The sequence below is a fragment of the Mesoplodon densirostris genome, chromosome 5 (genome assembly GCF_025265405.1).
Source record: "Mesoplodon densirostris isolate mMesDen1 chromosome 5, mMesDen1 primary haplotype, whole genome shotgun sequence".
NCBI lineage: Eukaryota > Metazoa > Chordata > Mammalia > Artiodactyla > Ziphiidae > Mesoplodon > Mesoplodon densirostris.
Genome location: NC_082665.1, coordinates 147,366,137 through 147,510,315, shown reverse-complemented (window position 1 = coordinate 147,510,315; position 144,179 = coordinate 147,366,137). Strand labels below are relative to the sequence as shown.

Sequence of the window (144,179 nt, the reverse complement as noted above, 5' to 3'; positions counted from 1 at the left end):
GGGCTTTGTGGGCAACCAAAGATCCATTGCTTCCACGTGGCTGCCAAGGACAGGGCCAGCTCCCTGCACACTGAGGAAGCAGGTCGAGCGGGGTGTCCCGCAGGGCCAGGACAGGGGCCCCCTGACCACAGCAGAGGCTGGTGGGAGCACTGAGGCTTCCACTTCTGGCGGCCCTCTGACCCTGCCACATGGGGCCCCGCGCAGCTTCACTTTCCTCCTTGTGACAGGGGGACGGCAGCCCCTACCTTGACAAGGGACCCCGAGGGTTAAGGAAGCTGGTTAAGGAAGGTTAAGGAAGCTCGTGGGGCGCGAGCAGCTCCATGCAGTCTAAACAGCAGCACCCTCACTGGACACCTGGGTCCCACCTGGACTCTGTTCTACTCCCACCTGGCTGTGTTCCCCCTCCTCCAAGTTGCTCATGGGTCTGGGCAACTGTCGGTCCCAGCTCGGAGCACATGTTTCTACTGACTGGAGATGCAAGAGATCAGGCCAGAACAAATGCAGTTCAGACTCAGGCAGGGGTTGGGTGGGAGTGGGGTCGGCCGGGGCCAGCCTCCCCCTCAGGTTGCCTCACAGAAGGGTGCCCAGCGTGGTCCCAGGCTGCTGGAAGGCAGGGCTCCTACAGGAAAGGCTGCAGAGCAAGCCCAGCCCCTTCCCGCTTCCCACTTCCCCTTCCCGCTTCCCCCTTCCCCCTTCCCTTCCCCCTTCCCTTCCCCCTTCCCCCTTCCCCCTTCCCTTCCCCCTTCCCCCTTCCCTTCCCCCTTCCTCCTTCCCCCTTCCCCCTTCTCCCTTCCCTTCCCCCTTCCCCCTTCCCCCTTCCCCCTTCTCCCTTCCCTTCCCCCTTCCCCCTTCCCCCTTCCTCCCCTGGAGCTCTGGGCAGCCTCCCCCGACACACATTTTCTGGCCGAATTGTTCCTTGGTTTATCTTTGACCTCCATTGCAAACCAGGCTCCCTCTGACAAGGCTTTGAAGTCAAGTGCCTGGATCTCCCCCTCCGGGGCTGGGCCAGGCCCAGCTGGACACGGGCTCAGTGCAGGGCAGAGGTTAGGGTGCACATGGCTGGAGGCGGGAGCAGGGAGGGCGCCGGCATATGGGCTGTACAGATTGAGGGGCAGGCCTGGGGCAGGCAGGATGGGAGCAGGTGTGGTAACCAGGAGGGGGCCAGACCGCCACTGGCTGTGGAGCCTAGGTGCTAGTGCTCAGGCCCTAACCCCGGAGTCCAGTGGTGAGCATTTCTGGGCAACGGCCATGAAAAGCTAACACAAAGCAGGTGTCGGACCTACTGCCTAAGTGGCATGCACCAACCTTCCCCAGGGGTTCTCCACCTTGAGTCTTCAGAGTCACCTGGAGGGCTTCTTAAAACACACAGTGCTGGGCCCCATCCCAGAGCATCTGATTTAGTAGGTCTGGGGTCGGGCCCAGAATCTGCATTTCTGAGTAGTTCCCGGGTGATGGTTCTGCCGCTTGTCTGGGGATCGCACTTTAAAACCACTGCCTGAAGCCCTCTTCCTCCCCACCCCCTGGGAAGCAGGAAGAGCCGGGCTGCGTGCACTAAAGGAAGTGAAGGGGGCCTCGAAATTTATTGAATCAGGTTGACTGGAGGAGTAGTAACGTTTGAGGTTTTATTGGGTCCCAGTCCCTTTACCTACATTATCTTATTGAATTTGAACCCGGGCCACAGCAGTGAAAGCCTGGGAATCCTAACCACTAGGCCACCAGGGAACTCCCTCTTTTTTTTGGGGGGGGGGTGGGAATCTTCCCAGACCGGGGCACGAACCCGTGTCCCCTGCATCGGCAGGTGGACTCCCAACCACTGCGCCACCAGGGAAGCCCGGGAACTCCCTCTTGAATTCTTACACGGACTTTGCCAAATGGAATGATCACTCCCATTTTAGAGAAGGATAAACTGAGACAGGGTGGAGGTCACACCTTGTCCAGTAGCAGAACTAGGACTTGAATGCAGGCAGTCTGGCCCCAGAGGCCGTTTGCTGGGCTACCATATACCCGGGCCCCTCAGGACGCACAGGTAAATGGCCACCGACCATGGGGTCAGTTCAGAGCCTTCTCGTGGAAGGGACAGGGAAGGCCTGGGCATGCCCGGGGCAGGACTGCCTCTGCCCCACGCTGCTGCTGACCCAGACCAGGGTCTGCCTAAGTCCAGCTCAACTGGCCTGAACTATGGGGCAGACAACTAGGGAGGAAAGTGAGGCGTGAGGAGGCCCTGGTTACCATCCTAACTGCCGCTGGCTTGCTGGGCTACACTGGCGCTCCCTGCCCCTCTCTGGGCCAGCCTCTGCATTTGGGAAATGAGGGGCTGGAGAGGGCTGGAGCAGGCCCCATCATGCCCTAATACCTAGAGGGATTGCGCTAGCCACCTTGGGCTGGGCAGGCTCATGACAGCCCTGGGCCTCTCCCTGGAGCCACATCCACTCCATCCATGCTCAGGGGCACAGGCCTTAGAAGGAAGTGGGGACTGAGGCCGGCCCTTGACTTTCACAGAATGCACTGCTGGGCCCTGTATGGTAGATGGCCGGTGTGCCCCGAGGGAACATCTCTCCGGGGAGCGGGGCTGAGTGTTGACTCAGTTCTATCCGATAGCATCAGGAGCGCTAAGATGTTGGCTTAGCTCCTTCCATTTTTTTTTTCTTTCAAAGCTGTTTCTGAACCTCCTTAGCCTATATTTTATTTTTCAGTTGAAAGCGCTTCTCCTGCCTCCTCCAATCTACTTGGCTGTATAATTCCTGGACTGAACGTGTTCTCAATGATGTGAGCATATATATGTGTTTCTGCATGTGCACAGGGACCCGTGGGCACATGTGGGTGACTGTGGTGTCACATGTGTACCCGGATGTACCCAGGCCCGGGTATGCATGCATGGGGGTCTGAGCATGTGCTGCCTGGCCGTGCTTCCCAGATGGGCACTGACCCCTAACTGCGAACAGATGTGCCTCGCAGGGCCAGGCGGGGATCGCAGCTGTTTGGCTGCTAGAAGGCGCCGGTTCTGGGGGCCCAGAAAGGAGCCTGGAGCACCTTGACCCAGCAGAGGAGCACCTTACCCTTGGTGATGCCTCTCCCAGCCGTGCTCCTGAGCAGCACGTGGGGGAGACAAGGCCGCCAAGCTGTTTATCAAGCCCTTTGAAATGGTCGGGGGCTGGCGGCCAGGCCAGTGGGGGAAGCAGTGCTTTGTGGACCTGACTCAGCGGTGACCTGGCCTCTCGTTCCTTCTGTCGCTCTCTGGCTATTCAGCATCCTAGCCCAACGAAGCAGCTGCCTGAGAAAGGAGGTCCCTTCCTCCCCATTCACTCCCCAGTCTTATGGGGGCAGGAATAGCCCCTGGAGGATGGAGAGGGGGAGGAGGACAGGCAGGGCCTCTGCATCCCGGGGCAGGCGTGGGAGAGAGGAAAGGATGGTCTTCCAAGGGCCTGCCCCCCTCTGTGGTTACAGGGCAGCCCTGACCTCCCTCTTAGCTCAAGAAAGACCCCTAAGGGAAGACGGAAACTGACAGAGGGCGGGAAGTCACCCACTAGAACGTCTCCTATGTCAGCCCACTCTTGCATGCCCAGCGCCTAGCAGAGCCCATGACACACAGCAGGCACTTAAAAAAATATGTATTTTGACTATTTAATAAGTATTGTTGAATGAAGAAGGAAAGAGCTAGAAGCTTGGGGGGTCAGGGTTGGTGGAGAAAAAGAAGATAAAGCAGCAGCAGCCAGAAAAATGCCAAAGGGCGAACGAAGAGGGGAGCCCAGCCAGTGGTGAGGTTCTACCCGGGAGGTCAGTGGAGATGGGGAGGGAGAGGGCGAAGAGAGCAAGGAGGCAGGGAAGCCGGCGGAGGGTGGGGAGATTGGCCCCCAAGTGTTCCAGCTACGGACGGGCACCTTGGAAACCAGGGCCACCGTCACCGGCACCGTCAAGGTCATCCCCGGTCCAGCGGGCTTTATCCCCATGTTCCTCTGCAGTGTGTATGGTGGGAACTGTGAGGCTGGTGTCTTTGTCGGGGGAGGAGGAACTTCCTCCTCCGGAGCTTCAGAGAAATGCTTCAGACCTGGCAGGGCGAGGGTGGGGATGGGTGTGGAGTGGAGTGACCATCTGGATGTGAAGGCCGTGCTTGCTTTAGAAGGGAAGGGCTGTCCTGAGCAAAGGTGCCGCACCATTATGTCACCCCATCATTGTCACCCCTGTGTGCCCTGGGGGTCCTCTTCTGCCAAAGAAACTGACTCTGAGAGAGGCTAAGAGGTTCGTGGTGGCAGAGGGGGGGCAGAGACGAAGAAGGAAGGGACCCAGATGTGTCCGATGCCCGAGCCCAGGGGTCAGGGTAGGGCAGGAAGGCTTCTTGGAGGAGGTGGAATTTGATCAGATGTCAGGGACAGTAAATTGCATTATTTGTAAGAACCGGTTGGAGGGAAGAAACGCCGTGTGTTTTTAGTGAGGAGGGAGGTCTTGTCTTGGGCTCCCACGGCTGCCACCCTACATTAGGCTGTCCTCGGGCCCCCTGCGTGGAGCAGGGGAAATTAGAGCCAATCAGTGCAATTTCAAGGCAGCCAGTGGCCATGCCTGTTAACCAGCCCTCAGCCCCACTGGCCTGATACCACAGGCAAATGGCCCCTAATGGGGACCAGACCTCCTCCCAGCCTCCCACCTGCCTGCCCTGTGTGTCTGCATGCCTGTGTGCGGGGCTCAGAGCCCTGCCCCTGGGACCCCTGTCCTGCCTGCAGGCCCCAGGCCCGCTGTCTCCTGCTGGGTAGGCTGTGGGGGGGTGTACAGGGAGGGGTGCGAGCCCTGCGGGGGCCCCATACTCTGCAGGAAACAGGGCAGCCCGCCTGCGGGGTGGGCATGGCAGGGCTCAGCGCGCCCTAGGCAGCTGCAGCCAGGTCGTCTGACCTCTCCAACCCCCGCGTCTTCCTCTGCCCGCCAGCGAGTCCGGGAGTTCTCTTTCTGACCTTTGCCAAAGGGAACCCAGGGAGGCTGGGCACTGGGGCTGCTGTAGAGAGTCCGCAGTGTATGTTGCTCCCCCGCCAGGTCCTCCTCTCGAACCCCATTTTCCCAGCCTTGACTTGGGCCCGTATCAGCTCTCACCTAGGATTCCAGGACTCACTCCTCACAGATCTTCTTGCTTCCAGTCCCTCCACCCCCGGCCCGCCTCCACTCTGCTGCTCCTGCTGGGAGATTTTCTCCATCACATCCGATGGCATTCCTTCCCTGCTGTACCATCCTTAGTAGCTCCCTGCTGCCTTCAGGGTGAAAGGCAAAGTTCTGAGCTGAGAAGGCCAGCCCCCGGGCTCCCTGTCCTGCCCGCTTCCCAAGCCTCTTCGCTTGAATGAACCAGGACTAAAGTGAGGAAAGAAAGATGCTCACCTCTGGAACAAAATTTAAGGGGATGCCCCAAAGCTCAGTGATCAAGATAAATAATGTTTTATTGCCATCTTTTTTAGAATCAAAATTAATGCAAAAAAAGATCCATGATAAATAAAATGTTGAACGAAGAAATAGACAGGGCCAGGATTCGAGTAAGGGAAGTGAGGTGAATCGTGCAAGGGCAGGGTCAGATCCTGTCTTTATCTGGTCTTCACTCCCTCACCCTAGTGCTGGCCATGTATCTGGATGTGCCCACCTCGTCGTGCATCAGCCAGCTGAGCCCGGGGAGCTGCTTACAATCCTCTGAGCACCTCAGGCCTTTGCAGGGCTCTCCCCTCTTCCTGGAATTCTTTCCTGTCTTCTGTCTCTGTTCTCACCAGGATCCTTTAAAATTGTTGTAAAACTCAGCTGCGGCAGCCCCTCCCTTATCCCCAGGCCAGGTTAGGAGCCCTTCTGTGTTCCCCCCACCCCCTCCCTTCTCCACCCACCTCTGCCAGTCACTGCTGCCAGTGCTCCTTCAGAGCAGAATGCTGACTTGGTTCCTCTCTGCATCTTTAAAGCCTGTCATGGAGCCTGACACAGATTGGTTTCGATCATCTTTGGCTGGCTGGCTGGCTGACTGACCGAACGGACACATGAAAGAATAGCAGAGCTATGGGTCACATCCCCTTTCAACTAGAATTTTAATGACCAAACCAGACAAACCCCTTGAGGTTCCTCAGACCCAGATGGGTCCACACGTTACCAGCACCATAGAATAAATGCTGCAACACTGTGGTCCAACAAAGAGTTTCTAGCAGTCTCTGAATCTCTTGGCAATGGAATTTGATCTATACGTTTTAAAAGAACACTCTTGCGTGTGTGTATAAAGCTCTTCCACTTTCTCTAAAAGATAACATAGGAAGGGGGGGAGACAGTGCAGGCCAGTCCTCTCCAAATAAGGCAAAACCCAACTTTCCTTTATTTTTAGTAGTGATTTTCCCAACTGCAAGAAGGCACAATTCTGTGAACCAGCCTTGCAGAAACCCACCAACTTCCAGAAATGTTTCAACAACTCATAAAGATTCCCATGTGTGTGAAAACCCAATGACCCCTTTTAGGGAAGGGCCCCCAGACAAAGCCCGAAACCCGAGCTGGTGGCCCCATCCCCAGGACAACTCACCAGCCAGTCTGGATGGCACAGTCCCAGGGTGAGCACAGCTTTGCTGCTCTAGGATAGCCCACCTGTCCTCAACCTCCTGGAGAAATTCAGTTCTGCATTTCCCTGATGTTCGGTGCAGCGGACATCAGAGCATTCTCAAAACGTCACATCCCCTGGAAAATCTGACCAAACACTAAGAAAAGAAGCGACTGTCGGCTCCCTTCATGGAGACCCACTGAGACCCAGGCCCAAAGCAGAGGAGCCGGGGAAAGAGACATTCCAAGCCCCTCGCCATGACTGTCCCTGCCCTCGTTGTCTTCCTTTCTCCAGACTGGCCGGGTTCCCTCTAACCTCTGCAGCAGCCACCCGTAAACAGAATGGCAGGAGGCGGACGCCTGGGCCCTCCTCTGGTCAAGTCAGGAGCTCTCAGTGTCTGTCGACTCATCTGGAAAATGGGGCTAACATCTGGATGAGCTAATCAAGGTGAAAGCCAGAAAGCCTGCTGCCTGGCCATTTCTGTTTCCAATATGATTTTTACGGCCTCCAAGATGGTGTCTCCTTGTAATTTTTCTCGGCAACAGGCTCGTTTTTCTCCTCAAATTCCTCTGCGTTTGGCTCAGGACAATCTGTTTTTCCTGCATTTGTCAAGTTGCTCGAAATTCCTGATGCTCATTCATGTTCTTTCCAAGGATTAGCAGAACACCCCTTGCTCGTCTTTCATCACACTCCCTCCGCACGCAGGGTAGAAATTATATTTGAGTGGAACCCTGGCTATCGATGCCCATAAAGTGGAGACTTTGGCGAGACTCGCTTGCATGGGTCAGAGCGGGAATGAGGCCGAAAAGCAGGCCTGAGCATCTTTAATGATGTGCAGAAAGAGAGGGGCCTCGGCCCGCGCGGGCAGATGTGCACAGCTGTTGGCGGAGAAGCCCCTAATACCGCAACCAGCGCAGAGTAACGGATACCCTCGAATGCTTCCTAGTGGAGTTGAGAATTTTTTTTGTTGATCGTGCCTTTGAACTAAGGTTATTTAAGTATACAACAGATGTTCCTCTGAGGGAAACAGACTTATAAAGTCAGGAACACAGAAGGGACCTAATGGTTTACCGGGGGGTGGCACATTAAGTTCATAGCAGTTTAACTCCTTTCAATGTTAAACAAAACAATGATGCAATTTTATGCACAATAAAAAAAAAAAACTGTCAAAACAATCATCCTGGGCAGTGGAGGTCCTTTCAGCCATTCTTCTAAAGATAAACCGAGGGTACAAGTGACAGCGATTTCTGACTTCCCTATGTGGTTGAAGCAGTCGGTATGGCAGCCTCAGCAGTTCAAGGCTGAATCACCCAGGATGGTGGAAGACTGAATCTTGGGGGTAGAGGGAGGGGCGGGCATAAAGTAAACAGGCAGGGAAGGCGTGGTCTGTGTGGCTTACCGGCTGTGCTAGGCTTCGACAGGTGGAATCAGCAGTCACCTGGGAGGTGAGATGGGTGGAGAGCTGGGCGCATCCCACCGCCTGATCAGCCCCTCCACCATCTGCCACCACACCTCACACTCAATCATTAGACCTTTATCAGTCAGACCATAACTATTTTTGGAGCGTCAGGCCCATCTGTAGGGGGTCAGCACTGCCCTCTTCAGGGTCCTCTGTGGAAAATGTGGTTCTCTGTGGGAGGAATCCTAGAACAGGGCAAATGAGGCCTGGATTTGAAATCAGGCAGATCAGAGTCTGAATCCATGCCCTTGGCATTTCTTAGCTGTACGACCCTGGACCAGTCACTTAACCTCTCTGTGCCTTTATTTCCCCGTTTGCAAAATGAAGGTGGTCATACATCACGAGATGGATATCAGGCTTGAGTGAAAGAATGAGTGAAACTCTCCGGGATGGTTCCCGGCACAGAGTAAGTGTTTTGCCTCCTTTCTTAAGGGACGAACGAAGCAACATCCCTGTCTTCGGGGAACTTATAGTCTAGATGGGCAAACTCCATGTGCACAAAAGACAGTTGGTTCTTCCAGGCCTTAACAAAGTGGTGGCTAACAGAAGCCACAGATGCTTAGGTGCTACAGCAGCCGAGCAGAACGTGGGTTGCTTAGACCTTCTGATCACGGATGGGTCCCTGGCCTCGAGTTGAGGCCAGTGGACTTTGGAAAGGCAAAGAGAGTACTTTCCCGTCAGGTGGATCCTAGTGAGCAAAAGTACATTAGGGCCTATTGAGGGCATGTTGGAGGCCCACAGTGAGGCTGCCAGGCCAGTGGGTAACTGGTGGGAATCAAGGTCTCCAGGGAGTTGGGGTACAGATGGTGAAGGGCCTTCAATACCAAGCTTAGCTTTTTCTGGAGGCCACAGGGACCACTGTACCTCCTTGAACTAATGAACACTTATAACATATGTATTCCAAGAAGATTTGTGCAGTCCATGAATGGGTAAAACCTGGCACATTCCCCCTTTTCCTGTGCCCATAGCAGACATTGCTAATCAATCTCAGTCAGGTGACAACTTGGAAGCTGTTATAATATTCTGTGTATGTGGGGATGAAGATGTGTGCTGGGTGAGTTTGTTCACAGTCATCTGAGAGCATGTATTGAATATATTTCTGCTCTTTATTGTAAGACAGAAAGGGAGAAAGGGCTCACTGTGAATGTACAGGGATCTTCATCTTTGCTGCTCCTGGGATCAGACTCTGGGTCTCACCAGTTTCCTGGCTGTTCTGTGTTCACTGTCCTGAGCAGTCTCTGGTGCCCCCTGTTGGATCCTAGATCAGAGTCTGCGACTGCTGCTGCAGCTGGAGTCCAGCCGTGAGCCCTGACCCACAGGGAGAGGAGAGGGGCTGGACTGGCCCGGCCCAGGGACCCCTGGCTCTGAGGCTCAGCAGTAAGCAGTGAGTTGTGGTTTCCCATCTGCCCCCTCTTTGGCAACAAGGCATGTCTGAAATGCCTGACTGTTTGGGCAGGAGCTTGGCAGGCGTGGCCTCGCTCTGGAAGGGGGATGGAATTCTCCTTAAATGAAAAACCATGTAAATCTTTCAGGACTTTCTAAAGTTACCGAGGTGCCAGAAATAGAAGGCAATTCTGCTTCACATTGTTGTAATTTCCTTCTTGATTTGCATTTAGAGCCCATTTCGATCTGTGAGATGGGAGCTCCCGGAGCTGAGTCCTCCCTCTGTAGGAAAGTATGGAGGCCGCTGGAGAGGAGAGGCCACCCTTCAGCTAGCCAGGGCCCCGGCCTCTGTGAGGGACCGCCTCCATCCCACCGGCCATCAGAAGGGCAGGGCAGCTTCGCTCTGCCTACCCGGAGAAGCCCGAGCAGTCTGGGGAGTGGGAACGCGCCTGGTTTCATGCCTACTGGCCGCGGCTGGACCAGGTGGGCTCTCCGTTCTTGCCCGCAGGGAGCTCAGGCGAGTGAAGGAGACACGTGGGGACAGTGAGCTCTGGCGCAGTGTGACAAATGCATGCCTGCTGCCTGGGTGATGTGTTGTGGGGAGAGTGCCCTCCAGAAGACTCCTGCACCCACTGCCCTCACCCTCACCCCAGGAAGAGCCAGTCCTCCAGGCCCCGTCCCAGGAGAGCTTTGTACAGACCTCGGCCACAGGGAGTCCTGGTGACTCCCCTGCCCCATAACTCCTCAAGGGCTCCTCTCCATACCCACCTCCTCCTGACGCAGCCTGAATCACAGTGAGTTTGTTTATACCTTGGAATGCTTGGCTGTAAGCAGCACAGGCCGACTCACACTACTTCAGTCAATAGGAAGTGTCCTGTTACCCACTACAGGAAGCCCGGAGGCAGGGGGAATAGATCCAGCAGCTCAGTGACGGCATCAGGGACCCAGGTCTCCTGTCCCTCTGCTGTCCTCAGTGTTGGTGCCATGCTAAGGGCGGTCCCCTGAGATCACAAGGTGGATACCAGTGGCACTTGGGTCTGTGTGCCCCTCTGTTCTCACCCCACGAGAGAGTGAGAGGATCAGTTCTGCAGCCACGCCACGTGTCCTTATCCTCAGTCTGATAGGGACAGTGGCCCACTAGGGACCATGGACAGGTGCCAGGGAAATACCCTGTTCTTATCCGCTTAGGGCAGAGGTTTCCAAACTTTCTCAATTATAGCACCCTAAGTATCTCAGTAGTTTTTCATGGCATCTTAAGCCAAGAGAAACACCTAACAGTTCTCCTTATTAATTAGTTAGGTACAAACAATTTAATAAGAGTTTATGTCCTAACAACTTAGTGGCTATTTGAAAAATAAATTGAAAAGAAAACCTTTTTATATTATTCCTAACTAACCACAACTATTTACTAATGGGATGTGTGTGCCTGATGGGCACCGCACAACTTCTCAAACCTGAAGTTAGACTGGATGCCACACCCTTTTTTCCTATGTACGTGGATTTCTGTGTGGTATTTCCTCTTTCTTTCAACTTTTATTTTACGTTGGCATATTAGTTGATTTACAGTGTTGTGTTAGTTTCAGGTGTACAGCAAAGTGATTTGGTTATACATATACATAATCTATTCTTTTTCAGATTCTTTTCCCATATAGGTTATTACAGAGTATTGAGTAGAGTTCCCTGTGCTATACAGTAGGCCCTTGTTAGCTGTCTATTTTATACATAGTAATGTGTATACGTTAACCCCAAACTCCTAATTTATCCCTCCCCCCCCCCACCTTTCCCCTTTGGTAACCATAAGTTTGTTTTTGAAGTCTGTGAGTCTGTTTCTGTTTTGAGTTCATTTGTAACATTTTGTTTTAGATTCCACACATATAAGTGATAACATATGATATTTGTCTTTCTCTGTCTGATTTACTTCACTTAGTATGATAATCTCCAGGTCCATCCATGTTGCTGCAAATGACAATATTTCATTCTTTTTTATGGTTGAGTAATATTCCACTGTATGTATGGTTAAAGAAGATGTGGTACTTGCTTTTTATGATGGCAACCACTGAAAACCTGGCTTTAGAAAGATATGGTGTTACTGATGTTAAAACTGTGAAGTGCCTTGAGCTAGCCGTTCTCATGATTCTGACAGATGTCACTGTATTTCCCTTGAAATGTTAACTATCACTTGGTGCTACAGTGAATTCACTGGCCCTCCTTGTGGTGCTTTGGTACATGATTTGGGAGCCATTGGCTTAGAGTAATGATTGTGCCTCTATGGAGCCAGGCATGAGTGCCGTAGAAACCTGAGCAAAATTAGGGTCCTGTTGGGAAAGAGAAAGAGAGAGAGTGGCAGCTGCATAGGTAACAGGGTCTACTGAAGTGGACATTAATGACTAAGAAACAGAGTTTGCTGCAGAAACTTAATTCCTAGTACATAGAGTCATTTCACTTAGTTTCTGTCAGTGACTTCAACACCTCGAAAAGTGCTTCAGGGGTTCTTGACCTCTTCTGTAAGGCTGGTGAAGCCTATGAACCCTGCTCAGGAAAAGGAGGCACAGGAGACTTGCCGCTTGGCCCCTGATTCCCTTTGTCAGGTCAGGCACCTTTTCTGACTGCCCTCAACCTCAGTGTCCGGTCAGGATCTGTAAAATGCCGAGGGTCACTGCCACCGAGGCTCCTCCATGAGGACATCCTGTCCTGGAAGCAGAGGTTCATTCCTGTTGCTGCTGAGCAAACTGCTCAGGACACCCATTGACTAGAGCCGTGACCCCTTCCTCCCGAGAGCCTGGACAGCCCCTGGGCCAGCCCCCAGTCACTCCAGAGGCCCTGGCTGCGCCCTGGGGCTGGATGCTGGGCTGGGGGCTGGCCCCTGGCGATAAGACAGACATGTTTCTGATCATGGCTCTTTCTCTCCATCCTCAGCCCGCAGAGAGGATTCTGTCCCCACCTCTCTGCCGCCCTCTGTCACCTAGGTCTAAGGATCCGGCTTCCAGCTCGCTGAAGCCCTGAGGACGTGTCTGCAGGCTGAGTCAGCCGGTCCTCCCCAAGCCCCCAGGTATAATTCCTCTCGTCCGCTCCACAGGCTCATCAGAGCCCAGTGTCCTTGTTCCCCAGCGGGTGAGTTCAATCTCTTTCCGGAGATTATGTTCCCAAGCCTCCTGGCAGCCTGGGCCTTGATAACCACCTGGTGTAGCGGCCTTCAACTCCCTTCCCTGGGAAGCATCATGTTTCAGAGCCTGAGGGGTGCAGCACAGCCAGACCTGGTCAGAGCGGGATGGGTGGGCAGCTGCCAGGTTACCGTGCCACTGTGGGCTGGGCACACTGCCTCTTTCCCAACTGGTTGTATCAACCTTAGAGGACCCCCTTCAGTTGCATTGATGTTTGCAAAATGCAATAGCATCAAACCCTTTACATAGTATTTACTTTGTGCCAGGCACTGCCTTTTTTTTCCGCCAATGTATAATTTTCCAATATATAATTACATTCAATCATCATGATACCTTGATAGGTAAGTTAATGTTCTTCCTTCCCATTTTAAAGATTATAGGATTGAAGCTTAAACTAGTCAAATAACTTACCCAAGATCATGCTGCTGGCAAGTGGTGAAAGCTGGGACATGAGCCAAGACCCTTTGACACCCCAGTTGGGACCCCTGACTCCTATACTGCCAGCCTGTGCCCCTGGCCTGGGGCCTTGGGGACCATCCAGTTCAGGTGCCCTGCTTGGCCAACGAAGACCTAAGGCCTGAGTTCCCCAGCTCACCGGTGACGGGGAGGTCTGGAACCTGCTGTCCTTATCTCCTGGGCCCAGAATTCTTTCCAAAGATGTTTAAAGTTTTTTATTTTGTGGGGAAGGTGGCTTTTGGGGGTATGAGAGAAGGGAGACTGTTTGGGGCCTAGAAATCCCAGAATTGATAGTGGTGACAAGATGACGGGTTCGGAGCAGCAAGGTCTGTGGCTGGGGGCCCGTTGTCTCTAGCATCGAGCACAGTGTGTCGAAGGCTCTGTTTATCAAGGGTAAACTGGTTCAGTCCTCCCAGAGGTGATTGGGCAACAGAGACCAAGAACCCTAAAAATGTTCTTACACCTTACCCAACAATGCCACTTCTAGGAATCTATCCCAAGGAAATATTTTGGAATGCAGGCAAAGCTTTTCGTGTCATTACTTTTGCAATACCGCAAAACAAACAAACAAAGGGGATATGTTCATACAAACCCTGACTTACTCGGGGAATGTTCATACAAACCCTGACTCAGCCCAGTGGAGGAAGACTATGCAGACTCTAAAAATGGTGTTTACAAAGAGAGTTTGGTGAGGTGGGGAAAATCCTGCTGATACAAGATTGAGGCCAAGGGCGGGTAGGGGGAGCTAGGATTTCAATTGCATTTTACTAAATGAACGGGGAGAAAAAAGACTGGAAGGAAAAATCCCATAATGTTGGTTGCCTCTCTCTGCACTTCTCTGTTTGCACAATTTACTGCAGATTTAGCTCTACTTGTGTAGTTGGAAAAAAACAACCAACCAACCAGCCACAACAATAAATAGAAGTGAACGTGCCTGGGGTTGGTGCCTCTCTAGCCTGGGAGGACAGGGGCAGCCTCAGCCCTCTCCACTCCCGTGGGGCTCAGGGACTGTCAGGGGAACCCATGTGCCCGAATTGACCTCTAAAGCCCTCTGCTGGGGTGTGATGGGGCTCGGAGCCTGCCCTCCCTGGAGGGAGGAGTGTGCGAATGGGCGGTGATGGGGCGCTACTTCTCTGATGGGTACTCTTCCACACAGCCAGCTGAGCCGACTTTGCCTGTTGCTCAGAGAGAGGGCCCAGCCCTCCCAGGCCTCCTAGTTGACGCCCAGGGAAGAAGCAGGCCCGCCAGGAGGGTGACCCTGTCGGCCAAGAGTTATACTTCCCTTTGTCCCCTCTGCAGAGCCAGAGAAAGTCTGTGCTGCCTGCAAAGTGCTGTGCTGAGTAGGTAGGAAAAAGCAGAGCCTCCAGGCTAGAAGCGGCCTGAGTTCAGGTTCGGGGTTGATATCCATTGGGATGGCTGGAGGGTCGGGAGAAGCCTCCTGCATGCAGGTCCAGGACACTGGGCAGGGTCTAGAGTGCCAGGCTTTGGCGGGTCCATCAAATCCAGGCCACAGCCCCCACTAGATGCCCACCTCCTATGGGGCTGAGGGTCCAAATGCTTGTAGCCCGGGCAGGCCACTGGCTCGGTTGTGAGTGGACCAAGCTTGCGGCACACCGGAGGCCGTGGCCCGCAGCTGCGTGGGCTCCGGAGAGGCCGGGCCGTATCAGCAACAATGGTAGCTCCCATCTCTTGAGCGCTTGTCTTGCCATGGTGAGCCCTGCCCCAAGAACTGCTCAGATGTGGACACAGATGTCAGCAGGACCCTGCCCGGGACCTGCCCCCGCCCTAGGCCTGCCGCCTGGGGGAATTGAACGTGAGCAGTGGGGCAGGGTGGGCAGGAAGGGCTGGCCTCCAGGAGAGCCACAGGTGCTGAGAAAGGCCCCTGAGGAGCCAGCGGAGCGACAGCCTCTGTGTAGCGGGTTGACGGTGAGGCTCCACTGGGTGGAAAGCTGAGCTCTGCATGGTCCTCCTCTGTTCCAGGGGTTCCGTGTTCAGCTCACTCCCAAGCTGCCGCCCCGCCCACCCACAGTGTGTGGGGCACAGTTGGGTCCATGGCACCGGAGCTGGACAGATGTGCACACGGGCCTCACTGGCACCCGCTCGCCCTGGCTGCCTCGGTCTCCACTCCGGAGTCTGACTCACCCCCAGGAGTGGTCTCGGGTTTCCTTTGCTGGATCTCATCACGACTTCTCCCTCTCCATGGTGGCTGGACTGGCCTCGCCAAGCGATGCTTGGCGTGTGTGTGGTCACAGGGGACAGTTATGGAGTTACTCGGTGCTGGTTGTTTTGGTTTTGTGTTTTGTTTGTTACTGTTTCTTCATAATGCTTAGATCAGACGGAGATGTGGTTATGCAAAACAAGTAAGGGGTGTTGGCTGTGAATGGCGTGAAGGCTCACGAGGCAGTGCAAACCAGTGCAGTGTTTTGGTCCCCCCACCTCTTTTGTAATCGTAGCTACTATTTATTGAGCGCTTACTGTGTACCCTGCCCCTTCCATGGCCCTACAGAGTAGATAGTTTTCATTCATTCCTCGACTCTTGAATGAGTTATTACCCTATGCCAGGCATTCTTATCACCCCTGTTCTAAGGTGCAGTCGCAGAGACTCAGAGAGGTTAAGCAACTGGCTAAGGGCTCAAGGCAAGCAGTGATGAGAGGGGAGGGAAGACGGGCGGAAGTGGGTCCAGATCCAGGAGGGCTGTGTGTGTATCAGGCCAGCAACTTTGGGGATTGCTACTGAGAATGGGGCCCTCAGAAACACGATGTAGAACAAGTGGGGTGTGTGTGTGTGTCTGTGTGTGTGTGATGATTTGTTGTTTGAGAGGGGGCCTGGGTCTGGAAGAGGCAGGAGCCCTGGGTCTATCAGATGACCCTAGTCCATTTTGCAGGTTCCCCAGACTTTCATTCAACAGAGTAAACACAAAAGGAAGAACCGAGGACATAAGAGCAGCTGAGACTGAATTTGCGATCATGAGATTTGTGTTACTAGATTTGACTTTCTAAAAAGAGCCCTCTAAGACTCCGATTAATCCCTGCCCCCACTGCCCAATTCAGTTCAGAGCTCTAGTGGACACTTAACCTGAGCTAGCTGCTCCTGGGGGGGACAGGGGAGCAGGTGTGGTCCCTGCGCACAGGGAGTTACAGTCCATGCGGAGCTGATAAGACTGGCACCCGTTTCCATATACTGTGGGCTGGGGTGCTCACAGGTGACTCCCTGGAGGAGGTGGCACCCGAGTAAGGTAGGAGCTGGATTGCCCACCCTCTCCCATCTGGGGAATCATACCTGGCCTTGCTTTCTGGTGAAATGCCTGTGCTCTTCCAATTCCCATCTGTGAAGATTGAGGTGGTATCACACAGTGGTCATGTCACTAAGAGATCAACCTCCAGATCAGAGAGATTTGGGTTGTAGCCCTTGCTCGGCCACACCTTAGTGCTGGGACCTTTGGCATGTTGTTTAAGGTCTGCATCTGATTTCTCTCAGCTGTTGAAAAGAGAGGATGGGCGTTTCTATTTCATTCATTATTGTGTGGACCAAGTGAGATGCAACCCTTATAAGTTTCAGCATCCCTGTGGCTCAGACTCTGTGCAGTCGCATTCAAGGAAGCTCGTTCCAAGAGCCAAAAGTAACTTTAAAAAGTATTTCAGTCTCCACTGCATCTCTTGAAGGATGTCACAGGAGATCCAGTCCGTAGCTCACCAGAATGATTCTCAAGGTCGCTTTCCTCTTCCCCGCAGTCTTCCCGTAACCTGCTCCAAAAAAATCTCCCTCACCAAAGGGCTTTTCTCTTGTCTCCCCACTGGTTACCATCCTAATATGGCAAGTGGAGGGAGCCTCTAAATGCTCATACATGAATCATGTTTCCCTGTTACAGAAATAGTGCTTATAAAGCACTTAGAGCCTGGCCCTTTAAGATCTCAGTGCATTCTGTTATTAATAAGAAAAACTGTGGAAGCACATAGTAATTGTTCAAAAGTTGGAGCTCAGAAAAATATAATCAGCTTGTACAGGTAGCGCTTTTTCTCCTAAGAATATTAAGTAACTGAAGACAGTTATTTAAACCTTGAAAACCTTTTAAAGGAGACTTTCCTCTAATGTTTTAGTTCCATAGATCTGCTTCCTGAAACCCTGTCTGTGAATCAGCAAGGAAACTGCCTCCCCCGTCGGCCTCTCCAGTTCCCTGCAGCATGCCCCTGTGCCCTGAAACCACAGTGAGAACCAGTCAGACTCCGGGGACAAGTCTGAGAACTCGGAACCTGGAAGGGATTTCATGGCCTTTTAGCTTCCAGAGTGGAAGGAGGGGCTGTGACTTGCCCTGGGGCTTGTCAGGGTTGGTTAGAGTCTTAACTGAGAATTGTGTGAGGACAGAGGAGAGATGAACAGTGCAGAACGAGAGTCATTCGTTCATTCATTCATCCATTTCACTCATTCGTTCACTCATCACCCCTTCATTTAGCACCTGCTGGCAACTGATTGCAGCAGATTGCATTTTCCAAACACAGCTACACCTCAATATTTATCCCACCCACATGCCTTTCCTACAGTGTGACTGTGACTCCTTCCACCAAGAAGTGGGCACCTGTGTTTGTTCCCCTTGAATCTGGATGGGTGTGTGTGGCCACCTCAATCAACAGAGTATGGCAGAAGTGATGCTATATGACTTCCAATTTTAGGTCATAAAAATGATACAGCTTCTTCCTGCCTGTCTCTGTCTCTCTCTCCTGGGATGCTTGTCCTTGCACCCAGCCACCATGTTGAGAGGAAGCCCAGGCCACATGGAGACACCCAGCTGGTCCTCAGTCAATAGGCAGCATCAACCACCGGTTCATGGTGAATGATACTTTGACAGTTCCAGACCCTAGCTGAGGCCTCATATGCTGTGGATAAGATGTCCCTGCTGTGCTAAATTCCTGACTTCCGGAAACCTGGGAGGTGATAAATAACTGTTGTTGTTTTGAGTCACTAAGTTTTGGGAGAGTTTGTTCTGTGGCCCTAGATAGCTAATACGTAGGTCCTATGGGGGAAGCTGACCCCACAGAGAGGGAGAGCTCTCAGGGTCTCTGGGGAGATCTCCAAGTAACCATACAATGAGTCTGTTGTTTGATAAGGCCGGTCAGAGGGAAGCACTGAGGAAATGTATCGAACTCCCCTGGGACAGTGAGGACAGGGGTTCAGAAAGGCATTTTGGAAGAGAGGACACTTCAGCTTGGTCTGGAAGGTCAACTGAGAGTTGTCTAGGGGGAAGATGGAAAATAGGAAAGAGGGTGGGGATGGGGCACTCCACGGAGAGCCTGGATTAGGGGCCGAACCCCTGGGACATGGCTGCCAGGGAGGTGCCTGGTTTTGCTCACTTTGCATGCGTGTGACAGGTCTCTCTAAGAACTGGCTGTCATGTAGGGCCTCACAGCTGGCAGAGCCCCTTGCATCTGCCCAGGACAAAGGAAATCAAGACCGCAGGCTCTGAAAGCCTGTCTGCAGCCAGGCCCTGGGCCCAGGCAGTGGCCCCATAGACAGCAGTGAGTGCTTGCAGAGAGCACCCTTCCTCCTCAGGCTGGGCCAGCCTCTAAAGGGACTGGAGACCAGTGGTGGTGAGGAGGGTCGGCAGCCGTGGCCAGTGCAGTTGGCCAGCCCTGGGAAGTCCCCCGACGCCCCCCGCTCAGAGGGAAAAGGTGTTTTTCATGTGAATCACAGCAGTGTCCGTACCTCTAGGTTGCGGCTGACTTGCTGGGGCAGCAGGATCGGGGTCTGACTCTCTTCAGAGGCTCCGGCCCCTCCCCGTGGCCAGGCCACACTGTGTGAGCCACGCTTCTCTGAACACAGTTTCTCCCTGGTGTCCCTGGGTCCTGGCCTGGGCTCCTTCTTACGCCAGGAATGTCCTTCCTACCATTTTCACCTAATCCCTGGCCTTAGGCATCCCCTCTTCTGGGAGGAACCTAGAGACACTCCGCACTCCTCAGGACTCCACAGTCCCCTCCATCACAGCCCTGACATGTGGTGATGCTCCGGCCTGTTTACCTGTGTGCCTCGCTGACTAGGCTTAAGACAGCAGGGATATCAGGGTGGGTGGGTTTGGTGTGTCTCTGTGTATATGTGTGTCATACCCTGTGGTTTGGGTCTGTGTCATACGGGTCCGCATGCTTGTGTGTGTGACTGAGTGCCCACGGCTGTCTCTTCCTGGCTGTGTCCCTATGTGTCTTTTGTGACTGCGCGCCTGTGTGTGTCGCGTGTCTGTAGGGGGTGCTCCTTCTGGGCTGAGAGCAGGGGGTAGAGACAGTCACCACCCAGTCAGGAGCCAGGCAGCTATGTCTCTTGCCTGCCAGCCTCCAGGATAGCGAGCCCAGCCCAGCAAGATGCTCTGGGCTCTCCATTCCAAGTTCTTCGTCATGGCACAGACACAGCCCGTGGCACTGCCCTCCCTCCAGCCACGGCCCCCTGCGCGTGGTGTGCGTGTGGACGTGGCCAGCATCTCGGGTCTCCTTGCTGTTCAGTAAGGAATGGATTATAATTCCTGGGCAGAGGCTGCATCTGCAACCAACTTGAGGGAAATAATTGTTGAGCAAGTTGAAAGAAAAAAATTGTAGCAAGAACTTCAATCCAGCCAGTCATCCGTGTCACTGAATTAGGCTAATCTAAATCCTCAGAGCCTAATTGAGCCGCCTCCGAGGCCAGCCGAAGCCTTACCCTACATGGCTGTCTGCGTTGCTATTGCCGCGTCTCAGCAGGAGTGAGCTTTGGGGAAACGGTGGGCAGTGACCTTGCAGCTGAGGCCACTCGGAGCCTGTGATGGACACCAGCCGCTCTTCTCCGGGGACCAGGCCATGCGGGAGGGAACCGAGCCAAGAGGCAGGCCCGGGTCTCGGGCTGCCCCTGCCTGGGCACGAGTCACCCAGCCGCCCCCCTCAGGTGGGAGCAGCTGGGTGGAGAGGAAGCCTGAATTCCTCCAGAGTTGCCTTCAACTTTGTGTGGCTCCTCCAAGCCGTGTCTCGTTGACAGCAACCAATGGGTGAATGGAAGAAAGAGCGAGAGAGGATCTGTGTTCTAAAACTCAACTTTTGTAAGGACTGTAAATTCCTGCGCCGGTTCAGATGCTTAGTGACTCATTAATTCAACCCCCGCTCCCGTCCTTTGTCCTTTATTTGTTCTTTTCTTAGATCCCGCATTCTCTCGCTGATTTATTCATTCATCCACTGGCCCCTCCCTTTCTCCCTCCCTCCCTCCCTTTCATCCCTTGCTTTGGGGAATCGCCTGGTAGATGCTCATCCCAGTGGCTGCCCAGAAACGAGGAAGAACTGCCCCAGTCCCAGCTGCCCCGAACTTGCTCTCCTTCCTCTCTGCCTGCATCTGGCCCCCCGCTGCCCCTCACTGGAGCACTGTTTCCTCTCTGCTTCCCTCTCTGCTCCAGAAGGGGTGTGGGAGCTGATGGTGGCCTGGTGGGCAGGCCTTTGCCGGGGGCACTCAGGAGGGAAGGTGCCAGACTGACCTGATAAATGAACCAACGGGGATGTGTGGCTGGGCTCCCCTCCCCCTTTGATCAAAAGCCTCTGAACCCCTGATGACATCCCATGGCGTATTCCTCTATTAATCAGAAAAGCCTTGACAGATGTAAGCAATTTGTCTTTGGAGAGCACTGGAGAGGGGCGAGGGGAGGGAGCCCACTCCAGCCCCATCCGCACGGAGAAGATGCTGAGAGTACATCTTGAATTGGGGGCTGAATTCATGCATACTAAGAAGGCAGGAGAAAGGAGAGCCAGGCAGATCAGAAAGAGAAGTGTTTTCATTTCAAAGCATATTTCTTCCTTGATTGAATAGCTCCCCCTTCCCACTACCACCACCCAACCACGGATGCTGGAATGAGGCTGGGATCCAGGGGTTAATCCCACCCAGACCCCTTCAGGGCTCAGATGCTTGGAGCAATGGGGGCTCAGTGGGTGAGGTTCAGGTGTGGATTCTTTGACAGAACAGCAGTCAGCACTCTCATAATGCCCTGTGGCCTTGTCAGTCCTTGCCTGCCGGTAATGGTGCAGCTCAGCTTAGACACGCCACCCAACACCTAATGAACCCGCCATGCGGCAGGTCTGGAGCCGCCATCAGCTCCAGAGGGGACACAACGTCTACTCTCCAAACCCCCGGACTAGATCACCAGGCACGTAAATAACCCAGGAAAGGGTGGGCAGGAGAGGGAGTGTACCAGGTACAGCGTGGACACAGAGAGGAGTCACCGACTCAACGAGAGGGGACACTTCCCAGGGGAGACAGAACGTGGGTCTTCGAGGATGAGTAGATGTGCTTGCACGAGAAGGGTCTTCCCGTCTTCGCTGGTTTGGAGAACTTCTGCTCGTCCCTCAAGACCGAGCTTGGGCCTCCTCCTTGTCGGCCTCTTTTCCTCACTAATTCTTGAGGTCAGAACCTGTGTCTGGTTCATTTCTGTGTCCCAGGGCCCAGCCCAGGGCCTGGCACAGAGTAACAACAAACGGAGTCAAAACACTCCACTCTGGTATGCGTGGAAGAGAGGTGCAGACAGTGGGAACAGCATGTGCAAAGCCATGGAGGCAGGCACGACTCAGCCTGGGGGTGGAGTGTACGGAGAACTACAGCCGAGCTGATACAAACACAGGCTGTCTAAACAGGGAAACTGAATTGTATTTCTTGGTTTTCACTCGTATATCTGGTGCTATACAAAGGCAGCTTAAAGATCTGATTGTAACTAAGCAGTAGATACGGTCTTATCCTCTTTTTGGCTTTAAAAAAAAAAATGCTCCATGAGTCTGTTTCCATGCTTCAAACACAGATTTTAAAACTTGCTCTTGCAGATATCAGAGACGAGAGCCACAGCCAATGTTTTGATCGTTTGCCTCCTTCCCCCTTCCAATAAACACCTAACATACTTTGCCAAGCTTTCTGTGGTCAGGATTTACAGATCTGTGACTCACCCAAGTGAGCCAGGGAACATGAAAAGATGTCGCTGGGGAGAAATATGCAGGGAAGGATGGGAGAGGTCAGCAAATCCACCAAGCAGGACAGACTCCCACAGCTTTTCCTAATAAACAAGTTTCCAGGGCCCTTTGAATTCTTCCGGAGAGGAGAGGAACGTTAGCGTTCACGTGGAGGGGGGCACACCACGGACAGTGACCACGTGGCCTGGATCCTCAGAGAGGGGGTTAAGTCTCGGGCAGGAAGCAGAGCTGGGAGGCAGGCTGGTACTGGAGTGGTGGTTGCTGGTCACTGTCACTGAGCACCTGCTGTTTGCCTATCCCATAAAGGAGGTGAATTGCCTTGTCTAAGCTCACGTGGCCAGTGAGTGGGGAGCTGGGATCCAGGCTGGGTTTGTGGGTTCCGGGGCGGGTTGTCCTGGATTGCCCTGTGATGCGGGCAGGGCTGGGCCTTTCAGCGGGACCGTGACCTGAGGCCTGGACCTGACCTGCCTCTCGAAGCAGATCGCTGTTCCTTGTCACACACCCAAGGATGCTGATGGATACCGAGGCCTCACACTCGTTCCAAAGGCGTTTGGGATGAGAGGATTTTAAACAGGATTCGCTCCAGGCTCAGAGCGTCCTCTGAATGCCCTTCCACCCACTGGACAGACCCTCTGCCAACCTGGCCCGTGCATGTGTAAATTGCGTTTCCCGTACGCGCATTGTTTCCACCAGCTCCCTGACCCCTCTACAGGGGGGGTCAGCGTCCACGCCCTCCACCCAGCCCTCTTTGGCTCCTCTGGCCTTCGTTTATTTCCTGTTCTCCGAGGGCCTGATGCTGATAATAAAAAGCTGTTCTGCTTATTGATTGCTTGCCATATGCCTGCTCTGCTCAGCGTTTTGTACACATTATTTGGATTAAGTCTCCCAGCCCTGCTCAGAGGTGGGTCCTCTTGTCTTCATTGCTCAGATGAGGCGGCGGAAACTCAGGGAGGTGAAGTGACTTGCTGGAGGCCACACAACTAGGAGATGACGGAGCTGCGATGTGAACCCCTCCTCTGTGCGGCGAAGAGCCCGCGTCGCTCACCTCTGCGCTCTCTGTGTGCAGGCGGCCCACACGGCCAGCTCTTGTTCTCCCTCCCTGCCTCCTAGCGAATGCCAAAGCCCCAGGTGTGAGGGCACTGGCCTCTTCGTCTCCAGATGCCATTTAAACCCGTTCTCCCCGGTGTGTTTGAGGCATCTTAGTGTGGACAGACCTCGGCACGTGGTTTCTGGAAGGTCGTTCCACGCACAAGGGAGCCAGTAATCACGTGCATCTGTGTACATGTACGAGAGCAGGCGTGCATGCAGTTGTGTGCCCGTGTTGGTGGGGAGAGGTGGGAGATGAGAGCCGGGAGGCAAGTCAGAAGGACCTTAGGGTGCTCGGCAGAACAGATCTCTGGGCAACAAGACGGGCCGAGGGTTCCCAGAGCGCCCTGCTGCTCCCCACAAGGGACAAAGGCAGAGCAAACCAGGGGAGGCCCGACAGGGGTGCACAGGGCCTGGAGGCCCGGGCATGGTGAGGCCTCTGTGAGGGAGACACTCTCCTGTGTGATATATTTGTCATGGATGCTGGGCAGCCTGGCACAGGCTTGTGTGGACCCACAGGAAAAAAAGGACAAGGACCCGTCTCAATGATGAGGTATGAAAAGATACAGTAATAACTGTTGTTAGCTGAGCACTTACTATGTGCTCTGTGTGTGACGTGCATGAACATTTGTAGTCCTCAGACCCTTGCAAGGGATACATCATGAGTGAGGAATGAGGCCTGAGAGAGGTGAAGAGGCTTGTCAGGTCCACACAGCAGAGAGATGAATATGAAAACATCAATCAGGACAAGGATGGGCCTGCCTTCCAGTGACTGGAGCCGACAGCCCTCCTGAGTGGTGCAAGGTCAACCAATCTAAAGCCCAGGGGACGGGTTTTAAAGGGCCACGGGGAGGTCTTCCTTACTCAGGACTAAGGGATCAGGCCTCCACTACAAGGCATTACGGCCACTGCAGCATGGACATGAGGGGCTGCCAGGCCTAAGCTGGTCGGGGGGCCCAGTGCCTCTGATCAAGGAGGGCTCATGTTTTCCCACGATTGGCACAGAGTTCGTGTCAGCAATGTTGACAGGATGTCAGAGACCTTTGGATCTGAGTCTTGGAGGTCAGGTAGCGGCTCATCAGGGAGACTCCAGGGCAAGGGCATGTTCTCACCAGGCTCATCCCGCCTCGGAGTCCTTGAGCAAGCCAAGGCTTACCCACCCTTCAGGGCTGAGCTCCAGGCCCTCCTCTTCCAGGAAGCCTTTCTTGTCTAGTTCAGTCGCGTTGATTGCACCCTCAGGGTGGCCTGCCCTGGCCTGTGTGCAGGATAATTGTGATCCAACCCCAGCACTCCACTGGGTGGAAACACCACCACCTGGAGGTCCTGCAGAAAACAGGGGCCCCCTGAAATGGAGAGGGAGGGGAGGGAAAGAGCCATTGTCATCTGCTGAACAAACCCAGTGGGAGGGAGCTTTCAATGGGTTCTCATTTGGAAATAACTTCTACTCAAAGAGTTGCAACTAAGCAGTTCCTTGAAGAGTGTACAGAGGTGAATATAACCAGGATACTGTTTTTTTTTAAATTTATTTATTTATTTATTTTTGGCCATGCTGGGTCTTCGTTGCTGCGCACGGACTTTCTCTAGCTGCGGTGAGCGGGGGCTACTCTTCGTTGCGGTGCGCGGGCTTCTCATTGCGGTGGCTTCTCTGGTTGCAGAGCTCTAGGCACACGGGCTTCAGTAGTTGTGGCACGTGGGCTCAGTAGTTGTGGCTCACGGGCTCTAGAGCGCAGGCTCAGTAGTTGTGGCGCACGGGCTTAGCTGCTCCGCGGCATGTGGGATCTTCCCGGACCAGGGCTCGAACCCATGTGCCCTGAATTGGCAGGCAGATTCTTAACCACTGCGCCACCAGGGAAGCCTGATACTGTTGTTAAAATGCTTTTCAACATATATTCTAAAATGGGCAAGTTGGCTTTTTTTTCTCTGAAATCCCACCTACCCACTGAGGCAAAGCCATGAGGTTGGTGCTCCAGGAGAGAAGAGAGCAGGTGTCGCCTAGAAGGTGGAGCTCCCCGGGGCAGGGAAGGGGAAATGATTAGAAGAATCCTGTCAGGCTTCAAAGGAGGAAAGTCTCCTCTGGTGTTGGGAGGAAGGCTGGGGAAGTGGTCGGACTATGTCATCTGGCTCCCTCCTGTGAAACCTAAGAGAAATGTGGTGTGAGAAGATACAGATACATTTGAGGGTATTTCTGATTTCAGGGCTTATTTATAGTTCCCATAGAGGTAGACTGAGAGAACTTTGATCCCTCTTAGAGAAGCACTGCATCCAACATGGCACCACTGCCCGGAAGACAGAGCCAGCAACGGCTGGACAGGGAACTAGACAAATAGTGGACGGTCTCCTTTGGCTCCTCTGGAGGAATCTGGAGTTGTGCACAAGCTCCCGCTGAGAGATATGGGAGGCTGGGAGTGGGGCAGCCGGGGGGCCACCGTGATGAGGGCCAAGGTGACCCCAGAGGAGAGACCAGGATGGGGAGACTGAGCCAGGCCACGTGATGCGTGTGGCTAAGACACAGGGCTCACAGCATCACTGAGGATGGGACCAGGGGCTGAGCTGGGGGAGCCCAGAGGGCACTGATCGTGCTGAAAGAAAGACCATGAGTTCTCAGCCTAGGTGCCATCAGAGGAGGGCAGGAGTAGGTGGAGAGAACAGTTCCAGGGCTTATCTCTCACTTCCCTGAGGACTCTCCCTCCGCCAAAAGAGGACACAAGCTTTCTCCTACTCTTGGAAGCTGCTTTAGGAAGAAAGAAACAAGAGGGAGAAAGACTTTATACCTGAGAGGACTAATTCCTTTCATTGTTAAACTCAATCGCCCCTGTTTCCCTCCACTATCCTGATAGAGGAGATACATTACAGAACATATAAAAGAAAACCTCACTTTGGGCATAGTCCAGTGTGTAACGTGTTACATTCTTAAACATGAAACAAGATTGATCTCAGGTTTGGCCATAAGTGTATGCTTAAGACACAGTATCTCACATGTGAAGTTGTTTTTCTTTTCTCTCTCAGAGAATTGGCCATTTATTATTTTAAATCATTTTATCATTTTAAGTACCCAGAAACAGAGGTCTTTGAAGACCATTATACCCCACATCCTCCTCCCTTCAAGTGAGAAGGTTCTTGCTGTGCTTCCTATTCTCCCAGTCCGAGTCCTGTTTCCTCTCCAGTATGCTCCCCTTCTACGGTGGGAGAGACAGGAGGGAGGGCAGGGGTGTGCTCTCCAGCAGGCCCAGCTTAGTTGGTGTCTCATAGGGAGGGTGTGTGGCCGCTGGAGTATAGACTGCTGCAAAGACTGCTAGATCAGAGCTTTGTAGATGGCCTGAAACCGCATTCGCTATCTTAGCTTCTGGCTGCAAGTAACAGCTTAACTAAGGGTGACTTAGAAAATGTAGATACTTTACAGGAGGACTGAAGAAAGGTGTATCCAGAGTCAGATCAGTAGCTCGAGGATGTCATCTAGGAGCAAGGCTCTTCCTAGCTGTCTATTTCCCTATCCTCAGCCTGTTAGCATTTTTGTTCCCATGTGTGTTGCCTCATAATTACAGTATAGCTGCCACAACTCCAGACATCACATTCAACTTCATTCAAGTCTAGCTCAGGTACCTCTCTTTTCTGGTAGGAAGACTTCTTCCAGAAGCTTGACCAGGGATGGCTCCTGTGCCCATTCCTCAGACCAGGTTCTGCACCCACCTACCCTAAGATCAAGACATCTATTATGAGATAATCAGGGTTCTATTAGCAGGGATAAAGGTTGGGATGACTTTGGGTCAGGAAACCAACAGTCTTTGCCCATGGTTCAAGTGAGACCAGGCAAGGAGAGGGAGCCAGGACAGGAAGACATGTAGCAAAAGCTAAGAGGAGACAACAAAGAGAATTTAAAGTGGATCGATGCTGAACTGCAGTGTAGATGATGGTGATGATGATGGTGGTGGGATGACAGGCATGCTGGGGATGATGACGATGGTGGTGGTGGGGACGAAACTCCAAGCTATGGAACACTTACTATGTGCCACACTTGATCCCTACCAAGTGGTCCACGCTGAATCCTGAAACAGTCCCATTTACTTGCAAGGGAATTGAGGCTCATTCCCGCGTGCTGGCAGGTGGTGGAACTGAGGTCGTTTTTGCACCGCTCTGGGTGCTGGTGTGGGTGGTTGGGAGCATCTCGAAACAGCTGCTGTCTGTAGATTTCCTTCTTCCCTCTTCCCTCCCATATTCAACAGATATTTAATGAGTCTCCTCTGTTAGACTCATCAAACATCCTCGCATTCTAGGACACGGTGGAGAGCAAGATGGATGAGGTCCCTGCTCTCATGGAGCTACGTTCTAGTGGGAAGTGTGGGAGATCATTCAGAAAGCAATCAGTAGGAGATATATCATGGTAAAGGCTAAGGAGGCCATTCGGATGAGCTGGTGCTACTACGAGTGACTGGGGAGAGAGCCTCGTTTATACGGGTTGGTCTGGGAAGGGCCCTCTGAGGAGATGGCATTTGGGCTGAAACTTTAATGACGAGATGGCATAGCCTTGTGATGATCTGGGGGGAGGGAATTCCAGGCAATAGAACAGCAAGGGCGCAGGCCCTGAGGGTTGTAGTTTGCATGTGAAAAATGAAAGAAAACCAACCTGGCAGGAACCCAGCTGGGCAGGGACTGGAGTGTCTTGGAGAAGAGTCTGGATTTTTTCCCAAGTGCTATGAGATACAGTAGAGTGTCTTCAGCGGCTGGATGCATGATCTGATTTATGCTTTTAGATGGGTGCCCCCGTGCACAGAACTCCCTGTTTCCATGGTGACACTGACCCTCCTTGTTCCGTGGGCATCCATCATGTCTCCCCAGGAGGACTGCAAGTTCTTGGAGGTGAGAACTGAACTCATCTCCTCTTGCAGCCGTCTGAAGCCATCAGGAGGGTACCAGCGACACAGATGCCAGATGTCAGGAGGAAATACTGGAAGGTTCTCTCTTGACCTGGAGGCACCTGAGAAGCCGTGGTCCCAGGAAGAAAGTGGAGCACGAAGGCATCTGCTTCTGAAGTGCTGGGTCCACCACGTCACACAGAAAACAGGCTCAGAGGAGAACATCTCGCCTTCCCTGGAGATGTTTCTCCCGGTTGGTGGGGCTTCCTCTCCATCTGGCCTCCCACACAAGCTTGGGAGCAGCCCTGGGTCTCATTAGCAGGAGGCTGTCAGATGATCTCAGCGTCCAGAGGATCATTCCTCCAATGAGACCTGATAGGTAGCAGACGTGTGTGCTGGGCGGGGGTGGGGGGGGGGTGACCGGGCGAGCAGCTACCCCTCTGCCCCCACCCGCCAGCCAGGGGGCTTCCCCCGCCCTCGCAAGGTGCTCTCAGAACCCAGCTCTGAATACACGAAACATGAGGCCATCCCCCTTAATCAGAGCTGACTTGTGGGAAAATTAAACACAGAAGGACACACCAGTTCCAGGGAGGTTCCTTCCCTGCCTTCCTGGAGGCCCAGCCTGGCTCTGAACACGGTCGGGGGAGAGGCTGACCCTGCTGTGAGCTGGGGAGCTGTGACCCCAAGGTGGCATTGCATCCAGGTGATATGTTCATATCGACTGGAACAGGGGGACTAATAACAAAAAAAAGAAGAAAAGGGTGAAATCTTTTTGTTGGCAATATTCTTTCTGCTGTCCAAGTTCTTGTGGCTGGATATCAACTGCTTTTTCAAAAGGACTGCGTTGAAATCTCATTACGTTTTTCCAGGTGTGTCAGTGACACATCCTCTAACTCCTTCTGAAGCCATTAGAAGGAATGCAGGGTCTGCTTAAGGCGGCTGATGAAGGAGCGCCAAGGGAGACCTGCTCAGAGGGACTGTAAAGAAGCTGGGCGTGGAAAACATGGGAAAAGTTTCAGGAGGACGAGCCCTGGGAGGGGAGACTTGAGAGAGGCCATGACTCGCCCCTGCTGTCGCCGTCTGGGCTTGAGGACAGGCCAGGAGTCTTCTCTCTCAGGCCACCTTGATCTTGCACATGGGCCGCAGGGTGATACAGAGCCGGGGGTCTTTTCCATGCACCCCGATTTGTCCAGAGAGCCCTTTGAAGGCTGCATGCAATGGGCTTCCTCTCCACTTAAAAAGACCCTTTCTCTTGAGGATTTAAAGCATATGCTTGGCCAAGGCTGTCAAAATGCATCACAGAGATGGTCCCACACCCACCGCTGAACACCCCCCTGTCCTGATCAAAGTGGCGGTAGCAGACGTCCGCGGCCCATGGGTAGTGCTGGAGCGGAATGGGGAGGAGCCAGCTGGGACTGCAGGCCGATGGCCCCGCTAACTGCCGGGGGGGCGGGGATGGCCAGCCGCTGCTGACCCGTTAGGCACCTGGATGGACCCTGCGCCCAAGGTGTCTGTGTCGGGTCAGTGACTCCTCCTGTCCGAAGCCGACCACAGCAGCTCGGGCCGGGCTGGGGAATTAATCCGGTTCTCTGAGGAGCAGGGCTGGGTGGGAAATTGGAAAGCATTTATACCTGGTGTTTATGCCCCAGCGGTGGGCGGAGGGCCAAAGGAGACCCCGGAAGCCCCAAATCTAAAGCTAGCTCCACCTACCACCGCGCCCTTGCATGAGCCCCAGCCGTACGCCCCGGCACCGCACCGGAGCTCTCGCACCTGGCCTCGGGCAGTCCTCCCACCAGGCTGCAAGGCGGGGCATCCTCGTGTCACCTGGTTTGACACATACCGCAACGAGGCACAGAGAGACTGAGTGCCGTGCCCACCTTCATGCGGCTGGCTTGCGGCAGAGTTAGGATTTGAACCCGTGGCCGCTGAGCCCAAAGTTGGGGCCCCTAACCCCTCGGTGTTCAGAGATCAGACTGGACGTGGCTTCATCACAGAGAGGAGAGGTGGTGTCAGAGGGCCTGAGAGCTTGGGATGCAGGGCTCTGCAGTGGGAGGCTGGCTCAGAGCAATGCCACGTGTGCAGCTCCGCAGCTGCGCGGCCCGGGAAGACTGGAAGGCGAGGAGCTGAGCAAATGCGTGTGTGGCGTGTCCTGCTGGTGGCCACCCGGGCTGGCCCTGCCCAGAGATGGCTGGGGGCGGCAGCCCACACTCCCCAGCTCACAGCTCTGCCCAGCACCCTGGAGTCTGGGGAGTGGCCCCACCTTCTAGAACCTTCTGAGAAAAAGGGACTCACAGAGGTGGAGGGAGTGGTGGCTGGCTCATGGTCATCACGACAAGGAGGCTGGTCTCAGGAGAAGATTGCAAATAGATAGGAGATGGGGCTTCCCTGGTGGCGCAGTGGTTGAGAGTCCGCCTGCCGATGCAGGGGACACGGGTTCGTGCCCCGGTCCAGGAAGATCCCACATGCTGCGGAGCGGCTGGGCCCGTGAGCCATGGCCGCTGAGCCTGCGTGTCCGGAGCCTGTGCTCCGCAACGGGAGAGGCCACAGCAGTGAGAGGCCCGCGTACAGCAAAAAAAAAAAAAAAAAAAAAGAAAAAGACGGGAGATGTTCCAAATGGGATCCTAATGGCCTTGCCTCGGGAAGACTTCAGCTGAAGAAGAGGGTGCTGTGTCTAGGGGAGAGGCACTGGTGTCCAGCTCTGTGCACTCTGCTTTTCTGGCTCCCTGGTGGGAGGCCCTGGCTCAGGCCACCAGGGCATCCTGGGCAGGGCCATCCACGACTCATGGATGCAGAGCCCAGAGCTAGTGCATGCGGTCACCCTGGCTGCCTTGCTGCCTCACCTGGGCTGCAATGGGGCCCAGCTCAGGAGCATGTAACGCACATACCCCAGCCCCGTAACTGAGCTCCAGCTTGGCTTCCCCGGCAGCCCTGGCTCTGTGCTTCAGGACTCAGGGCAGGTCCCTGGTACCCACTGGCAGCTCTGTGGAGCTGCCTGCCCAGCCCTCTGCCCCGGCCCCCGTGCCCCACATCAGACTTTTCAGGGGCTCTTCTCATCTCCAGGGCTGGCACTTGCCAAGCTGCAGCTGGACGTTGGCCTCAGAACCACATGCTCCTGGATCAAAATTCCATCACTTACTAGCTGTATTCCCTGGGCAAGAGACTTTACCTGTGCTACTGGTTATTGAGTTCTTATCTCTCAGCTCCAAACCGGCCCTGTGGGATGCTACAAGTCAGGTTTATGCCCTGCCAGGGACTCTCTAGGCTCTGCCAAGAGGGGACGCCAGAGGGAGCCCGCCAGTCTGGAGAAGGAGGAAGGGACCTGCTCCCTGTTGCCATCAGCAGTCGCCTTGCACTCCAGCAGCAGCTGCTGATTCCAGTTGTCTGTGTCCTCCACAGGCCTCGTGTACCTTCAGGGTCTGGGTAGAAGCCTCAAAGGCCCCTCCTCCAAGTGTCTAGGTCTTTATAACCCCTAAGTCTCACCTTTGTTCCCCCAGCCCTGGGAGCTGTTACCAATATTGAGCATCTTTTCATGTGCTTGATGGCCATTCCTGTCTTCTCTTTAAGGCATCTGTTGAAATCTATTTTGAAACACTGGATTGCCTGCTTGTTATTGAGTTACAGGAGTCCTTTACACATCCCTGCTGTTAAGAAACGCATTACTACCTCTATGATATCTCTGTGTTCCCTTTTGTCTTTTTAGTTCTGCAGTTAACAATGCTTATGTGAAATTGGCTCTGTCAAAAAGACATTTTCCATCTCTTGATGGACACACCTGTTCATTCTTCAGAGTCTGCATCTGTCCAGTGGGGACAATGACTCCACACACACAGGTGGTCGTGAGGGCTCAGTGACGAGACGCCTGTGAAGGGCATCATGGGCCGAGGTCCGGCGCCCAGGGAGGACGTGGTTTGGGTGCCTGAAGCCTCAGCAGCCGAGGGCCCCCAGTGCAGCACCCTGTGCCTGTTTTAAGCTGAAGGAAGAAGGAGAGTGCTCTCTTAGGTTCCTCTCATCTGACAAAGAGGCAGTTTTTTCCAGCCAGGAGCTCTTGTGAGAACTGCTGGAATAAAAGACAGACCCGGACCCGCGTGTCTCTCTACCGTGGAGTGGGGTGGGGGCTGAGGGAAACCCGCCTTCTTGCCCAGACCGAAGTCACGTTTAAGAAGGGCCTCAATGAGAAATCAAAAACTTCTGACCTTCAAATGCATTGATAAGAAGCAAAAAAGCAAACTATAGACAGGGAACAACGAACTCACTAATAAGTATACAAACAACTTAAAAAAATGGGCAAAAGATTTGAATAGCTACCTCACAAAAGAAAGTATCTGAATAGCCAGCAGGCACGTGAAGAGATGCTGAGTATCAGTCATAGAGAAATTCAAATTAAACCACAGTGAGATATCACTGCATCCCCCACTAGGATGGCTAAAGTTAAAAAGACTGACGATACCAAGTGTTGGTAAGGATATGGAGCAGCTGGAATGCTCCTCCTTTGCTGATGGGATGCAAAAAGATACAGCCACTTTAGAAAACAGTTTGACAGGTTTTCTTTTTTTTTGGCCATGCCGCACAGCATGTGGGATGTGGGATCTTAGTTCCCAGAACAGGGATTGAACCCCTGCAGTGGAAGCACAGAGCCTTAACCACTGGACCGCCAGGGAAGTTCCGACAGTTTCTCATAAAGTTAAACAACACTTACAGAATGATCCAGCCATCCCACTCCAGGCATTTGCCTGAGAGAAATGAAAGTATCTGTCTCTACAAAGCCTTGTAAGCAAATGTTTGTAGAAGCTTTACTCACAACAGCAAAAACCTAAAAACAACCCCAATGTCCATCAACAGGTGAAGGAATAAATTGTGACATATTAGTACAATGGAATACCAAGTCAGCAATGAAATCAATGAACAACTGAACACAGTAACACGGATAAATCTCAAAATCATGCAGAGGGAAAGAAATCAGACACAGAAGATTACACATTGTATTCTTCCATTTATATGGACCTCTAGAAAAGATTAATGGAATCTCTAATGATGGAAAGTAGACCAGAGGTTGCTTAGAGCCAAAGTGGAAGGGAGCATTGACTGGGAAGGGGTATGGAGTACTTTAGCGTGATGAGAATGTTCTATACATTGATTATGGCAATGGTTACGTGGGTGTATAAATTTGTCAAGACTCATCACAACGTACACTTAACATGGGTGCATTTTATTGTGTTTCAATTATACCTTAAGAAAGTTGATTTTAATACCGATTTTTTTTTTTTTTGGCCACACCGTGAGGCATGTGGGATCTAGTACCCTGACCAGGGATCTAACCTGTGTTAGATCTTCCCTGCATTGGAAGCTCAGAGTCTTAACCACTGGACTGCCAGGGAAGTCCCATAGAAAGTTGATTTTAAAGATATCACTCAGGCAGGGACCCATCACCAGAGAGAGCCCCTAAGTAGCGCCCCTCATGTACTCCTCACATCCCTGTGCTGGTTATCTCTGGGCACCCTCTCCCCACTCCATCCTGCTCTGTGTCCGGGAGGCTGACCAGAATGGACTGCATGGACAGCCCCTTGCCAGTTGTCTTCCTATTAAATTCAGCCAATGACAGGCACCAGCAGATTCGAAGGAAGAGGAAGGTTAGTAGGAGTATCTCTTCCTCTAGCAGATCCTGTAGGGTTGCTGCAGGCCACCGGTGCTCCTGGGCTGTAGGTCACAGGCCCCTCAAGGCAGTCCTGTCTGGACCACTCTCCCTTCCAGGTTCTGGTGACTCTTCCATACTCCCACTCTTTCAGCGTCTGCACTGTCCCTGAGGAGGCCCTACACTTGTGCACAACGTTTGAATGGTCCACTGGTTAAACCCCCTTCAAATCATCCTAATTCGAGTGTGCCATACCTTGCCCTGCTGGGATCCTGACTGATAGAGCACATGATCTTTTCGGTAAAACAAATCAGAGGCTCTGACACTGGCAAGAGAGTCTGGGGAACAGGTGGAGGTGGCGGAAGCACGGCCAAGGGGCCCTAAATCCCCTGTTAACGTGTGAGCGCTCATGTCATCGCCCCCTGGGGTTGACCCCCAGTCTCCTTCCAAAGCCTTGGCCCAGGCCTGGAACCAGATTCCTTCCTTCCTTCCCTAAAGGGGCTGTTAGTTTTTAAATTAGTCAAAGCCAAGGGACATTGGCGGGGAAACAGGACTCAAGAGGCCTGAACCACTGCGGGTGACACAGAGCAGGTTGAGAGCCCACAGCAGCCATCACCTTTGTGTTACTCAATACGGCAGAAGTGGTTCCCAGCTGCCACAGTAACAGCCGCTACTACGGCCTTGAAGCTAGTCTGGCCATCTTACCTACATGAGCACGTCTTTTCCTCTGCCCACGCTATGACTGAGGCACCTCTATTTCCATTTTTTACGCATAATGAAGCTGAGGTTCAACAAGATCAAGTAACTTGTCCAAGGTCACACCACTTATAACTTGCACGTCCAGATTCGAACCCAGGCCTCAGTCTGAATCCCAGTACTCTTTCCTGCTGCCTTCCTTACTCATCTTGGGTTGTAAACACTCAGACCGTGTCTGGATGGTGCCCCCACCTGTGGAATCCAAGGACCAAAAGGATCTACCTCCTGACCGCCCCCCACCCCCCGGCAATGCCTTGATGAAGCCCAGGAGACCCAGGCCCTCCTGAGCAGAGAGGAGGGGAGGTGGCTGGCCAGGCCATCTGTCCACCTGGCCCTCCGCTGACCCTGCTGTGCCCCACAGTGCAGCAGAGCCCGGAGAACTCACCTCACTGGGCAGGGCACTTGTCCTTGGCACGGGGAGCCCCTCTGTGTTCTAGTTTCTTGGAGGAGTGTTGAGGACCCGTGTCGGGCTGCCCAGGTCTCTGAAATGCCTTCTGAGGGTTGTCCCAGCAACAGTACTGGTCCCTGGCCTCCCCCTGCAGCTGGAGGCCAAGGCTGACCTCATCTCATGCGCCTCCCTCCTCATCCCCCAAATGCCCAATTGCATGCTCTGGAATTATTTTTGGCATGTATAAAACATCATGTAGAGTTTACAGGATATATATAAAATGACCACCTTTGTACATTGCCAAGATTTTAGAAGCCCTGTGTGAGCCACCCTCCTGGTCCCCTAGATCAAGGTATCTCAAGAGCAGCACTGTGAGATTTGGGCAGGATAATACTATAGGGGGTGTGTATGGGGGGAGGGGGCTTAGCAGCGTCCCTGGCCAGTAGCACACTCCCCTGTCCCCCACAGTTGTGGCAATCAAATACTTCTCCAAGCACATGGGGGCAAAATCACCCAAGTACAGAGCCTCTGCCATGGAGGAAGCCAGTACTCTGACTGGTGACAGTCACAGCTTTGATGTGTAGAGTTGTAACACCCACGTGTGCGTCCTGAAAGCAACATGGTTTTGTTTTGCTTGTTCTAAAACTTGGTCAGAATGGAATCACGCATGTACTATTCTGTGTCTGTGTTTGTGAGATTCGTCCCTGCTACTGCTTGCGGTTGTTGCCACCCGTGCATTTGCGTAGCTGTGCAGCCTTCCGTCGTGTGACCCTGCCACATGTTACTCACCCACATCCTAGCACTGGTGGCCCTGGGGGCTGTTTGGGTCTCAGGCCTTGGCGAGCGGTGAGACTGGGAGTGGCCTCGTGCAGCCCTCCTGGTGCACAGACCTGGGCAGAGACTTTCTCCTACGGTCACAGGCAATGGGCATCTCCAGTGGTTTTTGAGTAGTTGTACTAAAGCAGCTTCCCACTGGCGGGGTGTGAACATTCCTGTCACTCCACGTCTTTGCCAGCATTGGCGATGGCCAACTTTAACATTTTTGCCAACCTTGCCTCCTCTGTTATCCTGCACACCCATTGGTCTGCACACCATTGGGCGCCTGCCCCCCATGCTATCCTGCATGACCCGAGCCCTCCCTCTGTCTTAGCTCTTCCTACCTGCATTGCATCTGCCTCATTTCAGGCCCTCCCTCTCTCGCGCCTGAAAGCCCCACAAAAGCAGGGATGTGTCTTCATCGCCGTGTCCCCCAGTCCCACGAGAAGTCTGTGTGTCGGGTGAATGAATGAATAATTTGGGGGGTGGGGGTTGTCCATGCATTTGGAGATGCTGCAGCCCAGTGGAGATAAAGAATGGGCCAGGGCTCCATGGGGAGGAAGGCAGAGGCTCCCCACCCTTTAACCCTGCCCCTCCCGGTGGGGCACTTGGCCCCAGCTGCACTTGGGACTGAGAGAACAAAAGCAGAAGACCCCCGAGCCCCGCTTCTTGTCATCGTCCTCTGCCCACCCCCATCCCCCAATATACTTTGTCCTGAAAGCCACTTGGGGTCCCGACAGGGAAGCAGCAGAGAGCCCCACCCTGGGCACCTGCCCTGCTTCCCTGAAGTGGCTGGACTTCTGGGATGTCTTGGCTGGGCAGGGAAGGGAATAGGCTGGTGGTGTGATTGAGGCGGTGTGAGCTAAGTGTGTCTGTTTTTCTGCTGCACTTGGGGGACAATGACAGTGACCAGATTCCCATCATAAGAGAGGGCATCCAGTGCGGTTTGGGGAGGGGCAAACAGTTGGGAGATAGAAGCTGGCAAAGCTGGTAACTTGGAATCCTGAGAGCGTGGGGACCTATAGGGGGAGGCAACGGTGAGGGAGAGCCTTCCTTTAGACAGAACACTTGGGTGACTGCCAGGAGCCCAGCCCGGCGGAGGGCGGGGTGAGCAGGTGGAACTGGAACTAGCCCCCTGTGTGTCCACTGTGCGCCTGGCTCCATATTAGGTGCTTTGCCAGCATCATCTTCTTCTCTTGTCTTAAAGAGGAGCTATAGGGTTAGCATCTTCCCATTGTGCAGATGAGGACTCTGAAACTCAGAGACAGAAGTAGCTTGTCCAAGGTCTCTGCTTCCACAGCAGAGCACGCGCTCCAGCCAGGGCTGTTGCCGGGACCCGGGAGACTCCCCACTGCATCACACACTCCATGAAGGCCAAAGTCACATTGAACCCAAGGTGGGTTAAGCCCAGTGCGCAGGACCCAGAGCAGAGGATGACTTCAGCTTCCAAGAAGCCAGGGAGCCTCTCCAGGACCTGGGGGTGGAGGAGGTGTGCGAGCCAGAGGGGAGCAGGGCTTAGAATAGCAGGGGAGTCCTTTAGAGATGAAGAGATTCCACTGCAGTGGGAGTGGGTATGGATGCGGGGGGCGGGGAGGGCCTTGGGTGTTTCAAGATAAAAGGCCTTTTTGGTTGCCAAAGTTACCGTCCACCATCTTTCCAGAATACCTCCCAGCCTGTACTTTCAAAGCATTTTACAGTTTGAAGCCCTTTCACCCAGATGACCCCTGTAAAGTCTTCCAAGGGAATAGAGTTGCCAAATAAAATACAGGAAAATTTGAACTTCAGGTAAACATCAAATAAGGTTTTTTTTTTTTAGTGTACGTATGTCTCAAGTATGGCATGGGCTATACTTGTACTAAAAGATCATATGTTCATTATCTGAAATTCAGATTGATCTGAATTGCAGAGGAGGTCGCGTGGGCTGGTGTCGCCCCCTTTTCTTCACAAAGGAAGGAGGCGCAGATAAGTTGTGTGGGGCGCGGCTGGCACTGGCACCACGCACCCCGATTCCAAGACCGGGTCCTTTCCACTCCACACAGCTGCCACCTCTGAGAGCTAATTGCCAAGTGGAGCTGCAACCTGACATCTGGGGCATGTGTCAAACCACAACAGAGCCTGTCTTCCCTTTTATCAAGCGCGGAGCGGGGAGCTGCCGGAGCCCTTGGAGGGAGGGAGAGCCCTCACTTCAAAGGCCTCCTTGCTGAGAATTCCAGCCACAGCCTTCCAGGTTTGCTTTTGGCTTCATTTCTTGGACTCGCTTGGCTCTGGGGACTAAGGTTTTACTTCTATGTAGTGAGAAGATATTGCTTCTTTTTCCCACTGGGGGAAAAATACCACCTTCACTAAATGGTGCCAGGCCCTTTTCCAAATTATTTTTCATCTAGCTATTAATCTCCACAGTGACCCCATGAAGTGCCTTTGTGTACTGTTGTCCCCATATTACAGATGGAAGAAAAGAGCGCAAAGCTCGTAGGGGGCTGTCCAGGGCGCATAGAAGGCTTCTCTGCCTCTTTTCTGGATCAGAGGTCTTCCTGGCTCCCCTGGGCGGGGGAGGAGGGAAGCCATGTGCCATGGGGAGTTGCTCCCAGAGCTCAGAACAGAAATCTCACTAAGGCGGGACCCAGCAAACCAAGTCTCCCATTGTCCCACATTCCGCCGCCTTCCTCTGCCTTCTCCATGAATGCATGGAGAGAAATGAGATTCGAGCTTCCCCCCAAGGATGGAGTCCTCAAATGCGTCCTCAGGCCAGCCCAGCTCCTCCTCTTTCTGAAGTCCTTGTGTTGCTGGGGGTTCAGAGTTAACATTCAAGGGACATTTCACCCGGAGCCACCAGCCGTGGTGGGAGTGCTGGGATTTCAGAAAGATGATCAGCCACAGGCTGGGAAAGGCAAGCGACTTCAGGTGCCCCCTCTCCTCCCCAACAGAAGAGCCCACTGCCCCAGACCTCTGGCCAGCCGAGGCCTCCTGACCCACAGTTCCACGGCTCGGCGATAAGGTTGCCGCGGAGGAGATACCAAGGAAGTAGGTCCTGCGGCGCCTTCTCCTCCTGGTGGGTAGCAGAGGAGATGAAGCCCAGAGGTGCGGGCACGTCTCATGGCCCTGTGGTTTGTTTAGCTTTCCCTCAGAGCAGAGATAGCCCTGTCCTTCATACATTTCATCCCCCCCACCGCCGTGTGTGTGTGTGTGTGTGTGTGTGTGTGTGTGTGTGTGTGCGCGCGTGCTGGGATGGTGCTGCCATGGGTTCTGTGACCAGCCTCTCTCTTTTTTGTGTGTGTGTGTGGTACGCGGGCCTCTCACTGCTGTGACCTCTCCCGTTGCGGAGCACAGGCTCCGGACGCTCAGGCTCAGTGGTCATGGCTCACGGGCCCAGCCGCTCCACGGCATGTGGGATCTTCCCGGACCGGGGCACGAACCCGTGTCCCCTGCATCGGCAGGTGGACTCTCAACCACTGCACCACCAGGGAAGCCCCAGCCTCTCTCTTTGAGACAACCCAGACAGGCCTCAGCTGGGCTCCCTGCCTCGCTGGGAAGCGGTGGTGGGGGGGAAGCCTTAGGGACCCTCTCCGTGGTGTCAGTGCAGACGGGAACACATGTGTGAACAGCCCTGTGTCATCTGTCAAGTGCTGCCTGCCTCGACCCGGCCAGTCCCATCCTTGGGCAAACCTCGACTCTCAAGCCCATTTCAATACTGTAGTCAGGAAAAGTTAGAGGAGGAACAGTGCTTCCAGAATCACAACTAAGAACAGGGTGAAAACACGCTGATTTCAGTAGCCTCCAGGCCGCCTTCCCATCCTCTCATCCCACTGCTGCCAGAGGGATCGTTGGAAGAGCTGCCCCTCTCGGGTAGAAGTTCTCTGATGGCTGCAGAACTGGTGCAGCTTCAGCAGCCAGGCACTCAGGTCCCCGTCTCAGACTCCATCCTCTCCTTCCAGCCTGTGGACCAAGCCCCACTCACCCCACACTCTGCAATCCCCATGCTGCTGGGAACCCTCCACCCCCATCCTTCATCCCAACCGCCTGGCTCAAGGCCCATCTCTCCCTTCCACCCTCCTCCGGCCTCCCTGGCCCTTGCTGCCCACGCCAGCCATTCTGTACATGTCCCAAGGCTGTCCAAGTTTGTTATCATTTTGTGATAAGCACATCACACAGGTGCTCAGAGCTTCCCAGTGGACAAAGCACCTCCATGAGACATACTGATTCCTCACTGCAGCCCTCCAATGCAGGGCTTCCTCTCCCCACTCTGCAGACAAGCCTCAGAGAAGCTACCATGCTGACTGATTCTAAATCACCCAGTTTGTGGAGGCTGAGCTTGCTTGCAGGGCTGACGCTTCCTGACCCACACTCTCTCTGTTATCCCACATTGAAAGATCCACAGCCAAGCCGTGTGGGCACAAGTGGGGTCCCTCAATGCCAGATGGGAGGAGAGTTGGTCCTCTGGCTCTCCTGAACAGGCCCGTTTAGAAAAGCAAGTCTCCCCAAAGACAGGGTTGCAGAGATTTATCAACAAGCTTCCAAAATTAGAAAGAGGGGTTAGCATGCCTGGATGTGGGCTTTCGGCATTTAGGAGATAGACTGGGCCCTGTAGCAAGGTCTCTGTTTCCCCCAGGACTGGTGCTCCTGTCTGCCCCCTACTTCCTCCTGCATCCTCGGAGACCCAGTGTCTCTCTCTGCGGGAAGGAGGGAGGGTGGGGATTCTCTCTGCCCACAGGGCCGTTGGAAAAGGAACCAAGAAACTGCATGAAAAGGGAGGACATGACTATATCATTCCGAGAGAAGGAGAACAGGGAGAGGGGCCACCCTGGCTTTACGAAGGACCAGGTGGGAGAGGGCTCCTCCAGGGCTGAGCCACCCGGGAGGACCCATTGCCTGGGTCCTGGGGGGCTGACAGCGGTCCCACAGCACCACCTAGTGTCGTCCCAGAATAACATGCGTCCCTTTACCCTGCAGAGTTGGGCGCTGGACAGGAACCCAGAACACGTCCTACGGGCCAGGTGAAAATCTGGATCTCCACGAATGAAGAGCACTAGAAATGGCATATATGGGTATGTGTGTATCTGTCTATATGTATATTCTTATTACTTAAATATCTTTAAAAGGTAATTGTTGGGAGAGTTTGGCAGTTTCCTACGAAACTAAATATATTCTCACCATACTATCTAGCAATCATGCTCCTAAGTATTTTCCTAAGTGAGTTGAAACTTATGTCCACACAAAAACCTGGATATGAATGTTTATATTGGAATGCTTGATTGGAAGCAATCAAGATGTCTCTCAATACGTGAATGGATAAACAAACTATGGTACATCCATACAATGGAATTATTTTTCGGTGACAAAGAGAAATGAGCTATCAAGCCACAAAAAGACATGGAGAGATGTTGAATGCGTATTGCTGAGTGAAAGAAGCCCGTCTAAAAAGGCCACATACTTTATGATTCCAACTATAGGACATCCTGGAGAAAGCAGTGGTTGCCAAGGGTTTGGGGGAGCAGTAAAGGCTGACGAGCTGGAGCACAGGGCATTTTTATGGCTGTGAAACTATACTGAATGATACTGTAATGGTGGATACCTGACATTATGCATTTGTGAAAACCCATAGAATGTATAACACAAAGAGTGAGCCCTAGAGTAACCTATGAACATTAGCGTTTTAAAAAATGTATCAAGATGGTTTATCATTGGTAACAAATGCAAAATACTAATAACTGGGGTAGAGGTCAGGAGAGAGGGTATACGGGAACTCTCTGTACTTTCTGCTCAGGTTTTTTGTAAACCTAAAACTGCTCTAAAAACTAAAGTATTAAAAATGTAAAGGGTAATTGACTGTTTAAACAAAAATAGTAACCACCCACTCTGGGGTCTAGAATATATGTATGTAAAATATATGTATATATGTCATATATATGTGAAAGGTATGATAAAATAGCATAAACACTGGAGGGGAAAAAACAGAAGTATACTATGGTGTGTAATATCACACCAGATGTGTTATAGATATATACTATCCTAAAATAATTACTAAGATAAGAATACAATAAGCCAACAAAGGACATAAAGTGGGTCATGAAAAAAAAAAAACGAACCCTTTGGGAAAAAGCAGAAAATTAGGGAAAATAGATCATGAACAGTCTGGACAAATAAAACCTAAACAGGTTTCTGGTTTAGCATGTAAGGAGCTTAGAAGTCATCACTCTATCCTAACAATTAAATGGGTGAACAAACGGAAAATCAGCAGATCTTCTTAGGTCTGTCAGAGAGGTGAGGTCACAGGGCAAACTGCTACCCCCAAATTGGAGAGACAGACAGGTGGGTACATAGAATCCCAACTTCTGCAGGAACCAGCACAGAGGTGGGAAAACTTGAACTGTAAGTGACAAATTGCTGGAGGCTCAGTGTAGACTAGTGTGAGGGTTAAAAACACTTAGGGATATGTCTGACAAAAGAGATGAGCTGTACGTTGGAAGCTACAAAACGTTGCTGAGAGAAAGTAAATAAGATCTACATAAATGGAGAGGTAAACCTTGTTCTTAGATGAGAAGACTCAATATTTTTAAGATCTAAATTCTCTCCAAGTTGATTTATTGGAGAGAATAGGTTTAATTTGACCTGAGATCTTAGATTTGATCTGAGATATGATATAATCTCAATCAGAATTCCAGGAAGGATTTTTATAGAAATTGAATACCTGATTCTAAATTTTATATGGAAATGCAAAGGACATAAAATAGCCAAAACAACTTTAAAAGAAAAGAGAACAAAATTGGAGAACTAACACTACAAGATTTATCATAAAACCACAGTAATGATCAGCATAGTATTGACATAAAGATATAAAAGTAGATAAACACAATAGAACAGTTTCCAGAAATAGACCCACACATATACAGACAACTGACTTTTGAAAAAGTTGCAAAGGCAATTCAGTGCAGAAAGGACGGTCTCTTTTTTTAAAATTTTATTTATTTATTTTTCTCTGCGTTGGGTCTTTGTTGCTGCACACGGCCTTTCTCTAGTTGCGGCGAGCGGGGGCTCCTCTTCATTGCGGTGCGCGGGCTTCTCATTGCGGTGGCTTCTCTTGTTGCAGAGCAAGGGCTCTAGGTGTGTGGGCTTCAGTAGTTGTGGCGCGTGGGCTCAGTAGTTACGGCCCGCGGTCTCTAGAGCACAGGCTCAGTAGTTGTGGTGCACGGGCTTAGTTGCCCCGCGGCATGTGGGATCTTCCCGGACCATGGTTCAAACCCGTGTCCCCTGCATTGGCAGGAGGACCCCCAACCAATGTGCCACCAGGGAAGCCCCAAGGACAGTCTTTTAAACAATGATTCTGGAAGAATTGGCATATATATGCAAAAATATACTTCAATCCATACCTCATTTTATATATATATATATATATATATATTTTTTGGCCATGCCACATGGCTTGTGGGATTTTAGTTCCCCTACCAGGGATTGAACCCAGACCCCCTGCAGTGGAAGCATAGAGTCCTAACCACTGGACCTCCAGGGAATTTCCCTATATTTCAAAAATTAACTCAAAATGACCATAGACCTAAATGTGAAATATAAAACTGTGAACTTTCTAGAAGAAAACATAGGAGAAAACCTTTGTGACCTTGGATTAGGCAAAGCACAACCCATAAAAGAACACAGTGATAAATTTCAAATTTGTCTTTAAAAGATATTGGTTTTGTTTGTTTGTTTGTTTTTGCGGTACATGGGCCTCTCACTGTTGTGGCCTCTCCCGTTGCGGAGCACAGGCTCCGGATGCGCAGGCTCAGCAGCCATGGCTCACGGGCCCAGCCGCTCTGCGGCATGTGGGATCTTCCCAGACCAGGGCACGAACTTGCGTCCCCTGCATCGGCAGGCGGACTCTCAACCACCGTGCCACCAGGGAAGCCCACTGGATGGGTTTTAAAGAGACAGAACGAATGCCACACAGCCAGGGAACAAAATAAGATGAGACAAGAAGGATGATAATGGTGGTGATGAGAGTCATAATATTATCTACTACTTGGGCTGGGCACTGACTATGTGCCAGGGCAGTATCTACTTCATGGCTGTTAACCCTCACCCTGCTCCTATGAGAAAGGTGGTATCATCTCATCTTGGAGAGGAGGAAGCCAAGGTGGTGAGTAGCAAGGGCTCATATAGCTAATAAATTGTAGAGTTAGAATTTGAACCCATATCTGTCTGATTCCAAAGCTCTTACCATTAAACTGCCCCATTTCCAGGCCAGCATAGACGTGTGAACACATGCATGTCCATCTGTGCATACATAGGACCACACACACACACACGTTCAACATACATACACGTGTGTACACATATACACACACATTTGAATACACATTCACACCAATTGACCACCCATACATACACATATGCACAAACACATGTTCCCTGGAGACAAACAAACATGCACATAAACATTTGTGTGATGCACACAGCCAAACACACACTGCATGTGCACCTACACACAGACACACACTTAGGACATCCTAAGAACATACATTCTGTCCTTTCTGGCTTCCCATTAGTAGTGGCCAGTGCATCCCACTGCCAGCTTCTCCCAGCCCAGGCCCCAGGAATCTTCAGGACACTGCAGTCCTGAGTCTAAAGTGAAATAATGCTCAGGTCCCTGATCTGGGAACTGCATGGAAGTCAGGGCAGTCAGATGCATCACATTTTCTCATGAAAGAAATTTCTGATGGGCTTATTAACCTTTGAAAATACCAGCTCTCAGTCCGAAAGACTTCCTGAGTCCAGATCAAACTGAAAAATAACCTTGTGACAGACCACCCGGTTCTGAGCTGATGGGAATTACTTTCAACCCAGGCCAGCATGTCCCTCAGACAAAATGTTCCACATACCAAACCTGACAGCAGCCAGCTCTGGGGAGTAGGGGGGCCAAGTGTCAGCTATTATAGATCATGTTCACAGTGGCTGTGACATGGGATGATTGCTCTGGGCCTGCATCACAGTGGGGGCATCCGGGATGGCAGGAAGGAGCCGGCCCAAGTGCCTTTGACATTTATGTCCCTGTGCTATAGGGCAGAGAGTCTGCCTGTCATCACAGACAGATGTAGCCTTGGCCTTGGGCAGTTATTTTCTGTTTTGAGTGTTCAGTTTGGGGTAGAATTGTAGTTCAGTAGGTGTTGTCAGAAGAAAAGAGACAGAGTGTCATGTGGAAAATTGGGGATAAGCTGATAATTCCAGGGTTGGAAGAACTGACTCATCCACCGCACCATCTCGTGGTGGAAGACAGTCTCCCTGCCTGCTCTCTTTTGGGCCACATTCTGGGCTCCGAAGGCAGTCTCTGTTATTTTCACAAGTCTCAGTGTTTTTCCTACCCCATGAAACACAAGTGAAACAGAGCTTTTCCATCGTAACAGCTGCCAGGGACCACAGAGTTTAGCCTCGTCTCTGCTTTGAATAAATTGGGTGGCCTTGGTCAAAACCCTTAATTCCAGAGCCTCAGCTTATATATAGAAGGTGGGGCTATCAGCGCCTGCCTTGTCTACTTCACCAGTCTGAGGACACACACTGTGCTCGGAGTGATCAGGAAGGACTGCCCTGCAGTGCTACAGACCGTCCCACTACTCGGTGGGCTGCGTGGATTCAAGTTCTAGCATCACAGCCACGTGCACAGCCCCCAGCAGCTACTTCAGAATTCCCACTCCTGCAGCTCCCAACACAACCCTACCTTTTCTCAACCAATGACTTTGCTTTCCATTGCTCAGAGAAGAGAGAGGCCAAGGGGCAGGAAGGCCCTCTGATTCTCTACTCAAAACCTATCCACACTCTACCCATCTTTAACTCCCTGCCTGCTGGCTCAGAGGCCCCTTCCCATCAATGGCCAGCGTCCCCACTTAGAATCTTATTTCCTGATACTTCCTTGGGGACCTCCCCTCATCACGTATCCCTTCTCACTTTACTCTTTCTCTTGCTACTCGTCCCTTCTCGGCACACAACGGGGCTTTGACCAAGGAATTGTGTCTGTAGGAACCTGTTGGGGGTTTGGACCGTGAACAGGAACAGGGGAGAAACACTCTGGGTGAGGACAAAAATGGGGCAGGTGTGGCCCTTGGGAAAGGCTTCAAAGATAAGGTTTTGAGGGCCTCCCTGGTGGCATGGTGGTTGGGAGTCCGCCTGCCGATGCAGGGGACGCGGGTTCGTGCCCCGGTCCCGGAGGGTCCCGCGTGCCGTGGAGCGGCTGGGCCCGTGAGCCATGGCCGCTGAGCCTGCACGTCCAGAGCCTGTGCTCCGCAACGGGAGGGGCCACAACAGTGAGAGGCCCGTGTACCTCAAAAAAAAAAAAAAAAAAAAAGATAAGGTTTTGAAGACTCTACGGAAGTTGCAAGGGTGTTGCTGAAAATTGCAAGGGTTCTTAGATCGTCCAGACTGTCACCCTTCTCCCTCAGTCCCTGTTCTTTCTGTCTCCGTCCCTCTCCCTAACATCTATCCTCATACCCTCATCTTGAAGAATTAAAATCCTAGTCCCTTTAGGGAAATAATGAAAAGTTCAGACTTTGTAAAATCACTGACAGTTGAGTAATTGAAACATCACTTTTGTTTTACAAATAATAGGATTCATTCTTGTTGCACAGAGCTAGGCATCCCTCTCCCAGATTTGACCTGATGAATCCTACCAGTAGATGCAGCCAAGTTGTCTTGGAACTGTCAGTCGGAGGACCAGCTCTCTCCATTTCCCAGGGGTAAATAGAACCCCACCCAGGCCAATCAGCTTCTTTCACCAGAACTTGAATTTGATGGCAAGCATGTAAAGGCATCTGTCAGAATCCGTGGAGGATTGGTTCTGGGACTTCCTTAAATATCAGAATACAAGGATGCTCAAATCCCTTACATAAAATGGCATAGTATTTGCTTATTACCTACACACATTCTCACTTACACTTTAAATCATCTCTAGATTACTTATAATACCCAACATAATGTAAATGCTATATTAATCGTTGTAAATACAATGTAAATGCTTCATAAATATTTGCTGGCACATGGCAAATTCAAGTTTTGCTTTTTGGAACTTTCTGGAATTTTGTTTCTTTGAATATTTTCAATCCACAGTTTGAACCCATGGATGCAGAAGTCATGGATGTGGGGACTTCCCTGGTGGCACAGTGGTTGAGAATCCTCCTGCCAATGCAAGGGACACGGATTCGAGCCCTGGCCCGGGACGATCCCACGTGCTGCGGAGCAACTAAGCCCTTGTGCCACAACTGCTGAGCCTGCGCTCTAGAGCCCGCGAGCCACAACTACTGAAGCCCGCGCACCTAAAGCCCATGCTCCACAACAAGAGAAGCCACCCAATGAGAAGCCCACACACTGCAGCGAAGAGTAGCTCCCGCTCGTCACAACTAGAGAAAAGCCCGCATGCAGCAACGAAGACCCAACGCAGCCAAAAAAGTAAAAAAGTCGTGGATGTGTAACGTGTGGATTCAAAGGGCCGACTGTAGTTGGAACCACGTCATTCTGACAGCAGCCTCCTGGAGAGATTTCTCTTCAGTTCTTGCCTGGAGCTTCCATCCTTCAAGTCCTGCTTGAGGCTTGGCTGTTCAGCTTTCCCTTTAACTCTGTGAGATATTAAGCATCCTTCCCATCACTTCCATCCCTGTTTTATAGGAAAGATTTCAGTCGCTTGTAACCAGAGAATCTTAACTGATAAGCATATACCTCTGTAAAGCTCTCCCTCTGAAGATCTTCAGAAAGCCACCGACTTGGCTACCACATGACCTTCTTGCACCCCCTTTGGAAACACCAGGCATTAGATCCTGAAAGTACTTTATCCTCAGAGTCTGCAAGGTAAGTACTATCATCATACCCATTTTTCAGGTGAGAGACTGAGGCTCTGAAAGATGTGGGCATCTGCCGAGGATGAAAGCTGGGACCAGGAAACTTGGTCATCCCATTAGTAAAATTTAGTGTAGCCCAAGAAAAGGAGGTGAACAGAAGGAAAGTGGGAGCGTCTCTGGCCAAGATAGCACCTTCCTCCATCTCTCTCTTTCTCAGACCTCCTGCTCTTCCATTTCTGCTTCTGCTCCATTTTCCTGCCTTTCTCTGTAGACTGGCTTTCTCTGCTCACTCATTAGTGAGCATATTGCTGAAAAAGGCTGTTCCAAACCTAACTCTAAATAGTTACTCACTTCAAGCTTCTGCCATCAACTATAGTTTCTGTGTTTCTTAGTTTGAAATATTGAGATAAAATCTGCTTGGTACCTGGACAGCTGGGGTCAGCTGAAAAATGTCCACCCTCCTGAAAAGATATTTAGTTCCTAATCCCTGGAACCTGTGAATGTTATATGGAAAGAGGGTCTTTGTAGAAGTGTTAAGGATTTGAAGATGGAGAAATTACCCTGGTTTATCTGGGTGGGCCCTAAATGCAATCATATGTATAACCTTACAGAGTGGGGCAAAGAGAGATTGGGCAGAGAGAGAAGGGAAGGTGACATGAAGCAGAGACTGGAGTGATGCAGCCGTAAAGCAAGCAATGTTTGCAGTCACAAGAATCTGGAAGAGACAGATTCTCCCCTACAGCCTCTGAAGCGAGCACAGCTCTGCTAAGACTTTGACCTCAGTCCAGTACTACTGATTTTAGATGACTGGCAACCAGAACTGTGGGAGAAGAAATTTCTGTTGTTTAAAGTAACCAACTTTGTCATGATTTGCTACAGAAGCTACAGGGAACTAATACAGCAGCCAATGGATTCACTTCTCCTGCGTTAGGTGTCCACTCATTGTCCAATCAGTTATATCCAAGGGGATGTTAAATGAACAACCACAGAGGCCTATCCTCTGGGAAAGTAGTTGGTATATTCTCAGAGAAAGGACATAGCTGGGAGACACTTGGATGCATCCCACTACCACTCCCTGACACCTTTTATCCTATAGGTGTGAGAGGAGGTGTTGGGACGCACTGGGCAGCAGTCATGCCTGAATGCAGCACCAAGCCTAAGGCTCTCTCCTTCCCTGCCTGAGTAGGGAATGAGTTCATAAACAGAGCTCTTACTGGGCAGTGGGTGAGGTGAGGTTAGAAGATGAGTCTATCTGTCTAGCTAATTCAAACAGTTGTTTACTTAACACCCTTCTTTAGCCAGGTGTTGGGACAAGTTAGTACAGGCACCAACCTATAGTCTGGTGGAGGGCAAAACCTGCACATCCTGGACAGCTGGGAAGAACATAACGGGATCCTTTCATTGTTCTTTTAGTCATTTATTCAACAAATGTTTGCTGTGTACATATGTACCAGGCTAGGTGATATTATAATACAGTGTATAAAGTCCTTGTCTTCATGGCATGAGAAAAATAAGCAAGCAGGTAAATGAGCAAAATAATTGAGCACAAATTGAGAAAAGAACTACTACAGAAGAGACTTAAGATTCCAAGACAGCAAACGGTGCGTGAGTTGATGGGGAATGGTGGTGGCAATCAGAGCTTGGAATCAGGTGTTATTTGGCGGGGTTAGTGGGGTGGGGCCCCGTGAGGAGTTTGAACGGAGAAGTCGAATAGGCAGTTGGATTTAAACCTGGGGCTGGGAGAAAAGGTTTGGGCAGGAACTTTGTTATTGAGAGTCATGGAAACGAAGGAAAGGTCTAGGAAGAAGAGCACATAAACATCTTCTACTTATGACCAAGAGGTTTACAAGAAACAATCTATTGCTTCATAAGCAGAACTTTATTGTTTTATAAATAGAAATTGCGTAGCTTCCCCCTGCCTCCTCCCTCCTCCCTCTTCCACACTACATTTCCCAGAATGCCGTAAGAACCGCGCGAGACCCGGGATCGCTCTCAGCCGCTTCCGGCGTAAGTGGCCCGGATAAGTATGGCGATCCTCAGAGCGTCCGTATCGCTGTTCACCCTGCAGGCAGGTTCTCGGGTCACCTGGCGGGTCTGTTTCCGGGCCCGCACTCGGCCCCGGCCCGGTTCCCTGTTCCAGCGTCTGCCCGGGGTCTGCGGGGCGGGAACGCCATGCCGTGGGCTCGGTTCCGAGGCGGGTAAGTGACCTGTGGGGCGTCCGCTTGGGCGTTCTCCTGGGAGATCTAGAGCCTGCTTCAGGCTGGCGAGACCCACGCGGGGGCCCCGGCTCTTCCCGCAGCGCGACCTTAGACCCAGGCGGCTCTCTCCTGTACCCGCGGGGTCTGTCGTCTACCGCGTTTGTTCATTCATTCCTTCACTTAAGCGTCAGTGCCTGGGCTCCGCTCTTTGTAAAGCACAGAGCTAGGTTTAGGGGATACGGTGGACTAAGACTGACATGGGTTTTGCCCTGAGCTAACTCGCGGCCCAGTGGGGAATGGCAGTACAGTGTGACCCGGACTGTGATAGGGGACGCAGAGAAGAGTGGCACTCAAACTAGGTTGAAAAGGCAAGGAAGGATTCCTGGAAAATATGGCCAAAGCTGAGACCTGGTTAATCGTGCCAGGGAGAAAACTAGAAGCATTCCACGCGGAGGAAACAGCATAAGCAAAAGTCCAGAAATGAGACTGAACATAGGTAGTTTGGGAACCCACTTTGGAGGTAGGATTGATGAGTCTGGTTATGACTTTGAATCTGGATATCAAAGGAGAAATCAATGTTACTTCTCAAGTTTCTGGCTTGAGCAAGTTGAGTGGAGAGTAGTCCCATTTACACCAAGACAGAGAAGATTAATTACAGGGCAGTTTTTTAGAGGGGAATGAGAGGAGAAGAAATGGGGGAGAAAAGGCAGGAGTAGATAAGGTAAGGAGATGGGAAGGGAAGCAAAGTTAAACGTCTGTTGTGGACGCATTAAATTTGAGGTGCCATTGAGATTCAGGTGGAGGTGTCGGGTATGCAGTTACATAGAAATTGAGAAGCACTGGAGTAAAAATGTTAACTGAAGCTGGCGGAATGGTAGGGATTGTCTGAGGGGAGAGTAGTGCTGAGCACAACTGTGTGTCAGGCACTGTAAGAGACCCTGGGTGCCAGAGACCAGTACAAAACAGGATTGTGGCCTTGGGAGAACAGAGTCTAGTGGGAACACAGTGCAGTAAGCAGATCACCTTAACTTTTTTTCTAAATGCTGTTGAAAGCCATTGGTGAGTTTTAAGTATGGGAGCGATCTTGATTACATTGTTAAGATAAAAGGTTTTTTCCAGTTTTATTGAGATATATTTGATATACAGCAGTGTATAACTTCAAGGTGTACAACGTAATTTGATTTACATATATCGTGAAATCGTTACCACAGTAAGTTAACGTCCATCTTCTCACAGAGATCCGAAAAAAGAAAAAAAAATTTTTTTCTTATGATGAGAATTTTTAGGATTTACTCTCAACAACTTTCATGTATACCATACAGCATTCCTAGAATTTATCTTATAATTGAAAGTTTGTACCTTTTGACCCCCCCCCCCCCAGAACCTTGCGCTTTACGCACGGTGACAAAGATCATACGGTATTTGTCTTTGTCTGGCTTTATCTTAGAGTAATGCCCTCAGGGTCCATCCATGTTGTCACAGATGGCAGGATTTCCTCCTTTTTTGTGGCTGAAAAATATTGTGTGTGTGTGTGTGTATTATTTTACATGTTAAATTTTAAACTCTGACAGCCATGATTTTCTACTAGGACGTGATCTTTGGGATGCTTTTCTTCTCACTAATAATATTCTTTCTTAGTAACTGTAAAGACAGGTTGCTATCAGGACTGCCTACTCTAACAGAACCACCTTTTACATGTTTTTAAACTATCTTTCTGGAAAAATTCAGAAGTATCTGTAACAAAATTATATGTTATTCACTATATTTTACATATATATATTTTACATACACGTGTGTATGTATATGTGTATATATATATGTGTATATAAAGATGTGAGGTATATAAACATATCTCGCTCTTGTGTACACATAAACATATACGTATGTATGTAAATGTGTTTACATATATATATAAAATACGAATGAGTGGGTATATATCTCACATCTTTATCCATTCGTTTATCAATCGGTACTTAGGTTGTTTCTGTGTCTTGGCTATTGTAAATAATACTGCTATTAACATGGGGATGCAGGTATCTCTTCAACATAGTGTTTTCATTTCCTTCAGATATATTCCCAGAAGTGGAATTGCCGGGTCATATGGTAGTTCTTTTTTTTTTTTAGGAACCTCCATACTGTTTCCATAGTGGCTGTACCAGTTTACATTCCCACCAGCAGTGCACAGGGGTTCCTTTTTCTCCACATCCACACCAGCATTTGTTATCTCTTGTCTTTTTTTTTTTAAAACTTACTATTTTATTATTTATTTATTTATTGCTGCATTGGGTCTTCGTTGCTGCGTGCTGGCTTTCTCTACTTACGGCGAGTGGGGGCTGCTCTTCATTGCGGTGCGCGGGCTTCTCATTGTGGTGGCTTCTGCTGCTGCGGCGCACGGGCTCTAGAGCGCAGGCTCAGTAGCTGTGGCACACAGGCTTAGTTGCTCTGCGGCATGTGGGATCCTCCCGGACCAGGGCTCGAACCCGTGTCCCCTGCACTGGCAGGCGGATTCCTAACTACTGAGCCACCAGGGAAGCCCTCTCTTGTCTTTTTGATGATAGCCATTCTAACAGGTATGAGATGATGTCTCATTGTGGTTTTAATTTGCATTTCTTTAATGACTAGTGATGTTGAGTACTTTACATGTACCTTTCATACATCTTCTTTGGAGACATGTCTGTTCAGGTCCTTTGCCCATTTTTTAGCTGGATTATTTGGTTTTTTTGATATTGAGTTGTATGAATTCCTTATATATTTTGGATATTAATTCCTCATCAGATATATGGTTTGCAAATTTTTTTTTGCGTTTTGTAGGTTGTCTTTTCATTTGTTGGTTGTTTCTTTTGCTGTGCAGCAGCTTTTTAGTTTGATGTAGTCCCACTTGTTTATTTTTAATCTTGTTGCTTGTGCTTTAGGTGTCATATACAAAAAAATCATTGCCAAGACCAATGTCGAGGAGCTGTTTTCCTGTGTTTTCTTCTGGGAGTTTTATGGTTTCTGGTCTTACATTTAAGTGTTTAATTCACCTCGAGTTAATTTTTGTGAATGGTGTAAGCTAGGGGTCTAGTTTCATTCTTTTACATGTGAATATCCAGTTTTCCCAGCACCGTTTATTGAAGAGACTGTCTTTTCTCCTTTGAGTATTCTTGGTTTCTTTGTCAAATATTAGTTGGCTCTGTATGCATGAGTTTATTTATGCACTCTCAGTTCTGTTCCCTTGGTCTGTGTGTCTGTTTTTATGCCAGTACCATACTGTTTTGATTATATAGCTTGAAATCAGGAAGCGTGATGCCTCCTGCTTTGTTGTTCTTTCTTAGGATTACTTTGGCTATTCAAGGTCTTTTGTGGTTCCATACAAATTTTAGGTTGTTTTTTCTGCCTCTGTAAAAAAATGCCATTGGACCCTCGATAGGGATTGCATTGAATCTATAGATGATGTTGGGTAGTATAGACATTTTAACAATATTGATTCTTCTAATCCATGAACACAGGATACCTTTCCATTTATTTGTGTCTTCTTTGATTTCTTTTCAGTAGTGTTTTGTGGTTTTCAGTATAGCAATCTTTCACCTCCTTGGTTAAATTTATTACTAAATATTGTATTGTTTTTGATACTTTTTTTTTTTTTTTTTTTTTTTTTTTGCGTTAACGCAGGCCTCTCACTGTTGTGGCCTCTCCCGTTGCGGAGCGCAGGCTCAGCGGCCATGGCTCACCAGCCCAGCCGCTCCGCGGCATGTGGAATCCTCCCAGACCGGAGCACAAACCCGTGTCCCCTGCATCGGCAGGCGGACTCTCAACCACTGCGCCACCAGGGAAGCCCTGATGCTTTCTTTTTCAGATAATTTGTTGTTAGTGTACAGAAATGGTATTGGTTTTGGTATATTAATTTTGTGTCCTGCAACTTTACTGAATTTGTTGATTAGATCTAACAGTTTATTGATGGAGTCTTTAGGATATTTTTATAGATAAAATCATGTCATCTGCAAATAGAGACAGTTTCCTTTTCAATTCTGTTGCATTTTATTTCTTTTTCTTGCCTGAGTACTCTGGCTAGAACTTCCAGTACTGTGTTGAATAGGAGTGTTGAGATTGGACAGCCCTGTCTTGTTCCTGATCTTGGAGGAGAGGCTTTCAACCTTTCACCATTGAGTAGATTGTTAGCTGTGGGTTTGTCATATATGGCCTTTATTACGTTGAGGTGTGATCCTTCCGTACTCAATTTGTTAGAAGTTTTTAATCGTGAATTTTGAATTTTGTCAAATGCTTTTTCTGCATCTGTCAAAGTAATCATGTTTTTTTCCTTTCATTCTATGAATATTGATTGATTGACCTGAGTATGTTGAATCGTCTTCGCAGCCCAAGAAATAAATCCCATTTGATCATGGTGAATGATCTTTTTAATGTTATGCTGAATCAATTTGCTAGTATTTTATTGAGAATGTTTGACCTGTAGTTTGATTGATTGATTGATTGATTGTTGGGTCTTTGTTGCTGTGCGCACGGGCTTTCTCTAGTTGCAGTGAGCGAGGGCTACTTTTCGTTGTGGTGCGTGGGCTTCTCATTGTGGTGGCTTCTTTTGTTGCGGAGCCTGAGCTCTAGGCTCACGGGCTTCAGTAGTTGCAGCATGTGGGCTTGGTAGTTGCAATGCGCAGGCCCTAGAGCACAGGCTCAGTAGTTGTGGTGCACGGGCTTAGTTGCTTTGCGACTTGTGGGATCTTCCTGGACCAGGGCTCGAACCCATATCCCCTGCATTGGCAGGCGGATTCTTAACCACTGCACCACCAGGGAAGTCCTGGCCTATAGTTTTCTGTTAGTATCCTTTATTGGCTTTGGTATCAGGTTAATGCTGGACTCATAACATGAGTTTGAGAGTGTTCCCTCCTCTTCGATTTTTTGGAAGAGTTTGAGAAGGATGGGCATTAATTCTTTAAAGGTTTGGTAAAATTCATCTGTGAAGCCATCTGGTCCTGGGCTTTTCTTCATTGGGAGAATTTTTTATTACTGATTCAGTCTTCTTTACTAGTAATTGGTCGGTTTTGATTTTCTATTTCTTCCCGATTTAGTCTCGGTAGATTGTATGTTTCTAAGGATTTTTCCATTTCTTCTAGGCTGTCCAGTTTGTTGGCATATAGTTGTTCGTGCCTCTTATGATCCTTTGAAATTCTGTAGTATCAGTTGTAATGTGTTTTTCAGTTACAATTTTGTTGGTTTGGGTCCTCTTTTCCTTGGTCTAGCTAAAGGTTTGTCAATTTTGCTTAACTTTTCAATGAACCAACTCTTTGTTACTCTTTTCTGTTGTTTGAATTACATTTTTAAGAGATGACTGTGATTGTTCTGTGGAGAACGGTCAGAATGGAGGCAGGGGGATAGGTTAGGAGGCTAAGGCAAGAGATAGGATGGCCTTGACTAGAGTAGTGGCAGTGGGAAATGGAGGATTAAAGACTGATTTATGAGGTGTAATAGGCAGTATGTTTTGTATCAGTATCCTTTTTTTGTAAAATGAGGATAATCATAGTATTTGTGGGGTTGTTAGGAGGATTAAAGGTGCCAAGTATGTAAAGTAGTTAGTACTGGCACGTAGTAAATATCTAACAAGTGTCAGCTGCTAACATTACTCCTGCTGTTGGCTAGATGTGGAGGGTAAAGGAGAAGTCAAGAATGACTGTAGGCTTCTGGCCCACGAGACCTATTGGATAGTGCTAAGGATAATAGGAAAAGCAGGTTTGTGACAGAAGAGAAGTTATGGGTTCTGCTTTGGCAGTATTGAACTGCATGTGAGATATCCATTGGGTAGTTGGATGGAAGATGATCTTGGCTGGAGATTCAGATTTTAGAGTCTCCAGCATATAGAAGTAATTATAGGAGGTTAGGAGATCATCCATCAAGAATGTGAGAAGGGAGAAAAGAAGAAGGTAGCTCAGAATCCTGAGGGACACCAGGATGCCAGCATTTATAGGACTAGCAGAGGAAGAGGTGGTTGGGAAGGAGTGGCTTTTTTTTTTTTTTTCTAATGGAAATGGAGGTTGGGCAGAGGGATAGGCAGGCTGCATAAGGCAGAGCTGAGATCTGAGTCTCCTCCTCTTCTGTCCAGCTTTCTTCCATGATGCCACATGACCTCTTCAGTATCATGTCCAGTGACCCGGGCCTCTTTTTCCTAGCTGGATCCCCTCAGCCTAGAATTTCCTTCCCTTTTTTCTCTGCTCTATTCAGGCCCCTGGGAAGCCTTCTTTGACCCTACCATGCCCTTCTCTGCTCCCAGGCTATGTTTAGTTTCTGCCTCTGTAATCACACAACCCCCTGTACCTTCCTTGTATGTAGCGCTTGCTCTAAGGAACGTAATGGAAGAGTGGAATTGATCTAGGCTCTGGCATCAGATAAACTGCGGTTTAAATCCTGGCTCTGTCATTTAATAGCTAGTTGTCTTTAGGAAGACTCCAGTATCCGAGATCCTCATCTGCAAAACTGGGATATCAGTATTTTGTGGGTTGTTGTAAGCACTCCTGAAATTGTATGTAATGAGTCGCATATAGGAGACAACTCTGAAGATGGTAGTAACCACGATTGTTGTTAATGTTGCATTAGCTGCTTTTTTCATGTTGCTTTCTTCACTATACACTTTCAGTGCCTTTTTGGCAGAAACTGTATCTCTATCATAGTGAATGCTCAGTAATTTTAAGTGAATGAATGAAGGAATCTTGTAGGTATTAGTATTATGCATACTGAGGTAGACCTTGTGTTAATTTTTATTGTTGACTTTTCCATTTAGAGGTCTTGTTGGTTTGTCATTTTTGACATCTTATTTACTAAAAATTCATTTTAACAGAATCTGGTAGCTCAAAGATCAAGAAGCCTACCTTTATGGATGAGGAAGTCCAAAGGATACTCATCAAGATGACAGGCTTAGATCTGCAGAAGATTTTTAAGCCAGCTGTACAAGAAGTGAAGCCCCCAACTTATAAGCTGATGACCCAAGCACAGTTGGAAGAGGTATGTGAATGTAAGGATATTGGTATAATACCTTCCTTTAAAGGATTAAACAAGATTTCCAGGACCCCTTCAGATGCTGGTAGCTGCTCTTCCACGGGGGCTAGTGAGGGGGAGTTGCAGGCACAGAAGTGAGAAAAGAAATGTGAGCAGGTGGGCAGAGAGGAGCAGGGGGTATGGCTCAAAGTGGGCAGACTGGGCGTGTGGGCCAGGCCTGGCTGTCCGGCAGAGCCGCCGCTGCTCCACAACCAGCTTGATCAGCCTCCCTTTGTGCTGCCTGTTCCAGCTTCCTTCGTAGAGGAACACTTGTTGTGAGTACTTTGAGGCTGAGGCTTTGGTGAGATTATGAGATCCTTCTGGACAGTGTCCAACTCCAGGCAAGGGTGCTCCTGGAGTCATGGGTATTGAATGCTTTGTGGAAAACGCTTTGATGTATGAATATGTGAAGAGCAATAGCTCCTCTTTCTAATTCAAAAATAATTAAGAGTCATAGCAAAAAATTCAAATACCCAACAGCATATCACACGAAGGGCCCCTTTCACCTCTCAGAGGTAACCACCGTTGACAGTATGGCTGGAGCAGTGTGCTCAGTGGTTAAGGGCATGGACTCTGGCGTTAAGTTGCCTGGGTTCAAATCCTAGTGCTGCAGCTTCTTAGCAATTGACTTAACGTTTGTGTGCCTCTATTTTCTCTCTCATAAAATGACGTAACAGTAGCACTTCGCTCATAAGGTAGTTGTGGGCATTAAATGAGCCAAATATAATACAGAATATTTAAACACATAGTAAGCACCCAGTAAGTGAAATCCTTTGTCCTATTTCAGGCAGCTTTTGTGGCCTGGCTCTGTCTTAGAGCATCCCTTTGCTGTTTTGAGAATGGTTAAGCCTGTAGCTAGTGCTCTCAGCCACACCACAGAGGCAAAGACCAGGGCCCAGGAGCCCAGGTTTGGCTTTTTACTCACTTATTCATGGCTACAGCTTCTTCTGTTTGCAGTCTTTAGCATTTTTCATTAGTATCTGCTTTTGTCAGGTGATCCTTTTGTTCTGTAACCTTGTGGCTTTCCCAAGAAATATTTTATTTCATTAGGCTACAAGACAGGCAGTCGAGGCGGCTAAAGTCCGATTAAAAATGCCACCGGTTCTGGAAGAGCGAGCGCCAATAAATGACGTGTTAGCTGAAGATAAGATTTTGGAAGGAACAGAAACAGCCAAATACGTGTTTACTGATATATCATATAGCATACCACACCGGGTAAGTGTATGTCTAATTGCAAAATGATTTTTATTTGAAATACTGTGTAGAGATGGGCCTGAGGGACGAGGGTCAACATCGTGTGACCCAGCTGTCTCTGAATCTTCCAAACCAGAATTTCTGCGACTGAATGAGACCTGGCAGATACAGCATAAAGAAGAAAAATGCAAACCAGCACCACATCGTCCTGTCACCATTTCCTTACAGATTATGGACACAGTATTTCCAGATTGACTGCAGAAAAAGAGACAGGTGTGCTGAGACAGAACAAGACAGAAACCTGCCCTCAAACCACAAATAGGAAAGTATCTTCAAGGCAATATAGGAGAAGGGAGATTCTTTCTGCTCAAGTTAGACTGATTTTTAAGATGGAAATTCTTGCTGATGCCCAAAAAACTCAGACTTCCTGAAGGATTTTCACTGTTCAGAATTTGCAGTAAAAATGGCAGGTTTCCCCAGATAATTTTCAGGCACCACTTCATCTGTTGTAGTTTTTATTGTCTAGCTCCTCTTCCTCTGATTGCCAGTTCCAAAAGAATACTCTGGCACTTACAAAATATATTAGTTGTTGTTTGAGCCTTTTCAAGTAAAGAGTAAAAGAGTAATTTACAGTTCAGCCCACAAAATGCAGTAGAATATTGCATAGTGATAGGGCTGGGAAAAGGGCCACCCTGTACTAATCTTTTTATCATATGTGATTTTCGTTAGAAGACATGATTTGAGCAAAGTCCATGTCTGTACATCAGTCACCTCTATATCTGACATAATGAACAGGGATCAGAGTTTCATTTTTAATTAGAGTTTTTGCTTTTATATATGTTTGCAGTGCTGTGCAGGCTGGTTGTGGGAGCATTCTATAACCTGAGAGGGAGAAAGGAACTTGGAATTCAAATTACCAAAATCCTTTTGAGGAACAACTGTGTTACTTTGCCATCTGCTATTGTTTTTTCTATTTGCAGTGCTTGATGAAAGTTTTAATTATATTATCCTCAGAACACATTCAGAGCCTCTTACATCTCTGAAGAGTTGAGTGTCAGTACCATCTGGTTAATTTAAACATTAATCAGATGGGTCTCATTTATCTGCTATGTGCAAAGCTCTGTGTAAGTCACTCTGGGTGTTGCAAAGAATTGTAATCCACAGTTCCTGACCTCTTCTAGTTCTGTAACAATATTAACAATATCTGAGAGGTGTTAAGAATCCTGCACGTGATAAATGGCCAGTTGGGTGGTACACACAGTGGGTGGAATTCAGTGGCGGAAGCAGTCCTGTGGCCTGGGATTTGGCAGGTGGCCCAGCCAGTCTCTCTGACGCTTTTGTCTCCAGTATGAGGCATCACAGAGGTGTGGGATTAAGACTCCACACCTGTGGGTTTGTTCCTTCCGTCCCTGGGACTTTAAACATAAATCATACAGTAGTAAAGTCTGTCTGTGTGAGACTTCAGGATGGGGAAATGAAATAATTCAGAAAGGTTTTATAGCACTTCTTCTGAAATGGATTTAGATGAATCTCAGGTCACCTTTTTTTAGTTGAACCGTTTTATGTATTGAACCCACTTGAGGGCTATAGATCACATTTAGTACATACTTTCATTTAGGTTTCTGCTTGTCAGAGGCACGGCAGTGATTAGTGAAGGGAGTATCAAATCTCGCCGGGTCTTTGAGGCTTACAATTATCATTGAAATCATACAGATGATTGCATCTTATGTTTCCCGGTTGCATTTTATATTGTTGATTGCAAGTTATTCTTACAATGGTGCTTAGTGGGACACTGGAACTAAAAATTAAGGCCTCACGAACTCATCCTTGATTATGTTTTCTATTTCAGGAGCGTTTTATTGTCGTCAGAGAACCAAGTGGCACACTACGCAAAGCCTCTTGGGAAGAAAGGGACCGGATGATTCAGGTTTATTTCCCAAAAGAAGGTCGTAGAATTTTAACGCCAGTAATTTTCAAGGAAGAAAATCTTCAGGTAAGGTGATTTTGGTTTCATAGAGGTAGTGCTCATGGTCTCTTTGTTGAACAGTTGGCTCTGGTGCTGCTGGGCATTTTGCTTTGATAAACAGACATTTCTAATGATAAGGAGGGTTATTTATCTTGTAATTGGCTTAGCTAGGATTTGAATCCAGGTGTGACAGTTCCGAAGCCTGTGTTGTTTCTGCCTCCCTCTTGCTGGGCACAGATGTGGCCTGTGTGTGGATGGGCAGGCCCGGCATGGCGTCAGGACACGTGTTGCACCCTCATGTTCTTCTCATCTAATTCCATCTCTGCTGTGTTGGTTTAGACCATGTATAGCCAGGACCGGCATGTTGATGTCCTCAATCTCTGCGTTGCCCAGTTTGAGCCAGATTCTGCTGAATATATCAAAGTGAGTATATTTTACCGTTTCTAAAGTATGGGCTCAAATATGATTACGAGTATGTTTTAATCCAGCACAATGAGTTAGGTTATAAGCTTTGATACAGGGGGAAGAGAAGGGAAATGCCTGAACACCTGTCCAGTGCCTGATGTATACCAGATAGATATTTTCATCCTCACAACCACCCTTGACTGAAGGATGAGAGAACTTAAGCTTGGAGAGTTAAGTAACTTGTTGAAAGTTGCACAGCTAGTCAGTGGTAGAGATAAGACCCAAACTTGACGGCAGAGACTATTCTTTTTTCAGTTTCTCACACAGGAAACAGTTGTTCACTGAAATTTGCCAAAATGCAGTGTATGTATCTTACAGTTCAGTTTAATAAATAATCATATAGTACCTTCCACGTATAAGGTATTACTGTGGAGGTATAGGTTATGGCATGATCTAGGATAGGGAGCCTTGTCAAAGTCCAGAAATGATTGTGGGGAAGAGTGCTAGTTAAGTATACACATAATTACCATTGTAGGCCTAAGGTGTTAGGTGCTAAGAGAAGGTTACAATGTGCTCTCAGGCGTCATAGCGTTCTTGAAGAGGGTTCTAGAAGGGCAGGGAACATTATGGCTGGTGGAGTTGGGTGAGGAGAGGTGTTTCAGGTAGAGGGGAAAGTATGAACAACAGGCAGGAAACAAAGTATACTTGAGAAGTGGCCAGTCATCTGGTTTGCTTGCACAGGCAGTGTATATGTAGGGGAGTGGTTCAAGATTAAGCTAGAAAGGTAGATGGGGCCGTATCACAGGTGACCTCAGATGCTAGGCTGACGAATCTGGACTTCAGTCAGCAGCCTGTTGAACACAAGAATGCCCTCATCAAAGTCCTCATTTAGGAAGATCACTCTAGAAGAACTGAAGGAACGTTAGTTAATAAGTTGGAATGGGGTAGTTGATTGGATAGGGAAAAAAGGGAGTGGGGGCCCATTATTTCCAGTGGTCCAAATATACATATGTAATAAGAGCTTCATAAATAGTGCGTAGCTGCTGAAGAGTAATTGATCTGGCCATAAATGTTTGGCAGACTTGTTCCAGGCCCTATATACTTCTACAGTGGAGGGCTGGTCTAAATCATATCTGCTGGTTAGTGATAGTGGAGGCCGGTATAAGTAGACCTCGTTTACTGATACTTTCTTGGGCAGCTCACATGGTAGTAGATGTATACCCAGTTAATGCTGCTCACTTCTATTTATTTTCACGTTTCGGAAAAGTTGTATTTTGTGTGGATAGATTCATCATCAGACCTACGAAGATATAGATAAATATGGAAAGTATGACCTTTTACGTTCAACAAGACACTTCGGTGGAATGGCTTGGTATTTTGTGAATAAGAAAAAGATTGATGGTTTACTGATTGACCAGATTCAGAGAGATTTGTAAGTATGATCTTAGGAAGTAAAGAAATTCTTATTATCATTAAACTTGTATTTAATCTATGTTACTTTTCCAGTGATAACAATGTACTGTCCAGTGATAGATTTCACTTACCTCAGTTTATTTATGGGTTTGTTTTTCCAGTATAACCCAGTTTTCTCAGTCTTTGCTTCCGTGTTGTGTAAACAGGGCTGGATTCTTTGAAAGAGTAAATGGCTTTGGATCTGTACTATATACCCTGGATATTGACTTATCCCTGGCCTTACTGGTGCTCCTGGACACCAGTGAACTTTCCATATACTCAAAGGGGATTAAATAGGAAATGTAAAGAAGTAGACATAAGCTCTGATGGGTGCTTTTCAGTAAAAGTCATCATTTATGAAAATACTCTTGCTTTTGATCCTCCTTGTTTTTGCAAGATTCTTAAGGCATTAAAAAGGTTACAGGTTTTTTTCAAAGTTGCGTGAAACAAAGAATGTCTGTTGTATTTTAGCATGCAACTGGTGTGCACCCAGCCTTCTAGCTGAAATAATACTTTACAACTTGTGATGAACTGAGGAGAAGATTGTTTTCGAGTATCTTTCCATTGGTTGAGTTAGAGAAAGGGCAAAATAACAAGGAAAAGAAACCAACATGGCTGTAGTAAGAAAGTCACCAGACAGCTTAGTGATAATTGCCATCTTGAATGTAAGGAGTTTTGACTCAGACTATCCTCCGTGTAATCTGAACCGTGCACACAATGGTAAGGCATTTGGGACTAGAAGGTTCCATATTGTCTAAGAATTACAGCCCATATGGAAACAGTGTCATTTCTCATAGAAACATGATTCCTAATGGTAAGTGATTTCCAGGCTAGCCCTCTTCTCCAGCATATGTAGTGTAACCCAATTCAGAGGGCAGAAATATACCTGCATCCCACATAAGCAGGAGGCTGCTGGTGGTCATGAGGATGCTCGAAAATGACTTGGCTTTAGGTGCATTAGCAGTGACATCTCCTGTGAATGAATTTTCTTATAAAGCTTCTCAAATGTAAATATTCTGAAATTATTTTATTATAAAAAGAATTTAACATTTTTGGGCTTCCCTCGTGGCTCAGTGGTTGAGAGTCCGCCTGCCGATGCAGGGGACACGGGTTCGTGCCCCGGTCTGGGAGGATCCCACATGCCACGGAGCGGCTAGGCCCATGAGCCATGGCCGATGGGCCTGCGTGTCCGGAGCATGTGCTCCGCAACAGGAGAGGCCACAACAGTGAGAGGCCCGCGTACCGCAAAAAAAAAAAAAAAAGAATTTAACCTTTTTTATAAGAAATTAGAGCAACACAGAAATGTACTTCTGGACTTCCCTGGTGGTGCAGTGGTTAAGAATCCACCTGCCAATTCAGGGGACACGGGTTCTATCCCTGGTCCAGGAAGATCCCACATGCCGAGGAGCAACTAAGCCCGTGTGTCACAAGCCTGTGCTCTAGAGCCCGCGAGCCACAACTACTGAGCCCGCATGCCACAACTACTGAAGCCCACTTGCCTAGAGCCCGTGCTCTGCAACGAGAAGCCACCGCAGTAAGCCCGCGAACCGCTGTGAAGAGTAGCCCCTGTTCACTGCAACTAGAGAAAGCCCATGTGCAGCAATGAAGACCCAATACAGCCAAAAAGGAATAAATTTTAAAAAAATGTATTTCTTTGAAAATTAAAGTTCTTTATCGAGGAGTACTAATAAGCAATATTATAGTAATACTCATCACACGTACGCTTTACCTCTGAAGCAGTTCGTTTGCATACTGGGAGGGAATTTTGAGTTCCCTGAATTTCCTGATCTGCTTAAGTAGAACTTCTGTGGGAATGCTGAACAGGACAGTTTGCTGCAAATCCCAGGCTAAACAGTAGAGGGTGCATGTCCTCAGTGAACGGAGCCCAGGCCAGAATTGAGATTCTGCACATTTATTTCAAACTGAAGTTCCACTGTTGGTTTTGAATTGAGATGTCTTTAAAATCTTTACATGTAAAATTTTTTTTTTTACTTTCAAATATGAGCTGGGTGTGAAGCTAAATTATTCTGTGAGACACAGGCATTGTACCGTACCATGAACGTAAAGAAGCCCTAAGCATGACTAAGATATAGAAACCCATTTAAGCTCTTTATGGGTTCACATGGTTATGCTCTAAAGAGAATTACTGTTATCTTTTGTTGTCAGATTTATTGGACTATTAGATTACAGCAGACACAACAGATTTATACTAAACATTTAAAAAATATTTTTCCTCTGGAAAGTTTTAGTTTCTCACCTCTGGCTTCTCAGTTCTACCAAGACATGGCATTTAGGGTGGATGGGCCTTGGAATGAGCCCAGAGCATCTCTCAAAGGTCACCATGTCTTAAGAAATTCTTTACCCCACTCTAGAAGGGTCTTTTTTTTTCCTTTAACATCTTTATTGGAGTATAATTGCTTTACAATGTTGTGTTAGTTTCTGCTCTATAACAAAGTGAATCAGCTATATGCATACATATATCTCTGTATCCCCTCCCTCTGGCACCACCCTCCCACCCTCCTTATCCCACCCCTCTAAGGTGGTCGCAAAGCACCAAGCTGATCTCCCTGTGCTATGTGGCTGCTTCCCACTAGCTATTTCACGTTTGGTAGTGTATATATGTCCATGCCACTCTCTCACTTCGTCCCAGCTTACTCTTCCCCCTCCCTGTGTCCTCAAGACCATTCTCCACGTCTGTGTCTTTATTCCTGTCCTGCCCCTAGGTTCTTCAGAACCAATTTTTTTTTGATTCCATATATATGTGTTAGCATACAGTATTTTTCTTTCTGACTTACTTCACTCTGTATGACTGACTAGGTCCGTCCACCTCACTACAAATAATTCAACTTCATTTCTTTTTATGGCTAATATTCCATTGTATATATGTGCTACATCTTCTTTATCCGTTCATCTGTTAATGGACAATTAGGTTGCTTCCATGTCCTGGCTGTTGTAAATACAGCTGCGATGAACATTGTGGTACATGACTCTTTTTGAATTATGGTTTTCTCAGGGTATATGCCCAGTAGTGGGATTGCTGGGTCGTATGGTAGCTCTACTTTTAGTTTTTTAAGGCACCTCCATACTGTTCTCCATAGTGGCTGTATCAATTTACCTTCCCACCAACAGTGCAAGAGGGTTCCCTTTTCTCCACACCCTCTCCTGCATTTATTGTTTGTAGATTTTTTGATGACGGCCATTCTGACTGGTGTGAGGTGATAGCTCGTTGTAGTTTTGATTTGCATTTCTCTAATGATTAGTGATGTTGAGCGTCTTTTCATGTTTGTTGCAGTCTGTATATATTCTTTGGAGAAATGTCTATTTAGGTCTTCTGCCCATTTTTGGATTGTTTGTTTTTTTGATATTGAGCTGCATGAGCTTCTTGTATATTTTGGAGATTAATCCTTTGTCAGTTGCTTCATTTGCAAATATTTTCTCCCATTCTGAGAGTTATCTTTTCATCTTGTTTATGGTCTCCTTTGCTGTGCAAAAGCTTTTAAATTTAATTAGGTCCCATTCATTTATTTTTAATTTCCATTTCTCTAGGAGGTGGGTCCAAAAAGATGTTGCTTTGATTTATGTCAGAGAGTGCCTGTTTTCCTCTGAGAGTTTTATAGTGTCTGGACTTACATTTAGGTCTTTAATCTATTTTGAGTTTATTTTTGTATAGCTGTTAGGGAGTGTTCTAATTCCATTCTTTTACATGTAGCTGTCCTGTTTTCCCAGCACCACTTATTGAAGAGACTGTCTTTTCTCCATTGTATATTCTTGCCTCCTTTATCAAAGATAAGGTGACCATATGTGCATGGGTTTATCTCTGGGCTTTCTGTCCTGTTCCATTGATCTTTTATTTCTGTTTTTGTGCCAGTACCATGCTGTCTTGATTACCATAGCTTTGTAGTAGTCTAAAGTCCGGGAGCCTGACTCCTCTAGCTCCATTTTTCTTTCTCAAGATTGCTTTGGCTATTCGGGGTCTTCTGTGTTTCCATACAAATTGTGAAATTTTTTGTTCTAGCTCTGTGAAAAATGCCATTGGTAGTTTGATAGGGATTGCATTGAATCTGTAGATTGCTTTGGGTAGTATAGTCATTTTCACAATGTTGATTCTTCCAATCCAAGAACATGGTGTATCTGTTTGTATCATCTTTCTTTCATCAGTGTCTTACAGTTTTCTGCATACAGGTCTTTTGTCTCCTTAGGTAGGTTTCTATTTTATTCTTTCTGTTGCAGTGGTAAATGGGAGTGTTTCCTTAATTTCTCTTTCAGATTTTTCATCATTAGTGTATAGGAATGCAAGAGATTGCTGTGCATCTTGTATCGTGCTACTCAACAAATTCCTTGATTAGCTCTAGAAGTTTTCTGGTAGCATCTTTAGAATTCTCTATGTATAGTATCATGTCATCTGCAGACAGTGACAGTTATACTTTTCTGATGTGGATTCCTTTTATTTATTTTTCTTCTCTGATTGCTGTGGCTAAAACTTCCAACCTATATTGAATAATAGTGGTGAGAGTGGGTAACCTTGTCTTGTTCCTGATCTTAGCTGAAATGGTTTCAGTTCCTCACCACTGAGAATGATGTTGGCTGTGGGTTTGTCTTATATGGCCTTTATTATGTTGAGGTAGGTTTCCTCTATGCCTACTTTCTGGAGAGTTTTTATCATAAATGGGTGTTGAATTTTGTCAAAAGCTTTCTCTGCATCTATTGAGATGATCATATGGTCTTTCTCCTTCAACTTGTTAATATGGTGTATCACATTGATTGATTTGCGTATATTGAAGAATCCTTGCATTCCTGGGATAAACCCCACTTGATTATGGTGTATGATCCTTTTAATGTGCTGTTGGATTCTGTTTGCTAGTATTTTGTTGAGGATTTTTGCATCTATGTTCATCAGTGATATTGGCCTGTAGTTTTCTTTCTTTGCGACATCCTTGCCTGGTTTTGGTATCAAGGTGATGGTGGCCTCATAGAATGAGTTTGGGAGTGTTCCTTCCTCTGAAATTGGAAGAGTTTGAGAAGGATGGGTGTTAGCTCTTCTCTAAATGTTTGATAGAATTTGCCTGTGAAGCCATTAGAAGGGTTATTTTTATATACCCTCTCAGCTTTGAGGTGGCAAATGGTAGGAAGGTATTGACTATGTGAGAGCACAGAGATTATTTAGTTGGGGAAGGCTAGGTAAGTTTTAAGGTTGATAAAAATTGTTTATAGGTTTCACAAAAGATAAGTACAAACTAAGAATTGAGCTTTTGTTATGGCTTCATCATAGATAGTTGTGTGACACAAGATAGGTTGCTGAGGTAGAACCTGACTTTCCTTTTGTTTGGTATGCATAATTTCAAATCTGCTTCCCTAGGATGCTGATTTTTAACGGATGGGTCCCTGTGAATACAGGAGGCCTGGGAGTCTTGCCTTGGACTCCTAAAATGCCTCATACAGAGGCATCTGTCCGCTAATTCAGAGTCTCAATGAAAATTCGTTAGCAGATGTCACTGCTAATGCACCTAAAAGCAAGTGGCATTGAGCAATCCCCATGACCACCAGCCTCCGGCTTATGTAGGATGAAGGTACAGTCACACCCTCTGAGTTGGATTATGTTATCTGGTGATGATGTGGGCTGGCTTGGAAATCATCTACCATTAGAATGCTGTTTCTACAAGAAATGATGTTCTGCTTCCAAAAAGGATACAGCCACATTTAGAATATATTCACTGTCATAAATTGGGCCCTGCCTGTATTGACTCCTGCCCTACCTATCTCAGAGTTGGTATGAAGCCTAAACTAGCCAGTATTCCTGAAAGTGCCTTTGAAAATATGAAACTGAAGGCAGTAAAAAAATTTTTTCTGGCCCAAGGAAAGTTTGAAATGTAATTTAAAGTTTGGCACATTTTATAGGACTGTGAAGCAAAAGAAGAAAACAGTACAAACAAAAATTTAAAAAGAAGAAAGCAATAAACCCTTTTAACAGTAAACCCTTTCCCTCTAGAGTCGATGATGCCACCAGCTTGGTCCAGCTCTATCACATCCTCCATCCAGATGGCCAGTCAGCTCAACAGGCCAAAGAGCAGGCTGCCGAAGGATTACATTTAGTTAAGGTAAAGGGACTTTTTTCACATTAGCTACTGTGGGTGACTGAGTTGGAAAGAATTTTTAAGTGGGTCATATTTAATGGTAACTAAACAGATTTGTGGCCTTGAACCAGAGTGATCAGAGCTCCCATATTTCTTTAGCCTGGACAGTAGAAACAGAGCTGCTGCTGGAGTCCAAGAAGTTCAGACAGTGGGGCAGTAGCCGCCTTATTTTTTGCAGTACTGGCAACTAAGTGGTCAGGTCACCAGCAGGGTGTGGTGGGGGACTGCTGGGTAGCACACGTCCCCAGTGCCGCTTCCTGTCCTCCAGTTCGGTCACATTCCTGTTCAGGTGTCCAGAAGTTGGGAGGGTAGTGCTTGTATAATGCCAAGCCTTAGCTGCGCTATCATTTTGGAATTGCATACCTCTCAAAACTATGGGCTAACATAGATGTCTCTGTAAATGTTGAGAGACGATTTTTTTCAGGAAGGGAAGGGGAGACCATTGTGTAATTTTCATCTCTAGATTCTAATGCTCAGGGTAGACATGTATTTGTGGATCTGGCTTCTATCCCAAGATTACTTCGTGCATACTTCAAAGCAGTTATAAAGCTTACTAAGGATAAAAACAACCAGTGATGATGACATCATAGGTGGGGTAGAAAAAAACCGTTCTTTAAAGTGAACAATCAGTTTGCTACCTCTCATCCTCCAGATTCCTCTTGAACCTAATGGTTTGTATTCTGATCCAGCACTGTCAGGTTTCTTAATTGTTTTCTGAAAGATGGCATCCATATTTGGATACCTCTGGTGTTTAGAATTAGTATTACTTTACTTTAACTGTGATACTGTTTTCTGTCCATGTACTATGCTTACTGTTTGTTTGGTAATCAGAAAAGTACTGGAAATGTGGAAGGCTTCGTTTTAAACTGGGACCTTCCTTTGCTACTACAGAAATGTTTGTTACTGATGTCACAAAACTAAAAACTTTATCAACCGTATATGCTCTATTATTTTCAAACCTTTTTTTTTAAACAGGTCTTTGCAGAAACAGAAGCACAGAAGGGAGCATATATAGAATTAACACTGCAAGCTTATCAAGAAGCATTCATTAGCAATTCTGCAGCTTCCTAACAATATTTTTTAAATAAATTTCATTTTACTAAATACTGGCTAGTTTTCTCTGTTAATACTGAGCGGTTTAAAAATGTCAAAATTGGGAGTTCTCTCCCTATAAAATTACTTCTTTTGTTTTTTAAATTCCAAGTAGTGCCTCTATCAGAAATACAAAGAAAAACTTGTTACTCTGCTCACTTTCCTAGGCTACAAGGGGATAACTGAGAAGTACATCTTAGTGCCTGGTTATGAATTTTTCTTATCATGTCAGATGAGTACAGTGTAACAAGAAAGGGAAAAAAAAAGTACTATGCCTCTCTGTGTTACCAAATGGGCCAGTCGGTAATTTAACTAGAGCCCAGCTTAATGAGGTCAGAGGAGCTGGAGTTCAAAGTCAGGGCAAGGCATAAGAAAGCTACATAGAGAGGAATAATGCCATGAGGTCAAGGAAAATGGTTTAGCACGGATATTCAATTCTAAGAAAAATGTGATTGATGGTGTTTGAAACTAGTTATTCAAAGAAAAGAGAATGCAGGCTGATCCCTAGGTGAGGTGTAGTTTTGGCTCAGCCTTCTAAAACTAGAATCCTATTTTCATTATGCAGAAAGGAAACTTTGAAGTATCTTCATTAATTCAAAAGATTTTATGAGATATGGTCTTAATAACAGTATGAAAAAAATCAAAGCCCACAGCAGTCTTAGTTAACAAGGAAACATTGTGATTTAGATGCTGCACATAAACTCCTCTGAAGATGAGGGCATTGTGCTCCCAGTGGGCCACAGCATCTACATGTAAAAATCTAAGGAGTTTCTCAAGAGTCCAAAGCACTGTGGTCACGGTGATGATCAATACCTGTCCATAATAATGATCTGTTTAGTTGAGTAAATGGGAAACGTTATTCAGTCATCCAAAATATCTTCATCCAGGTTGATATCTGTTGTGTCAATATCTTCTAATTCCAAATTATCCAAATCTACTTCCAGTTCAAGTAAAGTCTGCAAAGAAAAGGAAGAGGGTGAGTTATATGGTACTGTGTTAAAGCCAAGTTATTAAAGTTATCTGTGATTCATGATCCAAAGAGAACTAAAACAACAGTCAAAAAGGGGCATCTTCTCATTTCAAAACCCCTGCTCTGAAACTGATTCCATCACTTAAAATGCAGAGGCCTGCACATCCTGCAGACATTTGCGGGGAGGGAGGGTGAGGCTGGGGTCCAATAGGAAGTTGGGTGTGATGTCCGTACCTTTTCTTCTTTGTTGTCTGTGGGGGGGGCCACAATAACAGGAGTAGGAGAAGCAGGTTTCCCATCAAGTTCCTGAAAACCCAAGTAGAAACACATGAAAACAAAGGAATTTGTTCAGGAATTTGAAATTTTTCCCAAAGGGAAGGCAGATCAGGATTGGGAAGTGGGAAATGGTACTTAAAATCAACAGATCTCAACCAGACTCTCTCATGTCTGACTGACCTGCTGAGATGCAGATCTTGAGGGCTCAAAGCCTTTTGCCTCTTCCATAACATTTCTTTCTTCATTTGGCTATCAAAGAATAAAACAATGATGAAATGAAATATTCTGAAAGCATAATTCATCTAAACTTGGCCTAAATCCCAGATACTAGCTCTTAATCGAACCATAATGTATGTGGTGCAGTTCAAGACCTCAAGTCGTGAATGCCTTTCCACCCTGTAGTCACACGGGATGAGGCGCCCCAGGCACTCACCGTGACAAGTGGGTACTGTTTGGCCGGCCACAGGTCAGCATGTGTTTCCTTCACCCATTCTTCTACAACGAAGGCTTCTTTTAATCCAGGAAAAAGGTTTTCATATTCTGTTGGGTCAGCAAGGGATTCTGCTGCTTTCTGATTGACTTTTGAGAGATTTTCTCTCCAGAGTTTCACCACCCTATTACAGATATCATAGAACCATTGGGAGACTGTTAGGGGCTCTGTTTTTATCTGAAACATTTCTTCCTAAAATGAAAAGTCTGTACCTTGAAACCTGACTGGGTAAGTAAGTCCGTGCCAGGAAGGCAGCTTCTGGCAGTCGTCCAGTTCTAATCAAGAGCTCCAGGCAAGCATCAAGCCTAAAGATTAAAAAGGAGAGGCACTGTTACCAAGAATGAACGCTATAATAGTGGCACTTACCACATTAAAGAACTGTGGGTTGAGGGCTGGCAAGTCAGCACTCCCTCTCCAACTCACACACACACCTCTCTTCTGTCACCTAGCCACTACTTGTCATCACCAGTGTGTTACGTAATGGACTCCAGAAGTGTGAGAGATTTTCCAATCACCTTAACTTCCCTAAGAAGAATCTAAAGGGGCTTTTAAAAACGAGGTAGCTTAGGTGAGCACATTTAAGGGCTTCAGAATAGGAAGAGCAGAAACTCGGTTTCACAAATAGAGTTTTGAGGGCAGCATCTCTAACATGGACTGTGCTGGACAATCCAGTGGTGCCCAGTAGGAAAATATCCAGGTGTCCATTTTCTTTTTTAACTTTTTCCTGTGTAAGTTTGATAAAGTGGATAACGTGCTTTAGAACTCAAAATTTTTTGGATTTTAAAAAGGTAATACCTTTTGGATTTTAGAAAGTACGTGTACCATACGTTACATAATACCCTCAGCATCAGAGTCACAAACATCAATATTCTGCTATAACACATGAATACTAAATGCAATAAAAACAAACCAAGTGGCATAAAAGCAACTAATAATAATACTTCAGCCTTTAGGCCAAGTTTTGCCACCAAATAAAATATTCTCAGAATGTTTTTGGGTTTTTGAGTTATTGATAAGAAATAGTGGACCTATTCTTATATAAATTTACACATACATGTTATAAAACATACACATTCAAAGTTTTTATGATTAAGCGTGAGGTTTAAAAAGTATGTAGGGCAAAGTTAATACTTTTGTATTTTATTTCATAATATGGTCAACTAATCATCTGATATGCACTAACTGCTAGACTTTTTAATACATGACATTTTTATGCTTTATAGTTGAAACCAAATCTAAAAGTAACTGGCATCCTCATCCACCTTATTTTTGTTGTAAGCAGATCAGAATTATTCAACTTGGGTAAAATCACCTGCCGTTCAGGTACCAAATTAAGCAAGCAGCCCAACAGCCTCCTGCCTTCATTAAATAAAATACCTTAGCCAGCAAGTGGCAGGGCTGTTGAGAAAGGGGTTTAACGTTTCTCCCAGTTGAGCCTCCCTGAGCAGCTCATTTTGCTCAAACATTTAGACCAAATGTTAGTGGTAAGAGCATCCTTTGCTGAAGAGCATCCTTTGAGTTCTTCCAAAGCAGCACTGTCCTCCTGCCTGCTCCCATCAGCAGCACCACTCGGCCAGGCATCAGCGCTCTCTCCACGGTTCCTTCTTCATGTTCCTCTCCAAAGACCACCCTTGAAGTCAGTGCAGAAGTCAGTGCTTTATTACTGTGCCCACCTCTTTCAGACCTTGGGTTAATACTTACTTGCCCTGTAAAAAGTAGCTCATGAATGCCACATTATTCTTGCCGTCTCTCTCCGCACCCTCTGCTAGCTTGTTCACCATAGTAGCATTTCCAGAGGCAGTGGCCAAAAGCAACAGACCCCCATAATCCTGTGCATGGTGCAGGCACTCCTGGGCTAGGCCAAACTGGCATTTACTAATGGCAAGTTCAGCAAGTTGTTTCCACTTCTGTTCTGACTGTAAGAAAAGAGATTCCACATTAAAATATCTTTCAAATAAACATTTGAATTTCCAACATCAACATTATTCTGTTAGTCTGAACATTACTGTACTAATAATTTTATATTTTCTATAATTATAAAATACATATTTTATGTATACTGAGCTGTGCTTAAGTAGGTTCTATCAAAATAAGAATGGAATGACAATGTATAATGAGGAAATTGAAATTATTCACATACATAAGATTAATTCAAACACAAATCAAATTTAATGCTGCATGTGAATAATCATCAGCCCATTATATTTTTATTTTCTAATTACATAGTGAAACTAAAACTAACAAGTTTTAAGGTAATTAGACTAATTATTTTAAGGAACGATTTAATACCATTTTTTGAAGGCAGAAAAAACTTTTTATGTCCTTAAATATTTAATAATGAATATTATTTGTCATTTGTAGCTTCTCAGAAATCAAATAAAATGCTGCTCATTTGGATGATCTTAACATAGCTAAAATTTATTTAGTACATCTGAAATTAATTTACCAGTAAATGCTAGACTTAAACCACAACTGGGAGCCCTCAATATACAAAATATACAACGATCCATAAAAATGTCATTAAGCTGTCTCAAAATGTCAGAACCCTTCTTTAAAACCAACATCTTCCTCACTAGTTTGGGATACTGGCAAATTACTGCTATGTCTGCATCCTTTTAGAGTTCCAGACTCCTTTATCTACTATCTTCTAGCTTTCCTTCTCTTCCAAAACAGATCTCATGTAAGATTAAAAAAAAAAAAAAACACTTTTTCTTAAATTAGAATGCTAAGAATATATCAATAAGAATCTAATAATATATATCTCCAATATAATCCATTTAATTTATGCAAAGATAAACATAATTCATTTTTTAAGAAGACCAAAGAAAGGCAACAACCTCACCAAAATGAGTGCATTTCAGAAAACTTTAAAACACAACTTATAGTAAACACATATAAGTACCTACTGACCCTTCCATCAGTTACAAAAAATCATAAATTAGTACATACCTCTGCTTCCACTGCTAATTGGTACGCAATTTTTAGTTCTCCAAGCTGAAGAGCAAGTTCAAAGCGATGCTCAGGGTCTGTGGATACTGTAAGAGCTTGCTGCTTGAAGCCCTAAACAGATGAAATATGTGTTTATGTACAGACGAACCTGTGTGTGTAGTCTACATATACAGTGCACACACATGGCAAACAATCCATTGCTCTCTCAAACTAAATACGCTGCTGACACTGGAAGCCCCATTACTTAAATCAAACAAAGTAACAAACAAAAAATACTCTTCAATTAGAAGACAGAAAAATTAAGGAGCTGTTAAATTAACTGGTAAAAAACAGGGCAGACAAAATTCAGTCACACAACGTCTACTGTTTTCTAAGCAGTGGAAACTGACCAATGCTTGATAAACTCAAGTAAAACAACAACCAGTAAAATTTAGAAACGTAAAGGTAAACAAATGTCAAAAAGGAAAGGATTTTGGAAAGTTGACTGAACAAGAGCCACTTCAAAAAGAGAAAGACAGGCACAGTGGTGTAAACCTAGCTGTCCGTAATCTCCTGAGCTGGGCCTTAGCGATCTAGTCCAGTGCCTCAGAGGAAAGGAAGTCGAATGTAAAACCTTCCAATTTTCTATCATCGGCAGGTCATTTAGCAAACATTTTGCTTTCAGGTCCTGATATTGATCTGGTGTCATTACCTATGCCTTTACTGTTGGTCTCATGTCCAGTTTACTCATCAGCAAGTATGCCAGAGCACAGAAGTCTAAAACTGCCTTCCCATGCTCCAGTCAACAGCAACAAGCTTTTTTTTTTTTTTTTTTGTGGTACGTGGGTCTCTCACTGTTGTGGCCTCTCCCGTTGCGGAGCACAGGCTCCGGACGCGCAAGCTCAGCGGCCATGGCTCATGGGCCCAGCCGCTCTGCGGCATGTGGGATCTTCCCGGACCGGGGCACAAACCCGTGTCCCCCGCATTGGCAGGCGAACTCTCAACCACTGCGCCACCAGGGAAGCCCAGCAACAAGCTTTTAAACCAACTACTGTAATTACTATATTAGCTTCTCCCTCAAGACAAGCAGGGATGATGGGGTCTTCCCTACGGGCAAGGTCTTCAGCTCCAGGGATGTGGTATATGAGACAAAAAGCTCAGGCTGCAGAAGACTTCCTCAGACTGAGAGTGAATGCTCTGTTAGGGGGCGGTCAGGATGGAGAAGCTGGACAGCTGTCTGAGCTCTTGTCTGGGTAGACATTGAGCACTGCTGTATCACTGTGCTTAAAATAACTTCCCAGACTATGCAAGCTACCCTCCCTCCACTCTCCCAGGAGTCCAATGTAACAAGGCATTCTGAATAACCTGCATTACTCCCTTTCTTCCCTAGCACTGATGTAGACAATATAAAATCCAAGAGTGGAGGATGGAAGATCTATAGAACTAGCCAGATACAGGTGAGGGCAAAGCAGATGGAATGAAGGGGCTGTATACACTTACTTTTGCTTTCCTGCAAATCCCCACTGAAATGACACTTAGGGGGTTCTTTTTTAAAAGCATAAACTCCCAAGGACACACAGAAAGGCAGCAGAGACATTAGTAACAATTTTGGAAGCTCGAAAGCTGGTGGAGGAGTACAAACATTCAAGTTAAAACACTAGAGAAGACTAATCCCTAAATCAGGAGTGAAGACAGCATAGAAACAACCTGATTCACACCTCAGAACCCCCAGAGGTGTCTTGTGAAGGGTAGTGCTAAAACCAGCAAATAAACAAAACTGCCTGAAAGTCTATATAAGAAGCAGTTAGATACCCCAGGTCCCCACTCCTTTCCCCGCCCTGAACTCTTGACACACACAGAAGACAGGAATCTTGTTCTTTGGAGAGGGTAAACTAGAGGGTCCCCAGTCTGAGGGATCCCTGAACACCCAGAAGGAGTGCTGAGTGGCAAAAGGAAAACAGGAGATTATAAGAATGGATGTTGAGACTAAATATTTGAAATACTAAATACTGAGACACCAAGCCATACTCTGCTCAGCCCACACAAGGATGGTGATTGGGGAGCTTCTCTGTAAACTAACCAGCCAAAGGGGTAAGACTTAAAAATACTAAAATGTCAATGAGGGCCATATGCCAGCCTGAACAGTGCCTGGTACAATATTAAGTGCTCATTAATTTCACTAAATGAATAAATGAAGAGTCATTAAATTCATTAGATGAAGATACTGACACTGATTGAGGCTCCCCAATCAAAAGGTCCAGCCACATCACATATTTTTAGTCCAGCCAATAAATTCACCCATAAACTCAGATCTTTTGACCTGCTTCTTAGACCTCCACTCTTAAATGAGTGCCCAAAGATCATCAGATACCTGAGGAAAATCTTTAAAAGGAAAGACAGAGATCAAAATGAACCAATAATTAATCTGAAGAAAGCATACCACATAAAGGGAACAGAAAACTCAACAACAAAAACTATCATTCATACCCTTACAGAGGGTATGAAGAGAAACTTTGATCCATAAACAAGATTTAAAAAGTCCAAGAATAACAAAATGAGAAAACCAGTGCAAGAGGTCCAACATCTGAATAACGTTGCACAGAGAGAATTTAGAAAACGAAGGAAATCAACAGAGAAATGATTCAAGAAAATCTCTCAAAAATGAAGGAATGAGTTTCCAATTAAGAGAGCTCATCTAATACCCAGCAGAATGAACAATAATTGACCCCTACACCAAGGCCCGCCATCATGATAACATCACAGGACAATAGGGACAAGATAAAAAAAACTTCCAAAGAGGGAAAAACAGATCAGGTACCAAGAATCAGGCATATAAATGGCTTTAGACCTCAACAACTAGAAGCTAGAAGGCAGAAGGCAAAATAGAATTTCGTCTTCAAAATTCTGAGAGAAAATCATCTCCAACCTAGAATTCTATATCCAGTTAAACGGCCAAATATGTTTTAAAGTAGAACAATGGCACTTTCAGATAATCGAGGTCACAAAAAAATTTACTTGCTATTAATAAATAACCCCTTTCTCAGGAAACTACTGAAGGACGTACTCCAGCAAAATGAGGGAGTAAACCAGGAAAGAAGATAGGGAATATAGGAAACAACGGATCCAACTCAAGAGAGCCAAAGGGAAGCCCCAACATGATGGTGAGGGGATATCCGTGATGAGGGCAGAAACCAGTTCAGCCTGAAGCAGACTGAACATACTGAAAGGAGATTTCAAGGAAATCTGGAGAACCATCAGAGTGGGGAGAATAACCCTAAGCACATAGAAAAATAAGCAAAGTTTAAAAAAAAGAAACAATTATTAACTCCAGGGAAAAAAACAACTGCAAGAAGAGAAAGCTATTGCTATAATATATCACATGGCTCAGCTATGAACAGTGTTTACACAGCCACAGTAATATAAACAATGAATACCAATGTAATCAAAATTATGATGTAACTATATTGGGAGGATAAGGAATAGGAAAGTGGCATGTATTGGTAGAAGCAGGGGGAGTGAAAGAAAGATAAATTCCTCATCTTGTATAGAGTGGAAAGTCCCAAGAAATGCCTAAAGCTGAGAAACAGCAATATAAGTGTGTTAGACATGTGGAAATAAATGCCAACAGAGTCAGCTAAAATAATTACAAGTGATTACCGCTAGGGAGTAGAAATGAGAGAGAGAGGGAGGGCTGTTTTTTTCCTAAGCCTCGCAAAACGTTATACTTTGTGCACATATAACTTTGAATTTACACTAAAAATTGCTACAGTAAGGAAAAGGCTTATCAGGTAAATTTTATGTATATTTTACAAAGGGAGAGAGACAAGAGACAGAGAGAGAGAGAGAAGCCAGCTAGGATAGAGAAAAATGCAGCATAAAAATGAAAATACTGATAGAACAGAAAAGAAGTCTACAAAAAGGGAAGACTAATAATCACCTCCAACATTTAAAGGGGATGCGAAGGGCAATGAGAAAGGAGGAGGAGGAGTGTAACAAGTGACTTAAATTCACAAGAGAAATTCCATTGCCATAAGGAAATCAGTGGCAGTTAAGAAATAAAGTTCTTCAAATTTGTATTAACATTCGTTCAAATTGCTGGTTTTCAAAAACGCACACAAAACAAACCACCGACCCCCACCCCCGTACCTGCTTTTCCAAAAAGTGAGCAACCCTGGTCCTTTGCTCTTTCGGGATGGTCGGGAGGACCTTATCAGCCATGCTGAAGTCTCTCCGCATGACAGCTGTCTGGTATTCCAGCACTGAGACCAGCAGGGAGTAGCTAACGATGTTGAGCTCCTTATCCCCCAGATAAAGCCTGTTGTCTTTAGGGATATAGCCCAGGAGATACATCGTCCTGTAAGAGAAACAGAAACTAATTTAGAACTAAGCCCAAATCAGTACATACACACACTCTCTCTCTCTTGCAGTCACTCACTCACTCTGCCTCTTGCTCAAAATCTTTCCATTTGATTGATGCAATTTTGGTTAGCAATTGCCACCTATTAAAACGATAATGCTGAAAAATCAGGCCTATCATTGTTAAAAGCCAGCAATTGATTTTGTTTATGTTTAACAAGTATGCTTTTAAATTTAGGATGCTAAAGACAAAAAGCAAAACGATACTCAGCTACCTGTCCAAGTGGGCAATGGTGACTATTTCTCCTCCGACATAATAATTTAATCTGTTCACAGAACTTGTGTAAATGAAGCAGTCGCCTACCCACAGCCCTGTTTTCACAATTTCCTGAATCTCACCAAGAACCTGCAGGAAAAAAATAAAGTCTATTATTATCTTATTCAGCAATAGGAATCCTGTCAATGACAAAAAACTGAATATAACTAGGGGTGATACGTAGAATAAGAAATGCAAAGAAAGAATCCTATTTCAAGAAAGAAAATCTTTCCTTGGAATTTCTACTTTCTTCACTTAAGAACAGATTCCTGGATGAGTATCTGTACTGTAAAATCTCACTGTTGCATCAAAGCTGTAATCTAAGAATGTGTTGATCTAAACTCCTAACATACATGAGACTGGCATAATAAGTATTTCAAAAAGTCTTCCAAGACACCTCCACAATGGATGATTCATCTTTACATTTGAGAGCTCATTTTAAATAACTCTGGCTAAACTGTCTTAAGACCAAAACACCTTCTAACTTCCTTACTGAAAGATAATCAAAGTTAGTCTAAGGGTTTCCTAAAATCAAAGCACAAATTTCTTTTGAACAAATACTTTCAGACCCTGATCTCTGAGCCAAGATTTTAATTTTCACATTTTACCGTAACTCCTTAAATGCTTATTAGTTTCCCCAAACCTATTTTATAGTAAAATGTTATAAGGAGTGAAGTTCTGCTATAAGAATATAAATCATTTAAAAACAAAGCTCAAGTTGTGCTGATGCAATTACTTCAAAGCCATCTTCAATGCCATCTTCAGTAACTCCCTCATGTGTTTCCTGTGCAGCCAAAACTTTTTCCGACAGATATTTAAGGATAAAAAATGACTCTTCAGTGGCAATACAGACGAGCTCTCCAGAGTCAGACCAGAAAATCTGCAACATAACAAACAAAAACACAGATAAATGATTTCAGATTTCTGAGTGGGTATGACAAACTGCATACACTTTGTTTCCTACAAGATTTATCTTCCTACATTAAGATACTAAGTATACACTTAACAATTCTGTCATGTATATACACACATATTTGGGAGGGTGGAAGGGCACTACTGTTCTATTTATAAAAATGGAAAGACCTAAGGGAAGCAGCAAGGAGCGCTGGCAGTAAGCGCCAGGTGTGCTGAGATTCAGAAGGGCCCTAGCCTATTCCTTATTGCTCTAGAATAGTGTTTCTCACTCTTTTTTTTCTTTCCCATTATGACTCCCACCCCAAACCTTTTTAAGGCATTTTTTTCCCAATCGTCTTCCCCTGAAGTTTTAGTATCACAGATACTATATGTCTATACATATATTAATACATAAACATATACATAAGGTACACAAACACATAATGTGTAAAACATATGAGCATCTATGCTTTATAAAGAGAGTACTTTTTTTCATCAATTGGTTTCAGGAACCAATTTCCTCCCCCTAGGGGATGACATCCCCCTGCTGAAAATGCATGCTCTAGAAGACAGAACCAGGACCCTGGGGAGGTGGATTTGTCTCCACAGATAATTTCCCGACAGTTAAAGCTGTCAAAGAAGCAGGCAGATCTAAAGGTTGAAAACGTTGTCACTGCAGAACGGCTACCTAAATTTTAAACAGCCATTATCAGGTAAAGCATGCAAAGGCTTTCTGAACTGAGTGGGAGACCTGCAGGCCCTTCCGGGTCAAGAACTCCCTGGCTACTTATCTTCAAAGCACTAAAGCCGTTTAAACTATGAACAGCTCTTGGCACTTGTATAACTTTTTATACTTTTCAAAAAGCCCAACATCTACTACCTCACGCAAATACCACGACTCTACTTCTCTAAGCAATCCTGAGGTACGTGGCACTGTGTCCAGCACAATGGAACAGGGACAGCAGGGTACAAGGGTGTTTTCTGGCCTCAGGGACTCAGAGCTTGTCACAAAGATGTACACTCCAAAAACAGCAATGGAGGGAGCTCACGTGTTTGGGCTGAATTTCAATTCTGCGTATGAGTTCTGTATTGTCCCAGTCATAGAAAGCTAAGCCATTTACAGATCTGACTCCCAGTAAGAAGCCTCCATAGATACCTAAAAAGAACAAAAAAAATATGTAGATCTTCAGATGTTTTTGAGCCATTACAAAGCTTCTAAAATTGTATCATATATAAACAGCACTCACTTTCAGCTCCAAAATCTGGTTTAAATGATTTTTTTTCCTTAAAGTTCTTAAATATCTTTACAACACTGTTGCTCTCTCTTATTGCATATCTGGGGGGGCAGAGAAAAAGGAAAGCAAACACAGCATATTATGTACATACTAAACTGCAATTCCACCAAATGTTACAAATATCTTCAAATATATGTGAGTAGTGAATTATGCAAAAATATAAAATTAATAGTTGAAAATTCAATATTATATTTTTTCCTCAGAGATCAGTGACCTGCTTACAGTTGGACAAATAATGAATGGGTTTCACAAAGTCTATTACACAAATTACTAGGGCTTACAAACTATTTTAGAAGCTGAAAAGATCCAAATGTTCCTCAATAGGTGAATACCTAAACCAACTGTGGTCTGTTCATACAATGGAACACTACACTCTGCAAAAAAGGGAACCAATTACCCATCCATGCAACAACATGGATGAATCTCAAAAACATTATGCTGAGCAAAACAAGCCAGACTAAGAGTGTATACCACACAACTCCACTGACATGAAACCCTAAAGAAGACAAATCTAATCTACTGGGGAGTAGGGGCTGGGGTGCTGACTGTTAAGGGACACAAGGGGATTGTTTTTGAGATGACAGAATTGTTCTATATATCTTGATTGTGCTGGTGGTTACGGATTATATCCATTTGTCCAAATTCACTGAAATATACACTTAAAACAGTGCATTTTATTTGGTATAAATTATACCTCAATAAAAGTAACTTAAAAAATAAAAACTTTTATTATAAGTGGCTCATTAGTCAGCCATGTTTGGCAACAACTTAATAAATCATATATACTCAGGCCTCTGCCTTGAAAAGGGGCTGTGGTTGGATACTCGGGAGTATATGAGGAAGTGATCTGACAAGTACTTTGCTCAAGACGGGAAAGATGCTGAACAGGGTCTGGGCTGGATAAAGCTGAAAAGAGGAAACTATCAAAATGGAGGGAGAGGTATGTTGAGAGAGGTAAGGCAACCATGCTTAAGATGGTAACAACGTACTTTTTAGTATACGGAACTGTGCATGAGTGAATTTATTTAGGAAATTTATGAAAAGATCTTACCTCTCAGTGACCTTTTTGTTAAAAAATAAAAAGCATGCATCTTACTATGCAACAACGAGGCTTAAGTTACCCACTGCTGGCAGAAGAGGCAACACAAAATATGGGGAAAACAAAACTAAGAGAACTGTAAAGATGTAATTCAGTGTCTGAAAAAGACGTGTAAGCCCTGAAATTTATTACATGCACCAAACAGGAATCAAAATGGAACTGGTCAGTGACTATAATAATTGAGACATAAATTTTTCCTGTTTTTAATGAGACTATTTTATGAACATTCTGAATTCAGACAGAATTTGTTAAGAATGGGACGTGAGTAAAGAAATACTTTTATTTGAATTACGCAGGTAAATGTGGTTTTTCCCCTTTTCTCCACTTTATTTAGAGATGTATAAAATTTGAGGATGCTTAAAGTTTATGCAAGGAATGAACAGACTTAATTAGGTGTAAGTTCCTAAAAGGCATTCTGTAAGCCCACTACTGTTTTGAGGAAACAGGTTCCTCTGTGTTGTTCTGTTTCATTTTCAAATTAGGATCCCAAGTCCTTGATTTAGATTCTCAAGGAGGGTAATGATATATTTAAATAAAATGAAATGAATCCTAAGATTGTAAAAAAAAAAAGAAAGAATGGGAGGTAACATTACAGAAAACGAGTTTTTTTAAAAAATATCTTTATTGGAGTATAATTGCTTTACAATGTTGTGTTAGCTTCTGCTGTATAACAAAGTGAATCAGCTATATGCATATGTATATCCCCCATCCCCTCCCTCTTGCATCTCCCTCCCACTCTCCTTATCCCACACCTTTAGGTGGTTGCAAAGCACCGAGATGATCTCCTTGTGCTATGCAGCTGCTTCCCACTAGCTATCTATTTTACATTTGGTAGTGTGTATATGTCCATGCCACTCTCTCACTTCATCCCAGCTTACCCTTCCCCCTCCCCGTGTCCTCAAGTCCACTCTCTACATCTGCGTCTTTATTCCTTTCCTGCCCCTAGGTTCATCAGAACCTTTTTTTTTTTAAAGATTCCATATATATGTGTTAGTATACAGTATTTGTTTTTCTCTTTCTGACTTACTTCATTCTGTATGACAGACTCTAGGTCCATCCACCTCACTACAAATGACTCAATTTCGTTTCTTTTTATGGCTGAGTAATATTCCATTGTATATATGTGCCACATCTTCTTTATCCATTCATCTGTCGATGGACACTTAGGTTGCTTCCATGTCCTGGCTATTGTAAATAGACCTGCAGTGGCAGGGCAGGAATAAAGATGCAGACGTAGAGAACTGACTTGAGGACACGGGGAGGGGGAAGGGTAAGCTGGGGTGAAGTGAGGGAGTAGCGTTGACATAAACACACTACCAAATGTAAAATAGATGGCTAGTGGGAAGCTGCTGCATAGCACAGGGATTCAGTCTGATGCTTTGTGACAACCTAGAGGGGTGGGGTAGGGAGGGTGGGAGGGAGGCTCAAGAGGGAGGGGATATGGAGATATATGTATACATATAGCTGATTCACTTTGTTGTACAGTAGAAACCAACACAACATTGTAAATCATTTATACTCCAATAAAGATATTAAAAAAAAAAAGATTCATTGAGGTTTTCATCAAGATTACATCAGAATCTAGCATCTCTCCCCAGTAGCTCAGAAAAGGGCAGCGGCAGCTCAGGATGCCAGGTCCTGGGGAGGGCCTGCCATGGTCTTGATTTGAGGGCCTACTTTGCCTTCAGCCCGTAAGTACCAGGCCCTGCCTTGGGCTCCACCAAGGAAGTAGGTGCTGGGTCCCCGGTTTAATGTGATTATTGTATCAGATTGAGTGAGCCAGCTCAATACTGAACACAGAAAAGGCAGAGGCAGTTCAGGCTGCATAGCTGCCCCTGACCAATCTTCTAACAGCTCTGGTGAGAACTGTTCCTTAACATGGTGAAGCACAGCCTACACTGAGCCTTGCAAACCTTTTTAATACAGCTGCACAGAGAACACCCATTGGCAATCAGGGCAAGCTGGATATGACACAGCCAAAACTTACTCTGAAGAATCGTGGGCCCACGCAAACTCCTGGGCAGACCCAAAGCTCTTGTTTCTCAGTGCCATTGCTGTGTAGATGATATATTCGCCATCACCACACACCACAACAAACCTAGAAATGATAGAACCCAGGGAGGGAAGCACAGAGGACCAATGACATGTAAAAGTTAAGAAACAATGATTCATCTTTATGGTGAAATATTTCTAATAACAAACATTATTTCAGTTGACCGTTACAATAAACCTATTATCTTTTAAAGTTATATATTTCTCTGAATACGGAGCTAGACATAAATATTCCACCCAACAAATCAAAAGCAGATTATGAAGAGGGGGTTACTGCTGAAAATGTTACTGCAGTGGCCTCTCTTATAAACAAAGGGTCAGGAAGATGAGAAAGGGTGGCGGCACACAGGGGAAGATTCCCCTAATTCGACGAGCATCTGTTGAGCACCAAGATGCTTGGCAGTTTGCTCATTACATTTACACCATAGGAAGGCACTATCTTGTTGCAAGGCTATCTTCATTTTAAAGCTGATCATTCAAATGAATAAAGATATCTTACCCCAGTTTTTAATGACTGTTAGATTTATCAAAATAAACAGGATATTTTAACATTTAAATATAAGAAAAAAAGAATGTTGCATAGTCAAAATTTTCTCAATAGACATATTGGCTGTTAGTATATTGCCAAAGTGAAATGTAAAACTTAAGCAAGAAACATTTTATGATATTAAGGGGAAAAATGCAATGCGTTCTTAATCTTCATAAGAAAATTTTATTACAAGTAATTATGGGTACCATTTACTGAACTAGGCAGCATACTTGGTTTATATACTCTGTCTTTTTTAATACTCAGGACAGCATTATAAAATGCCAAGATCTATTGTAAAGTAATTTTTAAAACTCACAGGTTTAAACTTATTGTACTAGAAACTCTCCTTTCACAAGATGTTCAGTGCTTTACAAATCTTAAGGGAGAAACAGAGCTGACGATTCAAATTACAGAGAAGAAGCAGAATTATTAGCAGTCCCCATATTTTTTCAAAAGACAAAGACCTCACAACTCTTCTCCTTAAGAGCAATGAGTCAGCAAGTATTTAGAGAGCACCCACTAAGTCTCAGGATAAGACATGATTCTATGCCTCGAAGGAGCGGAAGGACACATACCAACACATTTGAAATAAAGAGTCAACACAAAACTATTCAACTGTTCAAAACTGCATGGTGGGATGAGGCCAAGAAGGCAACTGTGCTTCACCTTGCATGCCAACCCGATCAGAAGCATGGCTGCCTGCTGCTGTGTTGAGGATTGTGAGGCCACGGCAAAAGCTCAATGAGGAATGCCCACCAAAGGGCAGGGGTGGGACATGCTGTGGATATGCAAACATACACAGAAGCCCAGAGAGAGATTTTGGTGGTGGCTTACCGCCCATTAGGATTGTGCTGGATAGTCTGAGGGTATATTTCACAACTGCCCATATCCTTTACTGCCAGTGGCAATCTTTCTCCATCTTTAATTTCAGCATCTCCCATTGCTTTTAGGTTGGCCTGCTGGACTTCTGAATGTTTGGCCCAAATTATCTTTCCATTGGCATCCATGGACATGGCAGGTTCCTCCCGACCAAGCTGGAGGAATGACAAATGACTCTTAGCAACGAAAAGGAAAACAAAATAAAACCACAACAAAATAAAACCACGAAAAAATAAACATTTTCTATTTTCATTTAATGGAGGGCTCCTTTCTTGCACTTTAAACCTCTGGAGCTTAATCTCTTGAGCTTAATGACAGAAGTGCCAGTTTAACAAAACTGGTGACTTGGAAGATAACTGCTTCCCCTATGTCCATCTATTCAGAGACAGTGTAATGAGAGATTACCTTCACAATGATGCTCCCTTCATCATAGCCCAAAGCAACGTTGTTGGACCCTCGCAGGCTGGCCACACACCATACCCTCTCCATGCCATAATTCAATGTGCTCTCGAGGCGATAGGTGCTTGAATGCCAAATACGCACGGTTCCTGAAAACAACCATGTGAATATGCCCTTTTGATTTGAACAACCAAGAATGAACTGTCAGGTGAACCAGCCACACAGAAGTCTTTATATTCAAACAGAACACACTTCCTGACAGCTTCATTTCTTGATCTACGGTCTGTGATTTTATAAAACAACATAAATAAATAATAGAAAATTTATAAGAAACTAAAACTAAGAAATGTGATCTTAAGTGTGAAATAATGACAGGATTCCTGGGTACAGTGCCCACTATGTGCCAGATGCTTTCTATACGTGATTTCTTCACATCCTTTCACTGTAATCCTATGAGGCAGGTATATCTATGCCCATTTCATAATGTACCCAAACCACACATCTATGAAGTGGCAGAGGCTGAATTTGACCCCGGGCTTTTAGACTCCAAAGCACAGGCTTTTTCAGCTTTTCTCTAGCACTTCTGGGTGTCCTCTTATTTAAGTAACAGAGTCAAAACACGTTAGAATGATGCTGATAATAATGCCCCTTTACTCTTTTATAGCTTAAGTAGTCTACTCTAATAAAATATCAAAATCCTTTGAAACTTCCAATGAAAATGCAGGGCACTAGTCAGCTTAAATATCCACTTAGTAATGAGATTAAACACAGGAATAAATATTCATTTCTAACTTACCATCTTCTGAACCTGTGATGATAATTGGCAGCTCAGGATGAAAACTGGCACAAGACACATTTTGGGCGTGTCCCTCCAGTGTCTGTACACATGTTTTATTCTGTAATCAGTGCACAGAAAACACTTTTATTAGTGGCAAACAATAACTCATCCTTAATTTTCCCAGTGCACAGATACATATAAATAAGAGTGGTTATGACTCTTAACAGTATTCAATAGAGATTTTTGAAATAGAACCATCTTACTGTGTACACATTTTCTCTAATTATTTGATAGTACAGGCAAATGTAAATGTAACTATCACATTTAAAGAAGAAAACACAACACACCCCCGAAAGATGTGGTCTTCATCTAAGTATCATTCCCTCAAATTCCTAAGATAATGTCTTTAATATTTTTATCCTGTATTTAAACACAAATTTGAGTATCTCAGTACAACTGGTTTCTAGGCCTCATTTTATTAACTGTTTATTGAAATTTTGATGTGAGAAACAAAAGAATAAAAATTTAACATACTCTTGGAGATAAAAAGTGTAGTAACATACCTAGGTTTACAAGAGTCTTTGTGGCAAAATGATTGTACCATGGTGATGTCATGACATTATTCATTTGTCTGCTAGTTTTCAAATATAAATGAAAGTCTGAGACCACAGTTTAGGTGCAAATTCTGATGCCTTAAGTTATTATGCTATAAACAGAGTTCAACAACTCAAGTTTTAACTGTCCTGTAAGAAACAGTAAGAAGCATATCTAACATGTGGCAAGTGAGTTATGAAAAAACTGTACCTGATAGTCCCATATTTTCACAAGACGGTCATCTGCACCTGAAATGAGGTATGGTTTGTCGCCCCCACTGTAGTAATCAATGCAGTTCACACCTTTTTCATGTCCCTCCAGAGTGAAGTTTGGTGACGAGGAGCCCAGCTGCCACACCTTCAGAGAGCAACAGCATCTGCCAGTCAATATGGGGCCTTGCTTTTCAGAAGGCAGCTCCACCACACCCGACAGGTCATATAAATGCCAAAGCGGGGGGGGGGGGGAGGCGCTGAAGAATGCTCATTTTTTCACCCACTTGTGTTTGTTTTTTCTCACTTTCCTTGAATTTCCAGGGGGCAGAATCACTATAGCATTCTCTGAAAAATGCCCATTTCCAGGCTTTATCCCTAGAGATTATGATTCAGTGGATCTACAAGGAAGCCCAGGAATCTAGATTTTTTTAACAGACACTCCAGGTGTCTTGACTTTGAGAAACACTACTTTAAGGGCAGGAAATGACTTCATGAGAGATTTAATATAAAGCTAATGAAAGTGGACTTAGTAGGATGTATTAAAAGGAGAAAACTACTGTTTAGTCAAAAAATTAAAAGTATGGAAAAGTAGTCAAATATTACTACAGCACTGGTATTGAGCTTTACCTTTACAAATATTTATTTTGTATGCCTACTACATGGGAGGCCCTGTGGGGAGTATAAAGATGTGTAAACAAACTTTACTAGAGCCAAAGATAAGACAATTTTTGTCTTCAAGATATACCTAATTTAGTGAAGAAAGTTTAAAACTAATTTCAAAGTTTCAACCTATGTCAAAAGCAAGGACAATCCAGTGAAAGGAAAAAAAATAAAGTAAGCCGAAGTCCTAAGATATTCAACATATAACATTTAATAATAAATTGTCGGGGCCTCCCTGGTGGCGCAAGTGGTTGAGAGTCCGCCTGCCGATGCAGGGGATACGGGTTCGTGCCCCGGTCTGGGAGGATCCCATATGCCGCGGAGCGGCTGGGCCCGTGAGCCATGGCCGCTGAGCCTGCGCGTCCGGAGCCTGTGCTCCGCAACGGGGGAGGCCACAACAGTGAGAGGCCCGCATACCGAAAAAAAAAAAAAAAAAAAAAAAAATTGTCAGACAAACAGCATATAACATTTTATAAAAGTTAAAGGAAAACTAATAAAAATGTTATATAGATGTAAGCCTATACATGCAAGCAAAAGTTTATGTAATGTATATTTTAAATCTATGCATATAGAAATAATTTAAATATTACAGTGGGAAAAGGAACGTATTTACACTCACTGCAACATGTATTAAGCATCTAGTATAGGCAAGGCACTGTGCTGCTTGGTAACGTGTGTCTGTTTGGGGGAGGGGGTAACACACAGTTCCTGCCCCAAACATCAACATTTCAGGGATAAAAATTTCCGGAGACACGTTCATTATTATTCAACATGAAGGCCATAATAGAGGCAAAAAGCGATGGAAGGAATGGGATGAAAATGACTGGCTCTGTCTAGAGGTGAAATGAATGTCTGAAGAGAGCTTCTCAGAGTAAATAACTGTGCTAATAAGCCTTGAAAGATGAGTAATTCTCCAGAGGAAAAGAAATCAAAATGGCAGAATAAAGAATACTGCAGGCAGAAGGACCAGCTGAATTAGGTAAGGTTCTGTGAACATTCAGGGCTTCTCTAGAAAATGGTGAGTTAGACCAGGGTTACTGGAGATATTTCATAACATTAGCTAAGGCTAGTCTTGGAAACGCTTGTATTCCACACCAAGGCATTTGGACTTTATCCTTAGACTGGGAACTGACAAGATGGAATCCATGTTTTAGAAAGATAACTGGAAGCAGTATGGAGAAATGAAGTAAGAAAAAGAATGGAGGCAGATGACATTTAAATATAAAACAGATTAATAATCAGCAGAAGTCAACAACAAGTATACTCAAGGAGAGGAAACAGTGACCTAGAGAAGATACAGGCATTTTCTTATTCTGGGTGTGCAAAGGTTTAAAAGGTTTTACATCATATTGCTTCCACATGGAAAAACACTCCTTCATTAAGAGCACAGAGCTGCCACACTGTTCTTCTTCAACAGAATATGCCCTTCTGGATCAAAATGAGAAGTCCTATTTTGCTTCAGAATGAGCTTTTGAGAGAAACTTCTCAGACAGGAATAACTTTCTGGGCAGCCAGTAGTAAAATACCTGACACAACTATATTTCACCAACAATCATAACTGACACCAACAGTGGACATCCTACCTTGATAGTCCTGTCCAAAGAAGCACTGGCAAACTGATTGTTATCTTTGGGGTTGATCACAATCTGCATAACATAATGGGTGTGTCCTTCAAACACTTGTGAGCAAGACCATTTTTTTTCCCAGTCCCAGAGTTTAATAAGCATGTCATCTAGACCAAAAGAAAGTCTCCAGTTAGCTGCAATTTCTATTTCTTTCATTCAGAACTAAGGTGCAGAGTCTCTGTGTCTTTTAAGGCAGCAAATCTAACACAAATCATATATTCCATGTCTTAAAGAAACAGAATCGGAATTGAACAGATTTTTCAAAATGCTTATTAATTCTAAGAATAAATTTAACTCTCTAAAGAGTGGAGATAAAAGAGAGAGATTACTAATTGCAAATATACAAATTTCATGGAAAAAAATTTGAGACAGACTCAATGGGCTTTACAGAATGATGAAAGAGGAACAAGTCTGATTACAGTCTAAGTATGAATGAATAATGACGGCAATGACTATTTCAGAAATAAGCATTTCTCTTTTAATACAAGATTGGTTAAAAAAAAAAAACTTTTGAGTTACTTCACAATCTCTAAATTAAAAATGTTTCAAAGTGCTATTACCAGTTCAGTGCAACTGGTTTTAAATGCCTTCCTAAAGCTCCACTGTTTTATACATAATACCAAGGAGAAACTAGTCTGAGTATAAAGATAAAATTGACTAGGGTACATGGCAATCTGCCAAAAACTCACTCAATCAGCATGTAAATTAGCTTTCCGTTCAGCAGATGTTTCAGCATCTAGACCTTCAGGTCTTCCCTGACAGGGAATTGGAGCAACTGCTATACAAATCCTAAGTAGAGCTGATATTCATTAAAATACAAAAGTAAGCAGCACTGATAGCACATTAATGGATTTAAATAGTTTAAAGGCTGCTTGGAATTAGAACTCTGCTTGTAACAGCAGTAAAAGAATTGCATGTCTCACTGAATGAAAATGAATTACTCAAAGAGACGCACATGACCAAAAGGGGTCATCTCTTACCGCTGCTAGTTAGAATGAAAGGCTGGGTTGGATGAACAGCAATACAGCGAATGTAGTCTGAATGAGCTTCAAACATATGAACTCTCTCCAGAGTGTTGTAGTTGAACACTCTAATCTGCATGTCATCCTAGAAATGGAAAGTTTAACACCATCGTTACTGTTATGAAATAAACTGCACAAAAAAGTATATTATAGGCTCAGGGTATAAAGCCCAGGTTCCAAAACAATGCACTAATTAACAAAACAAAGCAAGAGTCAAAGCTCTGCGACTCGCCGCCAAAGCAGCCACTGACAGGTTCAGAGATGGGTTAGAAGCGCACGGAATTACTTACCGCCCCTGTCACAGCCCAATTCTTCCTCGCAACAAACTTGGCAGCTCGAACAGGAAGATCACATACTTCAAATGTTTTCACCAGTGTCTTAAAAATTTCACAAGAATATACACTTTGAGTCATGAGAAAGTAACTGAAAAATCTATCCTGTTATATTTAAAACATCTGATTTTTTATATCACTACTAATCATAAAATGTTCTCAGGCTAAACTATAAAAGTGCAACAGTCAAATGAAAAAAATAGACCAAAGATCTTTTCTTTAACAGATTCAAAGTGCAGATATTTATAAATGACAAAAGAAAGCAAATGTCAACAAGATGAAGTTCCCCATCCTCTGTGCTCCAGCCCTTCCCTACTTCTCTAGCTTCAGCCTTGGCTACTCCCAGTGCCTTACCTTTGCTCATGTTCCCTCCGCCTGAAAACCCACCCAGAGGACCTTATACTCCACTTTCACAACATAGCACCTTCATAATTATGTGTTTAATGTTAATCTTTCCTGCTAAGCCCCCTGAGGGCAGGAATCTTGATCACCACTGTATACCTAGAGCCTAGAACAGCGGCTGAAAAACAATTAATGTGTAATAAGTATTTGTTGAATGAATTAGCCCCTAGTTTTCTTCTTTTAAAAATTAAACCCATAAACTCGTAAAATAAACTTATAAACAAGATACAATTCTTTTGTACACTTCAGCAATATGCTTCCATACAGATGCCGTTTCCTTTTAGTGAAGTACGAGAACACAGTGATTTAGATGTCCCTAAAGCTGCTCAGAATAGAATTATATACACAGGATAAAGGTGGAAAACTAGGAGACCCTGCTAGAAAGAGCAGGGATGAATGCATCTCTTTGTCCTCCTACTTTGATGCCTTGTTCTTTAAAATTCTGAAAATCAAACTATCACTTTTCAATCTATCTTTCTGTACAAGACAATAATGAAAAGAGCATATTCTGATTGATTAACCATGTGCACCAAATTTAAAAATAGGGACTGGTTCACAAGAACTGTTGAGCCCACTCTGGCTTCCTGAGCAAGACTTCAAAGATTCTTCAGTCAAAGGCTGAATAAGTGGGGACATAAGCTCCAACCTGCACAACCACTAGCAGCTGACTGTGATACAGACACTGCAAACAGGTAGAACATGCAACCTATAAGATGACAGACAAATGCACGAAAGCTCATAAGGAGCCAACAAATTCAGGGATCTGCTGAGCAATAAAAAATAAAGCAGCTACAGAACTAACAGTCATGTTTCAGGTCCACGTTAAGTGCTGTGGCTGATACAAATGACCTAAGGGATGGTCTTCCCACTCCAGAATCTAAACAAGCTAAACAGGAGGAAACGCTACACACTCAACATGTAAACCACCAGCGAAATGTAAGAAAAGAAAGAAACACTTGTATGGTGCCTTATAGGTCTCGTACACAATTTTATCAATTTCATTTAATCCTTCTGACAATCCTGCGAAATAAAGAAGGCAACATAGCATCTTCATTTAGGTAAGTAAACTGAGACTCAACGTGGTTAAAAGGCTTGCCCACATCATTTAATTAGCAGGGAAACTATGCAGCAGTTTCCCACTGTCTATCTATTGTACATTTGGTAGCGTATATATGTCAATGCCACTCTCTCACTGCGTCCCAGCTTACCCTTCCCCACTGTGTCCTCAAGTCCATTCTCCATATCTGTGTCTTTATTCCTACCCTGCCACTAGGTTCATCAGTACCAATTTTTTAGCTTCCACGTATACGCGTTAGCGTACGGTATTTGTCTTTCTCTTTCTGACTTCACTCTATACGACAGACTCTAGGTCCATCCACCTCACTACAAATAACTCAGTTTCGTTCCTTTTCGTGACTGAGAAACATTCCATTGTGTATATAACATACTGATTTTTTAACTGCTGCACCCATCACCTCAAAGAGTATAGTATCTCCTTATTTGAAATTCAAGTACATTTGAATTTACTTCCAAAAACCTTTTTGGCTCTTTCAAGAATTTTGCTCTCAATACACAAGTGGCAAGTAACTTCTGTTGGTGATAAAAAGAGGAGGAAAAGCAGGGAGAACCAAAAACAGATCAACCATTCAACAAAAACTGAGTATCTACTATGAGCCTGTCTGCCAGGTACCCACTTGGAATAACAATGGGAATTAACACTAGGATAATCCGTCCTCATAAAACCTCCATATTTGAAGGAAAGAAGGAAATTAAACAAAAAATTACCAATGAGATGAATTATGAAAGGGGAAGTAGATGGCCCTGCAGGAGGGCACAGAAGGGTACAGAAAGAAAAACGAAGCAAAGTAGATGACCCAGATAAAGCAGAGTTATGTTACAGTAAAGCCTGGAGAAAGATAAGGGAAGTACACCCGGGCTTTAGAGCACAACTACAGTGAGACGACAGAGCTGAGAAATGGTTAAATGGAGCTGACAGAGGGGACTCCAGGGAGCATCAGGAAGCACGGTGGGGGTGGAGCAGGTACCAGTGTATCTGGCTAAGCATAAAATCTGAAAGGTTTTAAACACATGGAGAGAGTAGATCTTCCCCCCCCCCCGCCACCCACACAAAAGCAGTTAACAAGCATACTCTCCACATCAGGGCAAAAGGAATTCACAAGATAAAGATTTGAAGTCACAGGACAGAAATTCTGAACTAGTGATATACTGATAAAAGGAAAGTTTATTATTCACTAGGTCAACAAATAATTACTGAGCCCTTACTGTGTGTCAGGTAATGTCATAGGCACTGGGATACAGCAGAGAACAAAGTGGTTAATGTGAATAAAATGTCACTGGTGGGACTTGGCTGACTGTGTAGTCCTTACTGTTTCATTAGAGTGATATACGCTGTAAGGGTGTTTTTAGGTTTACTCCTGAACTTGGTTCCCTAAGGCCTACTTTTGCCATCTTAAGTCCCTCAAATGTGAATTTTATCTGGATTTTAAGAACTTAATCTTGGATGTTGGGGATAATTACTGTATAAATAGACTCAAAACTGTATGGTATGTTCTGTACTTTGAAAGAAAAAGATTAAGGATGGCCAACAAAGACTGGAAAAGATAAGACAAACTAAGCTGAAAGACCTATTATTTACTCAGATGAAAGCATTTAAGGGATATAATCTGTAAAAGGCACATTGTCATGTGTAATGAAAAGCTGACTACAAATCTCTCTCTGATATAATCTATAATTTGTATGGCTGACTGAAAGTTACCTGCATCATGCATTACAGTGAGCACTTGGGGAAAATTTAATAAAAGTAAAAATCCCATTCTTAAGATGGGTAGAATACTCACTGAATGGAAAATTAAGTACCATTAAATACTTTCATCTAGAGCAAGTGATCTTATATTGGTGTCAGTTTCCTTAATTTCAAAGTATAGCTGAAACTACCTATCTCAGAACTTAACACTTAAATATTGGATACAATGAGCCTAGACAGTTTCTCCCACAAGCTCTACCCTCATAAGTATTAGTTTATCTTTATTAAAAATACTTCGTACCAATTTATTTAAGAAAGCAGTATGCATATACTACTGAACTCTGTTATATTTCTTCTCTTTCATTATAAACAGATTAAGAAAGTATTTCTAATAAAGTCTTTAAAAATTCCTACCTGTGTTTCATGATTCCAAACGCACACACTGCCATTGTAAAGACTCGCCAACATCCACGGCTCTGAAGGATGCAAATCCACACTCTTAACTCGATCAGATCGAGCAGTTAGCTTTCTCTTGATATCGAGTCGCAGAGGCTAAGGACAAACATAAAAAACAAACATTAAATTGCTATGCCAAATAAAACATGCTTGAGATCTTAACTAAAAACAGTGCATTATCATGCCTACAAAACAATTCAGTTTTTACTTTGCTAAATTACAGACACAATTTTTTTTTTTTTTTTTTTTTTTTTGCGGTATGCGGGCCTCTCACTGTTGTGGCCTCTCCCGTTGCGGAGCACAGGCTCCGGATGCGCAGGCCCAGCGGCCATGGCTCACGGGCCCAGCCGCTCCGCGGCATGTGGGATCCTCCCAGACCGGGGCACGAACCCGTATCCCCTGCATCGGCAGGCGGACTCTTAACCACTGCGCCACCAGGGAGGCCCCAGACACAATTTTTACCTTGCTAAATTACAGACACCTACTTATTCACTCATATATACAAAAAATATGAGTATTAAAAATTTTTTAATTTGTAGCAGCACTTGTCAAACTTTTTGGTCTTAGGACGCCTTTACAGTCTTTATTTTTGAGGACACTAAAAAGCTTCTTTTCAGGTAGATTATATTTATTAATATTTACCATGTTAAAAATTAAAACTGAGACATTAAAATATTTGTGTATTAATTCATTTTTAAAAATGAACTAAACCCATTACATGTTAAGTAAGATATTGTTATGAAAACTATAGTTTCAAAAGAAATTTAGTGAGAAGAGTAGCAATGTTTCACATTTTTGCAAAACTCTTTAAATTCTGACTTAATAGAAGACATTTGTTTTCCCATATCTGCTTCGGCCCTCAATATGTTGTGATATATTGTTCTGGTTGATGTATATGAAAAAAAACCCCAAAAACAAAACACAAAAACCTGGCTCACAGATACTGAGAACAGATTGGTAACTCCCAGAGGTGGAGTGTGGAAGAGGGATAAGTGGGTGAAGGGGGTCAAAGGGTACAAACTTCCAGTTATAAAATAAGTAGGTCATGGAGATGTAATGTACAGCACAGTAGTTAATAATACAGTGTTGCATATCTGACAGTTGCTAAGAGAGTAGATCTTAAACGTTTTCATTGCAAGAAAAAACACATTTTTGTAACTATGTATGGTGACAGGTGTTTAGACTTATTGTGGTGATTGTTTCACAATATACACAAATATCAAATCATTATATTGGACACCTAAAACTAATATAACATCATATGTCAATTATACCTCAATTATTTTTTTAAAAAACTGAGTTCTTCAGAGAAAAGTATTAGATTTATTTTGGCAATAATATTAGTAAATGCTAGGCAATGTAATGTGGGATCAATAGGGGTTATATCCATGTGCATGAAGGGCTTTGGAGCCAAATGGGAATGTTTATAATGTTTTAATGTATTTAAGTTACAAGAACCAAATGGAAATTACAATTTTAAACCAAAGCTAAAATACTCTCTCGAGTCATAAAATACTAATAGTTTAAAACAGCCTTTTTCAACCTGGATTCCTCATCTAAACCACAGAAAGAAAATGATCTGAATAACTACTTTCTCAATTCTCCCAAGGATACCTTTCTAGGAGAAAAGTTAACTCATTATATATAATGATGGCTTAGGGCAGTAGTCTTAATCCTCTCTTGGAAGCAGATCTGAGGAAGACGGATTTAAAATATGTTTCTCCTTCAACAGGTTTTACACACAACCTAAAACTTTATTTGGCAAGTTGAGTTATCATCAAATTTTTATTTTTGCGATCTTCCGTGATGATCATGAATGGGACAGAAATTTAACGTTACTTTTCTACACAAATGAAGACTGCTAGATAATTTCCGCAGAGATAATTTCCTGAGACAAAGCAAACACCTCACAAGGCTTTTATTCATCGTTTTCGATCTCTATCAAATCTGGGTCACTGACTGCTTCGAACCTTGCTCTGACTTCTATACAGGCCTCCCTCACTTTTGGCAACAACCTATACCTCTTACTTTCCTTTAAAAGATTCGAGTTCTCTGGCTCTTCTCTACAATAGCCACAAAAATGTTTCCACTGTCTTACTTTCTTCTCCATCTCAAACTTGCTACTCTCAAACCATCATCTTCACATACCTTGCTGAAGCAGGACCTCTTACTTCACCCATTTCTGAATTTTGTCCCATTAATTATCATCACAAATGTTAACTCTTTTTTTCTGGTCTCTTCAGAGCAGCAAACATGATGTGTCTATACATATGCCAGGAACCACGGTGGAGGCTTTTTCCTCTAGTAAATGAGGAAACTGTACACTTATAAACTATGTATATTTTACCATTAAAAATGTTTTAAACGCTTGATTACTGAGTAAAAGTGACACTTCAGGAAGGTGGTCCAGGGGACTGAGCAACCCCAGTATAACTCTACATACCCCCCAATGCACAATCTCAGTTTAAGAAGCAGAGCCAAGAGCTCCTGCTGTATTTCTCCCAAGATTTTAGTGCCTACTTTGAATGAGACATTGTACTAGGCGCTGTGGAATACCAAAACGAGTAAGGTACTCATACTGCAGCCTTAACTCTAAATGTCTCCTTATATGTCCCAAAAGCTGGATGCATTTAGGACTCAGCTTAAATTCTACTGCTACTACTATGATCTTTCAGATGACCCTACCAGAAGCATCCTTTCCTACGGGATCCTACAGGTTTTAATTTTAACATTTAACATTTGTGCACATGTCTGTTTTTGCTTTCTAGAACAGATGCTCCTTAAGGGCAGGGTCACTGCTTATTCATGTGTTTATCTCCACAGCATCTTACATATTTGGGTATAGGGGTTTAAGTACAGACAGTATAATCGAGGTCTAAAGAATCATGATGGACTCAAACTTCAGTTCCACTACTCATTTCAAACGTACAACAGTGGGTAAGTTTACTTAACTTCTCTCAGGTTTGAAAAATGTAAAACCCTTGACTATTATCTACCGCTTAGTATAATGAGAATTAAATTTAGTGTTAAACAGTTAGAACAGTGCCTGGCCTATTGTAACCACTCCATAAGCATTTATAACTCACTCTCCCAGCTGTTGTGAGAATTAGGAGGCAAATGTTTAGCAAAATCCATGGCACATAGTAACACTCTATGGTAAATGAGTGAATAAATAAATTCACATTTTGTAGTTATATAAAAGATTTTAAATGTGTTAAAGAATGAAATATGTAATTATAAAAATACTCTTAAAGATTGCAAAAGAAAACTAAATTAGGCAGATGCAAGGGCTGTTTCCAAAAATGTCCAGTGCTGAAAGCACAGCACACCCCAGAGCAGGTGGCTGGTAATACGAGGTGGCATAATTAAGTGACTTGAGTATTGTTCAGAGGCTCTTAACCTGGGGACCCAAGGAAGTTCATGCATGAGGACTGGGGTGGGGGGGCGGTATCTGTGAGTGAACCCACTAAAATTTTAGGTAATGCTGTGTTTCTCTATGCATTTTTCTGGAAGTATCCATAATGTTCACAAGTTTCCCCAGGGAATCAACTTCTGCTGTAGTTAAAACTCTTCAGCAATGAGCCTTCAACTAACTTGATTTTAAGTTTTTATTTATTTTTTTCCTTTAACTGCAAGGTGGGGAACTTGGACTTATTAATCCCTACGGTCTTCAAGCTCCAAAATCCTTGAACCTGTGCTTCCTAACAAGTGAAAAAAAAGCAGGAAAATGTTTAAATAAATGTTAAATGTTAAAATATTGAATTTCTTACATCTTTTTGGAAAGAAATTCTCACACTATCGTACTGTTTTTCTTACTATTATAACTCATTTTGTGCAAAAATATTTTAGAGTATGTTTGGGGGGTAATAAAAAATGCCGTCAGGACTGTCATTCTTATCAGCCGCTATATTTGCAAATGCAGAAAAGTACGCCAACCAGTTTTATAAACAACTCCCCAACTCTTCGTTTCTCCCTAGAAACCTAAGCTGCGGTCCCAAAGCATCTGAAATTCCACTCTTGACTCTCTATGCATTTTATTTACATTTTTGGGGGGAGCGGGGCTTGCCTGTTTAAGTTCGTAGTTTGCGGTCAGCACACACTATACCAGAACAAGCCCAACATGAGTGCAAAATCAGCTGTCGCCGTTTTAAAGGCACAATGAGGCAGTTTCGTCAATGCCTTCTACGGAGTTCAACGTTTTCGGTCTCTTCTATTTCCCTACACCAAGGATCCCGCTGCAGACCGCAGGACCTCTGGCAAACGCCGTAAGCACCGGAGGAGTCAGGGACCCCTCAATTCCAGGCACTGCCTCCTCAAACCACCCATCGCCTCCTCCCTCCCAGAGTTCAAACTGGGCCAGGACCCCGCAAGGCCTGAGGCGGCGGCCGTAGCGGGAGCCCAGGTGCTCAGGTGCTGACTATGGTCCTCAGGCCAGGAGCCCCAGAAATTGGCCTTGGCCGCAGGGGCCCCACTCCCTCCCGCAGGGCCTGGACCTACCATGGCTCCGTTGGTCCAAGCCTGGGCGCCTTTACTCGCTGCCGACGAAGCAGTCCGGGAGAGACCCACCGACCCGCTGACCGGCCGACTGCTTGACGTGGAACTTCCGGGAGGAGTTCTCGCGATAGAACTCGGGTCCAGGGCCCGAGCGCCTGCGCAAACGCGGCACGGGGGGCTGACGTTTCCCAAGCCCCGCCCAAATTTCCAAGGCAACAAGGCCTCCTAAATGGTCTCGAGCCCACCTGGCGCTGCTGGGGAAGCGGGGGGTGTGGCCTCCGCTACCTGCTGCAGTGTCCTGGGGTTGATGAGCGTGTAGGAGAATCAGAAAACCGCGAGTTAAATGAGATGAGAAAAAGCGAAATGCCTCATCCGAATGCTAACGGCCGGAGAAACTCCCCTATAGTGGAGTTGTGTCGCAGGGACTGAGAAGCGCTGTGAGGCTTCCTCTGATTCTGGCTCCGAGGAGAGGGCGGGGAAGAGAAGGGAAGGCGAAGCTAGGCTCTAAGCCTACTGTACCCTGGTGGGCCTGAGAACGAGGCCCAGAGAGTCCTCTGCGGGGCCTGCTCGGGGCCCTGATTGAGGCTGGAAGGATGTGGGCCGGTTTCTGGGCTGAGCTTCAGGCATTGGTGGTCAGAGGGCTGCGAAGAGCCTTCAGCTCTGGAGCTCCCCAGGAGATGGGAGTATCCGACCCTGCAGGATCTCCTTCTATTGAGCGTCGACCGCGTTGTACATTAATTTATAACTATTTATTGATCTTCGGCTGTGTGCCAGAATACTTTCCTCTCAAATCTTCCCATCGAATCTGAATTATCTCCATTTTACTGATGAGGAAACTAAGGCTCAAAGAAGTTAAGGGTCCCCACCAAGGCCACACTAAATGGTAGAGTCAGGATTTGATACCAGACTGATAAGTCCTTCAAGTCCTGTGCTCTTTCTATTACACCAAAGTATATCTTCATTAAGGTAGTTGAACTCTAGAATAAGGACCTGAGCCACAGCGGTTGCAAAGTAAAGTGCTACAGCTTTTGCCTACCCGCACCCTCTTGCCGCCTTTTCTTTTTTTAAATTTTGTTTATTTTGGGCTGCGTTGGGTCTTCGTTGCTCCACCCTGTCTTTCTCTAGTTGCGGCGAGCGGGGGCTACTCTTCGTTGCGGTGCACGGGCTTCTCACTGTGGCGGCTTCTCTTGTTGCGGGGCACGGGCTCTAGGCACGTGGGCTTCAGTAGTTGTGGCATACAGTCTCAGTAGTTGTGGCTCGCAGGCTCTAGAGCACAGGCTCAGTAGTTGTGGCGCACAGGCTTAGTTGCTCCGCGGCATGTGGGATCTTCCCGGACCAGGGCTCGAACCCGTGTCCCCTGCATTGTCAGGCAGATCCTTAACCACTGCGCCATCAGGGAAATCTCTTCCCGCTTTTTAAAATAAATTTATTTATTTTAAAATTTTATTTTATTTTTTAAACACCGTGAGCCAAGTAACACTTGTCCTTTTGCTACATATAAACGTGTACCTCAGGCCCGAGAGTAGCCTTGGGGATTTTTTAGACCTCTAGATTATCAGAAAGTAAAAAAAAAAAAAAAAAGAAGTGTGTATGTGTGGAAAATAATATTCAGAGGGAGACATATGGACTCTGCATCAGGTAATTTGCCTTTAGCAGGAGATTTGTTGCAATGTGACCTCTTTGTGGGTCTTAGTTTTCCTCATCTTAAAAAAAAAAATCTTTGTACAACGCTAGGCACACAAGATGCTGAGTCCCAAAGTATCACACTCACTTTGACTATATATTTTCTCATTTTTTCCCATGGCAGTTAACCAACATTAAGTTCCGGAGTTGTGCATTATAAATTCATTCTTCTTTCAGACATTACATAATGAATTTGTACTGTATCCAAAGCACTATACTAGGAGTTGCCTGAAGATTATACCTATAAAAATTTAGTCTTGGATTTGGGTTGAAAGAAATTTCACTTTAAAGAAATAAGATTCTCAAATATGAACTAATACATAAAATAACATTAAATATATGTGTGTATATTCCTGTGTGTTCAACTGTAGGTTTAAAATAAAATCTTTTGTTTACTCTGCAGTTTAGAGAAGACTAGAAGGTAGAAAAATAACTCTGGGAAAGAAAAGAAATATGGACAAGCTTAGCAAATTGGGAAAGGGTTTCCCAAGAGTTTGGGTGCAATTGATCAACAGATCTTAAAGTCTCATCTGGTCAGTTTCTAGGATGACTGTTTCAACCCTGCCTTTTTGCTGCTGCTGGGAGAATTCCAAGTGGAGGTTCAGCCAGCAGTGTCTGTGTCAGTACTCTACATACACCCGTCCCTCCCTATTCTATTCCCACCCTTTCATGAGAAGTTGAGGAAGTGAAAATAATTCCTTGAGGAAAAGTCTAGTTGGTATTTTTAAAATATATACATGTCTCATCACTTAGCAAAGTGGTGAGTAGGAGAATGAATAAGAACCTAGTTTCTCCCTTCAAAAGGTTTACAATTTATAAGAAGTACCAATAAAATACTCAGGATAAAATATCCAGCTGGGGAGATAATTTTCATAAAGGAGGCAGAATTTGAGGTGGACCATTGGACCACAAAAATCCAGTTTGTTTGGAAAATGGTATTCATTTAGAATGGCAGTGAGAGAGAAGGCTGGAAAGGAAGGATGGGGCTTAAATCTGAAAATTTACTTAAATAGGGAGGAATTGGGCTTTGATTCAGTAAGCACTCGGGAAAAATTAAGCCAGAAAAAAAACGTGTTCATATGTGCCCTCTATAAGATTTATCTTTTGTTGATGCATATGAAGAAATGGATTGGAACAGTGAGATACTATACAAGTTTGGAGGAAGTGGGTGTGGAAATAATAATATTGAATAGATTTCATTGAGTGCCCAATTTTGTACCCAACGTTGAAATATGCACTTTGCATACTGAAATTCATATAGTAATACTGAAAGATAGCCATTATTTTCTTCAACTTATAGATGAAACACTGAGGCCCAAATGAGTTGAGTAATATGCTCCATGCCACACTGCTCAAGAGTTGGTGACATACTTGAGATCTGAACCCAAGTTTATCTCCAAAATGAATGCTCTTTTTACTGGACTGTGAGTTCTTCCTTTCTCACTAAGAAGCTAGAATCAACAGGGTACACAAATAATTTGCATTTGTTTTGTGAGTTAGGGAATTGGGAGGCATCCTAATGCTCATGTTTTGAAAATAGTGAACCCAGAGGAATATCTTTAATTAGAGGAAGAAGTGGAGCCAGTCAATGACACAGTAAAGGAACAATTTGAATAAGGCAACAAGGAAAACTGTATGCCACAGAAGGGAAGGGAGGTAGAATATAATAGGGTGACTAGCAGTCTAGATGACTTTAGAGAACTTAAGGAAACTTGGTATTTGGAGAAAAAAAAAACCTATTGTCAGTGAATTAGATGATTACGAGGACACTAGCAGCCTTAAAAAAATTTTTTTTTCAGTTGAGTAATGCTAGGGGAAGCAGATTTGCAAGGGATTAAGAAAGAATTGGATGATAAAGAAGTGGAAGTGGTGGGTATAAACTATTTTACCAAAAGTTTAGTCATGAAAAGACAAATGTTGATGTCTCACTGAAAGTGGATTGGTTGTTCCTATATTTGGGGTATAGTTGACCTTAATTACTTCATGATGACACTCCACATGGATGCATGCAACTGAATGGACCTTTACAGTATGAGTTAGGAACTAGCCAGACAAATGTCAAGAGGGTATATGTAGGGCATTTTAAGTGGAGAGACTTGAGAGTTCGAGTTTTCCAGAGAACTAAAAGTAGTTTGGCATGCTTGGACCAGAGAGTAAGAAGGGGGAGGGGTGAGAAATGGGACTAGAAAGATAGATGACGCTCAGATCCTTGAAAGTCCATGATCGCCAGTTTAAGAAGTCTGGACTTTACCCTGAAGGATCTAGGGAAGCACTGAAGAATGTTAAGTAGGGTAATCTTCATGCTCTATTACTGATTCATCATTCCATGCCAGTTACTTTCCCTATTAAAGGAAATGTTAAGGTTCTCAGCTGGATTTCTGCATGAAGTGAATGAAAGTGGGAGTCTTGACCACATAATCACATACTAACCAGCAGGAGACTGAATTGAATTGGAGAACCACTGAGCTGTCTTCCAAGAAGAATGAAGCTTAATAAGGTTGCCTGACAGAGGCAAAGCTTTGACGGATTGCAAAAGCACTGATCAACTACGATGTGCTGTACACTTTGTATGATTTCGTTCTGAGAATTTAAAATCTGTTAAATTTACTCCGTGTGAATTTGACGTGGGATTTGGGATAGAGGGAATGTTCAATTTTGTTTACTTGAAAGTGTAAAAATCCAGATTGTTAGTCATGTTTTTGACATGAGTATACTTTTACCTTAAAAATGGCATTAACTCTATGTCTTTTTAATAAACGTATTTGGAGGAGGCAGGGTTTAAAGTGAGCCTTGAGTGAATGAAGGCAGTGATTTCATAGGTAGGAATTGCTAGACATTGTAACTATGGCAGCAGAGTTTGGGGACTTGGTCATTTAGTGACCTCCATAAGGGTCCACACCCTGGACATTCTATATCCAGCTCTTCACATGTGGAGTGCTAAGACAACCTGTGGTTAAGTCATGCCCAGCAGGTCCTGGAGACTTCTTTGACTCAGGGTTGTCTTGTGGAATGAACTCTCTGGGTCTCAGTTTCATTACCTACAAAACAATGTTGGAAAAATGAACTCTAAAGTCCCTTTCTACTCCAAGTTTCTTTAGAATTTTGAGTCTGTGATTCTATAGTCTTGTCAAATGAAATGGGCAAAGGGAGTGGCTGCAGGATATATTAGACTTTTTTTACTTCATTCGTGTGCCAGTGAAGTAGTTCTTCCTGCATATTTTACAGTATGCATTGCTCTTTTTCTCAGGAAGCCACCTTAAATCAGCAAATGTTTGTTGAGGCTTTATTATGCTTGAAACAATGCTGTATAAATTTGAGGGTCCTGGGGCTCAGGGCAAGGAGCCTGGTGGGTGTAAGGGGACCAGAAACAGAGGCCCAAGTGTGCATGGTATGCAGAGGTCCTGGGGGGACATCCTCTGACAACCAATGCTTAACTTTCTTTCTAGAGAAAAGACATTACCAAGTTTTATATAAGCAAATTGAGAGGTTTAGAGCAATTATGTTTCCTTAAGAATTATGTGCTTGTAAATGATAGTGCTGCATATAAATAAATGAATAATAATGACAAATAGCCTGGATATCTGGCATATAGCAGTTACCTTTAAATTAATTGAAAAAAATTTAATGTAAAAGTGAAATATCTGGAGTGACAAGGCACCGCACAGTATAATTTTGATCAAATTGCCTTATTTCACTGTCTTCTAAAGAATTTGTCAGCTCAAGTTGATCTAAGGGCATTACTGAATTTGAATTCAAATGTAGTTAAAGCTCCAAGTTTTAAAAATGAAGTCCTTGAGCTCTGAAATCATGATATGCTTTTGTACCTGAGATGATAATCCAAATTATATTGAGCTGTGCTGCTACAGGACTTTTCACTTGATGTCAAAGCAACTTCATATTGATAAAGCTTGATCCATTCATTAAAATCCAAATATAGGAAGAAGAAAGTGTTTTCTTTGCTAAATATGGCCATACTTTTGTGCATCTGACATTGACAATGAATACAGATACAACTTTATCCTGAAAATATTTATATATAAAGTGAATGTTAATTGGATCATATATATATATATATCCATTCATACATACAGACAGACATACATATATAGGTAAAGTCAATATCTGAGGGAGGGGCTTCCCTGGTGGCGCAGTAGTTGAGAGTCTGCCTGCCGATGCAGGGGACACAGGTTCGTGCCCCGGTCCGGGGAGATCCCACATGCCGTGGAGCGGCTGGGCCCGTTAGCCATGGCAAAGAAAAAAGAAAAGATTACAGTGAAGAGGGCTCTTAATGCAGCTTTAGAACATTTTCAGATCAAATATGTTTCCCTCTGTCTTATTCTCTACCATTTTCTTTGCAATTTGCTGAAAGGCTAATGTGTACAACAAAACCCTGAGTAGGATTCACCAGTGAGTTAAGACAGAGTGAGTTCCTTAGTCTGTGACTGCAGAGTGAAATTGCATCATGCACTTAAATTTATACAAATTCAGCTATTTGATCTCAGAAATAAAAAAATAATTTAAACAGTATTAGCAGTACCTCTCTCCTCTTGGATGAACACAAACCGGAAGTGAATCTGCCTTTCCTTCCAAACACCTCAGTTCCTTTGTACCGCCCATGATGAGAACCTGTTCCCTCACTGGATGAGAGTCTGGGGTTTAAAAATGCGTGATATTCCTATCACTTGTCCTTAAATGCAATCCATCTGTGTCCTCTAGTACTTGACAGTAATCAAAGTGGAAAATGGCTATGTTGGATTTATGGAAAGGCCATATGTCAGTCTCCAGCATGGCTCCTTTCTAAGGATGTGTTTAAGGGTTATTTTGTCATGGTTTTGTATAATATGCTAAATGTGGAATCGAAACCTTGCTGGTGTGAATCTAAGTGCAAAACATCTCCTTTTTTTGTTGAGAAAGAGCAATTTAGACAACTAACTAGCACATTTAGGTTGCTAAAAGGATAGTTTGCCATGAAGAATTTAGTTTGACTATTTCAATTCAGTGGCTTTTTATAGAAGACCTACTGTTTGCAAAGCATTGTTAGGTGCTGCTGGGGATTTGGTGAAGAGTCCTGGTATTCAATAGTTTTAACTGCCTGTATTGAGCTTCACCAAGAAGGTGAAAACCAAAGACAAAAGGAGGAGGGTGGGATACCATCTGCCTTGGGAGATTGAGGAAGGCTTCTGGGAGGAGGAGACACTTAAGAACAGTCCAGATTTCAGCTGATGGCTAGTAACAACAGTTGGCCATCTGCCACAGAGTTTGGCGTTTCATCCAGCAATCCTGAAAGTATCTCCATTTTGTAGATGAGAAATCTGGTGGTTGCCAAATTTAAATAACTTGCTCCAGGTCACAGTATGTGAAAGAGCTGGGCCTCAAATCCAGATGAGTCTTGTAAGGTAACAGCCCTACCTATTATAAGGATAATGTTAACCAGGTCCCAGAACACTAAGTAATAAACGAGCAATTTGTAAATGTTAGTTCCCTTCCCATCTTTCTATATTGTGTCCCTTTACAGCATCTAGCTCAGAAGTAAATGTTTAAGAAAAGGACCAAGAAAAAATGGGCTGGAGGATGGGGTTGAGGTGTGTAGGGCAGGAAACTGGTACAAATCACGGGGGCCTGGCAGGCTGGAAGAGGACCCAGTGCAAATCCCACGAAAAGGTTTCTAGCTGGTCTTCTATTGCTAAGGAGTTGAAAATAAGATCTTCACGAGGACACCTAAACCTACTATCTATAATTATTTGTTGACTGATTTCCAGAAAAAATACACACACACACACACACACACACACACACACACACACACACTAATATATGGTATATATCTAATACACCATATCTATTTATCTATCTATCTAACTGCATATCACGTGAGGGTAGCTATTTTTATTTTTTTTATTATTATTTTTTTTGCGGTACGCAGACCTCTCACTGCTGTGGCCTCTCCCGTTGTGGAGCACAGACTCCGGACACGCAGGCTCAGCAGCCATGGCTCACGGGCCCAGCCGCTCCGCGGCATGTGGGATCTTCCCGGACGGGGGCACGAACCTGTGTCCCCTGCATCGGCAGGCGGACTCTCAACTACTGCGCCACCAGGGAAGCCCTATTTTTTTCTAACTCATCTACAGTGAGCATTATTGTTTGGCTGCTCAGTATGTCCTTCACATGTGGGGGATTTCCCCATCCCCTGGCAGCTTGGACTTAAGCATGGCCATGTGGCCTCAATACAAACTGTAAGGTGTTCTTGTCCGAGCTGAATCTTGAGAGACTGGTCAGCTGGTGATAATTCACAGTGGAATCCAACAGTATAGAGGGCATGTCCAGGGTGATAAGCTGCAGTAGCGCCAATGGACAGGATGCAGGACCATGATGCCTATAAAGTGCCCATGGCACTATGCTGTGTACACAGATCCTTGGTGGAATCATGGGTGGGCCTTGTTCCCCAGCAAATATGCATGTGATACATACCTAGACTTAGTGTCTGTTGTTTTCAATCAAGAGCCCTGCGTGAGGGGGGAACACTCCCAAACTCATTCTACGAGACCACCATCACCTTGATACCAAAACCAGACAAGGATGTCACAAAGAAAGAAAACTACAGGCCAATATCACTGATGAACATAGATGCAAAAATCCTCAACAAAATACTAGCAAGCAGAATCCAACAGCACATTAAAAGGATCATACACCATGATCAAGTGGGGTTTATTCCAAGAATGCAAGGATTCTTCAATATACGCAAATCAATCAATGTGATACACCATATTAACAAACTGAAGGAGAAAAACCATATGATCATCTCAATAGATGCAGAGAAAGCTTTTGACAAAATTCAACACCCATTTATGATAAAAACCCTGCAGAAAGTAGGCATAGAGGGAACTTTCCTCAACATAATAAAGGCCATATATGACAAACCCACAGCCAGCATCGTCCTCAATGGTGAAAAACTGAAACCATTTCCACTAAGATCAGGAACAAGACAAGGTTGCCCACTCTCACCACTCTTATTCAACATAGTTTTGGAAGTTTTAGCCACAGCAATCAGAGAAGAAAAGGAAATAAAAGGAATCCAAATTGGAAAAGAAGAAGTAAAGCTGTCACTGTTTGCAGATGACATGATACTATACATAGAGAATCCTAAAGATGCTACCAGAAAACTACTAGAGCTAATCAATGAATTTGGTAAAGTTGCAGGATACAAAATTAATGCACAGAAATCTCTGGCATTCCTATATACTAATGATGAAAAATCTGAAAGTGAAATCAAGGAAACACTCCCATTTACCATTGCAACAAAAAGAATAAAATATCTAGGAATAAACCTACCTAAGGAGACAAAAGACCTGTATGCAGAAAATTATAAGACACTGATGAAAGAAATTAAAGATGATACAAATAGATGGAGAGATGTACCATGTTCTTGGATTGGAAGAATCAACATTGTGAAAATGACTCTACTACCCAAAGCAATCTACAGATTCAATGCAATACCTATCAAACTACCAATGGCATTTTTCACAGAACTAGAACAAAAAATTTCACAATTTGTATGGAAACACAAAAGACCCCGAATAGCCAAAGCAATCTTGAGAACCAAAAACGGAGCTGGAGGAATCAGGCTCCCTGACTTCAGACTATACTACAAAGCTACAGTAATCAAGACAGTATGGTACTGGCACAAAAACAGAAAGATAGATCAATGGAACAGGATAGAAAGCCCAGAGATAAACCCACGGACATATGGTCACCTTATCTTTGATAAAGGAGGCAGGAATGTACAGTGGAGAAAGGACAGTCTCTTCAATAAGTGGTGCTGGGAAAACTGGACAAGGACATGTAAAAGTATGAGATTAGATCACTCCCTAACACCATACACAAAAATTAGTTCAAAATGGATTAAAGACCTAAATGTAAGGCCAGACACTATCAAACTCCTAGAGGAAAACATAGGCAGAACACTCTATGACATAAATCACAGCAAGATCCTTTTTGACCCACCTCCTAGAGAAATGGAAATAAAGACAAAAATAAACACATGGGACCTAATGAAACTTCAAAGCTTTTGCACAGCAAAGGAAACCATAAACAAGACCAAAAGACAACCCTCAGAATGGGAGAAAATATTTGCAAATGAAGCAACTGACAAAGGATTAATCTCCAAAATTTATAAGCAGCTCATGCAGCTCAATAGCAAAAAAACAAACAACCCAATCCAAAAATGGGCAGAAGACCTAAATAGACATTTCTCCACAGAAGATATACAGACAGCCAACAAACACATGAAAGGATGCTCAACATCTTTACTCATTAGAGAAATGCAAATCAAAACTACAATGAGATATCATCTCACACCAGTCAGAATGGCCATCATCAAAAAATCTAGAAATAATAAATGCTGGAGAGGGTGTGGAAAAAAGGGAACACTCTTGCACTGCTGGTGGGAATGTGAATTGGTACAGCCACTATGGAGAATGGTATGGAGGTTCCTTAAAAAACTACAAATAGAACTACCATATGACCCAGCAATCCCACTACTGGGCATATACCCTGAGAAAACCAGAATTCAAAAAGAGACATGTACCAAAATGTTCATAGCAGCCCTATTTACAATAGCCCGGAGATGGAAACAACCTCAGTGTCCATCATCGGATGAATGGATAAAGAAGATGTGGCACATATATACAATGGAATATTACTCAGCCATAAAAAGAAATGAAATTGAGCTATTTGTAATGAGGTGGATGGACCTAGAGTCTGTCATACAGAGTGAAGTAAGTCAGAAAGAGAAAGACAAATACTGTATGCTGACACATATATATGGAATTTAAGAAAAAAATGTCATCAAGAACATAGGGGTAAGACAGGAATAAAGACACAGACCTACTAGAGCATGGACTTGAGGATATGGGGAGGGGGAAGGGTAAGCTGTGACAAAGTGAAAGAGCGGCATGGACATATATACACTACCAAACGTAAGGTAGATAGCTAGTGGGAAGCAGCCGCATAGCACAGGGAGATCAGCTCGGTTCTTTGTGACCGCCTGGAGGGGTGGGATAGGGAGGGTGGGAGGGAGACGCAAAAGGGAGGGGATATGGGAACATATGTATATGTATAACTGATTAAATTTCTAAAATAAAATTTAAAAAAAAAAAAAAAAAAAAAAAAAAAAGAGCCCTGCGTAGTACAGTATCCAATAACCTGCCCACAAACAAAAGATGGTATGGTCCTCTCAACTGTAGTTTTGAAACCTGAAAGAAAGCCCCAGATGTCACGCTGATTTTAACAATAGCCAAAGCAAGTTTGGGGTAGCAAGTAGCCATTCCACATTAGCCCTGGGTTTGGTTATCATTTATGGAAATTATGCTCTTTTCTCTCTTAGATATATGGGTGGTAAGGAAACAGTCTGAATCAATCATCAAACCAGGCCTGACCCTTGGCTCTGTGGGGCTCAGCTGATTTCTTGGTTGGTTTCTTATTTTATCAGAAGCCAGGTCAGACTGTCCAGGTAGAATGTTCATAAAAACCAAAGCCTTAGTTTGAACATTTTCTTTAAGGTCAGAGTAATTTACAGTCTGTCCAGAGAAGCTTTTAGAGATGTAGAATGTGATGTCGAATGTGACTGTTACCCACAATGCACTCTCAGTACCCTTCCTTCCTATTAGAAACTGATTCTGGCATGGTTCCTTCAGGTGGAAAGTGACTGTCAGCAATTGCTGTTTCTTTTTTCACACATTGGGGTTCCCCCAACCAAAGTATTAAAGCCTCTCTAACGTTCCTTTAGGAAAGGTTAAATACAGTTATCACCAACATTTGGAGTCTTGTATCTGCCTGTTATTTCTACTGTGATTTTCTCCTTGGACAATTAGCAATCATGTAGAGTGGAAGAGCTTTTCCTCAAATCCTGGGCTTGACTATTCTCTATGCCAAGTGACCCTGAAGGAAAACATAGCCAAACAAGGCACTTAGCCCTGGCCATGGTTGACAGCATGTGTCTCCTTTTCTCCCTACCCCTGTGGATCTTCCTTGCACTTTAGGAACAGGTGACCCTGTCACCAAACTATTTGTGACAGCTTGCAGCTTGATTCTAGACAGATCCAGAGAACACACTGGCCCCTTTCAATAGACGTGTTGAAGCTGACAAAGAGGGCAGTCAATTCATCTTTGTATATGGCTATTAGAGTTCCTGTAACTTTCAAGGTAGGATAATGTGATTGTTAATTTTATGTGTCAACTTAACAGGATCATAGGTGCCCAGCTATTTAACTAAACATTATCTTGGGGGGAGGGGGTGTCTGCAGGGGTGTTTCCAGATGAAATTAACATTTGAGTTGGACTAAGTAAAGCAGATGGCCCTCCCCAGTGTGGGGCAAAAAAGTGGAGGAAGGGACAATTTGCTCTCTGCCTGTTAGAGCTGGGACATCAATCTTCTCCTGCTTTTGGACTGAGACTTAGACCTTTGGCTTCCCTGGTTCTCAGACCTTTGGACTCAGATTGAATTACACCACTGTCTTACCTGAGTCTCCAGCTTGCAGTTGGCAGATCACAGGACTTCTAAGCCTCCATAATTGTATTCTTCATAATAAATTTCATTTTATGTATATATATATATACACACATGTATTTGTTCTGTTTCATGAAGAACCCTAATACAGGGGGTGTCTCTTAATAGTGCCCATAGTGCTCACTTCCTGACATCATGTTTTTTAACCTGCTTAAATACATACCCTCTTTGGTTCAATATAAAAATTCTCCCATACCATATACTGGTCATTACATCTTTCACAGATTCCTGGATGTGAAGAAGATGTTAAGTTTAATTTTCTTTAAACCTATCATTTATTTTAAAACTTCCCAAATATGGAAGCATATTGACTATGCCTTTTAGAAATGAAGTAGATTCCCTGGAGATTTGGGTCAGCTAGCATAGGGAGAAGCCCTTGGTTAACAGTTATGGATTATGGCAAACCTGCAGGGTGGTGGATCCAACAGCCATTCTCAACCTTCTCCTTATAGCCATCCACTTGAAACAGTGACTAGATTTCCTTGCAGTGAGGAATGGCCATGTTACATAGTTATTGTACCAGTGATATGCAAATAGAAGTCTGCCACGTTCTGAAGGTTCTGGGAAAACCTTTGCTTTTACTAATAAAGGGGACAGACATAGCTGGCTCAGTCTCTTCATATCTTCTTAACTTGGGGAAGTTCACCACCTCTAGCAACCTCAGCCTTTTCAATGTAAACTGATAATAATACCTAACTCATGGATTGCTGCAAGAGTTATAAAGATAATACATTTGAAATGAGGATACCGTTTTGAAAATGTTAACTCATTTTTTTTGCACCTCATGTTTCCTTTTTTTGAGTGTGTAAAAATTCCCCACCCCCATCCCCTTTTTCATGGTCAATTATTCTATGATTACTACCACAGGGATGAGATGTACTGTATAAAAACAGAAGTCCCTCTTAGTCACTGAGTAGGTGTAGGTGAGAAAAGAAAGGACACAGGACATAGACCATAGAACTCAACAATTTGGATGTTTTAAAATTTGTAAATATCAGTACTTGACTTCCACTTCCAGGAAAATTAAATAGATGGATTTTTCCCTAGTCTTCTCCCTAAGTATAAGACACCAGCTAGGGACCCCAAGACCCAAATAACAACACAATGGTGCATTCCCTGGGTTCTCTCTTTGTATTTACTATACATCCCAGAATTGGAGCTGAAGAAGCCAGCAATCTGGAAACACTGATGGGCACAAACAAACAAACAAACAAAAAAGCCCAAATAAGAGCCTGTTCTTTCTAATCAATGGACCAGGAAAGAGGCAGTCTAGAGAGACTTTTAGATGATAAACACTCAACGCTAGCCAAACACCACAGAAAAAAATGCTGCCCCACCCCACTCATGCCAGCAAAGACCAAGTAGTGAGCCTAGACTTCCACCCTGGTCAGACTATGATGAGGTGTCCCAACCCTCTTGCTGCAGTGGTGTCAGAGAAGGCCAGCACAGAGCTGGCTCCTTCATCCCCACTGGATGATAAGGAGGCCCAGCTCTCCACAGTGTGGAGACAATGTGGGGAGCCTGGACTTCCCTCTCTACCTGTTAGTAAGGAGGTACCCCTCCATTCTGCTGGAGTGATATCAGTGGAGAGTTGGCAGTAAGGTGACCACCTTCCCCTCACCCCCCTGGGATGTTAGTGGAGGCCACGTGGGGAAAAATAATGAGACACTCCTACCCCTCCCAGATAGAGAGGTATCAGTGGAGGCTTAGTGGGGCCTCCCTCCACCTAACAGTAACAGGGAGCTCCCCCCGTCCTGCTTTTAGGTGTCAAAGGAGGCTATATAGTGAACCTGAACTTCTCTCTGCATCTGGCAATGAGATGCCCCTCTTCTCCCCCCATCACTAGAGCAGTGTCAGAGGAAGTCAGCTAAAACAGCAGGTTCAAATAAGGTCAAGAGTCAAACATAATACCCAAAATGTCCAGATTCCAATGGAAAATCACTCATCATACCAAGAACCAGGAAGATTTCAAACTGAATGGGAAAATACAATCAGTAGACATCAACACCAAGATACCAGAATTGTTAGAATGATCTGACAAGGATTTTAAAGCAGCCATCTTAAAAATGCTTCACAAGCGATTATAAACATGCTTGAATAAATGAAAAGTAAAAAGAAAGTCCCAGCAAAGAAACAAAATATATAACAAGAAGAATATTTGTGTTATCAGAGTCCTGGAAGGAGAGGAAAAAGAGGATGAGGCTGAAAAGATCTTCAAAGAAATAATGACCATAAACTTCCTAAATTTGGCAAAAGATATAAACCAACAGATTCAAGAAGCTGAGAGAACTCCAAACATGATAAACCCAAAGAAATCCATACCAAGACTATATCATAGTCAAACTTTTGAAAACTGAAGACAAAGAAAAAAATCTTGAAAGCAGCAAGAGAAATGCAACTTATAGGGGGAAAACCATCTGGAGGGCAGATTTCTTATCAGAAACCATGGAGGCAAAGGAAGTAGCATAATATTTTTCATATGCTGAAAGAAGGCACTGTCAACTCAGAACACTGTATCAAGCAAAACTAACCTTCAAGATTGAAGGGGAAACTCAAGACATTTTCAGATGAAGGAAAACTAAGAAAAATGTCACCAGTAGACCTGCTCTAAAACAGGGGTCCCCAACCCCCTGGCCATGGACTGCTACTGGTCCTCAGCCTGTTAGGAACCGGGCTGCACAGCAGGAGGTGTGCAGCGGGCAAGCAAGCAAAGCTTCATCTGCCGCTCCCCATCATTACCCAACACTTGCATTACTGCCTGAACCATTTCCGCCACACCCACAGCCACTCCATGGAAAAATTGTCTTCCATGAAACTGGTCCCTGGTGCCAAAAAGGTTGGGGACTGCTGCTGTAAAAGAATGGCTAAAGGAAATTCTCTAAACAGAAAGGAAATGATAAGAGAAGGAAATTTGAAACATCAGGGTGAAAAAAAAGAACTTGAAAGCAAAATATGGGTAAATACAATAGACTTTCCTTTTCCTGTTATGTTTTCTAACTATGTTTGATAATTAGGCAAAAAGTATACCACTGTCTAATATGGTTCTAATGAATGTGGAGGAAATATTTAAGACAATTATATCAATATCATAGGTGAGAGAGGGTGAAAATATGTAAAGGGTAATAAAGTTTCTACACTTCATTTGAACTGGTAAAATAATATCAGTAGACTTTGACGTTACATACATATAGTGTAATACCTATACCAACTGCTAAAAAAGCTATACAAAGAGGTATCCTAAAAACACTATAGATAAGCTAAAATGGAATTCTTTAGAAAGTTTAGGTAACCCACAGGTAGGCAGGAAAAAGGAAACAGAAGTGAAAAACAGGGCAAATAGAAAACAAAAAATAAAATGACAAACTTATGTCTTGACAGATCAATAGTTACACTAAATGTAAATGGTCTGAATATAGATAACACTAGTTAAAAAACAAGAATTGGCAGAGTGGATTAAAAACTGACCCAATGACATGTTATCTATAGGAAACTCCCTTCAAATATAATGACACAGGCAGATTGAAAGGAAATGGATGGAATAAGATATATCATACAAATATTAGTCAACAGAAAGCATAGATGGCTACATTATATTAGATAGACTTCAGAGCAAAGAGTTTCCAGAGACAGAGAGGGAAATTATATAATGATTATAGCAATAAAAAAGACACAGCAATCCCAAATGTGTATGCACCAAAAATAGTGCCACAAACTATGTAAGGCAAAAAGTGACAGAACTGAACAGAGAATTAAACAAATGATAGCTGGAGACTTCAACACCCCTCTCTCAACGGCTGGTAAAAACAACTAGACAGAAAGTCAGCAAGGACATAAGCGAACTCTATGAACTGAACAACATCATCAACAAACAGTATCTAATCAACATATATAGACCATTCTACCATACAATACCAGAATACACATTCTTTCCAAATGCTCACAGAATATACACCAAGATAAACCATATCTTGGGCCATAGAACAAAAATTCTAAAGAAAAAATTTTTAAAGAATTTAAATAATACAGAGTGTGTTATCTGATGACAATTGAATCAAACTAGAAATCAATAACTGCAAGATAACAGGAAAATCTCCAAACACTTGAAAACTAGATGATACACATCTAAATAATCAATGGATCACAGAGGAAATCTCAAGGGAAAGAAAAAAATACATTGAAAGGAATGAAAATGAAAATAAAACATATCAAAATTTGTGGATCACGGCTAAGGCAGTGCTGACAGGGACGTTTATAGCACTAAATGGCGACATTAGCGAAGAGGAAATCTCAAATCAATTACCTAAGTTTCCGTCTCAAGAACCTAGAAAAAGAAGAGCAAAATACACCCAAAACGCTTAAGCAGAAAGAAAAAAAAGTTGACCCTTTAACAACATGGGTTTGAACTGCGTGGGTCCAGATTTTTTTCAATTAATATGTACTACAGTAGTGCGCGATCTGTGGTTGGTTGAATCTGTGGATGTGGAACCCAGATGTGGAGGGCCGATTGCAAAGTTATACGCGGATTTTTTACTGTGTGAAGCGTCAGCGCCCTCTGCCCCCGCATTGGTCAGGGGTCAACTGTAATAAAGATAAGAGCAGAAATCAGTGAAATGAGAACAGAAAAATAATAGAGAAAATCAATGAAGCAAAGAGCTTGTTCTTTGAAATCAATAATAGACAAATCTCTAGCAAGACTGACGAAGGAACAAAAAAGAGAGGAGACGCAAATTACCAATAACAGAAATGAATACAGACTCTGTGCAGACATCAAAAGGATAATAAAGGAATACTACAAATGACTCTACATAAATATGGCCACTTAGATGAAATGGGTCAATTTCTAAAAGAAACACAAATTACCACAACTCATCTAATATGAAATAGACAATTTGAATAGCTTTATGACTATTAAGAAAATTGAGTTTATAATTTTAAAACTCTCCAAAGAGACTCTCCAGGCCCAAATGATTTCACTGGAGAATTCTACCAAATGTTTAACGACAAGTTAACGCTAATTCTACACAGTCTCTTCTAGAAAAAAGAAAATAGAGAACTTTTCACTTCATTTTATAAAGCTAGTGTTACCCTAATACCAAAACTAGGCAGAGATAGTACCAAAAATAAAAGTAAAAACCCTACAGACCAATATCCCTCATGAACTTAGAAACAAAAAGTCTCAAAAAATATTAGCACATATAATTCAGCAATACATAAAAATAATTATACACCAGGGCCAAGTGGGGTTTATTTACCAGGAATGCAAGGCTGCTTCAATATTTGAAAAAAGTGTAATCCACTACATGAATGGGCCAAAAAAATCACATGATAGTATCAGTTGATGCAGAAGAAGCATGTGACAAATTGCAAAACCTCTTCATGATAAAATCTCTCAGAAAAGTTGGAATAGAGGGAAACTTCCTCAACTTGATACAAAGCATCTATAAAAACCTTTAGCTAACATTATACTTAATGGCAAAGGATTGAATACTTTCCCCCTAAGATCAGGAACAAGGCAAAGATGTCTATTTTCATCATTCTTATTCAACATAGTGATAGAAGTTCTAACTCATACAATAAGGCAAGAAAAGAAAAATAAAAAGCATACATATTGGAAAGGAAGAAATAAAACTATTCCTATTTACAGATGACATGGGTGTCTATATAGAAAATCTCAAGTAATCTCCATATAACTATAACTAACAAGTGAGTTTAGCAAATTTGCAGGATATAAGATAACCATACAAGAATAATTTGTTGCTATATACTAGCAATGAACATGTAGACAATGAAATTAAAAATACAATACCATTTACAATTGCTTTAAAAATTAAATACTTAGATGTAAATGTAGCAAAACGTATAAAACTTGTATGCTGAAAACTATGCAACATTGATAAAATAAAGAAGATCTAAAATAAGTGGAGAGACATCTCTTGCTCACAGATTAGAAGACTCAACATAGTAGAGGTGTCAAGTCTCCCCAGATTGATGCAAAGATTTGTACATATTTGCAATTCCTATCAAAATTCCAGCAAAGTATTTTGTACATATAGACGAGATTATTCTAAAATTTATATTGAAAGGCAACGGAACTAGAATGGCTAAAACAATTTTAAAAGGAAAAGTGAGAGGAATGGTCTTTTTAAGTCTTATTATGTAGCTACAGTAACAAGACCATGTGGTATTGGAAGAGGGATATTCACATAGATCAAAGGAACAGAAGAGAGAATCCAGAAATAGATGCATACATAGATGCTGCACTGATTTTTAACAGAAGTGCAAACACAATTCAATTGAAGAAATATGGGCTTTTCAACGAATGGTACTGGAGCAGTTGAATATCCATAGAGGGAAAAAAGAGAACCTCACACTAAGTCTCATACTTTGCATAAAAATAGACTCAAGATGGATCATGGACTTAAATGTAAAACATGAAGCTACAGAGGAAAAATAGGAGAAAAATCTTCATATCTAGAGCTAGGCAAAGAGTTCTTAAGCTTGGCACCGAAAGCACAATCCATAAAAGGAAAAATTGATAAATTGGACTTCATCAAAATTGAAAACTTTTTGCTCTGTGAAAGACCCTGTAAAGAGGATAAAAAGACAAGCTACAGACTGGGATAAATATTTGTATACCCCTTGGTAATAATTGAATAAATGACAGTGAATATTTTGAATAAAGGTATATATATATGCATATGCCTAGTAATGTATGAATGAGTATGAGTGTGTGGTCTGTTCTGAGCAGAAAGAGCAGCATGCTCAAATCCTGGAGATAGAAGTGAACATGTATATTTTGGGAACTTCAGACCATTCATGGGAAAGTACACATCACTTGGCTGTACTTGGCAGGTGGGGTTCTTATCTATACTGTGTTGTGTTCCTTCTTTTACACAGTGACATGGGTGCAATGCACCAAGTTGTGATGCCAGGAAAAACATCTTTTTATGAAATGCCATACCCACTATCTGGGCAATGGTGTTGCATGTCTTTGGTTCTCCAGACCACCCCAGAGGGTGTGCTGCCATTGACCATAAGGGGGCGCCCTCAGCACGTTTATGAGTGTGGGTGGGGCGACTTGCCTCTACTTCACCCAAGGGATGAGCCACTGGAGCGACAGCTCAGCCAGTTCACCACCAATAAAAATCCCTAACACCCTGCAGCTCTTTATGGACTGGGACTCAGACTTCCAGGCTTGTGGAATGATAGAATTTCAGACCAAGGAGTTTGCTAGAGGAGCCAACACCCTAAAGATTTTACAAGTGGAGAGACTGAGGCACAAATAGGGAAGGATTCCTGGCCTAAGCGTGCCCAGCAAGCCAGTGACTGAGTCTCTGGGTCTCTGAGCCCCCATCCCAGTGTTTTCTGGCTACTTCACCACATTTCATGACCCTCTGGGGTAGCCTCCACCTGGGAAATCACTACCTGCACCCCCAGCCCACCTAAATCTTACCCAGCTTTTAAATCCCCCCCCATATGTCCCCTGAATTAAACTTTATCATGACCATTCTTGTCAATACTATTTGGCAATTAAACAAGCATTGTCTTAATGCCTTATCTTCTAAGGTTGTTCTGTCGGCTTGAATACATATGCATATATATATTGATATTACTTAATTTCTTAACCAATTATGCATTACCTTATCCAATAAAACTATTTAATTCTCAAGGATGGGCATCATACTCTGTGTGTGTGTGTGTGTGTGTGTGTTCTCTCAACAGTACCAAGCACAGTACTATGCATCAAGTGGATATACAATATTAGTTGATTGGATGCCAGTAACACAAGCTCACTGCAGTGTAATATGTACCACAAAGGCAGTGTAATATGGAGGTTAATAACATGCATTCAGGAGTTAGTAGGCTTGGTTTTGACAGGTTGTGTGACCTTGGGCAAGTTGCTTAAGTTCTGAGCCATATATATATATGGCATACAACATACTTATATACACACATGGTCACAGCCATAAGCCTTCAGTTGATGGCGGCTATTACGACTACTAATGTCATGGGTTGGAAATCACTGAAGGTCTATTAACTCCATGGAATCCTGTGGCCTCAAACTCAACTTTCAACAAACACAGTCATTTCAACACCTCACAGAAGGGTTACAGGATCCAGGCAGGGACATGTGGGTGTGTGACCATAATTCTCACCTATTCTTATCCCCATCCCACTCTCATCTCCATAAAAAATGGTGATGGGGACTTCCCTGGTGGCACAGTGGTTAAGAATCAGCCTGCCAATGCAGGGGAGAGGGGTTCAAGCCCTGGTCTGGGTAGATCCTACATGCCGCGGAGCAACGAAACCCACGCACCACAACTACTGAGCCTGCGCTCTAGAGCTTGCGAGCCACAACTACTGAGCCCCCATGCCTAAAGCCCGTGCTCTGCAACAAGAGAAGCCACCATGATGAGAAGCCCGTGCACCGCAAAGAAAAGTAGCCCCCGCTTGCAGCAACTAGAGAAAGCCCGTGCACAGTAACGAAGACCCAACACAGCCAAAAATAAATACATAAATAAATAAATACATAAATAGACAGATAAATAAATAAGTAAATTTATTTTTAAAAGTGGTCATGTTATTTGATACATAACATATATATATATATGTATGTATATATATACATATATATATATGTATATATATACATACATATATATATATATTATTTTCTCAGATATTTGCAGGGCATCCCCTCCAAAAAACCCCAAACAAAGAAGCCGGTATCCTGTCCTACAATTGTTAGCCATATTCTGTCTCTGCATAAACAGTTTCAGCCACTAGACAGTGCTTTTGTTCTCCTCAGTGGCAACATTTTTGCTTGTTAACACTGGGGAGTCAGCTCTAAAAGCCTTTAAGTGAATCTTTCTTTCTCAACCTACTGCAGAGTGAGCAAATCATTCCCTCTGCAGACTCAGATGTGTTATGATGTGCTGGGAAACCCGAGCATTCTCTCACTGCATGGAGATTAATTACCTTGAAATACACATTGGATTAAATGTATTTAAACATGCACTGTTAAAGCTCGGGGCTGCACAATGCCATACTCAAGATCTATATTGTGGGCATCAAATAATAAACTTTATTGTGTGAAGGGGAGGGAGAGAGGGAGAGAAGAAGAGAGGAGGAAAGAAAGAGAGGGAGAGAGAGAGAGAGAGGGCTTATTTAGTACTAGGCCATGGGTGAGACTGATAGCCTCCAAGTCTCTTTCCACAAATCCGCTAAATCCTAGATTCACCTAATACTAGAATTATATGACCTTGGGCAAAATACTTAACCTCTCTAAGCCTCGGCTTCCTCATCTGTAAAAAAGGAATGATAGGACCTCAGAGTGTTACATGTCTAATACATGAAAAGCCATGGGCATTGTCTAACACATAGCAGGCACTCATACAAAACAAGATTCGGGGTTTTTTCTTTTTGCTCCTTTAGATGCAGAGAAGGCCTTTGTCCTGGCTCTGTGGCACTCTTCTTCCTGCCCTGTGCCAAAGTGTTTCCCCTTAGCTCTGGGAGAAGCATTAGAGCATGGATGTTAAGTGCATGGACTCAGGAGCCAAACAGCCCCGGTCCATGGCCCAGCTCCACCACATACCTGCTGTGGGACCTTGGGCAAATTTCTAAATTCCTAGTGCCTCAGTTTCTTTATCTATAAAAGGGGATAGTAATAGTACCTTGTCTCATAGGGTTGCTAGATGGGTCAAATGAGTCATCATTTCTAAAACCATGAGAACAGTACCTGCTGCATAGTTAGTGCTTTACAGGTGTTGGCTATTCCTATTATTTCAGGTTCAATTCAGGGCTCACGTGCACTCACCTCTTAGCTGGTCTTCACACCCAGGGTAGGGGCTGTATTGCCACCCAGTGCCCCAACCTGTTTGTCTCAGGGCCATGCTCCGATCTTGGAACTTCTAGACGCCCCTATGCAGACCTACCTTCTGCATACGGCACCTGCCCCATGCTCTAAACCTTCCCTCTTTTACTTGTTGAAATTTCCCCCTCCTTAGTAGCCTGATTTGTGGCTGCTGTAGAAAATGGAGCAAACCAACTAATTCATACTAAGATGCTAATGGCTGTTTATAAGCTCTGGGGGAAGAGGTGTCTCATCTGTCTTTTTCTCCACCTATCCCTAGTACCTAATAGTTGCCTGAATGTAGAAAGTGCTCAAAAAATATCTGTTGCATGACTATTTGGACCTTAGTTGAAAGGCATGCGTCTTGACTGATGGGACTTCAGACATCTTGACAGGCTGGAGAGGAAAATGTGAAAGCAGGGGACTCCTACCTGTGTCCCTCAGACCACAGTGTCTAGGGGAACTTCTACTTCACTTAAGTATACAGCAGTATTTTTTTTTCACTTTTTATTTTGAAATGAAATTTGACTTACAGAAAAGTTGCCCCAAAAGGACCCATCTCTCAGCTGCTCTGGAAGTAAATGTTAACATCTTACCTAGCCGTAGTCCAGTGGTCAAAACCATGAAATTGGGCTTCCCTGGTGGCACAGTGGTTGAGAGTCCGCCTGCCAATGCAGGGGACACGGGTTCATGCCCCGGTCCGGGAAGATCCCACATGCCGCAGAGTGGTTGGGCCCGTGAGCCATGGCCGCTGAGCCTGCGCGTCCGGAGCCTGTGCTCCGCAACGGGAGAGGCCATAACAGTGAGAGGCCTGCGTACCACAAAAAAAACAAAACAAAACAGACAAACAAACAAAAAAAAACCCCATGAAATTAACAGTGGTACTATGAATGTTATTCTTAGCACTATTATGATTTGAATTTCACCGCTTCTTCCACTGATGTGGCTCTCACATTGCATTTAGTTGCCACATCTCCTAGTCTCTACCAGCCTGTGACCGTTTCTTAGTCTTTCCTCATCTTTGGTGACTGCCGTTTTCAAAGCATACTGGTCAGTTATATTGTAGAATATCTGTCAATGGGGGTTTGTTGGATGTTTCTCACTACTAGATTGAGGTTAAGGATTTTTGGCAGGAATATCTCAGAGTGATGTGACCTTCTCAGCATACATATTGGGGGTAGATGATGTCAATATGCCTTTTTACTGGTGATAATTAACCTTGAGCAGTTGGTTAAGGTGGTGTCTGCTGGGTTTCTCTACTGTAAAATTGTTATTTTCCCTTTCTAATTAATAAACATCTCGGGGGAAATACTTTGAAACTATGCAAATATTCTGTTTCTCCTCCAACTTTCTCATACTAATTTGAGCATCCATCGGTAGGTTTTGCCTGTGATAACTATTACTGTGATGTTTGCCTAATCGTGATTGTTTACATTTCTCATTTCTTCTACATTTATTTCTTGGAATTCTTTAAGGAAGAGCTGTCCTTTCTTCCCCATTTACTTATTTATGCAATTGAAAATTTATATCAGTATGGAATCATGGATGTTTATTTTATTTGATGGATTATTACACAGTCCTTACTTATTTCTCATTTTGTTCCAGTTTTGGCCGATGGGGTTGCCTTCAAGTTGGTGGTGTGTCCTGTCACGTGCCCCATTTTTTTCTGAGCCCTCCCATAAGGTCATATTTGGTAACTGTGGAGATCACCTGGGCATATCCCCCATCATACACTGGGGGGAAGGTCCAGGAAGGCAGGCTGCTGTTAGGGGTGGTTGGGCTTAGAAGCCAGGTCTCCTGAATGCCTGTCCTGCTCTCTGCCAAGGGACCTGTTGCCTCTCTGCACTTCACAGCCTTTGTTTACCAAGAAATTCATGTAATCCCAGGCATCCCTCCCATTTCTGATTCCCAGGGCTCAGCGTGTCACTGGGAGGCTGGGAGCCATGGCTCTCTCTCCACTTATGCCTGACAACTCCTGGAGCCAAGTGCCATGGAAGACTGGCCTTCTCTGGTGGCTCTTTGCATCTTACCCAGCTCCTGGCTAGCAGTCAATAGTTTGGGAAGGTAAACCTTTAGGTTATCATTATTGTTGCTGTTATATGACTGTAAAAGTAAAGCATCTCATTTTTCAGCTGGTGTGGACAGCCAGAGCTTTTTTAAAAAGTGTAAGTACAATGTATTTCTTATTCACATAATAATGGTTCAAATGCAGATGAGGCTGGTTAAAGGAACCAGGATGTCTAAGCTGAAAACTCTTTCCTCTACAGAGAGAGGAGTAAGTGAAAGCAGACCACCAGGAAACATCAAGAATGTTCTACAAGAAAATTGGCCTGGACTCTTTACAAAGTCAGTGTCATAAAAACATAAAACAAAATACCATGTGTCAATCCTTGATGGGATTCTGATTTTTAAAAAGTTATAAAAGTCATTTTGGAGACATTTGAGGAGATCTGAACTCGAACTGGATATTAGACACCAGGAAGTTATTAATTTCCTTAGGTGTAATCATGGTATCATCATTCTGTAGAAGAACATCTTTGTTCTTAGGAGATACATGCTGAACTATATAAGGGTGAAGTGTTTTAAGGGTGATGTCTGCAACTTACTCTCAAATAATTCTGAGAAAAAGTCTATAAAGTAAAGCAAATGTGGCGAAATGTTAACAGTTGTTAATCTAGGTGTATAACACGACAGTCATCCTCATTCAGTATTCTGTTTGAAATTTTTCAAAATAAAAAGTCTGAAGGAAAATTACTTTTACAACCTGGTTTTATATCCTTTATTTATTGAAGAAACACCCTCTTCCCTTTATTCCCATAAAACTGGCAAAAGTCACTTCCATCCAACTGAAATGATCACGTGAGCAGGGGTTCAGGAACCCACATGAATAGGATCACAAGTATCAAGCCTGGATCTATGGAGAGATGGTTAGGGGTGGGGAATAGAGATCTAGTCTCTGTATATCTGGCCTCAAATCCCAGCTCCCCTGCTGTTTCATCATTCAGTGACCTTGGCTAAGGAACTTAAAACCTCAGGGCCTCAGTTTCTGCAACTGTAAAATGAGGATAGTAGCATGTTATTTCCATTTGTACATGCTGTGTAATATGGATATGGGTAACATATCTATCCATCTCTTGTGAGTCCCTGCCTGCCCTCCAGTCCTTCTGAAGAGTGTAGGGAATGTGAAGATAATAGCTCAGGCCCTTGGGAGCTACATGTTGACTGATGGAAGAAGGCTTGTTTGGGGGGGGGGCCTGTCTTCAGGGACCTCGAGATAATTTGAGCAAATTAGATTTTACATATAATCACTGTCTCATCATAATTTGAGGTTAAGAGTACTAACTTATTAAATGTGACCACTTAAAATACTTGAGAATATTTTAAGATTCTGTTTTGGTGTAGCTTCTTTTTTTTCAGTATCAGAAGCCTCAAGAATAGAAGGGTTGACAGTTGGATATTGTGCAAAAACACAATCCTTGACCCTTATGTGACACTATATACAAAAATTAACATGAAATGGATCATAGACTTAAATGTAAGAGCCAACTAAAAGACTTCTAGAAGAAAATATAGAATAAAACCTTAATGATCTGGGTTAGGCAAAGATTTCTTAAATAGGACACAAAAATTATGAATCATAAAAGAAAAAATGATTAAATTGAACTTCATTAAAAGACAGTGTCTTCGGGGCTTCCCTGGTGGTGCAGTGGTTGAGAGTCCGCCTGCCGATGCAGGGGACACAGGTTCGTGCCCCGGTCCGGGAGGGTCCCGCATGCCATGTAGTGGCTTGGCCCGTGAGCCGTGGCCGCTGAGCCTGCGCGTCCGGAGCCTGTGCTCTGCAATGGGAGAGGCCACAGCGGTGAGAGGCCCGCGTACCGCAAAAAAAAAAAAAAAAAAAAAAGGACAGTGTCTTCAAAAGACACTATTAAGAAAATGAAACAGCAAGCCCCAGACTAGTAGAAAATGTTTGCAAAACATATATCTAACAATGGACTTGTATCTAGAATAAATGAAACATTTCTTACAACTCAATAATGAGAAGACAAGCAACCCAATTTAAAAAATGGACTGAAGACTTGAACAAATACTTTAATAAAGAACATATATAGATGTCGAATAAACACATGAAAAGGTGCTCAATGCCAGTCAAAAACACTGTGAGATACTACCACACACCCACTAGATGACTAAAATTAAAAAGATAATACCAAGAGTTGGCAAGAATATGGAGCAACTGAAACTTTCATACACTGCTGGTGTGAATGTAAAATCATAAGGCCACTTGGGAAAATAGTTCGGCAGTCTCTTATAAAGTAAAACACACACTTAATACAATTCCTAGAAATTCTACTCCTATGTATTTACCCAAGAGAAATGAAAGCATAAGTCCTCACACTGCTTGTATGTGAATGTTCATAGCAGCTTTATTCATAGTAGCCAAAAATTGGGAGCAGTCCAAATGCCCATCAGCTGGTGAATGGATGAAAGGCTGTGGTATGTCCATACAATGCAATGTTATGCAGCAATTTTTAAAAAAGGGATGAACATGCAAAACATGAGTGAATCTCAAAAACATGGTAAGTGAACGAAGGCAGACACATAATTACAGAATTCCACTTACACGGTGTTCTGTCAACTTTAAACAGGGATGTTCTGGGAAAAGTAATCTAGGGGTGATGTGGAGGTTACTTGACTTGTGGGGAAGCCCATGGTGGTGTACCTGCTAGGAGGTTGGCTGTAACCTTGATATGACCTGCTGGGAGCCTGGGGGGTTTAGAGAGAAGATATGAACATCAAGGGCATTATACAGAGACTTGGCTTCTCACCCTGGCTCTACTAGAGATGGGCTGTGTGCCATTGAGCAAGTCACTTAACCTCTCTGGGCCTCAGTTTTCTCATCAGTAAAATAAGGGTAAACTGGAGTTACAGGTAAAGTGTCTCATACCCAGAAGAGAGGTGGGGCTTTCTGAAGATTAATTCCTTTCCCTGTGTATTTCTTCGCCTTGTGCCTCATTGACATGTACCTTGCCCCTTCCCTCTGCTTCTCTTTAGTAAGAAATATAAGCATAAACCTGGGCCAAAATGTGTCTCCTGGTCAGCTTTTTCTCAACACCAGCCCTCAGCTGGGTCTTTCTTCAGCACATCTTGGTCACTAACATCCTGTGTGACCTTGGACAAGTCAACTTCCTTCTCTGGGCATCTTCTCCAAAATGAAAGGCTTGGGCTAGATGATTGCTCTGGGCTCCACTTATCAGCTCCTTCACTTCAAGATTACAGTCTAGGAGTGAAGAAATGGCAGGACTCAAGAAGCAGTTGCATATGAAAGTCCAAGGGAAGAGACAGATCCTCTGGGACCTTGGGCCTGGGCCTGTGGTCCAGCTGTGAATGGAAAGGGAAGCTTCGTGTCTGTCTAGAGCTAGAGAAGAAGGATGGTGAATTCAGAGTGGTCTCTGTTTCCCCTCTGGCACAACCCCCCACCCTGCAAAATGTTGTGTGTTGCATGGGGGCACTGTCCTTTCTCGGAGGACAGTCACTCAGGGTCTCTGAGTGTCTAAAGCAGAGGCGCTGACCTGCTCTCTTCCCCAGCACAGCAGACCCATCAATGGCTTCCAGAGAACAATGGTACTTGGCAGCAGCCCGCCTTCTTGAATTTCTAGTTTTCCTGTTCTTTCCATCAGACTAAAAGCAGTGAAAACAACAACAACAGACAATCTAACTTCTCAGCCCCCTACTTCTGGTTGGGGGCTACACATTTTGGTATGTCTTTCTGTAACCCAGCAGGACCCTATGGGTCTTTTCCGGGACAGGCCTTCCGTCATAACCTCTGCTTTAATTCCTCTCTGAAGTACCTAGATGACAGTATTTGATGCACATTTCCTGAGTTGTTTTACATATGTGAACCCTGCCCCCCCAAATGGAAGATGTTAACTACTTGATGACCATGAGCGCATAGTCCCAGGCCTCCTGGAGTCTACGGACTGATAAGGTTAACCCCTGTGACACTGCCTGGTTACCTTACCTTCAGCCAATCGGAGAGCTGTGCCCGAGTTGATCACTTACCCTGGGACCCACCCCTCCCTCACCTGGCTTTTAAAAATGCTTTGCTGAAACCCTTCGGGGAGCTCGGGGCTTTTTAGGGCATGAGCTACCCATGTCCTTGTATGGCCCTGAAATAAACCTTTCTATGCTCCAAACTCCAACGTTTTGCTGTGTTTGGCTTCACTATGCGTCAGGCACACGAACTCGCCCTAACATGTCCTGAGCGGGGGCTGCAGTGTGGACTTGGCTCGTTCCTCATCTGTATTCTTCATGATGAGTAAGACATCTCCTATGGGAACAAACTGCCATCCAGGGAGTGCTTCAGATCCTGGCCTCACCAGACAGACAGGGTCTGCCTTCCCAGGTTTCCTCCCGCCCTCTCTGTCCAGCTCCAGCAGTGCGTGGTCTCTGTGGTGAAAAATGAAATGCCAGCTCATCTGGGGCACTTGGCTGCTCTGTGATTCTTTCTGTTCTGCAGGCTTTTATGTGTTGGTGTATTCTCAGGGTAGGGGTATGATGGCTGCGGAGATTCTAGATGTCACACCCAGACTTTGTCAACACTGCAAGAAAGAAGTCTATTTTTGTGGCTCTTTCTTTAGGAACCAGGAAGCTTCTTCTGCAAGGTCCTGGAAGGTTACCCTTCAGGTCTCATTGGCTGGTCCTAAACTACATGCCCACTTCTAAACCTGTAACCAACAAGGTGGTGAAGAACCGTATTGGCTTATACCAATTTTGGGAAGTTGTTATGGGTTGAACTGTGTCCCCATTTCCCATCTCCCAAATTTCCATGTTGAAGTCTTAACCTTCAATACTTCTGAAGGTGACCTTATTTGGAAATAGGGTCATTGTAGATGTATTAGTTAAGATGAGGTCATACTGGAGTAGGGTGGACCCCTACTCCAATATGCTTGTTATCCTTATAAAAAGGGAAGCTTGGACACAGGGAGACCTGCACACAGGGAGAACAGTATGTGAAGATGAAGGCAGCTATTGGGGTGATGCAGCAGAAGCCAAGGAACACCAACAATTGCCATCAAACCACTAGGAGCTAGGGGAGAGGCTGGGAGTAGATTCTTCCTCACAGCTGTTCAAAGGAACCAGCCCTTCAGACACATTGATCTTGGACTTCTAGCCTCCAGAACTATAAGACAATAAATTTCTTTTGTTTAAGTCACTCACTTTTGGTACTTTATTATGGCAGCCCTAGCAAACTAATACAGAGGTAGACTAGACGTTGGGGAGTGAATCATCATGATCACTACGTTTGCCATCAGGTAATGAATGTTATACTAATATCACTACTATGATGTACACTTAAACTATGAGACAAGCAGGATCATGAGATAGAAACTGCCCAGGCTTTGGAATCCGAAGGTCTGGGTTCAAGTTGTATCCCTGACTAGTTATGTGACTTTGGGCAAATCAACTTAAGCCCTCTGAACCAGTAAACTGTAAAGGCCACTACTGAACTTGAGATAAGATACCAATTATTAGCATGGAGAGATTCAAAGATATGCTCCTTTCCCAGACCACCAAAGAGAACCCACCCCCCTTAATTTCTACCTAGTTCCATTCTATCCCTACCTCAATACTTTCCCACCCGTCCTCCACACCAGGAGAGTAAAGAGTTGAGAGAAAAAATGGAGGAGGTGAGAAAAAAAAGTTGTGAAGGCTAGAGGTAGAGAGTCATAATTTTGAGGGCATTTTGGCTGATGAGGAGCTTCAGAGGGGGTGGAGTATAAGAGAATTAGGAAGGAGAGAAAACATTTCTAAGGGGATTTGCTGGGGGTTATGGGTTGGATTCACCTTTGTGTTTTTCAAAATGTTCTAGTAAAGAATATAATTCCTGAACTCTAGAGAGAGAATGACGTTGGATCACAAACTCACTTAACTGGGATACTTAATGAAAGAATCACAAAATTAAAACCAGCCTCCCCCTCCCATCCACCCCACCCCACAAATAAAAACCAGCAGCAGGGCTTCCCTGGTGGCGCCATGGTTGAGAGTCTGCCTGCCGATGCAAGGGACACGGGTTCATGCCCTGGTCCGGGAAGATCCCACATGCCGTGGAGCGGCTGGGCCCGTGAGCCATGGCCGCTGAGCCTGCACGTCCGGAGCCTGTGCTGCGCAATGGGAGAGGCCACAACAGTGAGAGGTGCGCGTATTGCAAAAAAAAAAAAAAAAAAAAAGAAAGAAAGAACTAGCAACAGCCCATCAAGGAAAGGGGTAAAACTTCATGCCAAAACGTCCAAAGAGTGGCGGTGAAGGAACAAAGCAAAGAAGTCTGGCTTGACTTGCCATAGCTTGTAAACTTTCCAGAAGAATGCGAGTGAACAAAATTCTGAGAATTCACACAACTATGCCCCCATCGGGAGCAAGAGTGACAAAGGCAGGGCTGCCCGCTTAAATACAGAATATCTAGTGAAATGTGAATTTCAGATAAACAATGAATAATTCTTTGTTCATTGCAATATAATTTTAAATTATACTTATAAATATTATAATATTTATTTCATGCAATACTTGGGACTTACGGATCCTAAAAAATGATTTTTTTTCTTTATCTGAAATTCAAATTTAACTGGGAGTCCTGGTATTATTATTATTATTATTATTAAATCTGGCAACACTAAACTGAGGTAATGAGCAGATACTCTGTAGAAAATTAAAAAACAAAACCTAAGCACCTCAAGTAGAAGCCCCTAACTACCCTAGAAAGGTCTCATTAGCAATAGGACTTAACATTCCTTAGGCTCCTTTCTGAAGGGGGATTATAAGGGACCATTCGAAAGCCTAGGGGAGCTGCCTATAGCTTAAATAAAATCCCAGGAGAGAAAGCCCAAATCCTCCAGGTTTAGACATGAGTCCTCCTCCTGACTGCACCCTCAGGATATAAAAACTTGGAGAGACTTGCAGTACCCCAGTTTCTAGAGCTTGGAGAGGACAAAGAGCCCTTGGGTACTTTGGGACAGAGTCCACAAAGGACGCGTTGTCAGAGGTACCTACATGATGATGACCAAAGCAAAAAGAAATATGGAACTACGAAAGAAAGCACACGCAGAGGGCAAAGGATAGAGGAAGAACACTGCCTAGAAGAAAAACTCGAGGAGTAAAAGAAAATTCCCTCTAGCCATTTTGAGGCAGCTGTTTTTGTCCAGTTGGCCGTTCACCAGATGATTTTTATAGCAATGAAAGAAAAAGAAAAGAAAGAAATGGCCTTAGATCTTTGATTAGCCCTCTACTTCTGGGAATTCATGCTTAAGGAGAAAATGCAACAAACAAAAACAATATACGTTCAGGGATATTTCTACTGTTGTCTACAATCGTAAGCAAAAATAATTTCTATAGTCAAAAATTGGTTGGGTAAAGGATGGAAATTCATACAGTGGAATACCTTGTAGTGTTGAGGTTGAAGACTGGGATTTTAAAATTTCTGAGTGAAAATAATCAGGATATGAAGCAACATGTAAAGGAAGACCCCACCCCTTTTCATTTTTGGCTGCACCATGTGGCGTGTGGGATCTTAGTTCCCTGACCAGGGATTGAACCTGGGCCCTTAGCAGTGAGAGCATGGAGTCTTAACCACTGGACCACCAGGGAATTCCCAAGGAAGACCTTTTTGATGATGATCTACATACCTGCAGTTGTGTACTTACGTTTGGAAAAGTGCCCAAGAGAGTGTTTGCTAAGATGTTATCAATGGCTGTCTCGGGATGATGGGATTTCTCATTTTTCACACTCATTTCTCATTCTCTGCATTTCTCTGTATTGAGTTGACTTTTTTCTTCTGCATCATATATATATTGATTGTATTAAAAAAATAAAAAAGAAAGAAAAGCTTGTACCCCCTACTGCCTTTCTTGGGCTCAGGGGACTTGCAAGGTCCCTGAAGCCATCTGGGATGAGATGGACCAGACAGAATAAAACCAGGTCACGGTTGCTTTCTAATGAGTGGCCGAACACCTTGCCTGGCCTTAGGACAGTTCTATAGCCCTGAGGCTTTGGGAAGTTTCAGCAACAGCTGCTTGACCTAAAGCTACCGATGACCAGCGGGGCAGGCAGCAGTTGGGACGTCAGACTTGTGGCAGATGCCCTGTTTTGGGAAGCAGAATGGGGTGGCGAAAGATTAAGAACCCAGCAACTTTTTGGGAAGGCAATCTTGGGCAATTATTTCTCCTCTCTAGCTCAGTTTCTCTGTCCATAAAATACAGTTAATGGAGCCTATGTTATAGGGTCATAGTAGGAATCAGATAAAATAATATACTAGAAAGATACTCCATAAATGTCAGTTTCCCTCTTTAAGTTTTTCCATTGTGCTGTTAAAATTAGATTTTTAAAATTTTATTGATGATTGGACCTTGGGTTGAGGGCAAATTTACAAGGCAATGTTTGTGGAGGATAAATGCCCTCCCTGTCCCCTGTTCCATATCAACACATCTAACCTTCAACACAATTGAGCATTTCACTACTGGCGGGAGACTTATAACTCAAATATTTGTTTCCAGAACTTGATTTCCCTGTGCATTATCTTATTTGATATCTGGGAAACAAGAGAATTCTACTGTAACTTCTATGAATAGAGCATGATTAAACAGTTGTCAGGAAATCAGAACAAAGGGAAAGTTTTGCACTGAAAAAGCTCACAGTCAGCGTTGAGAGGTCAGAATGGCATTTGTCATCTGAGATGAGTAGGGTTTCCATTTCCCCCACGGGGTGACGGGCTCTTGTTTCCCAGCTCTTCATCTCTGGATTTCAGCTCAGTTAAACAGCAGAGTCAGCCTGCTGCCCTGGGCGGAAACACAAGTTGAGCACATTCGGTTCCTTCTAGCTTATTCAGAGCAGCAATTTGGATTTTAAAAAATAATTAAAATGAGTGAACCAGCCCTCCATGTTGTTTTTGGAGGGACAGTCTGTCCCAGGGTACGGTGAAAACATTCTCTCTGAAGTCAGCTAACACAGGAACCCAGCAAAACGGAGCTGTTCACAGATCAGAGTTTTGGAAACAACGTTTAAAACAAAGACTATTTTATGGCAATTAGTATATCAAAGCAGTGAACTCAAAGAGCTGAGTTCCAGTTCAGGCACCAAGCCTATAGCCATGGAATCCAGGATTCATCACAGCAAATAACACACCTGCACATAGTCCAAGCAATTTCTCCCTCAGAGGACAACATCTGCTTTTTTCACTGAGGTTAGTGTTTAGAAAAGATGGGTATACAAGTGAACCTAAGTGTGTGCTTAGGCCAGGGGCTTCAGAATTTAAAAATGCATGAAGGTCCAGGTGATAACTTTCCCAAGTCAGAGTCCCCCCACTAGGTAAATTTCATCTCTGTCCGGTGGGTGTGCATCTGCATGGGGCTTGACAATATCTTGACCCTCATCAACCTTCTCCGGATGGGAGGGGGGTCAACATCCTCGGTGTGGGAAGAGGGGATGAGGTGACGTCTTGGGGTGAACACGATTAGGAAATGATGACGCTGATGAATCAACCATGAATCAACCACCACCAAACAGTCCATCATTGAGACCCAGCTCTTCAGAATTTCCATCATTGGTAACCATGGGATTAGTAACTTGGCCCATATTGTGAGGAATTGTGTGTGTGTGTGTGTGTGTGTGTGTGCATTCACACACATTAAGTGGACTAAGAGAACAGAAATAAAAGATTCCAAACAATTAATTGCCCAATTAGCTGTCCTCGCAATTATGGGAATGTGACATTTAGTTAAAAACGCAATGATTGTTTAAATTAAATTGCCCATTTTGAAAGCATCTTCCTGGCTCAGTCGCCGTGCCAACTGGTTCTTACAGTGGTGCCCTTGCTTTTGAGAGGCAGGCTCAATAGTCTCCCTTACAAGCAGGCCCAGTCTGCTTTCTTAACTAACAAGGTTGAAACCAGGGAGGGAAAGTGCTGTGACTGGGAGCTGGGAGCTCAGCTAGACTCCCTTTTCAGTGATTTCTCAGGCTTGAGGGCGGCCTGCCTGGCCTCTGCATCGGAGGAAATACTGCAGGTGGAGGCAGGCCAGGGCCAGAGTCTGGCTTATCAGGGCCGTTTTGCAATCAGCTAAAGGTCTCTTTTTTCAAAGCATGGTGGTGAATAAGAAAAATGAAAGACAAGTGAATATAAACAAAATCTCAGGTTCTAGAGATTGAACAACATTACCGATTGAGGTCCTGCTGGATTCTTACCAGCATTTCCCACTGGCATCCAGAAATCCCAAAGGGGACAGGATATGAAAACTTTTCTTCCTCCACTTCTTTTGCAAGTATCTGGTCTTGTGGACTGACCTGCTCACCCACCCAGGGCCCATCTCTAGGACACACAAGAACCTCAGGGTTTTTTGGCATCCTTTCCCCAGCCCCCTACCACCGGCATCATGCCCACCCACTGCCCACCCATAAAGAGAGCACAGCCTGCATACAATGGGGCCCGCTGTTCCCACATGTATCATTTTCACATCCCTGAGCTCAGAGCCGAGGGGAATCAGGATTCTGAAGGGCCTTGAGACCTCCTCCTAGACCAGCCTCTTCTGCCCTGGGTGGCTGCTCAGGTCCCAGAGCCCGGGGAGGGCTCTGCCCCAATGAACAATGAACAAATGCAAGCTTATCCGACACGGTGCTCCTGAGAAAGCCCCGCTGGCCAGCCCTTCTGTTCTCCTGCCCTGTTAGATGTGCTGTTCATGATGTGTGTTATAGGACGGGAACCAGCCCTTGCTTAAGAGCCAGCGGGGCTTTTGGATCTGGGTTTACTGTGGGCTCTGCTGCTTTGCAGCTGGGGGCGCTTGGACAGTTTACATAAACGTTCTGAATAGCGTGGAGCCTCATCTATAAAATGGGGATCAAAAATGGTTATTGAGTTATTGTGAGGACTCAATAAGTAAATGGTTGGGAGGGGTCTAGCACTGTGCCTGGGATATGGTAAGTACTCAAAAATGGTAACCTTTATTACTGTATATTTATTATTCCTTTCCAAAGAATGACTCAGTGTCAAAGCTGGGACTCCAGAGAAGATCGATCAACCTGTCAGCCTTGCACAGACCCTGGGGCTGAGGCCCAGACACAGGTCCACTGGGCCCACTTCATGATCCACCCTCCACAGGGCCTCCAGTAGGGTCTTTCTAAACATGGAGCTATTAAACATACCTTTCGTACTACTTGAGGCCCTTCGGTGGCTGCCACGGATGACAGGAGAGGGGCAGGGGCTTCTTGCAAGACGGAGGGTCCCTCTGAGTCCCGTGGGGTCTGGGTGGGCCCCTGAGCAGAGGCAAGGTGTGCAGGTCCAAGTGAGGAGACTGCCCACAAGGGAAGGGCCTAGGGGTCTGCATGGGTCAGCGTCCAGGGTTCCATCCAGGTCTGGAGAAGACTCAGGAACGGAATGGAAACAGAGATTTGGGACAGGCATTCCAGGACGTAAGGCAGGCTGGGAGGAGGGGAGGATCTGCATGACAGGGGGACCCGAGAGTGACCGTTGATCCTGGGGGTGGGGGGAGATAGTGATGGCTCCCACTGGGGATTTCTGGGCACCCTGAGGTTTCTACTGCCTTTTGGATTTTCTGGGGCTGGAACAAGTGTAGTCCTCAGAGGAGTGGGTGATGCCCTGGAACACGGGTTAGGAGAACTGCAGCTGAGGGCCTGCTCTGCTGTTAGCATCTGAGTGACCTGGGGAAAGTCACTGAACCCCATTGTGCCTCAGTTTCCTCATCTGCCAAGGACACTTTAACACTACCTGCCTTTTCTTCCTGGTTTTGAAGAAGATTACACACAATAACAAGGATGAAAATTCCATGCAAACTTAAAGATGTTTCATGAATGTCAGGTGGCCCTTTTAGTGACCCCAGTGCTGTGCCTTGTGATTTCTCCCTATTTGGAAAGAAGAGCATGGGAGTTGGGCAGCATGGTATCCAGTGAGGAGGTTATTCTCCTTAGGGGCCATTGTGATTGGGAAGTGATCTAGAGCGGAAGTTGGGAAAACATGAATTCGAGTCCCAGCTTCCACAACAGTAGGCCATTTTAGCAAGTCCCTTCTCTGGCTTCTAGCAGGGGGAGGGGTGTCAGATGACCACCAAGGCTCCTCCTGGCTCTGGTTCTGTGAATTTTATTGAAATCCTTATCTCTACAGCCAGAGTTATAACCAGGTTCCCACCATAGAGCTTTGACTTTAAAAAAAAGAGCTCTATTGAGGTTCAATTGACATACGACAAACTAGGGACCCAAGCTCTGGCCAAGGTAGAGCAAAGGGACTAGGGTCCCTTTGGTTATGTGTGTAGGGTGTCTTGGAAGGTCTTCTATAGCCTCACCTGTTAGAGGAAATGTAGCTGCTTCCCAGCTGACACCTCTGCAATCCCAGAACCTCACCCGGATTAGAGAAAGCGGCACCATATTTTCTAATTATCCCTACAATTCCGACAAGGCCACTGTTCTTTAAGTCTAAAGGGATTTGAAGTTGTTCTAATCTGGCTGGGCTCACATCACATGGCACTGGCTTTCAGATTTCCCGTTACTGGAAGTGCATTAACATTCCCTCAAGATCATAATGGGGCTAAGAGGGGCCTCCAGGCCTGTGACAGGGAGGGAAGGAACTCAGAGAGGGAGAGCACTTAAAAATAGGAACTAAGTCTTGGAGTCCTGACTCTTTCTGCAAAGAAGTAGGTCTTGTCTAACTCCGCCGTGGTCCCTGAGAGAGCCAACAAGATGGAGGGGGCGTGGGATGAGTCAAAGAGCGGCAACACGCCGAAGCTCATCTGGGAAGCTGGGATAAAGCAGATTAATCCTATACTTAGGTTACAAGAAAAAAAGTCTTCCAACTAAGTCTAGGTCATCAGCCATGTAATCGATCTCTCTGTGTCTGCTGAAAATAATGTTATAGAAAATAATGATGCAAGAAAATCTCCAGGAGACCAGCTCCCCATCCTCTGCACTACTGGCATTTGGGCCACAACATTCTTTGTTGTAGGGCCGTCCTGTGCATTGTAGGACGTTTAGCAGCATCCCTGGTCTCTACCCATTAGATGTCAGTAGCTCCCCACCCCTAGTTATGACAGCTGTCTCCAGACAAGGCTGAATGTCCCCTGGAGGGCAAAATTGTTCCTTTTGGGGTTTTAAAAAATGGTCCCATTTTGTTCTTAAAAAAAGTAATTACAGACTATTGTCTTAGATTTGTTGTGTGACTGTTACCTGCCAGGCACTGGGTTAAGGGCCTCACAGACAAGATCTTGTTCATCAGTGGCTAGTGGATTACAAGGGTCTTTTATTTTCTTCTCTTATTATGGGAAACGTATAAAGCAACAGCATCTTCCAATTTCTCTAGTTAATTTGCAGGTTCTCTCTCTGCCTCCTGCTCTGCCCAGCAAGGAGGAGGGGCAGTGCTGGGCAGGGAGAAGAGGTGAGATGCCTGGCCCGGTCACTTCCAAATCAGGAGTGTGCTTTTGGAAGCCTTCTCATCCTGTTTGAGCCTCATGTATAAAAAGAGGATAATGAGGCCTGCCTTGCAAGCCTGTGAGGCTTAGAAACAAAATCTGGTAGGAGGGGACATGGCTACTTTGCTTCCCTCTATCCCATCAGCGCCTGGCCACTGGGCCTGGTTCAGAGTAGATGATTGATAATGCTCCTGGAATGAATAGGTTGATGAAGAAAAATGTCTGCATCTGTCACAGGCCCTGGCACCGAGGTGTCTGATAAATACTTCCTGGCTGACCGTGTCTGCGATGCAGACAGGCAAAGGGCAAAGGCAGCAGCAGGCACCACAGGCCGTAGAGAGCAGGATGCAAACCAGAACCGCCTCTGCCCTCGCGGGAGTTTGTGATCCGGGAGGATGGGAATGACCATGAACAAGAATTGCAAATCACTAAACAATTACAAGTGTGAAAAGGGCCACAAAGCGGGTGTTCAGAGTCACTCACATCTCACACTTGCCCAGACACATGTAAGCACGCCGGCTACAGCTGTGGGCTAGCCTGTGGGATTGTGGTTAGCCAAAGATCTGGGCTCTAGGGAAGTTTTAGAGAGGTTTCCATCGCCTTTAAAGCTTAAAACAGTGAACTTTAATACAAGAAAACATTTCCATTGAGCTTTTAAGTACTTAATAGGAGTTTAAAGTAAGGCGAATAAAATAGTCGGTTTTGTTTCAATTCAGTAAGTGCTCCCTTTTATCAACTTCATTGTCCTTTAGGATTGGGATGAATGTTTGTCTGCATTTGGAAAAGGTCACATTAGCCCAAAGGCTGATGGATGTCAGGGGTAAGGCAGCCACAGGCACTGGAAATGCCAACAGGAGCCTGGGCTCTGTGAGGCTGTATCCAAAGCCCCGCCCTCCCATGTCTTTTCTGTCACCCTCCCAACCCTGCCAAGCCTCAGTTTCCTCTCGTGTAAAGTGGGGATGGTACTGCCGTGCAAGGTTGTGTTGAGGATTAAGAGGGCTACAGTACATATGCAAAGCACCTGGCACACTGCATGGCACAAGGGAGGACCAGTTAGTGATGACCCCTCCCCTCTTCCCTGGCCTGAGTCAGACCGGGAGCTCTTGGAGGGCAGGGCCTGCGGGCCACTCCCCTGAGTGGCCCTCAGTGTCCATTTGCTCTCAGATGCCTTCCCCTCCTTTCCCTGTGCTGCTGACTACGTTTCCTAGGCTTCCTGGCAACAGGCTTTGGGCTAGCTTCTACTCATGGGAGCACTGATTGGAGATTGAAAAGTGGAAAGAAAGGAGAAGCCAGGGTGTTTCTCTGTCTTTTCCTCCCTCTTCTGTTTTGGTGGTGTTTTTTGGTCTCCTCGGATAGCCCCTCCTGCTATGGTCCAGCCCCGCCTGGCAGCTGGCACCTGGCTTCTGGCTTCTGATGACCATTTTCCTCCCGATGCATCTGTCCCTCAGCTTCCTGCTGTTGCCAAGCTCCCAGCTGTTTCACATCTCCTAGTAGGCTTCCAAGCTTTCCCATCTTCTGTGTAAGCAATCCCCTGAACTGGATTCCCTCCATGAGAAATGCCTAGCATGGCTATTTTCCTGACAGGAGCAGACTGACATATCGGTGTCTCCAGCCTCTGGCCATGGCAGGAGTTCACTAATCTCTTATTGGCCAAGTGCGTTTTCTATTATAATATTCTAAAAAGGTGGAATTTGACCACATTTTCCAGGCCTTCCCCTTGGCGCTCCTTCATTTTCCATAACCTTAGCAATCAGAAGCATGAGGAACAACTAAAGTAAGGGCCAGTCCCAGAAAATCTATGAACAAATCTTGAAAGTTCTGAAAATTCTATTTCATTTTCTTAAGCCCCAGCTTCTAATTGGATCCATCTACATAACCAGTATAATCAGTGAGTCAAAATTAAATATCCCCAACTCCTGACCTTCTAATCGATCACAAATCACGAGTGAAAAATGCCAGTGCAAGTGGAAAAATCAGTTCCAGGAAGCCTGCTCTGTCCATCAGTTCTGTCAGACTCTGCACAGCGACAGGACCCAAGCCCCCAGCCGGGAGAATGCAAACGAGTCACTTCCAATGACGTCCTGTCAGCAGCAGAATTAGTCTTGAAGGAGACAAAGTGAATGTTGATTTAAGAAAAATAAAACCTGATTTCAAATGATTGGGAAAAAATGGCATTCATGGTCTCCTGGACATGCCAGGGGCCTGGAGCCTGCAGGGATGGGACTGGATGTCCAGGAATGGGGAGGGCCAGCCTGTCCCTGCCAGGGGCTGCCTCCTCGGTGGCAGGTCTCCAGCTCTGGAGACAGACCCACCTGGGTTCAAATTCTGCCTCTGTGAGTTACCAGCTGTGGAGTCCTGGTGAGTGTTGGACTCAGTCAGAGCCTCAGTTTCCTTCTCTGTGAAATGGGCTCCTCTATCCTAGTCCTGGAAAGTGCCCCAGTACTGATGAGGTGCCTAACAAAAGGCCCAGTGTCCTCTCTTTGAACACGGATTAAGGACCCAGGCCAAGCCTATTGAGCGCCTGTTAGTACACCTGCTCTGTGTTGACTGGCCTAGTTGTATTTAAAGAAACCTTCCTGTGCTTCGGGAGCATCTGTGGGGGGAATAAAACTAGAGAAAGCCCCTGGGGCGTGTCGCAGTCACTGCCACTCTGGCTATGGTCTGTGTACTTGGCTAGTCAAGGCATCCCTCCTCTTCCTCTCTCCTCCCCTCCCCCCTCCCCTCCCCTTCCTTCCCCTCCCCCTTCCCTCCCCTTTCCCTCCCCCTCCCCCTTCCCCTCCCCCCTCCCCTTCCCTTCCTTCCCCTCCTCCCCTCCCCTCCTCCCTCCCCTCCCCCTGGTGTCATCATCACTTCCTGGCCTCAGGAGTGTCTGTGACAGCTGGCCACTCCTTCAGTCCCAGCCCCAGCCCAGCCTCCCACCCCAGCAGGAAGGTAAGATGAAGGGGTGACACTTGGCCATCGGAGGGTGGCAGTGGGCAATGGGAGAGGCATGTGGGCTTTGCCGTCACTGCTCTGTCACCTCATGTGCAGCAGGCCTAACCCAAACCCATGACCTCCCCCCTAGCCCCCACTCCCCCCGACTGCTAAGCCCCATTGAGGCTCCTCCTTCCCCTCTTCCCCAAACTCACACCATCTTGTTGCCTCACCTCCTCTGGGAGCTTTGTGCAGCCATCACCTAGTGCAGGGGCCCCTCCCAGCACCTCTCACCTCCCTCCCTCTCTCCCTGCAACCACTCCCTGGCCCTGAGGTGGGTCCCTCGCAGCCTCTCCTGGGAATGACACGGTAACAGCCTCTGAGCAGGTAATCCTGAGTCCCTCTGCCCACCTCCATCCGTCCTGCCAACAGTGGCCGAGCATGACTCCTGGTCCATGAATCGGATCACATCACTTGCTGCTCAGAAGCCTGCACTGGCCCCCATGGTGCTTCCATGAGGCCCAGCAAGGCCTTTACGACCTCCCTCGGCTGACCACCACCTTCCCCACCTGGCCTCCTCACTGACCCTCACAGCAGCTGCTCCATTCCCCCACCCCAGCCCGCTTTGCCTCTTCCGCCCCCTGACTTTGTTCACGTCACTTCCTTCTCTGCTGTGCCCTGTCCCCATCACCCACTGCCGTCCTCCAGGGTCCAAATGCCTCTCCTGTCACGAAGCAGCTCCAGAAAGTGTGACCTCACTTCTGTTACAGGGCTCAGCCACACAGGCAGCGGCCCCGATGCCATATGGCAGGAAAAAAAGGTGTGGTTGGGTCACGTGACCTTTGGCCACCTGCAGAGATAGACCCGGCTTTTGCTTGAGGGTGTTCGTGGGTGACACGTGGGTGAGTACCCGTTTAAAGTGAATCATGCTTTACCTGAACAACGTAGGGTTTGTCAGTGTGCTTGCCAAGCACCTGAGGGCGCTCACCTAGGGAGCTTGTAACCACACACAGGCCTGGACCCTGCCCATGACCTCAGAGCCAGAATCTTGGAAAGGGTGTGGGGGGCAGGAATCTGTCTTCTTAGTAAGTCCTACTAGTGATCTTCCCATGTGAGGATTGTAGTAAGGATCTCAGTGTTGAAGCTTTTAGAAAGCAAAGAGTTTTAATGAAGGGAATCACTATCTCATTATGTATGTATGTGTGTATGTATGTATAGATATGTGGGATTGGGGTGGAGAATGTGTATATATATGTGTGTATGTGTATACGTAACATACACACACATGTGGTCGTCCCTCAGTATCCGAGGGGATTGGTGCCAGGCTACCCACGGATACCAAAGTCCGTGGATGCTTAAATCCCTTATATAAAATGGCATACTACAGTTGACCCTCTGCATTTGCAGGTTCTGAACCCACGGATTCAACCAAGCAGGGATCTAAATTCAGAACCTGCAGATAGAGAGCACTGAGGCTAGGTAATAAGGGTAACTGACTGTTGGTCCAGTTACTGTGCTAAGATCTTATTCAACCCTGACTAACCCCTGATGAATCACAGTCCTTATTCCTCGGTTTGCAGATGGACAAACAGAGGCTCAGAGGGGGGAAGTAACTGCCAGACTGTCACACAGCTGGAGAGAGGTGGGGCGGGATTTGATCCAAGGGCCGACAGAGAAGTCCATGCTTAAACCACTCAGCGGCACTGCCCAGTTGTGCACTGGGATTTTCACGTGACAGGTTCTCTTTAACTTTCAAGATCAGGCCCCCTGGTTTATGTTAACCCCAGTCTCTCTCCTGACACGCCTTGGAGGCTGGGGTCCTGAAGGTCTGGGAGCCTTTCCCACCAAGGTGATCCCTTCCACTCTGTCCCCAGACAGCCTTGTCAGTATCAGGGAGAGGCATTCCTGTCATGATTTGGTTTTGAAATAGGCTGATGGAACAGAAATAGGAGGCAGGGGACTTGCCCTGCCTTAGTGAATGCAGGACTGGGAGGCCAGCCCTGGCCCCAAATACCTGCCCTTGCTTTAAAATGGGTGCCTCCATCTTGACTACTTCTGATGAGTTCAGATGTATCTTAGTTGAAAAAGAAGGATCAGTAGAGTGAATACTGCCACAACCAGTCTTTCATACCATATGTAAAGTGTTTCAGTTACTCTTCCTTTGTGGAAAGAAAATATACTGAGAAAATCCCACTCGGGAAAGGGGAGTTTTAAATGATATTGTTTGTTTTCTCTCATTGGATGCAGATGTACAGTGTTTCCAAAACACCCTGTGGACAGGAAACGCTGCAGGGCGAAGGGGGTCCTGGGGTTTAAGGCCGGGCTTCTTTGCTACAGGAGTTGTCAGGGCTTTAAACACACTAATTCTCACTGTACATTTCTAAGAAGGCGATATAGTTCTCAGCATTTCCGAAGTTCATTTGACCATGAACCGTTTTGCAGAATCTTGAGTGGCTAACATGCCCTAGAATATACTTTGCAAAAACTAGGATCAAATATTACTAATACACATAACCCCTTACACGTGCAGAACACTTTTTAGCTAGTCCTCAATGATCTCGTTCAACAGAGTTTTCTTGAGCGACAAAGGAGAGGGTCATTTGAGGCTGTGGCGAGCAAAGGCAAGACTTGGGAGGGGTCATCTGGAGACATGGGGCTCCTAGAGAGGCTCTGGGGAAGCTGGGGAAAAGGGGCCCACTTCACTAGTCCCTCCACTTGGTCCCTGGTCTGCCCCAGGAGACGGGCCTGCACCTCCTCAGGAGGCTCCCTCTCCCCGGCACCCAAGAGAGGACCACCACCTCCCCTAGGTCCTCAGCCAGCATGAAGCCCCACCACGCACTTTCTTGGACATGGCAATGGTTGCTGGGGAGCACGGCCTGCCAGGACGTCTAAGTCACGGCCACCTGTCACAAGCGCTGGAGCCAAGGCTGGCCCTGGGTCACGTGGGCAGCTGACAGCCTTTTTCTCCTTTTAGGATGTTCAGGATCAGTGATCATTCAAATCATACCAGAGGGCTTCCCTGGTGGTACAGTGGTTGGGAGTCTGCCTGCCGATGCAGGGGACACGGGTTCGTGCCCCGGTCCGGGAAGATCCCACATGCCGCGGAGCGGCTGGGCCCGTGAGCCATGGCCGCTGAGCCTGCACGTCCGGAACCTGTGCTCCGCAACGGGAGAGGCCACAGCAGTGAGAGGCCCGCGTACCGCAAAAAAAAAAAAAAAAAAAAAAAAAAAAAAATCATGCCAGGGGGTGCTAATACCACCTGCTACCCCTCCCGGCATGAACCTACCTTTCAAAGGCAGTGCTTGTCTAATGGTGGGATTCCAGGCTTTGCTACAGAGGGATACGGAGATCGCTCTGACCTGCAGTGCCTTCTCAGGATCCCATGAATTATCCGTCATAGATCCATCCCTATTAACTACTCTCCTGTTCCAGGTGCGCTGTTCCATTTGCGTATCCAGCAGGAAAATACAGTGCTGCTTCGGAGTAATGAGCCTAATGTTCTGGAAGCAGCAGGAAGTCTCGGGTGTTGACCTACTGCTACTGAGCATCCGCTCACCTGGACCCCGAAGGTGGTGGAGGGGGTAGGTCCGCATATGACCAGAGCTAGCAGGGACTGAGCCCTGACCATGTACCAGGTCCTGTTCCAGGCACTCTGTATGTGTTAACACACTTAATCCTCACAGCGACCCATCCCAGTGGAGGAGATGCTATTTTAGTCTTCTCCATTTTACAGAAGAGATAAAGAAGGATGGAGAGTCCCAATGACGTGCCTGTGGTCACCCAGCTGAGAAGTGGAGCGCAGGGCTTGAACTCAGGCTACCTGGCAGAGCTGGGTGACCCCTCTGCAGGGGTGAAAGTCTGCCCAGGGCTGAAGGGCAAAGGACTGGCCTGGACCAAGAGAAGATGATACTGCAGACCTGCAGAGGCCTGTAGAGGTAGAGCCACTCAGGCTGCTTAAGGGAAAGTACAAACTGGAAAGCATATGCTCCCTAAAATAGGATCTTGGAGGAATCAATGTGCGACCCCTAGGAAAGAACCTCAAATAGGCAACGTCCAGGAATCAGTAGGGGATATGCTGTGCTGGCCAGAGAATGTTTCCAGGTAAAACAACCCCACACCCAAACTAACGACAAAGAAACGAAGCTAAACTAAACTAAAAAATAAACAACAAAAGCTGCACAGAAAACCACCATGCAGGCAATCACCTCTTCTGATTGCCGATAAAACTGACAGTTCTAGAAATAAAGGGGAATAGATGAAAGGGTTTCAAAGTATGGGAGTGATTTTTGTTTTGTCGTTTAATGCCTATGTCTATGTCTGTCACTGTTACATACTCGTTCTGTTTAAAACCCATCCAGATGCCTCCATGGGCTCTATCAGGAGTAGGGGGGTCCTGCGGCTGCTCCCCAAAGCCAGCAGAGAGCTCTTCACGGGGAGCATGGAGCGCATGCTAGGTAGACCCTGCTCACAGCCATCACTTCTTCTTGAACACCTGATGGCACACCTGGTCGCCGCACGTCAGCTCCTGCAACATCAGAAAAGCAGGTGAGTGACTAACAAGCCAGGCCTTCCTTCCGCCCACCCTCAGCCCTCTGGGTGTCTGTGAGTTGGGGTGGAGCAGGAGCTGGAATAAAGAGGACACTTAGTCATTCTGGGCAAAGAGCATCTCAGAGACCCAATCAGCTGGCATGCCCTGCAGGTAGCAGTAATTTGATTTTGACACTTGAGTTGAGCTTGAACAACTATAAAAATGAAAAATGCAAAGAAAGTATCCTCTTGGGCAGGATTTCTCCTACTCTCGTGATTAAAGCAACATTGCTTAATTTATAAAAGGCAGCAAAGCTGCAAAGAAGGGAAGGATCTAGTGGGGAGCCTTTGGAAGGCAAGGGCCTGGTGAGTTTTCCCTGCACCCTGTGGATTTTCTGGCCTCTGGTGATCAGAACGTTGGTTGGTGGCCACACAGGCAATGACAGGGTATGGGCTGCAGAAGGGCTCCCCCAGGCCTGCCTGGGGAGACAAGAAGCTGCCTTTCATCTGGACAGAGGGAGCCCCCAGGCCTTATCTGCGCCTCGTGACCCTTTGAGGGAGGAGAGGAAAAACACGAGTGTGGGAACAACCACAAAAATCATTGCAGTTGATGATGAATCCCTTGGCTTAGCCAC

At 45.2% G+C, this 144,179-nt stretch overlaps 3 protein-coding genes across 3 annotated transcripts in view; 1 reads left to right on the top strand and 2 right to left on the bottom strand.

Annotated features, from left to right (window-relative positions):
* The first annotated feature begins 49,286 nt into the window (after positions 1-49,286).
* MRPS22 (mitochondrial ribosomal protein S22) lies at positions 49,287-68,739 on the top strand. Its single transcript, XM_060099615.1, has 8 exons — positions 49,287-49,470; positions 56,291-56,454; positions 57,538-57,702; positions 59,531-59,674; positions 59,987-60,070; positions 61,339-61,484; positions 67,491-67,599; positions 68,611-68,739. Exons 1-8 carry the CDS (start codon positions 49,299-49,301, stop codon positions 68,704-68,706), a joined length of 1,080 nt encoding a protein of 359 aa, XP_059955598.1. The 5' UTR covers positions 49,287-49,298; the 3' UTR covers positions 68,707-68,739.
* COPB2 (COPI coat complex subunit beta 2) lies at positions 67,376-98,640 on the bottom strand. The gene is made up of 22 exons (XM_060099613.1): positions 98,553-98,640; positions 94,014-94,151; positions 90,392-90,478; positions 90,060-90,186; positions 89,038-89,186; positions 86,793-86,939; positions 86,007-86,106; positions 85,217-85,359; positions 84,767-84,966; positions 83,339-83,449; positions 80,205-80,293; positions 80,007-80,113; positions 78,800-78,943; positions 78,023-78,153; positions 77,538-77,745; positions 73,413-73,523; positions 72,165-72,379; positions 70,676-70,768; positions 70,407-70,587; positions 70,154-70,222; positions 69,932-70,003; positions 67,376-69,683 (listed from the first exon to the last, which is right to left on the bottom strand). The coding sequence occupies exons 1-22, from the start codon at positions 98,553-98,555 to the stop codon at positions 69,588-69,590; spliced, it is 2,721 nt and encodes a 906-aa protein (XP_059955596.1). The 5' UTR covers positions 98,556-98,640; the 3' UTR covers positions 67,376-69,587.
* A 44,851-nt stretch (positions 98,641-143,491) lies between these two features.
* RBP2 (retinol binding protein 2) overlaps positions 143,492-144,179 on the bottom strand; it is a 20,051-nt gene continuing 19,363 nt past the window's right edge. The window contains exon 4 of the mRNA XM_060100230.1: positions 143,492-143,542. Within this exon, the coding sequence (XP_059956213.1) occupies positions 143,492-143,542 (51 nt within the window). The remainder of the gene's footprint in view (positions 143,543-144,179) is intronic.

Excerpts from the sequence above, each read along its gene's own strand:
- MRPS22 (XM_060099615.1), top strand. The coding sequence starts at position 49,299 with ATGGCGATCCTCAGAGCGTCCGTATCGCTGTTCACCCTGCAGGCAGGT. Across the intron at positions 56,455-57,537 it reads CCCAAGCACAGTTGGAAGAG|GCTACAAGACAGGCAGTCGA; the intron begins GTATGTGAATGT and ends TTATTTCATTAG. Across the intron at positions 57,703-59,530 it reads CATATAGCATACCACACCGG|GAGCGTTTTATTGTCGTCAG; the intron begins GTAAGTGTATGT and ends TTTCTATTTCAG.
- COPB2 (XM_060099613.1), bottom strand. Across the intron at positions 70,223-70,406 it reads AACAGTACCCACTTGTCACG|CCAAATGAAGAAAGAAATGT; the intron begins GTGAGTGCCTGG and ends ATTCTTTGATAG. Across the intron at positions 69,684-69,931 it reads CAGACAACAAAGAAGAAAAG|ACTTTACTTGAACTGGAAGT; the intron begins GTACGGACATCA and ends TTTTCTTTGCAG.